This window comes from Oncorhynchus keta, chromosome 28, assembly GCF_023373465.1.
Source record: "Oncorhynchus keta strain PuntledgeMale-10-30-2019 chromosome 28, Oket_V2, whole genome shotgun sequence".
NCBI lineage: Eukaryota > Metazoa > Chordata > Actinopteri > Salmoniformes > Salmonidae > Oncorhynchus > Oncorhynchus keta.
Genome location: NC_068448.1, coordinates 19,754,736 through 19,898,914, shown reverse-complemented (window position 1 = coordinate 19,898,914; position 144,179 = coordinate 19,754,736). Strand labels below are relative to the sequence as shown.

General features: G+C 46.0%; 2 protein-coding genes across 2 annotated transcripts; one reads left to right on the top strand and one right to left on the bottom strand.

Annotated features, from left to right (window-relative positions):
• The first annotated feature begins 43,278 nt into the window (after nt 1-43,278).
• On the top strand, nt 43,279-123,729 carry LOC118360546 (plexin-A2-like). Its single transcript, XM_035739791.2, has 3 exons — nt 43,279-43,813; nt 108,928-110,290; nt 123,529-123,729. The coding sequence occupies exons 2-3, from the start codon at nt 109,064-109,066 to the stop codon at nt 123,727-123,729; spliced, it is 1,428 nt and encodes a 475-aa protein (XP_035595684.2). The 5' UTR covers nt 43,279-43,813; nt 108,928-109,063.
• Nucleotides 85,982-87,056, bottom strand: LOC127913019 (transcriptional regulatory protein AlgP-like). Its single transcript, XM_052484211.1, has 2 exons — nt 86,421-87,056; nt 85,982-86,362 (listed from the first exon to the last, which is right to left on the bottom strand). Exons 1-2 carry the CDS (start codon nt 87,054-87,056, stop codon nt 85,982-85,984), a joined length of 1,017 nt encoding a protein of 338 aa, XP_052340171.1.
• Nucleotides 123,730-144,179: the final 20,450 nt, after the last annotated feature.

Here is a 144,179-nt window from a genome sequence, read left to right as displayed (position 1 = left end):
TCTTATTCTTCACCACATATATATTATCGCAGATGAAAGAGGAAACCTAGTGTTACTTTAGTTATAAATATCTTTGTTAACATGTGTCCAGGGCCAAAGGACCACACTGACTCAGTTTTGCCCCAGCAGCCACCTATCCAGCCAGTCCATCCAGGCTCCAGTGAACCCCAGCTGTGAACACTTCTGTATGGAACAGCAACATAGCAGGGCTCATGGATGACAGTTGCTTGGCAACCCTAAACTCTTGCTGCTTAGGAGGTAGGTGAGGTGAGGTTAAGGTGGTGAGTTGGCAGGGAAGGACCTGAACTCTGAAGTCATAGCCTACAAAGATTCCCCTCTCATTCACTTTACAGCGTATGAATACAATCAGTCTCCTCCATGGGTCGGTTATCTCTATTGCCCGTCCTTTCTACTCCTCCTGCTATGTTAAGTTCAGGCCTACATGTTCAGCAAACATCCTTAGTTTGCTATTTTAGGTATGCAGTTCCATTGTCAATGTTAATCTTTGCTATGAGAGACTATCTATCTTTAATGCATGTAACTGCTTACATCCAGCTTCTTCAAAGGTTAGACTAGGAAATGAATCCTGCATATGGTTGTGTGTGTGTGAACCTCAGGGAGACCAGTGTGTGATACGGAGGTTCCATAAAACCTTTCTACAGCCAAGGGCATGTCATCATCATTCCTCTGAGTGATCCAATTATGATCAAATTATGATCCAATTCTATCTGCTCCACAGATGGGAGAAGGAGAGGGAGGAGGAGGACTGGGGAAGAGGATGGGCAGGAGGGAACAGGAGGGGGGAGCAGAGGAGTGGGGAGGACGGGGGCCAGAGAGGAAGGAGGAGGGGGAGAGATGGGGAGGAGAGGGGGAGGAGAACTGAGCAGGAGCATGGGCAGGAGGTGGGGGGCGGAGGAGTGGGGAGGAAGGGGGATGAGGGGAGGACGAGAGAAAAAGGAGGAGGGGGAGGAGTGGGGAGGAGAGGGGGAAGAGGAGGAAGGAAGAGGGAGAGGAGGACTGGGGAGGAGGAGGGTGAGGAGGAGGGACACTGAGGCTGACAGAGGGAGGATAATTGACTCCATGGTCAGCAGCGTAGCGGTGTGCCCTAGCTGCTGTTTCTTTTACCTCAGCCACAGGGATGCAACTGGCACAAAATGGAAACCATGGAACACTTAGGTAATTGGCTTGGCTTTCTTAGTGTTTTCCCTCAGAAATACATCAGTACATTATTACCTTGACTTTTTTAACCATGTACTTTGTCTTCACAAACTTTTTCACACTTAGTGATTTACTGACAACCGACATGAACTTGTTCTATTAAAGAAGAACAGCAAGAATTCTTGACTAAAGTAAAACCTACAGTGTGCTTCAAATCTCTATAGAAATAATCCCACATAATACATAGTATGTAGCTATTCTTGATGTTCACTGCAGCCCTTTTCATTGAAAGGGGAATGTGTGTGTCACCATTTTCATTTGTGGTGGCTCATTGGGTCTATCACTCCGTCTCTTTTCTTCTGCTACATTAGGAACATGGCCCCATGGATTCTCCATTAACATTGGATCTTAGGGTGTGTGCCATTGTCTATATTGCAGTTCCACTACAATCTCAACCCATGAAGTGAACATAAGCCTAAACAATTAAAGTGAACATATATAGGCCTACACATCTCCACACTTGTTGTGCTTTCATAACCAGGAGTTTCCTTGTTAATGATGATCTAATACAGGGGTGTGTTCGTGCTTGGGGATGATCCACAACATATTACCGAGCTACACTACATCCCTATGCTGGCTTCCAAAGATCATTGTCCTAAATGAGAATGTTTTCTCAATGCAGTTTGCTGGTACAATGAAAGGTATGCATCTTCAATGCATCGAACTGGTAACCAACTGTATATCTTCATGGGTAAATAATCCATCTGAGAGGTCTATCAGTGAATACAGACAGACAGGCCATCCCTGACAGACTGACAGACAGATATCCCATCCCTGACAGACTGACAGACAGATAGCCCATCCCTGACAGACTGACAGACAGGCCATCCCTGACAGACTGACAGACAGGCCATCCCTGACAGACTGACAGACAGATAGCCCATCCCTGACAGACTGACAGACAGATAGCCCATCCCTGACAGACTGACAGACAGATAGCCCATCCCTGACAGACTGACAGACAGATAGCCCATCCCTGACAGACTGACAGACAGATAGCCCATCCCTGACAGACTGACAGACAGGCCATCCCTGACAGACTGACAGACAGGCCATCCCTGACAGACTGACAGACAGATAGCCCATCCCTGACAGACTGACAGACAGATAGCCCATCCCTGACAGACAGATAGCCCATCCCTGACAGACTGACAGACAGGCCAACCCTGACAGACAGACAGGTCATCCCTGACAGACAGACAGCCCATCCCTGACTGTTAGCGAATCCACGTGTAGTCACATGATGATGGACCATGGAGAGATGGTCTGGCAGGAAGAGGCAGTCATGTGTGAACGGTAATCATGTGGTGTCAATCATATGCTTAAGGCTTCAGCCAAGTATCAATCAGCATTCGGAAGCTTACAGACAAATCAGCACAACTGCAGGTGCACTGTTTGACTGGCAGCTTATTCTGTCAGTAGTGAGCAGTAGTGATAATTATATGAATGCATCCCAAATGGCACCCTATTCCATTAACAGTGCACTACTTTTACAGTGCACTATATTGGGAATAGGGCGCCATTTGGGACGCTACCCTATTCAGCACTCCTTCTGGCATTGTAGATTCTTCTGTGCCACTAGATTGTAAGGCAGACACAAGGTTAGTAAAATGTATTTCAATGTGAAGAGTAAATATGATCATCAGTTCGGTATCAATGATTGATTTACTCCATATAAATTAGCTGGTTAGAGGACAGAGTGGTGATTAGTAATTACTCTTAGATGTTGTCTCAATCAGCATAGAAACTCCAACAGGCCTTGTGTTTTGTCCCGTAACACCAAAAACAAAAACAAAATACAAAACGAAACGTAAAGTTCTGCAGGGCTAGACAGCAACTATGCAAAAACAAGATCCCACAACTGAAGGTGGGAAAAAGGACTGCCTAAGTATGATCCCCAATCAGAGACAACGATAGACAGCTGCCTCTGATGGGAACCATACCTGGCCAACAAAGAAACTAGAATGCCCACCCAAATCACACCCTGACCTAACCAAATAGAGAAATAAAAAGGCTCTCTAAGGTCAGGGCGTGACAGTACCCCCCCCACCCGCTCCACACTCTGATCCCTCCACTTCCGTGGAACCTCGTCGGCTACTCCGGACCGTGAATCGTTGCCGGAGGCCCTGGATTGCCGACCGCCGCTGGCGGCTTTGGACTGCAGACCGTCACTGGAGGCTCTGGGCTGCAGACCGTCACTGGAGGCTCTGGGCTGCAGACCGTCACTGGAGGATCTGGGCTGCAGACCGTCACTGGAGGCTCTGGGCTGCAGACCGTCACTGGAGGCTCTGGGCTGCAGACCGTCACTGGAGGCTCTGGGCTGCAGACCGTCACTGGAGGCTCTGGGCTGCAGACCGTCACTGGAGGCTCTGGGCTGCAGACCGTCACTGGAGGCTCTGGGTTGCAGACCGTCACTGGAGACTCTGGACTGCAGACCGTCACTGGAGACTCTGGACTGCAGACCGTCACTGGAGACTCTGGACTGCAGACCGTCACTGGAGGCTCTGGGCTGCAGACCGTCACTGGAGGCTCTGGGCTGCAGACCGTCACTGGAGGCTCTGGGCTGCAGACCGTCACTGGAGGCTCTGGGCTGCAGACCGTCACTGGAGGCTCTGGGCTGCAGACCGTCACTGGAGACTCTGGACTGCAGACCGTCACTGGAGACTCTGGACTGCAGACCGTCACTGGAGACTCTGGACTGCAGACCGTCACTGGAGACTCTGGACTGCAGACCGTCACTGGAGACTCTGGGCTGCAGACCGTCACTGGAGACTCTGGACTGCAGACCGTCACTGGAGACTCTGGACTGCAGACCGTCACTGGAGACTCTGGACTGCAGACCGTCACTGGAGACTCTGGACTGCAGACCGTCACTGGAGACTCTGGGCTGCAGACCGTCACTGGAGACTCTGGACTGCAGACCGTCACTGGAGACTCTGGACTGCAGACCGTCACTGGAGACTCTGGACTGCAGACCGTCACTGGAGACTCTGGACTGCAGACCGTCACTGGAGGCTCTGGGCTGCAGACCGTCACTGGAGACTCTGGACTGCAGACCGTCACTGGAGACTCTGGACTGCAGACCGTCACTGGAGACTCTGGACTGCAGACCGTCACTGGAGACTCTGGACTGCAGACCGTCACTGGAGACTCTGGGCTGCAGACCGTCACTGGAGACTCTGGACTGCAGACCGTCACTGGAGACTCTGGACTGCAGACCGTCACTGGAGACTCTGGACTGCAGACCATCACTGGAGACTCTGGACTGCAGACCGTCACTGGAGACTCTGGGCTGCAGACCGTCACTGGAGACTCTGGACTGCAGACCGTCACTGGAGACTCTGGACTGCAGACCGTCACTGGAGACTCTGGACTGCAGACTGTCACTGGAGACTCCGGACAGCAGACCATCACTGGAGACTCTGGACTGCAGACTGTAAATAAGGCTATCCTCCTGACTTCCTCCCCTCCTCCTACACCACTTCCTCCTCCTCCTAAACCACTTCCTCCTCCTCTTACACCACTTCCTCTTCCTCCTCCTACACCACCTCCTCCTACATCACTTCCTCCCCCTCCTCCTACATCACTTCCTCCTCCACCTCCTCATCCTACACCACTTCATCCTCCCAATCCTACACCATTTCTTCCTCCTCTTCCTACACCACTTCCTCCTCCTACACCACTTCCTCCTCCTCCTACACCATTGTCTTCTCCTACACCACTTCCTCCTCCTCCTCCTCCTCCTACACCATTTTCTTCTCCTACACCACTTCCTCCTCCTCCACCACATCCTCCTCCTCCTACTACATCACTTCCTCCTCCTCCTAGGGTCCAAACACATTAAAGTATTTACATTATATATAAAACAAAAGATAAAACAGTACATCATATAACATTATTACACCACTACGTATCTACAAAACAAAATATATAATATCCCCATACAACAATCTACGTGTGTGTAGAGTGTGTGTGCTATCGCTTGTGTGTGAATGCCTGTGTCTGTACCTTTGTGTGTCTCTTCACAGTCCCCGCTGTTCCATAAGGTGTATTTTTACCTGTTTTTTAAATCTTTCTAGAGCTCCAACCTGAAGATCACAAACATCATGATTTGACCTTGTTTTTCCAAGTTCTCAGTTGTCTTGAAGCAACATAAATCCAGAGAATACCAAACTTTGATGACAAAATTTGATGACAGAATTTGCCCACGAAGGACCCGCCATGCCACTTTCCTGTTCAAGTGAGCACAGCACAACAAGGTGAGTCCAAAAATATACTGTATGCTGCTGCATCAATTATGTAATATTCCAGGGAGATATGTATGCTGTAGCTAAGAAAGTAATACTAAGTGTATGTTGTGTAGTAAGCTGTTAGTAGACCATGTGCCTCACCTTAATAATTTGGTCTTTTTTCCCCTCATAACTTAGCCTACTGTTCTGACTTGGTGGTACAAATGTAGCCTATAGCCTGTTTTAGGACCGGGGCATGGTCCTAGGGCTCAGGTCCTCCGAGAGAGAGAAAGAAAGAGAGAAGGAGATAATTAGAGAACGCACACTTAGATTCACACAGGACACCGAATAGGACAGGAGAAGTACTCCAGATATAACAAACTGACCCTAGCCCCCCGACACATAAACTACTGCAGCATAAATACTGGAGGCTGAGGCTTAATGTCTTAATCGAAATTACGGATTGCCTCTCATCCGCTCGTCGTCCCCTTATTCTATAGATTGTACATCTCAATTGTCAGTAGAAACCACATTTGTTTAAGCATGTCAGCCATATCATCTATGTTTTTTTTAAAGGCAGTAAATGACGCTATTTTGCTGCCCGACAAGGCTCCGCTGATAGCCAGGTGTAGCAGTGGTAAGGTGTTGCGACTGCTGTTGGCACTCTGCTGTTGGGACAGGTTTATGTAGGCTCTAACAGTGTGTGGGCACCGTTTGGCACCGTTATAGTCCAATTAACGTACTGTTTAGTGTTGTGTTGGGTAGTGACTTTGCTGGCATGCATCTAAAACATTATTTTTTTAGTTTGCCCCACCGAGATTTACATACTAAAACGGCACTGAACACAGCATACAGTGCACAATGTCGTCTCTTTGCCTATGCCGGATTAAGTGATATGACATGCTATTCTATCAAATCCTTTCTCTGTAATTCATATTACCTGATTGAGCTAATCATGTAAATGTAATTTACTAGAAAGTTGGGGCACCACAAAATAATATTTATAGAGCTTTTGTCTTCCGAATATACTCTTAAAGACCTAGTAATATTTAACATCAATAGCAGTCAATATTAATCATATTAATTAATTATTTCAGTCTCATCTGAAAGTTGCAAATTCTTGGTTATCTTCACGAACCCTGGCTAACAAGTTGAATCAGCAATACAAAATTGTGTTTAATTATTTATTTAGTAAATACCTAACTAATCACACAGAATTACATATACACAGAATGAATCATACCTTGATCACAAATTATATCATGAAGGAAAACGTCCCTAGAGGAGGGAACAGCTATGACAGTTGGTTACACAAAGAAAAGGGGCTTGGTTGGAGTGAAAGAGCGGGAAGACTGAGGAACAAAGGGAGAAGCGATGTCTCCTGGCTGACTGGCGGCTCTGGCAGATCCTGGCTGACTGGCGTCTCTGGCAGATCCTGGCTGACTGGCGTCTCTGGCAGATCCTGGCTGACTGGCGGCTCTGGCAGATCCTGGCTGACTGGTGGCTCTGGCAGATCCTGGCTGACTGGCGGCTCTGGCAGATCCTGACTGACTGGCGGCTCTTGCAGATCCTGGCTGACTGGCGGCTCTGGCAGATCCTGGCTCACTGGCGGCTCTGGCAGATCCTGGCTGAATGGCGGCTCTGGCAGATCCTGGCTGAATGGCGGCTCTGGCAGATCCTGGCTGACTGGCGGCTCTGGCAGATCCTGGCTGACTGGCGGCTCTGGCAGATCCTGGCTGACTGGCGGCTCTGGCAGATCCTGGCTGACTGGCGGCTCTGGAAGATCCTGGCTGACTAGCGGCTCTGGAGGATCCTGGCGGACTGGCGGCTCTGGCGGCTCCATGCTGACTGGCGGCTCTGGTGGCTCTGGACAGACGGGAGACTCTAGCAGCTCTGGACAGACGGGAGACTCTAGCAGCTCTGGACAGACGGGCAGCTCAGGTGGCGCTGGGCAGACGGGCAGCTCAGGCGGCGCTGGGCAGATGGCCAGCTCAGGCGGCGCTGGGCAGATTGGAGACTCCAGCAACGCTGGAGAGGAGGAAGGCTCTGGCAGCGCTGGGCAGCTGGAGACTCCAGCAACGCTGGAGAGGAGGAAGGCTCTGGCAGCGCTGGACAGAGGAGCTCTGGCGCCTCTGGACTGAGGGGCTCTGGTGCCTCTGGACTGAGGGGCGGAAGCTCTGGCAGCGCAGGACAGGCGGGAGACTCCGGCTTCGCTGGAGAGGAGGAAGGCTCTAGCAGCGCTGGACAGAGAAGCTCTGGCACCTCTGGACTGAGGGGCTCTGACACCTCTGGACTGAGGAGCTCTAGCACCTCTGGACTGAGGGTGGGAAACTCTGGTAGCGCCGGACAGGTGGGATCACATGTATTGATGGGACGGAGAGACAGCCTGGTGCGGGGTGCCGGCACTGGTGGTACCGGGCTTGGGACACGCACCTCAGGGCGAATGCCTTGCATACTACGCCAAATCAACTGCTCTCTCTCTTCACACTCCCCCAATTCTATTAACACCTCCTCGAGTGTCTCCTCATCTCCCAACCGTTCACTCTCCTCCATTCTGTCCAATAACTCCTCGACCCTCTCAGACTCAGCCCTCAGCTTCGCCGACCACTCCGATAACATCCATGGCTCCTTACGGTAAACAGGGGGAGTTGGCTCAGGTTTGGCTCTTGACTATGCCACACTCTAACTTGTGCCTCCCCCAAGACATTTTTGGGGCTGCCTCTCAGGCTTCCAGCTGCTCTGCCGTGCCAGCTCCTCATAATGCCGCCTCTCTGCTTTCGCTGCCTCCAGCTTGGCTTTGGGGGCGGCAATATTCCCCTGGCTCTGCCCAGGGTCCTTTCCCGTCTAGGATCTCCTCCCAAGTCCACTTCTCCAAATAGTGCTGCCTCTCCCACTGCTGCTGTTGCTCCTGCTGCTTCTGCTTCTCCTGCTGCACCTGTTGCTTCTCCTGCTGCTGCTTTTGCTGCTGCTTCTGTTTACCACACCGCTTGGTCCTTGGTTGGTGGGTGATTCTGTAACGACTTTCTTCCTGGGAAAGAAAGGACCAAAGCGCAGCGTGGTGAGTGTTCAACTTCTTTAATAATAAATCCCAACTGAACACTTCAAATTACAAAACAACAAATGTGAAAACCGAAAACAGTCCTATCTGGTGCATAGACACAAAGACAGGAAACAGACAAACTAGACACACAACATAGACTGCCCACCCAGCTCACGTCCTGACCAACACTAAAACAAGGAAAACACACAGAACGTGACACTTATGCATTCTAAATTACCGCCCATTTGGAAAAGGAAAATGCTATAAATATTTACTCTGAGCTGCGCTTCGGTTGGTTGGTGGTAGATGGAAGGCCTCGTTGCCCAACCGAGTCCTTTGTCCTTTGAAGAATGTCTTTGGTGGTAAATTGGATACGTTGTAGTAACGTTGTTGTGTGGTCGACGGGATACTCTATCTGTTCTTTCCTGGCCCACGTTTGCAGCTGCTTTTGCTAACTCAACGGCTAGGAGGTAACACTTCTGTAGTGAATAAGAGTTCAAAGTTCATACCATTCGCAACCACGCTCACGCTGAGGTTGGCTTAGTTCTGTAGTTGACTTGTTAGTCCTTTTAACGTATGGACCGTCGTCCTCACATCCTCGGAACAGGAGGTTACATTTTTGTCAAGGCTTTATATAGTGGAGCTAGAAGGGTTGAAAAGTGTTTGAAAAGTTGTATAACCCATGTCCCTTCACAGGGGTGGGCCACTGATTGAGCATCCTACCTAAAGTCCTACCTTATGAAAACCCAATCTAATTTGGAAGCTAAAATTACATTTAATCTTTTCACCAATCATTTTATACTCAAACATTTACATTGAACAACAATTCCATGTGAATCTGATAACTACAATGTGCAGACTTTCCACTGTAGAGTTTATGTCATCCTATCATTGATGAGAATGTCTCAGATGACAACTGAACTGACATCATATTCATTAAGTACCACCGCATATGTGCAATTGGTCGGATTACCAGAACAAAGTGAATTTCCCCCCGGACCTTCTAATGTTCCCAGAATCTCTATGTTAACCAAATGATTTTCAAATGTCACATCAGTAGGGTAGAGAGAGGAAAAAGGGGAGAGGTATTTATGACTGCCATAAACCTACCCCCAGGCCAACGTCATGACCAATAACTAAGGAAAAATATATAATGCTAATGAGTGATACATGTTATCCCCTCCCATGACTGTTAGTGTGTCAGTACAGCAGGGCTTCTGTATAGAGAGGCTAGAAAAGCATGAACTACAGTGAGCTTTCAAAAGTATTGGGACAGTAACACAGGTTATTATCATCCATATCAGCTGAACCGTGTAGAAATGACAGCACTTTTTGTACATAGTCCCCCCGTTTTAGGGGACCAAAATTATTAGGACAAATTCACTTCTATGTTTATTAAAGTGGTAGAAAGTTTAGTATTTAGTGTCATATTCCTAGCACGCAATGATAACATAAAGCTTGTGACTCTAGAATCTTGTTGGATGCATTTTCTATTTGTTTTGGTTGTTTCAGATTATTTTGTGCCCAATAGAAATGAACGGTAAGTAATGTAGTGCCATTTTGGAGTCACTTTATTGTAAATAAGAAGAGAATATGTTTCTAAACACCTCTACATTCATTTGGATGATCAAATGAATGAAACACCAACGTAATTTCTTAAAAGGGTGTTGGGCCACCACGAGCTGCCAGAACAGCTTCAATGCGCCTTGGCATAGATTCTACAAGTGGAACAGGAAAATGCACCCCACACACCATAACATATACTTTCTATCTCTCATTTACTTAAGTGTTTCCTTTATTTTTGCAGTTACTGGTTGCCTGTAGTCGGGAAGGCCGCAATTTGGGCAGCATGCATGCCAAACATACAGCTTGTTACGGCCAAAGACATACCATATAATCCATGGAAGAGTTTTGGAACTTCTCACCCTGACAATTTGAGTGTTAAACTCATAGGTACGCTTGCAATGATTGTCCTGGTTTGAATGGGAACTGCCATCTATGGATTCTATGGTTTGTTGATGCTGTCTGTTTGCCTTTTGCAAATTTCAAAATACAATTGTGGTAAAAACGAACAGTTTGGAAAGCAAATTCCTACCACTGAAAATAGAAGACAAGTCTGTTAGTAGAACCAATAGGAAAAATGTGTTCTCAACAACTACCATTTCTTTGTGAACAGCTGCACTGTTTTTGAAAGTAACTAATTTTAAGGAGCGCATCGGTCATCACCATGAGTTGTAGCCTATGGTTTAATCTTCATCATTAGTGAGTCAGTGTGCCACTGGAAAGTAACTCATTTCAAGGAGCGCATCGGTCATCACCATGAGTTGTAGCCTATGGTTTAATCTTCATCATTAGTGAGTCAGTGTGCCACTGGAAAGTAACTCATTTCAAGGAGCGCATCGGTCATCACCATGAGTTGTAGCCTATGGTTTAATCTTCATCATTAGTGAGTCAGTGTGCCACTGGAAATTGTATTTAGTATTCAGTCTACTGTAGCCTAGAATATACTGTATGTGTGTTTATGACTTCCTTGGCCTGGGCCATTGTTTATTTGAATTCAAGACCAGATTGATTTTAGTTTGTCAGAGTAGCCACTCATTTCAGTCATTTGTGTGGTATTATTAAAAACGATTCAGCTAATGTCTTGTTGTGTAAATGATGTGGAATAGCATGAAATGCTTTTTTAAAAGGCCAATTTTTTGGGGGGGTTGGAGACCTACTAATAAATGTTCCCTATGTGTGGAAATCCTAAAAACGCCTCTGCTCAACTGTATCCAATGCCATATCGCAAATCTTATAATGGCTTTATAATTACTTATAATTTATCATTTAATTTATAATAAAAATGTTTCTATGATCTCTTAATCCGGCACTGATCATACTGCCCAACAAATGCTAACCTCCACTGTTATTGTAGTGGTGAAAGGTTAGCACAAAACAAGTGTCATAATGGATATGGAGAATTTTCAGAAGTATTTTTTGTAATTATACTTGATCCAGAAAAAGTTATTTTCAGCTGCCAGCACGCATACTCAAACAGAATGAAGCGCTGTGTGCTCCAAACAACTATTGTTGGCTAGTTCTTCTGCCTGTAAATAAACTGGCGGAGTATTGGTTGAGCCTGCTGCAACTATTGGATGAGAACAAACCGCTCTCCATCTGTTCTCATTTCCCCAGACAGACACACATTGGGCTGTTTCACTCACTCACAGTCACATCTCCCCTTTTCCAAACATTGTGTATGAATCAGTATCCGTAGCTAGTCATTGTTGTTCAATCTAGTTATTTTCTGTAGACTTTGCTGAAGACATATGTTTCTTTTGTCTGTCTACTTGGTGTTGTTTAGTAGGCCTACTTGGTCTGTCCTTATTATAATTCAGTTTCTGAAGATGTCTGTCGTTATGTCACAATCCAAGTCTATGCTTCTTGCTATTATTATTTCTTCTCGCCCAGGGATGTTTACAGCGCAATATATAATATAATTAGAATGATGTCATTTATCAGCCTCTCTTATCCAGAGCGCCTTACAGTAGTGAGTGCATATATTTTAGTACTGGTCCCCCGTGGGAATTGACCCCACAAACCTGGCTTTACAAGTGCCATGCACTACCAACTTAGCCACACAGACTAGATAGTTATTCAGATGGTACAAATGTTGTGGCATAAGTGTCGGGAGAGAAAGTTTAGCTCCACCACATAGTGAAACAATATGTGGGGCAAGCGAATTAGCCAACCTTCCTCTACATATGTGTCTGGAATAAATGCAGACAGTAGTAGCCAGCCATGCACTCGGCCATGTATTAGCCTTTTTAGTTGATCATTGAATAGAACTAAGTAAGTAAAAGGCCATAATGTGCATTTTCATCTGTCAGGCTCATTTACACTCTACTCTAACAAGAAAAGGTTCCTTGAAGATCTTTTAGGGGTTCTTCTAACTGAAACTGTGGGGTAACCCCTATTCATTCTTTGAAGAGTGGCAAAGCAGAATTCCAAAATCTAAATATGAGGTAAACTCCGAGCAGAGCTCCAAGTTCAATGGGTATATCCTCTGGCGTGTTAATGTGAACTCTATGGAGTACCACGGTATGAGTCATAATACCCATAAAACCTGGAGGTCAAATACAGAAATGGTTTAAATAGTTTTTCCACCATTCATCTTTCCATCAGGTCATAAGGTCTGTGTTTGGTGTAGGCTTACCCTGGCTTGACGTTTTGATAACCATGTAAATCTCTCTTGGACCAGGTAACTTTTATGAAGATATTAGCTGCAATTACTCCCCAAAAATGAAATGCTAGGAAGCCACTATTGTGGCTATCGTACAGAACTACACATCCTGGCGCACGCTTTGACGTCATCACACAGAATTTCTCCACACAAACTCTCAGCAACAAGTAGCAAGGACCCTAGCAAGTAAAGTCAAATAGAAAAACTAGTAGATATTATAACCTTTTTGTAGTTTCTGTTTATATAATTGATATTGTGTATTTCTTTGTGTGTATTGTTTTTTAGCATCTTACCTACCTTAGCATTTTTTTATTACTATCAATATTTGAATTACCCTGGCCTTTGCTAACCTCTTCATCGATCAGAAGCAAGGATGGTACTGTGCTATGTACCTTGGTTGGCTAGTAAGTAAGCTACATTAGCTAAAGTTAGCTAGCTGGCTAGCTAGCTCACAAAGGACTTGTGGGCTCGATGTGTTCCCCAAGCAAAATACAGAAACGGTTTTGTTCCACAAGTGCATATGTTGTGTAAGACTAATCAAATTACCTGTGAAGTCAGTTAGCCATGTCAGCAGGGATGGAAATTAAGCTAGCCCGAGGCTATTACTTTTCAGACTTTGCTAGTACATAATGTGCCAAACTAGCCTGACACAGCAGTGAAATGGCTAGTAGACAATGTGCCAAACTAGCCTGACACAGCAGTGACATTTTGCCTTTACAAACATTGCATGCCACAGATGTAGGACCTGAATGTTACCCAGGCCAGTAGAAATGGTAGTCTGCTGGCAAGTGCCCAAAATCCTTATGTTCCATCGCTGCATGTCAGTCCCCCTACCACTGTTGTTCCTCCTCAGTGACCTCACGGCTGAGGGTTTCCATTTTCCTCTTGACAATTAGAATCAAAAGTACAGGCATATACAGTAGCTCATTGCAATACTTCACCTCTTCGGGCAAATAGTACCCTAGACTGTCCTGATCATCTAGTTAAGCAATTCCCCCATCCCAGCAGAAATGTCCCATCCACATCCAGTAGTAGGATTTTAGATGTGCAAATCAAATCACATCAAACTTTATTGGTCACATACACATGGTTAGCAGATGTTAATGTGAGTGTAGTGAAATGCTTTTGCTTCTAGTTACAACAGTGCAGTAATATCTAACAAGTAATCTAACAATTTCCAACAACTCCCTAATACACACAAATCTAACAAGTAATCTAACAATCCCCCAACAACTACCTAATACGCACAAATCTAAAGGGGTTAATAAGAATATGTACATACTGTATGAGTATATGGATGAGCGATGGCCGAGCGGCATAGGCAAGGTGCAGTAGATGTTATAAAATACAATATATACATGTGATATGAGTAATGTAAGACATGTAAACATTATTAAAGTGTCATTATTTAAAGTGTCATTGTTTAAAGTGACTAGTGATCAATTTATTAAAGTGTACAGTGATTGGGTCTAAATGTAGGCAGCAGCCTCTCTGAGTTAGCGATTGCTGTTTAGCAGTCTGATGGCCTTGAGATAGAAGCTGTTTCTCAATCTCTCGGTCCCAGCTTTGATGCACCTGCACTGACCTCGCCTTCTGGATGATAGTGGTGTGAACAGGCAGTGGCTCGGGTGGTTGTTGTCCTTGATGATCTTTTTGGCCTTCCTGTGACATCGGGTGCTGTAGGTGTCATGGAGGGCAGGTAGTTTGCCCCCGGTGATGTGTTGTGCAGACCGCACCACCCTCTGGAGAGCCTTGCAGTTGAGGGCCGTGCATTTGCTGTACCAGGCTGTGATACAGCCCGACAGGATGCTCTTGGTTATACATCTGTAAAAGGTCAGGGTTTTAAGTGACAAATTTCTTCAGCCTCCTGAGATTGAAGAGGCGTTGTTGCACCTTTTTCACCACACTGTCTGTGTGGTTGGACCATTTCAGTTTGTCTGTGATGTGTACGTCCAGGAACTTAACACTTTCCACCTTCTCCACTGCTGTCCCTTCAATGTGGATAGGGGGGTGCTTCCTCTGCTGTTTCCTGAAGTCCACGATCATCTCCTTTGTTTTGTTGATGTTGAGTGAGAGGTTGTTTCCCTGACACCACCCTCCGAGTGCCCTCACCTCCTCCCTGTAGGCTGTCTCGTCATTGTTGGTGATCAAGCCCACAACTGTTGTGTTGTCTGCAAACTTGATGATTGAGTTGGAGGCGTGCATGGCAACGTAGTCGTGGGTGAACAGGGAGTACAGGAGAGGGCTGAGCACACAGTGTTGAGGGTTAGCGAAGTGGAGATTTTGTTTCCTACCTTCATCACCTGGGGGCGGCCCGTCAGAAAGTCCAGGACCCAGTTGCACATGGAGGGGTTGAGACCCAGGGCCTCCAGCATAATGATGAGCTTGGAGGGTACTATGGTGTTGAATGCTGAGCTGTAGTCAATGAACAGCGTTCTTACATAGGTATTCTTTATGTCCAGATGGGATAGGGCATTGTGCAGTGTGATGGTGGTTGAGTCCTCTGTGGACCTGTTGGGGCGGTATGCAAACTGAATTGGGTCTAGTGTGACCAGTAAGGTGGCGGTGATATGATCCTTGACTAGCCTCTCAAGCACTTCCTGATGACAGGAAGTCATTTAGTTCAGTTATCTTTGCCTTCTTAGATACAAGAACAATGGTAGCCATCTTGAAGCATTGAAGCATATGGGGACAACAGACGGGGATAGGGAGCGATTAAATATGTCCGTAAACACACCAGCCAGCTGGTCTGCACATGCTCTGATGACGCGGCTGCCACCTGGGCCAGCAGCCTTGCGAGGGTTAACATGTTTAAATGTTTTACTCACGTCAGCCACTGAGAAGGAGAGAGGGGGCCGCAGTCTTTGTTAGCGAGCTGCTTTGAGGATAATACAGTGGCACCGTATTGTCCACAAAGCAGGCAAAGAAGGTGTTTAGTTTGTCTGGAAGCTGGACGTCGGTATCCGTGACGTGGCCGTTTTTGTTTTTGTAATCCATGATTTCCTGTAGACCCTGCCACATATGTTTTGTGTCTGAGTTGTTGAATTGCGACTCTACCTTGTCCCTGTACTGGCATTTCGCTTGTTTGATTGCCTTGCGGAGGGAATAACTATACTGTTTATATGCAGCCATATCACCAGACCTCTTTCCATGGTTAAATACGGTGAATCGCTCTTTCAGTTTTCCGCAAATGCCGCCACCCATCCACGGTTTCTGGTTAGGGTAGGTTTAAATAGTCACAGTGGGTACGACATCTCCAATGCACTTATTTATAAACGCACTCACCAAGTCAGCATACAGATCAATGTTGTTCTCTGAGGCTGACCGGAACACATTCCAGTCCATGTGATCAAAGAAATCATGGAGTGTGGCTTCCTATTGGTCAGACCAGAGTTGAATTGTTCTCGTCACTTGTACATCCTGTTTCAGTTTCTGCCTATAAGCCGGGACAATTAAGATGGCGTTTTGGTCGGATTTGTAGAAGGGAGGGCGGGGGAGGGCTTTGTATGCATCGCAGAAGTTAGAGTAGCAGTGGTCAAGAGTATTAACATTGATCTCAAATTTGCTTTGTTAAAATCCCCAGCTACAATAAATGCAGCCTCCTGGTATATAGTTTCCAGTTTACTTAGCGTCCAGTGAAGTTCCTTAAGAGCCGTCTTGAGCGGGGATGTACACAGCTGTGACTTTAGCTGACGAGAATTCTCTTGGTAGGTAGAATGGCCGGCATTTCATTGTAAGAAATTCTAGGTCGGGTGAGAAGAAGGACTTGAGTTCCTGTGTGTTGTTATGATCACACCATGAGTTGTTAATAATAAAGCATACAACCCCGCCCTTCCTCTTCCCAGAGAGGTGTTTATCTCTGTCTGCACAATGCATGGAGAAACTCGATGGATAGACCGATTCCAACAAAATATCCCGAGAGAGCCATGTTTCTGTGAAACAGAGAATGTTACAATCTCTGATGTCTCTCTGGAAGGCAACCCTTGCTCGATTTTTCGTCTATCTTGTTGTCAAGAGACTGGACATTTGATGAGTAGGATACTCGGGAGAAGTGAGCGATGTTCCCCTTTATGAAACCTGACCAGAAGACCGATTCATCTGCCTCTTCTGCGTCACGGTTGTTTTCGGTCAGCTGTGGGATTAGAAGAGCACCAGTAAGCCAGTGACTCAGCCCCTATAATAGAGTTAGAGGCAGAGAATCCCAGTGGAAAGAGGGGAACCGGCCAGGGTGGTTCGTTGCTCCAGAGCCTTTCCGTCCACCTTCACACTTCTGGGCCAGACTACACTTAATCATAGGACCTACTGAAGAGATGAGTCTTCAATAAAGACTCAAAGGTTGAGACCGAGTCTGCATCTCTCACATGGGTAGGCAGACCGTTCCATACAATTGGAGCTCTAAAGGAGAAAGCTCTGCCTCCAGCTGTTTGCTTAGAAATTCTAGGGACAGTTGGGAGGCCTGCATCTTGTGACCGTAGAGTACGTGTAGGTATGTACGGCAGGACCAAATCGGAAAGATAGGTAGGCACAAGCCCATTTAATGCTTTGTAGGTTAGCAGTAAAACCTTGAAAACATCCCTTACCTTAACAAGAAGCCAGTGTAGAGAGGCTTGCACAGGAGTAATATGATCAAATAGGTTGGTTCTAGTCAAGATTCTAGCAGCCGTGTTTAGCACTAACTGAAGTTTACTTAGTTCTTTACCCGGGTAGCTGGAAAGTAGAGCATTGCAGTAATCTAACCTAGAAGTAACAAAAGCATGGATTAATTCTTCTGCATAATCTTTGGACAGAAAGTTTCTGATTTTTGCAATGCGAAGTAGATGGATTTTCTTCCTCCATGAAATAGTCTTGATATGTTCGTCAAAAGAGAGATCAGGGTCCAGAGTAATGCCGAGGTCATTCACAGTTTTTTTGAGACAACTGTACAACCATCAAGATTAATTGTCAGATTCAACAGAATATATTTTTGTTTCTTGGGACCTAGAACAAGCATCTCTGATTTGTCAGAGTTTAAAAGTAGAACATTTGCAGCCATCCACTTCCTTATGTCTGAAACACAGGCTTCCAGCGAGGGCAGGTTTGGGGCTTCGCCATGTTTCATCGAAATGTACAGCTGTGTGTCATCCTCATAGCAGTGAAAGTTAACATTATGTTTCCGAATGACGTCACCAAGAGGTAAAATAAATAGTGTAGACAATAGTGGTCCTAAAACGGAGCCTTGAGGAACACCGACATTTACAGTTGATTTGTCCGATGACAACCCATCCACAGAGACAAACTGATATCTTTCCGACAGATAAGATCTAAACCAGGCCAGAACTTGTCCATGTAGACCAATTTGGGTTTCCAATATCTCCAAAATAATGTGGTGATCGATGGTATCAAAAGCAGCACTAAGGTCTAGGTGCACGAGGACAGATGCAGAGCCTTGGTCTGACGCCATTAATGGGTCATTGACCACCTTCCCGAGTGCAGTCTCAGTACTATGATGGGGTCTAAACCCAGACAGAAGCATTTCGTATACATTGTTTGAGAGGAATGGGAGATTCGATATTGACCGATAGTTTTTTATATTTTCTGGGTCAAAGTTTATCTTTTTCAAAAGAGCCTTTATTACTGCCACTTTTAGTGAGTTTGGTACACATCTGGTATATAGAGAGCCATTGATTATGTTCAACATAGGAGGGCCAAGCACAGGAAGCAGCTCTTTCAGTAGTATAGTTGGAATACGGTCCAGTATGCAGCTTGGAGGTTTAGAGGCCATGATTATTTGTGTCAAGAGACATAGTACTAAAAAACTTGAGTGTCCTGCCAGAGTTGTGCAGACTCAGGACAACTGAGCTTTGGAGGAATACGCAGATTTAAAGAGGACTCCGTAATTTGCTTTCTAACGATCATGATCTTTTCGTCAAAGAAGTTTGTGGAGACGGCACAGATGGCACCGGACTGATGACCCGCTCTTCAGCCCGCCTGCGCTGCAGCCTACTCCTTGCTAACCCCTCTCTCTAGTATCCTTCCTCAAATTGTTCCATCGACTCCCAGGCAGCACTCTCTCGGCTCGAAGGAAGGGTCTCGTGTCCTCCCATGATTTCCTCCCATGTCCAAAACACCTTCTTCTCCATGGCACGCTGCTTGGTCCTTGCGTGGTGGGATATTCTGTCACGATCGTCGTAATGAGCGGACCAAGGCACAGCGTGATTATAGTTCCACATATTTTTAATCTCTGTGAAACAAACAAAACAATGAAGAAACAACAAAACATGAAGTCATGATGTGCACACAAACAATATCACACAAAACACAGGTGGGGAAATGGCTACCTAAATATGGGCTCTCTACCAAGGGCTCTCTATGGTCAGGGCGTGACAGCCATTTCAGTTTTCTGGAAGCTTGATTCAGGGCTCGGGTATTTTCTGTATACCAGGGAGCTAGTTTCTTATGACAAATGTTTTTTGTTTTTAGGGGTGCGACTGCATCTAGGGTATTGCAAACGGTTAAATTCAGTTCCTCAGTTAGGTGGTTAACTGATTGTTGTACTCTGACGTCCGTGGGTAGGCTGAAGGAGTCTGGAAGGGCATCTAGGAATCTTTGGTTTGTCCAAGAATTTATAGCACGACTTTTGATGATCCTTGGTTGGGGTCTGAGCAGATTATTTATTGCGATTGCAAACATAATAAAATGGTGGTCTGATAGTCCAGGATTATGAGGAAAAACATTAAGATCCACAACATTTATTCCACTGGACAAAACTAGGTCCAGAGTATGACTGTGGAAGTGAATAGGTTTCCATAGACATGTTGGACAAAACCCTCTGATTCGATGATGGCTCTGAAAGCCTTTTGGAGTGGGTCTGTGGACTTTTCCATGCGAATATTAACCTGTCTAGGAACGGGGTTCCACTAGCGGAACCCCTCGCCAACAGCCAATGAAATTGCAGGGCGCCAAATTCAATCAACAGAAATTTCATAATTCACATTTCTCAAACATGCAAGTATTAGACACCATTTTAAAATAAAATTCTTGTTAATCCAACCACCGTGTCCGATTAAAAAAAAAAAACTTCAGAATTCACTCCCAGGAATCCCACTTCCACATTAAATGTTGATTTGGAAAAAAATAGAAAATACAAATCTCAGATTTCCCACTTTCTGGTAGGATTTTTCTCAGGTTTTCACCTGCCATATGAGTTCTGTTATACTCACAGACATCATTCAAACTGTTTTAGAAACTTCAGAATGTTTTCTATCCAAATCTACTAATAATTGGTATAATTATAATTTGTATAATAATAATTAATCTACTAATATTAGCAACTGGGACTGAGTAGCAGGCAGTTTACTCTGGGCATGCTTTTCATCCAAATGTGAAAATGCTGCCCCCTAGCCCAAACAGGTTGAATATTAAAGTCACAAAAAAATGGAATATTATCTGCCATGACTACAAAGTCCTGATGAACCACGTCCAGATAAAGTGTCCGGAGTGAAAAAGTAGAATGAAAAAAAGGCTAAACAAAAAATATAAACGGTCATTTAAAAGTGAAAACCGTAAAGTTGGCAGGTAGCAAAGTAATGTTAGCAACAAAATACACAGCAGCACGTAAACAAGTCTACAAGTTGTGACCGGAAATTACTTCACAAGTTGTGACCAGAAATGATGTGCAAAGTGCTGTCAAGGATTGGGCACAGGTCTCTGCTTGTGCTAGTAAACGGTAGCTGACGGTGTCAGCTAGAGATTACATGCAGGAGCTTCTTGCATGAATTTGTAGCCTCGCTGAGGTCTTCTACTTTGCTAATTAGAATTTCACATTTTGGGAGTAAATTGAAGCAGATATATTGATAAAACTCACCTTATCCAAGGGAGAACTACGTGGTTATCAAAACGTCACGCCAAGGTAGGCCTACACCAAACACATTTTTCATTTGAGGTGTTTGTAAAATTCACTATGTGAAAAATGAAAGGTGGAAAGACAATTGGAAACATTTTCATGTTTGACCGGCTAGTTTTTTGGGGTATTATGACGGGTCCACTGTGGGGGATTATAGGCTTTAAAGAGAACTTCCGGGTTTTTCGATCACGAGTAAATCCAATTAGGACTATCAAGTGTGATAAAACAAATATGATTACCAATACGAGTATGACAAGTTCAGCACACGCCCCTAAGTTTTAGCGGTGTGGTCTGTAACTTTCTCACTCATCATTGTTCATGATTCATTCAGGACTATCTGTAATCATGGTAGCATCCACATTAATGTACAAGTGTTTAGAAACACATTTTATTCTTATTTACCATTAATTTCTATTGAGCACAAAATGATCTGAAACAAAACCTAAACAAACAGAAAATGCATCCAACAACTTTGTAGAGTCACAAACTTGATGTAATCATTGCGTGGGACTAAAACTTTTGACTACTTTAATACACATATAAGTGAATTTGTCCCAATCCTTTTGGTCCTAAAATGGGGCCAATGTACAAACAATACTGTAATTTATAAATGGATAACCCGATATGAATCAAAATACCCTCAAATTAAAGTTGACAGTCTGCACTTTAACCTCATAGTCATTGTATCATTTCAAATCCAAAGTGCTGGTGTACAGAGCCAAAACAAAACCAATTTGTGACTGTCCCAATAATTATGGAGAGCACTGTATGTGGTGGTTGAACTTTAGCCAATAGAAAAATAACGTTTCATGGTATAAAAATGACACATGAACTCAGCTTGTTTGAAGTCTTATTTTCCCCCTCTGTAATTATACCAAAGAGAGCAGCAAATGAAGCTCACAACTACCGAACATAAATCTGTGTTCAGGCTGATCAATGTACTGTAAATTAGAGATTTAACTCTGAAAATGCTGTAGAAATAAATAGTGAAAATAAATATCCAAAAGCATAACAATAATATTCCCTAAAATAAATCTGTATTCAATGTCATATGGCTCAGACGTTTATATATTCTGCAACATTTGGAACTCATTTGACCAGAAAAAAAAAGGCTGCATTTGTTCTGTGGTTCACCACATCTTCCAAAAGCAAGGTTTAGACTTAGACAGCTAAGAAAGATCTGTTCTACCTGACAGTTCCCATGACCACAACATCCTGTGACAAGATGTCTACTGCCTCACAGACAGAAGGAGTGCTGACACACTGAGAAAAGTAAGAAGTAAAAAACCTTACAGGGAGCTATGGTCTCTAGCTTGTCTTTGGACATCATGTCGGTTGGAGCCTTTCCCACAACATCAGCAGTGTGTTTGGAGGTGCTCAGGGCTCAAGGCTGGCACTGGTGTGTGTCCATGCGTGTGTGCATGTGTTTGGTGGTGCTTGGTGCACAGGGCTGGTGCTGGGGCAGGGGCATATTTGTAGCTGGCACATTACAGGGGTTCAGCTGGTTGCAATGCTGTACACCCACCCACACACACATACAAACACACACACTGCTCCTGACGGACAGACCATACGCTACTAGGATTGGCGACAACACCTCCTCCACACTGACTCATAACACAGGGGCCCAGAGGTGTGTCCTCAGTCCTCTGCTCTACTCCTTATTCACCCACGACTGCATGGCTTTGCATGACACCAAATCCATCATCAAGTTTGCTAACAACACCATGGTTGTAAGCCTGATAACCAACAATGACGAGTCAGCCTACAGGGAGGAGGTACACTATATGACCAAAAGTATGTAGACACCTGCTCGTCAAACATCTCATTCCAAAATCCTTGGCATTACAATTGAGTTGGTCCCCCCTTTGCTGCTAAAGTATCCTCCACTGTTCTGGGAAGGTTTTCCACAAGATGTTGGAACTTTACTGAGGGGACTAGCTTCCATTCAGCCACAAGAACATTAGTGAAGTCGGGCACTGACGTTGGGGGATTAGGCCTGGCTCGCAGTCGGCATTCCAAATCATCCCAAAGGTGTTTGATGGGGTGGAGGTCAGGGCTCTGTGCAGGCCAGTCAAGTTCTTCCACACCGATCTCGACAAACCATTTCTGTATGGACCTCGCTTTGTGCACTGGGGCATTGTCATGCTAAAACAGGAAAGGGCCTTCCCCAAAATGTTGCTACAAAGCTGGAAACACAGAGACGTCTAGAATGTCATTGTATGCTTTAGCATTAATAATTCCATTCACTGCAACAAAGGGGCCTAGCCCAAACCATGAAAAACAGCCCCAGACCATTATTCCTTCTCCACCAAACTTTACAGTTGGCACTATGCATTGGGGCATTGGGGCATCCGCTAAACCCAGATGTGTCCGTCAAACTGCCAGATGGTGAAGCGTGATTCATCACTCCATAGAATGCGTTTCCACTGCTCCAGAAGGTTTAAACCACTCCAGCCGATGCTTGGCATTGCAAATTATGATCTTAGGCTTGTGTACGGCTACTAAGCCATGGAAACCCATTTCATGAAGCGCCCGACGAACAGTTCTTGTGCTGACACTGCTTCCAGAGGCAGTTTGGAACTCGGTAGGGAGTGTTGCTACAGAGAAGAGTCGATTTCAGCACTCGGCGGTCCCATTCTGTGAGCTTGTGTGGCCTACCACTTCGCGGCCAAGCATTTGTTGCTCCTAGACATTTCCAATTCACAATAACAGCACTTACAGTTGACCGGGACAGTTCTAGCAAGGCAGAAATTTGACGAACTGACTTGTTGGAAAGGTTGCATCCTATAAAGCTGGCACGTTGAATGTCACTGAGCTCTTCAGTAAGACCATTCTACTCTCAATGTTTGACTATGGAGATTGCATGGCTGTGTGCTCAATTTTATACACCAGTCAGCGACAGGTCTGGCTGAAATAGCCAAATCCACTCATTTGAAGGGGTGTCCACATACTTTTGTATATATAGTGTAAGTGAACTGGCATTGTGGTGTCATGACATCAACCTCTCTCTCATTGTCAGCAAAACAAAGGAGTTGATTGTTGTCAACAATAGGACTGCAGTAGAGAGAGTCAGCAGTTTAAATTCCTCGGTATCCACATCACCAAGGTCTTGTCATGGACCAACAACACCACCACTCTTGTCAAGAGGGTGCAACAGCGTCTCTACTACCTAAGGCGTCTGAAGAAATCCGGCATGCCGCTCTGGGTCCTCTCCAAATACTACAACTACACCATCGAGATCGTCCTGACAGGTTGAATCATGGCCTGGTACAGGAATTGCTCTGTCCATGACCGCAAGGCCTTTCAACAGGTGATGAAGATGGCCCAGTACAACACTGGGACCGTGCTCCCACATATCCAGTACAACACTGGGACCGTGCTCCCACATATCCAATACAACACTGGGACCGTGCTCCCACATATCCAGTACAACACTGGGACCGTGCTCCCACATATCCAGTACAACACTGGGACCGTGCTCCCACATATCCAGTACAACACTGGGACCGTGCTCCCACATATCCAGTACAACACTGGGACCGGGCTCCCACATATCCAGTACAACACTGGGACCGTGCTCCCACATATCCAGTACAACACTGGGACCGTGCTCCCACATATCCAGTACAACACTGGGACCGTGCTCCCACATATCCAGTACAACACTGGGACCGTGCTTCATATCACAACACTACCGGGCTCCCAGTATCCAGTACAACACTGGGACCGTGCTCCCACATATCCAGTACAACACTGGGACCGTGCTCCCACATATCCAGTACAACACTGGGACCGTGATCCCACATATCCAGTACAACACTGGGACCGTGCTCCCACATATCCAGTACAACACTGGGACCGTGCTCCCACATATCCAGTACAACACTGGGACCGTGCTCCCACATATCCAGTACAACACTGGGACCGTGATCCCACATATCCAGTACAACACTGGGACCGTGATCCCACATATCCAGTACAACACTGGGACCGTGATCCCACATATCCAGTACAACACTGGGACCGTGCTCCCACATATCCAGTACATCTACTAAAAACGGTGCCTGAGGAAGGTACTCAGCATCATCAAGGACCCCACACACCCCAGCCACGATACCGGCAGGCGGTATCGGAGCATGAGGTCTGTTACCAACAGTCTCAAAGAAAAGTTTCTATCTACCATCAGACTGCTGAACACTTGAACTGGACTGACCACCTGCTCTGACTCTCCACACCTTAGCACACATGCACTCACTCATGCACACACACACCCACACATACATACACACACATATACAGTCAGGCTTCACACACATCACACCTGCTACTACTAGACACTTATTATACTGCTCAGTTCATACACTGCTCCCCGTGTAAATATTGAACTATAAATTGTGCCGTCCTGTATTATACTTAGACAAAAATATATATTATATTCTACAGAGACATTTACTTTGTGTTCGTATTCTTATCTTTTATTATTTGTTGTTGTTTATACCATGCGTATCCTGTACATACATCTAATAAAACTTGAAATATGAAACTTGAAACACACACACACATCAGAGCAGACAGGTCGAGAGAGCTGATTGGCAGCTTTAGGAATGTGTGATTTAAAGGAGATTGTTTTCTTGTGTCCTGGAGAGACACAGGTCAGGGAGAGGCCGTCACAGGACATGAGCTGTTCATGCAGGGAGAGTGAGCCTACACAGCAACTGACACACCGGGTTATGTTTAGGGTCAGGCAGAATGCAGGCTTGTTTTTGTGACCTGTCAGGTTCTGAGGATTCTGATGGTACTTTCTGTATGGCTGAATGGCTGATGGAACATGTGTTAATGGCCGTTATTATGGATGATAATACATTTGTAAGATTGGTAAATATATACTGAACAAAAATATAAACACAACATGAAACAATTTCAACTATTTTACTGAGTTACAGTTCATATCAGGACATCAGTCAATTGAAATACATTCATTAGGCCCTAATCTATGGATTTCACATGACTGGGAAGGGACACAGTAGTGGTTGGGACTGGGAGGGCATTGGCCCACCAACGTGTGAGCAAGGCCTACACACTGGGAAGCCAGACCCAGCCAATCAGAATTAGAGCTTTATTACAGACAGAAATACTCCTCAGTTTCATCAGCTGTCCGGGAGACTGTCTGGGTGAAGAAGCCGGAAGTGGGCTGGTGTGGTTACAAGTGGTCTGCGATTGTGAGGCCGGTTGGACGTACTGCCAAAACCTCTAAAATGGCCGTTGGAGGCTGCTTATAGAAATGAACTTTAAATGATCTGGCAACAGCTCTAGTGGACATTCCTGCAGTCCGCATGCCAATTGCACGCTCCCTCAAAACTTGAGACATCTGTGATATTGCGTTGTGTGACAAAACTGCACATTTTAGAGTGGCCTTTTATTGTCCCCAGCACAAGGTGCACCTGTGTGATGATCATGCTGTTTAAGCAGCTTCTTGATATACCACACCTGTCAGGTGGGTGGATTATCTTGGCAAATGAGAAATGCTCACTAACAGGGATGTAAACAAATTTGTGCACAGCATTTGAGACAAATACGTTTTTTGTGCGTATGGAAGATTTCTGGGATCTTTTATTTCAACTCATGAAACATGGGACCAACACTTTATTACATGTTGCATTTATATTTTTGTTCAGTGTATATGTTTTTCTTGTAGATGATGAGACTGTTCCTCACATGCAGTCAGGAAATCATATCTACCTGTTCTTCAAGGCAAAACCATGCATTGTTTACTACATCATGCATATTTAACAATAACATTACTTTGGATGATGATCATCAATCCAATTCATACATGAGTACTCAAAGTGGGTATATTTGATGCATCACTTAGATTGACTAACATTTCATTTATATACAATTTTACCTCTGTTTTGCATGCATCAAATACAATTATATTGCCAATCCAGTATCTCGAAAAAATGTTTTTGGAAAAAAGGAATTTTGGAGGCAATCCAAAGGCTAGTCATACATTTTTTATATTATTTTTATAGATAATGATAGCAGCTCAGAAGTCCTGCAGGATACATTTGGTGGTGCTTCAGAGTGAATTAATCTAATTTAAACTTAAATCTGCAGCAACATGGAGTTATGAGAGAGAGAGAAAGAGAGAGAGAGAGAGAGAGAGGTACCGTGAGACTTTGTTTTTTGGCTTGGAATATGGTTATGGGCCCGGGTGTGCTTGTACGTGTGCATGTGTGCCTGCTGTGTGTGTATATCTGTATGTCTAATTCAATTACTCCATAGCTTGTAAGGTTCTCCTCAAGGTCTCTGTGGATTTCCTTTGGTCACGTATCCCCTGCGTCCTTCCCCCCTGCTCTCTGACACACTGACGAACAAAGGAGAGTTAATGACAATGTCACATTCTGATCCTGGCATTTCCCCATTGACACCCTCAATCCCCCATCTACATTTCCTATCTGCATGGGCCGTTGGCTGGGCCGGCTGGGGCGCGTGGTAAAGGCCAACCAGGATTAAAGTATCAGGGTATCACCATGGATGTGATGCGAGCCGAGCGGAGCTGCCTCCTCGACGGACAGGCAGGCAGGCAGCAGGCAGGCCTCTAAATCCCTGTCTAGAGCGAACCAGGACACACATGGCCACTAAGCTCTCATCAGTCTCACCCTCTGCCTTGAGACGCTGCTCTCTTCTCATACCCAGGAGATCAGACAGACATGTAATGTAGTGGTGGATGTAATTGCTTCCTTCTCTATTCGATCCCTGTCTTCTATGCCAGTGTGATATTATTAACCAAAATGGCATGAAGGAGAAGATAGGGTTTTCATGTCTGGGAACCTGGTGGTGATTTTGTCTCGGAGCATGGTGGGCAATGAACGTGATCAGTTATTAATGATCAATGAATTTGATCATAGAGACATCAATCTCAACAACCGAATGCCAGCATTCTGCATTTACAAGAATAATATTAATCACATTACTAATTAAATATCATGTGTTTATTGTTTGGTATTGGAGAAATATTAACAATATGAATGATATTTTATTTTCTCCTTGTTTTCTGGTTATGGTGACCTCTTGACTTTGGGTTCCAATGCTACCGGTAGTTGATCAAAGCTACTGGAATCTTCAGTAATGTTGGTTTAAAAAAATCTATATACTGTATGCTTGTCAATCATCCCTGGCTCAAATTTGTGAGAAGTATTGACATAATGAATGCATAAGCTGTCAGCTCAGAAACACATGCATACCCTACAAGAAATGTCACCAGAGGTCTCTTCACAGTCCCCAAGTACAGAACAGACTACTGGAGGCACACAGTACTACATAGAGCCACGACTACATGGGACTCTATTCCACATCATGTAACTGATGTAAGCAGTGGAATCAGATTTAAAAAACAGATAGAAATACACCTTATGGAACAGCGGGGACTGTGAAGAGACACACACACAGGGCCAGACACACACATACACACACATGATAACATATGCACTATACGCACACATACACATGGATTTTGTATTGTAGAAATTATATGTGGTTGTAGAGTAGTGGCCTGAGGGCACAAACTTAATGTTTTGTGAAATATATTGTCATGTTTTTAAGATGGTATATAACTGCCTTCATTTTGCTGGACCCCAGGAATAGTAGCTGCTGACTTGGCAGGAACTAATGGGGAGCCATAATAAACCCCAGGAATAGTAGCTGCTGCCTTGGCAGGAACTAATGGGGAGCCATAATAAACCCCAGGAATAGTAGCTGCTGCCTTGGCAGGAACTAATGGGGAGCCATAATAAACCCCAGGAATAGTAGCTGCTGCCTTGGCAGGAACCAATGGGGATCCATAATAAACCCCAGGAATAGTAGCTGCTGCCTTGGCAGGAACTAATGGGGAGCCATAATAAACCCCAGGAATAGTAGCTGCTGCCTTGGCAGGAACTAATGGGGAGCCATAATAAACCCCAGGAATAGTAGCTGCTGCCTTGGCAGGAACTAATGGGGTGCCATAATAAACCCCAGGAAGAGTAGCTGCTGCCTTGGCAGGAACTAATGGGGAGCCATAATAAACCCCAGGAATAGTAGCTGCTGCCTTGGCAGGAACTAATGGGGATCCATAATAAACCCCAGGAAGAGTAGCTGCTGCCTTGGCAGGAACTAATGGGGAGCCATAATAAACCCCACGAAGAGTAGCTGCTGCCTTGGCAGGAACTAATGGGGAGCCATGCTGCCTTTCCACTGGCATAAGGAACTAATGGGGAGCGTCTAAATACTTAAATGTAAATGTAAATGAACTAATGGGGTGCCATAATAAACCCCACGAAGAGTAGCTGCTGCCTTGGCAGGAACTAATGGGGATCCATAATAAACCCCACGAAGAGTAGCTGCTGCCTTGGCAGGAACTAATGGGGAGCCATAATAAACCCCACGAAGAGTAGCTGCTGCCTTGGCAGGAACTAATGGGGAATTATAATAAACCCCAGGAATAGTAGCTGCTGCCTTGGCAGGAACTAATGGGGATCTATAATAAACCCCAGGAATAGTAGCTGCTGCCTTGGCAGGAACTAATGGGGAGCCATAATAAACCCCACGAAGAGTAGCTGCTGCCTTGGCAGGAACTAATGGGGAATTATAATAAACCCCAGGAATAGTAGCTGCTGCCTTGGCAGGAACTAATGGGGATCTATAATAAACCCCAGGAATAGTAGCTGCTGCCTTGGCAGGAACTAATGGGGAGCCATAATAAACCCCACGAAGAGTAGCTGCTGCCTTGGCAGGAACTAATGGGGAGCCATAATAAACCCCACGAAGAGTAGCTGCTGCCTTGGCAGGAACTAATGGGGAGCCATAATAAACCCCACGAAGAGTAGCTGCTGCCTTGGCAGGAACTAATGGGGAGCCATAATAAATACAGACTATTTTGTGTAGGCTATACTGACTATTTTGTGTAGGCTATACTGACTATTTTGTGTAGACTATACTGACTATTTTGTGTAGGCTATACTGACTATTTTGTGTAGACTATACTGACTATTTTGTGTAGACTATACTGACTATTTTGTGTAGGCTATACTGTCTATTTTGTGTAGGCAGTACTGTCTATTTTGTGTAGGCTATACTGTCTATTTTGTGTAGGCTATACTGTCTATTTTGTTTAGGCTATACTAACTATTTTGTGTAGGCTATACTGTCTATTTTGTTTAGGCTATACTGACTATTTTGTGTAGACTATACTGACTATTTTGTGTAGGCTATACTGACTATTTTGTGTAGGCTATACTGTCTATTTTGTGTAGGCAATACTGTCTATTTTGTGTAGGCTATACTGACTATTTTGTGTAGGCTATACTGCCTATTTTGTGTAGGCTATACTGACTATTTTGTGTAGGCTATACTGTCAATTTTGTTTAGGCTCTACTGTCTATTTTGTTTAGGCTATACTGACTATTTTGTGTAGGCTATACTGTCTATTTTGTGTAGGCTATACTGACTATTTTGTGTAGGCTATACTGACTATTTTGTGTAGGCTATACTGTCTATTTTGTGTAGGCTATACTGTCTATTTTGTTTAGGCTATACTGACTATTTTGTGTAGGCTATACTGACTATTTTGTGTAGGCTATACTGACTATTTTGTGTAGGCTATACTGTCTATTTTGTGTAGGCTATACTGTCTATTTTGTGTAGGCTATACTGACTATTTTGTGTAGGCTATACTGTCTATTTTGTGCAGGCTATACTGTCTATTTTGTTTAGGCTATACTGTCTATTTTGTGCAGGCTATACTGTCTATTTTGTTTAGGCTATACTGTCTATTTTGTGCAGGCTATACTGTCTATTTTGTGTAGGCTATACTGTCTATTTTGTGTAGGCTATACTGACTATTTTGTGTAGGCTATACTGACTATTTTGTGTAGGCTATACTGTCTATTTTGTGTAGGCTATACTGTCTATTTTGTGTAGGCAATACTGTCTATTTTGTGTAGGCTATACTGTCTATTTTGTGTAGGCTATACTGACTATTGTGTGTAGGCTATACTGACTATTTTGTGTAGGCTATACTGTCTATTTTGTGTAGACTATACTGACTATTTTGTGTAGACTATACTGACTATTTTGTGTAGACTACACTGACTAATTTGTGTAGGCTATACTGTCTATTTTGTGTACATTTACATTTACATTTAAGTCATTTAGCAGACGCTCTTATCCAGAGCGACTTACAAATTGGTGCATTCACCTTATGACATCCAGTAGAACAGTCACTTTACAATAGTGGATCTAAATCTTAAAGGGGGGTGAGGGGGGGGAAAGGATTACTTATCCTATCCTAGGTATTCCTTAAAGAGGTGGGGTTTCAGGTGTCTCCGGAAGGTGGTGATTGACTCCGCTGTCCTGGCGTCGTGAGGGAGTTTGTTCCACCATTGGGGGCCAGAGCAGCGAACAGTTTTGACTGGGCTGAGCGGGAACTGTACTTCCTCAGTGGTAGGGAGGCGAGCAGGCCAGAGGTGGATGAACGCAGTGCCCTTGTTTGGGTGTAGGGCCTGATCAGAGCCTGGAGGTACTGAGGTGCCGTTCCCCTCACAGCTCCGTAGGCAAGCACCATGGTCTTGTAGCGGATGCGAGCTTCAACTGGAAGCCAGTGGAGAGAGCGGAGGAGCGGGGTGACGTGAGAGAACTTGGGAAGGTTGAACACCAGACGGGCTGCGGCGTTCTGGATGAGTTGTAGGGGTTTAATGGCACAGGCAGGGAGCCCAGCCAACAGCGAGTTGCAGTAATCCAGACGGGAGATGACAAGTGCCTGGATTAGGACCTGCGCCGCTTCCTGTGTGAGGCAGGGTCGAACTCTGCGGATGTTGTAGAGCATGAACCTACAGGAACGGGCCACCGCCTTGATGTTAGTTGAGAACGACAGGGTGTTGTCCAGGATCACGCCAAGGTTCTTAGCGCTCTGGGAGGAGGACACAATGGAGTTGTCAACCGTGATGGCGAGATCATGGAACGGGCAGTCCTTCCCCGGGAGGAAGAGCAGCTCCGTCTTGCCGAGGTTCAGCTTGAGGTGGTGATCCGTCATCCACACTGATATGTCTGCCAGACATGCAGAGATGCGATTCGCCACCTGGTCATCAGAAGGGGGAAAGGAGAAGATTAATTGTGTGTCGTCTGCATAGCAATGATAGGAGAGACCATGTGAGGTTATGACAGAGCCAAGTGACTTGGTGTATAGCGAGAATAGGAGAGGGCCTAGAACAGAGCCCTGGGGGACACCAGTGGTGAGAGCGCGTGGTGAGGAGACAGATTCTCGCCACGCCACCTGGTAGGAGCGACCTGTCAGGTAGGACGCAATCCAAGCGTGGGCCGCGCCGGAGATGCCCAACTCGGAGAGGGTGGAGAGGAGGATCTGATGGTTCACAGTATCGAAGGCAGCCGATAGGTCTAGAATGATGAGAGCAGAGGAGAGAGAGTTAGCTTTAGCGGTGCGGAGCGCCTCCGTGATACAGAGAAGAGCAGTCTCAGTTGAATGACTAGTCTTGAAACCTGACTGATTTGGATCGAGAAGGTCATTCAGAGAGAGATAGCGGGAGAGCTGGCCAAGGACGGCACGTTCAAGAGTTTTGGAGAGAAAAGAAAGAAGGGATACTGGTCTGTAGTTGTTGACATCGGAGGGATCGAGTGTAGGTTTTTTCAGAAGGGGTGCAACTCTCGCTCTCTTGAAGACGGAAGGGACGTAGCCAGCGGTCAGGGATGAGTTGATGAGTGAGGTGAGGTAAGGGAGAAGGTCTCCGGAAATGGTCTGGAGAAGAGAGGAGGGGATAGGGTCAAGCGGGCAGGTTGTTGGGCGGCCGGCCGTCACAAGACGCAAGATTTCATCTGGAGAGAGAGGGGAGAAAGAGGTCAGAGGACAGGGTAGGGCAGTGTGAGCAGAACCAGCGGTGCCGTTTGACTTAGCAAACGAGGATCGGATGTCGTCGACCTTCTTTTCAAAGTGGTTGACGAAGTCATCTGCAGAGAGGGAGGAGGGGGGGGAGGGGGAGGAGGATTCAGGAGGGAGGAGAAGGTGGCAAAGAGCTTCCTAGGGTTAGAGGCAGATGCTTGGAATTTAGAGTGGTAGAAAATGGCTTTAGCAGCAGAGACAGAGGAGGAAAATGTAGAGAGGAGGGAGTGAAAGGATGCCAGGTCCGCAGGGAGGCGAGTTTTCCTCCATTTCCGCTCGGCTGCCCGGAGCCCTGTTCTGTGAGCTCGCAATGAGTCGTCGAGCCACGGGGCGGGAGGGGAGGACCGAGCCGGCCTGGAGGATAGTGGACATAGAGAGTCAAAGGATGCAGAAAGGGAGGAGAGGAGGGTTGAGGAGGCAGAATCAGGAGATAGGTTGGAGAAGGTTTGAGCAGAGGGAAGAGATGATAGGATGGAAGAGGAGAGAGTAGCGGGGGAGAGAGAGCGAAGGTTGGGACGGCGCGATACCATCAGAGTAGGGGCAGTGTGGGAGGTGTTAGATGAGAGCGAGAGGGAAAAGGATACAAGGTAGTGGTCGGAGACTTGGAGGAGTTGCAATGAGGTTAGTGGAAGAACAGCATCTAGTAAAGATGAGGTCGAGCGTATTGCCTGCCTTGTGAGTAGGGGGAAGGTGAGAGGGTGAGGTCAAAAGAGGAGAGGAGTGGAAAGAAGGAGGCAGAGAGGAATGAGTCAAAGGTAGACGTGGGGAGGTTAAAGTCGCCCAGCACTGTGAGAGGTGAGCCGTCCTCAGGAAAGGAGCTTATCAAGGTATCAAGCTCATTGATGAACTCTCCGAGGGAACCTGGAGGGCGATAAATGATAAGGATGTTAAGCTTGAAAGGGCTGGTAACTGTGACAGCATGGAATTCAAAGGAGGCGATAGACAGATGGGTAAGGGGAGAAAGAGAGAATGACCACTTGGGAGAGATGAGGATCCCGGTGCCACCACCCCGCTGACCAGAAGCTCTCGGGGTGTGCGAGAACACGTGGGCGGACGAAGAGAGAGCAGTAGGAGTAGCAGTGTTGTCTGTGGTGATCCATGTTTCCGTCAGTGCCAAGAAGTCGAGGGACTGGAGGGAGGCATAGGCTGAGATGAACTCTGCCTTGTTGGCCGCAGATCGGCAGTTCCAGAGGCTACCGGAGACCTGGAACTCCACGTGGGTCGTGCGCGCTGGGACCACCAGATTAGGGTGGCCGCGGCCACGCGGTGTGGAGCGTTTGTATGGTCTGTGCAGAGAGGAGAGAACAGGGATAGACAGACACATAGTTGACAGGCTACAAAAGAGGCTACGCTAATGCAAAGGAGATTGGAATGACAAGTGGACTACACGTCTCGAATGTTCAGAAAGTTAAGCTTACGTAGCAAGAATCTTATTGACTAAAATGATGATTAAAATGATACAGTACTGCTGAAGTAGGCTAGCTGGCAGTGGCTGCGTTGTTGACACTACACTAATCAAGTCGTTCCGTTGAGTGTAATAGTTTCTGCAGTGCTGCTATTCGGGGGCTAGCTGGCTAGCTAGCAGTGTTGTTTACGTTACGTTGCGTTAAAAGAACGACAATAGCTGGCTAGCTAACCTAGAAAATCGCTCTAGACTACACAATTATCTTAGATACAAAGACGGCTATGTAGCTAGCTATGTAGCTAGCTACGATCAAACAAATCAAACCGTTGTACTGTAATGAAATGAAATGAAAATGTAAGGCTATACTGACTATTTTGTGTAGGCTATACTGACTATTTTGTGTAGGCTATACTGACTATTTAGTGTAGGCTATACTGACTATTTTGTGTAGGCTATACTGTCTATTTTGTGTAGGCTATACTGTCTATTTTGTGTAGGCTATACTGACTATTTTGTGTAGGCTATACTGTCTATTTTGTGTAGGCTATACTGACTATTTTGTTTAGGCTATACTGTCTATTTTGTGTAGGCTATACTGACTATTTTGCGTAGGCTATACTGTCTATTTTGTGTAGACTATACTGACTATTTTGTGTAGGCTATACTGTCTATTTTGTGTAGACTATACTGACTATTTTGTGTAGACTATACTGACTATTTTGAGTAGACTATACTGACTATTTTGTGTAGGCTATACTGACTATTTTGTTTAGGCTATACTGACTATTTTGTGTAGGCTATACTGTCTATTTTGTGTAGACTATACTGACTATTTTGTGTAGACTACACTGACTAATTTGTGTAGGCTATACTGTCTATTTTGTGTAGGCTATACTGACTATTTTGTGTAGACTACACTGACTAATTTGTGTAGGCTATACTGTCTATTTTGTGTAGGCTATACTGACTATTTTGTGTAGGCTATACTGACTATTTTGTGTAGGCTATACTGACTATTTTGTGTAGGCTATACTGACTATTTTGTGTAGGCTATACTGACTATTTTGTGTAGACTACACTGACTAATTTGTGTAGGCTATACTGTCTATTTTGTGTAGGCTATACTGTCTATTTTGTGTAGGCTATACTGACTATTTTGTGTAGACTATACTGACTATTTTGTGTAGGCTATACTGACTATTTTGTGTAGGCTATACTGTCTATTTTGTGTAGGCTATACTGACTATTTTGTGTAGGCTATACTGACTATTTTGTGTAGACTATACTGACTATTTTGTGTAGGCTATACTGACTATTTTGTGTAGACTACACTGACTAATTTGTGTAGGCTATACTGTCTATTTTGTGTAGGCTATACTGTCTAATTTGTGTAGGCTATACTGACTATTTTGTGTAGGCTATACTGTCTATTTTGTGTAGGCTATACTGACTATTTTGTGTAGGCTGTGTTTTATAGTGCCGCTAAGTTTCCAATTCAGGTTTAAACTGTTACTGTGCATTGGTGCTCAAAACCACAGCGTAAGTCAGAGTAACACAGTTATCCCGTTCAGAGTGTTGCCGGTTTTTCTGTTATCTTTCACAGATGCATTTAGATGAATTCACTGGCTTGTTTTCACACAAAGTCTCAGGAACCTAGAAGGAAATGTGTTTCTTCAACATTGCAAAGTGGAACCTATCCTCTTATAATTACAAAGGATAAGGATATCCAAGGTTTCCTTGTTAGTATGCAAAACAATGCATCCTATATCTCACCATGCCTCATTTCCGATGGTGGAGGGGGAAAATGTGAAATCGGCAGGAGATTACCCCATTAAGCAATTTGGTTCTGCTTAATAGTGGCTTGTTTGATTTGGTCTGGGCCATGAGATGAGCGACGAGCGTGTGAAATGATTGGGATGCATCGTGGTATCTTGTTCCTGCCAGTCTGCTGCATGTGTGTGTGTGTGTCGCCTGCGCCGCGTGCCGAGCAGGCGTCCTCCACCGTAATAAGAGGTCATCCCTTGTGGAGTGTGAAAATGTGTCTAATTAAAGAAAATGCATTATCAAGAGCCCAGGCAGAGTGAATGGCCTGCGTATAAATAAATATCCAGCAATTTCCTGAGATTCATATTCTGATAAACATCTTATTAAACCATCCACTCACTATCTAATGGAAACGAATTGTGCGAAGAAGACTTGAGCTAATTCTTTATGTGCATGTGTGTGTGTTGGGATGCAGTATGAATTAATGAGTGATACGAAACCTTTCCAACTTCTGTGAGGTATGGCCTATTTTGGATTTTTGCTCTCCTTGCAGTTAAGTGGGAGTGTAAATTACTTACTGCTGTGGGCGCATATACTTAATTGTTTTTTTATCATCATTATTCATCTGCCCCTGACAGCTTGATTGATGTGTTGAATGCTGGGCCATCTGCACATCTCCTGCCTGCCTGCACCTCCTCTCCCTCTCTCTCTCTGTTTCTCTCTCTCTCTCTCTCTCTGTTTCTTTCTCTCTCTGTTTCTCTCTCTCTCTGTTTCTCTCTCTCTCTCTCTCTCTCTCTCTCTCTATGTATATATCTCTCTCTCTGTTTCTCTCTCTCTGTCTCTCTCTCTTTTCCATCTCTCTCTCTCTCTCTCTCTCTCTCTCTCTCTCTCTCTGTTTCTCTCTCTTCTGTTTCCATCTCTCTTTTCCATCTCCCTCTCTCTCTCTCTCTCTCTCTCTCTCTCTCTCTCTCTCTCTCTCTCTCTCTCTCTCTCTCTCTCTCTCTCTCTCTCTCTCTCTCTCTCTCTCTTTCCCTCTCTCTCTCTCTCTCTCTCTCTCTCTCCTCGCTTCTATTTCTGATCCTCTGCTGCCGCGTTTTGCTGTGATGACAACTTGGTCCAACTGTCTCCAACATCTTGTTATGACATTATTCGGATGTGTGAGATTGTGACACAAACACACACATTTGTTCTGTTCCCAAACTGTGCCATGCCTGTGAAATGCCTTGGAGCAAGGACAAAATACTAATAAACACTTCAACATCACATTGGAAGGAGCAGCTCAGATGCAATTACCCTGTCCTCTCTGATTGGCTCTCAGAGGAAATTAATCATATTTTTCTCTTTAAGTTGATGAACCCCCACACGTACACAGATCCTTCCATCACAATATCTCCCTCAAAATCTCTCCATTGAGACGTGTGTTTTAGGCACTCAGATCAGACCTTCAGATTATATTTAACCCAATACAGCGGGCGGTTCGTTCACCCTGAAGAGAGGAGGAGGGGAGTCAACTGGTGGTATGGAGCAGAGCTGTGAAATCAGAATACCAGTAAAATGGTGGTTGGCTTTTATTTCTTGAAACAATCACTACAGGCTTGGTTCCAATCATGGCTGTTTTATAACAAGTCTTGTTGTCTCTGTGAACAACCTGTGAAACCTTCCAACTCACTCTTTCTTTCTCAGTCTTTCAATCCCTCAACTCCCCCTCTGTCTTGACAGTGTTGGGTGAGCGGTAGGGTTGGCGTCAGTGGTGGCCTGCTGCTGGGTCTCTCTGTGGCACAGGAGGTTGGTGGCACCTTAATTGGGAAGGATGGGCCCATGGTAGTGGCTGGAGCGGAATAGGTGGAATGGTATCAAATACATCAAACATATGGTTTCCATGTGTTTGATGCCATTCAAATTTGCTCCATTCCAGCCATTATTATGAGCCTCAGCAGCCTCCACTCCTCTATGGGTGGGCCATTAGTGATAATGGGCCACCTGTATGACTGCCTAACTGCACGGCAGCGTGGGTGGTGTGTGTGTGTGTGTGTGTGTGTGTGTGTGTGTGTGTGTGTGTGTGTGTGTGTGTGTGTGTGTGTGTGTGTGTGTGTGTGTGTGTGTGTGTGTGTGTGTGTGTGTGTGTGTGTGTGTGTGTGTGTGTGTGTGTGTGTGTGTGTGTGTGTGTATAACTGTGGTGTAGGTGGGTGGTCTCGGAGAGCCAGCCTGGCAGTGCTCCCCTGCACCTCTTGAGTCCCTGTCTGTGTGTCTGTCCGGTAGGTACCCACAATTGAGAGCATCCTGGGCTCTCCAGAGGGTGGTGCGGTCTGCCCAACGCATCACCCCCGAGCTCAAACTAACTGCCAACCACAGGGCTCTCCAGAGGGTAGTGCGGTCTGCCCAACGCATCACCCCCGGGCTCAAACTAACTGCCCTCAAACTAACTGCCCTCCAGAACACCTACAGCACCAGATGTCACAGGAAGGCCAAAAATGTCATCAAGGACAACAACCACCCGAGCCACGGTCTGTTCACCCCACTATCATCCAGAAGGTCAGGTCAGTACAGGTGCATCAAAGCTGGGACCGAGAGACTGAAAAACAGCTTCTGTTAAATAGAGGTACCTTAGAGGCTGCTGCTCTATATACATAGACTTGAAATCACTGGCCACTTTAATAATGGAACACTTGTCACTTTAATGTTTGCATATTTTGCATTACTCATATTATATGTATATACGGTATTCTATTCTATTATACTGTATTTTAGTCTATGTCGCTCCGACATTGCTCGTCCAAATATTTATATATTCTTGATTCCATTCCTTTACTTTAGATTTGTGTGTATTGTGTGTATTGTTGTAAAATTGTTAGATATTCCTGCACTGTTGGATCTAGAAACACAAGCTTTTAGCTACACCTGCAATAACATTTTCTAAACGTGCATGTGACCATCAAATGTAATTTGATTTGATTTGAACTGCTTTGTACAAATAATTATCAGACTCAAGTTACAAATGCTGGTATATGTTTTCACAAAAGTAGTGCACTGGGTCTTTACTAGTCCTGTATTAGCAGACCAACATAGACATCTTTAGTGAAGCATTCATTTTTTTCTGGCCCAACTACTTCCAGTGGCTATGCTCATGCTCAAGCTCATGTTCCAAGCATCTCAGCTGTAGAGTAAAGTTATTTACAATTTCCATTTGCCCATGTAAAATATGTTTACAATCTAGAGAATCCCACTAGTGACGCAACTGTGAACTCGGGACTGGGAACTCGGAAATCTCAGACTTACTGTAAGTGCGGGGAAAAAACAACCTCAGACTGGGAAATATTGCTTTAAACAGTCATCCAACTCGGAATTCCGACTTGGGAACTCTGGCCTCTTTCTAGAGCTCCGACTTTTGAACCTGAAGATCACTGACATCACGGTTTGACCTCAAATTTTTCCGAGTACCCAGTTGTTTTGAAGGCAACATAAAACCAGGGGTAGACTATGGCTTATACGTCATGATGTGATGAAATGACATTCATAAGGAAACAGTATTGCTCTGCATTCCTCCAGCAGTTGGCTTTTTGCTCTCACTCTTTTTCACGTGTGTATTTTGTGTGATTTCACTTATGTTTTGGTTCGGAGTGTCACTGTTTGTTTTCATAGGAGCATCAATCACAGGGGTGCACCAACAGGAGGAGAACAGAGCAACTTGCGACCCGATTGTCACTCCCCTCTCATGAGAATGCAGGTACAATCATTCAAGATGTATTTCCATTGGTTCACTGCATATTGATGCGTGTATTTGAAGCCTTGCAGAGGCAGCATCGGGGCAGAACAGCTCAGAGCACCGACGAGTAAGGACCTCAGACAGAAATGGGGCGGAGCTCTGGCGGATCATACTGAAGACACGTACTGAAGTATCAAGGAAGTGCACCGTTTTTTAACTATTTTCCATTGTCTTGGACTCACCTGATTTCAAAGAAGACATTGTGGTTTTCAAGGAATGGATTGCTTAAATTTAAATATTTATTCAAAGGCAATTGAGGCTTTGTACTGCACAACATTTCTTTGTGCCTCAGGCCTTACCCAGAGGAGGCAGCTCTGGAGTAGGCAGAGGGTAACAATGTGCTGGGTTCATTGTCTGGCGCAAAGAACACAAAAGTCTTTACTCAAAATATGAACACAAAAACCCAGAATATCTCCAACAAGGAAACAACCCGTAAAGAGAAAACCCTCCAACACAGTAACCCAAAACAATGACGGACAAAACAGAAAGGTAGACGAGAGGTTAAATAAGGAACATAATAAGGGAATAGAAATCAGGTGTGCCTAATCAAGACAAAACAAAAGGAAAGAAGGAAACGGATCGGTGATGACGAGAAAGCCGGTGACGTCGAAGTCGTGACACAGAGCAAGACGACAACCTGGAACGGACTTCCCCAAACCCAACAACTGGACAAAGACCTTTTTTCCTTTTTTCAGAACAATTTCCACCTTAGCCCATAAGAGGGTGGCCAAGATATTGAGAATACTTTTACCATCTTCTCGTTTAAAAATAAAATGTTCATACTGTTTGTTAAATCGCTGCCTCCTCATATTTTTGGCCAATGTCGTGGTTCCCAACTGGTCACTCTTATTGAACTTGAATATTTAGAGTTCTGGTGCTCTAACTCTCAACCAGCTCATAGTCTGTACCTTTTTTCTTAATTTAAAAATCTACAGTTTTGAATGAAAACCAACACTTTGATTTTATTACACAGACGTCTAGCCAAACCACACGAGAACTGTACATACTACACAGACAGACAGTGTACCCAGCACCTGCTCCACCAGACCCGATATGAATTGAGTTTTGTTCCAATCAAACAAATCACTGCTTGTTCCAAACAAGCCTATGAGTAATGGATTCAAGAGCAGTGCTGTATTTGATTACCCCTGCTCTGCTCTGCCGTGGCTTGACTAAGATCCATTTGAGTCTTGAGTGGTAGGAGCTAGGTAGTGCTGCTGTGGGACTTCAATATGGATGCCCTCCAACTATTGACCTAGGCCATCTGTAAGTGGGCTGTGCTTTTAGTTCAGTCACATACTAGATGGGTCTGCGTCCTGTACCTCCTGGCAGTTTACAGATACTTGTGATGGCAGACAGAAACCTGTCTTGTTTACCTTTTCCTCACTGAAGAGAATGGGGCTAGCCTACTCGTTCCTTAATGTCTTCAAGTATGAAGCTTTGGTGGGGCATGGACCATTTTTATATCATGGCAATAACAGAATGACCATTTTAAAGTGCTGGATCATCACAAGTATTTAGACACATTTAGGAGTATGTAGCCTAATAACGTAGTTAATCAGTGGTATCTTTTCCTTTGGCAACATAGAGCGGAGTTGGGTGGATCAAGAGATCCCTCTTTGCTGAATATTAGAGGCAAATGCATTAGTGAACTACCAGTATTGCAACTGAATATAGAGGTACTTGGAACAGTTGTTCAGATTGTACTTTAATAACTAAAATGTGAAAGACCAGGATGTGTTGGACACCTTCCTAGTGGCTAAGAGGCGACTTGGGGATGGAGAGAGGGAATTGATTAGCGTTAATGCAGCGCAACAAAATGGCTACTTAATGGGGTCTGGATTCCAGAACACTTACAGAGAGGGAGAATAAACTTAAAGGGATTTGTTGGAAAAAAGCAGATAAGGAGCAGCAGAGTGGAGGGAATTAGTGCTGAGGCTGGTTTTAGCGCTCTTCTCATTACTTAAACAACAATGTTCTGTCGCCCCCTGGGAGCACAGGGACTCGGAGGGCTGTGAAAGTTATACCTGATCATTATCTCAGAAGCAGAAAGAGCATGCATCTCAGAGCCAATCAACGACACTGTTGGGTGCTCTAATGGCTGGCACTCAACAAAGGGTCACTGTGAATATATATGACTGCACACGGTAGTGTCTACTCACCTGGAAAGCACATTACAAGGACCAATAATGGTCTAAAAATTGCTTGTCTTCTGTCTGTCTTTCACTGCCTCTCTCTTTATCTAATGAGAGAGAGGATAAGCAGAAAGAGATACTTTGCGAAAATACTTAATGATATTTTTAATTGGGCTTCAATTCACCATTTCAAAACTGGCCTATTATTTTTAATGCAAATGGTTGATTCATTCCCTAAACTGAGTAGCTTAAACAATGTTTTTCTTCTTTTGAAGACCTGTGAGACTGTAGTAGGGCTATTGTATTGGGTCATTTATTACTAGGTAGTAGCTCCGTGTTATGCCTATAGGTGGCAGTACTCTAACAGAATTGGCACCAGCATCTCCCCTCAAAGTATCCTTCATTGTTGAGACTTCTTAAATCCCCATGCGCACCAGAACTGCCCTAACGGTATTGTAGAATGGCTGTAAGACTAAGAGGCTTATTATATGTTTGGATTACATTCGATTATATTAATAATATTCATGCTTTTTTTAAACTATATTAATACTTTTTAATACAATGATCTCTATTTCAATACATCAACTATAGCTTAAAAACGTCTTCAATGCAGGTAGGCTAGACCAATGTAACTGAAACATCTTAAACTGAAACATCAGGTAGGCTAGACCAATGTAACTGAAACATCTTAAACTGAAACATCAGGTAGGCTAGACCAATGTAACTGAAACATCAGGTAGGCTAGACCAATGTAACTGAAACATCAGGTAGGCTAGGCCAATGTAACTGAAACATCAGGTAGGCTAGACCAATGTAACTGAAACATCAGGTAGGCTAGACCAATGTTACTGAAACATCAGGTAGGCTAGACCAATGTAACTGAAACATCAGGTAGGCTAGACCAATGTAACTGAAACATCAGGTAGGCTAGACCAATGTAACTGAAACATCAGGTAGGCTAGACCAATGTAACTGAAACATCAGGTAGGCTAGACCAATGTTACTGAAACATCAGGTAGGCTAGACCAATGTAACTGAAACATCAGGTAGGCTAGACCAATGTAACTGAAACATCAGGTAGGCTAGACCAATGTAACTGAAACATCAGGTAGGCTAGACCAATGTAACTGAAACATCAGGTAGGCTAGACCAATGTTACTGAAACATCAGGTAGGCTAGACCAATGTAACTGAAACATCAGGTAGGCTAGACCAATGTAACTGAAACATCAGGTAGGCTAGACCAATGTAACTGAAACATCAGGTAGGCTATACCAATGTAACTGAAACATCAGGTAGGCTAGACCAATGTTACTGAAACATTTTAAATACTTTCTTATATAAAAGCATTTAAAGATTGTACCCACTTTATGGTGACCTTTCAATAATACAATAATATTTTCCCATAGGCTATAAATGAGATGAAATCAGAGGAAAAGGAAATTATTTATCCCAAAAGATAATTACTTTATTGTGTTCTCTACACTATCTTCCTACTTTTACTGGAGGCTGTTTTGATTGGCCACAAATGACACTGAGCAGAGCATATGGCCAAGCAACTTTTCGGAGGCACCGCACTGAAACAGTTAACACATGCACCATGCAAATGAGTCCGTGCTGCCGAAGTGTACAGGGTTTAAACGCTGTGGTTTGCTAGCTGTACTGTACGCTGGCGGGGTGCGCCGCAGCTTTCCATGCCAGTCTAACGCAGCCCTGTGAGAAAGCGTGTGTGCATTTGTGCGGCAAGGTTGCTACGCAAACCGAAGATAGCCTACCCGCGGATGGCAAGTGAGGCTACAGCCGAATTCATAGTACAGGACATTACCCTGTAAACTGAAGGAATTCGCTGTATCATAGGCATGCTCATGTGAATTACCATTTAAATAAATTGACGGTCAACCGAAGTTGAGCGCGCTGAATTTTCAGCATAGATTCGTTATTGTGGTTTTACCTAATATTAGCCGTGTGAAACCTAGAATCGTCTTTTAGGTATTTTAGGATATAAATGAGGGGGCATTGGGTATCCGACATTTTATAGGAATTGGGAGTAAATAGGAGTACTCTAAATTGTTTAATGAACGCGGCGTCAGACTTTCTCGTGGTACTCGTAGATTTTTCCGTGGATGTAAGTAGAATACTCCATCACCTCAACGAAGACCATCACAGCTTGTGTGATCAGAATTAAAATATCAGCAGCAGCTCCCATTGAAACCGAAAGGTGAGTGATAACGTTTAACCTATGTTATTTTTTTAAATTATCAGTTTGGTTTTACATTTCGATGTCGATGCTGATGATGGCTACCAGCACAATTTTTTGTATTTTGCCTTGACACTTCTGCTAAATTATTAACTGTAGCCTAGTCTGCCACAAGAAGGATGTAGATAATAATACGACTGGTTATTACAAGGTTGTGAGATATTAAGCTGAATGAAAAAATGCCCCAAAAATAGATTGGATGAATTTCAGTGTTGTTATTTTTCCAATGGTACCTGTTACTGTTCAATGAACGTGTAGACAAATGTAGGCATACGGGTTGTACAGCTTATAGACTCGTGCGTAAAACCACAATTACGCATAGCTCCTTTCAGCCAGGTTTTGGGCTTTTCCGGAGTCATATGTATGGCTCTGGGCTTTACCATCCACTCTATGACCTCACGGTCAACCTTTAATCACAATGCAGCTGTCATCATCTCATTAAACTAATTTTATTGAGTTTGATATCCAGACAATCCTAATATATTCATATTGCATTGTTCTGGGTTGATGTTATAAGACCTCTATTAAGCTGCAGTATTAAATCAGTTATCCGTTATTTTTAACTGACTATCATCCCAACGTATTTTCAATTACTTCCAATAATCAACAGACCAGTATCTATAGCTAATGATTCCCCCAGCATCAGCTCGCAATGCTGACCTTGACTGAACCTGCTATAAGCGTAAGTTAGAGCAGTGCTCCACAGAGTGAATATACAAATGTCCATTATAGTGGACAGACATAGTAGGCATTGTGTCTCATATATGCGATCCAACACGTGAGAACCAATGTGATTATTTTGCACCATGTAACTTGTTTGTGTTCTTTACTGCATTACCCGGGTCAGGGGGTTGGAATAACGGTTTTAAATGTACTCTCCGACACCGACACTCTTTCATCCATCCTTCTAACTTGTTAATATTCTATAACGCTGTTGATATATGATAACGGTTCCGATTACAATGTGGTTGGCTGCAAGACTGAATAACAGTCGCCGTTTTCCCCAAGTCTTGAAATGAGCTAGAATCTAGACGACTCATCTGTCGAAGCTCTGGACCAGCAGATGCACTCACAAATCTTCATTTTCCGTCACACACACACAGCGCTCATGGCAGTGACTCTAAAGGAAAATAAATGTTGTCTTAGGGAGAAAAATTGCCTTACATTTGCATGACAATAACTTGCATCTGCCTATGACTGACGGAGAGAATATTAATCGTTGTGACCATGCAATCAAACATAGTTTCTTCTTCGTGAAATCAGTTTTTGTATATCTAAAGCGTGACCTACTCACATAATTATTTTAATATCAGTTTCAAAGCGAAACAGCAGTTTGACCCCAGGAACAGCCACAAGGGTGGACATTGCATCCCTGGAAGAACAAACCACTACACTCAGCCTTGGTCGATTATCCCATGCTCATTATATTCACCTAATTAACTCCAATCTGAAGAGAAGCAGATTGTGGGGCACGACATTACCAGTGTGTTTGTGTAGTGGGGCACTACCAGGAATAACATTACCAGTGTGTTTGTGTAGTGGGACACTACCAGTTATAACATTACCAGTGTGTTTGTGTAGTGGGACACTACCAGTTATAACATTACCAGTGTGTTTGTGTAGTGGGGTACTACCACTTATAACATTACCAGTGTGTTTGTGTAGTGGGACACTACCACTTATAACATTACCAGTGTGTTTGTGTAGTGGGACACTACCAGTTATAACATTACCAGTGTGTTTGTGTAGTGGGGCACTACCAGGAATAACATTACCAGTGTGTTTGTGTAGTGGGACACTACCAGTTATAACATTACCAGTGTGTTTGTGTAGTGGGACACTAACAGTTATAACATTACCAGTGTGTTTAGGCAATGGGACACTACCAGTTATACCATTACCAGTGTGTTTGTGAAGTGGGGTACTACCAGTTATAACATTACCAGTGTGTTTGTGTAGTGGGACACTACCAGTTATAACATTACCAGTGTGTTTGGGCAGTGGGACACTACCAGTTATAACATTACCAGTGTGTTTGTGTAGTGGGGTACTACCAGTTATAACATTACCAGTGTGTTTGTGTAGTGGGACACTACCAGTTATAACATTACCAGTGTGTTTCTGTAGTGGGACACTACCAGTTATAACATTACCAGTGTGTTTGTGTAGTGGGACACTACCATTTATAACATTACCAGTGTGTTTGGGAAGTGGGACACTACCAGTTATAACATTACCAGTGTGTTTGTGTAGTGGGACACTACCAGTTATAACATTACCAGTGTGTTTGGGCAGTGGGGCACTACCGGTTATAACATTACCAGTGTGTTTGTGTAGTGGAACACTACCAGTTATAACATTACCAGTGTGTTTGTGTAGTGGGACACTACCAGTTATAACATTTCCAGTGTGGGCAGTGAGACAACTACCAGTTATAACATTACCAGTGTGTTTAGACAGTGGGACACTACCAGTTATAACATTACCAGTGTGGGCAGTGAGACAACTACCAGTTATAACATTACCAGTGTGTTTAGACAGTGGGACACTACCAGTTATAACATTACCAGTGTGTTTGTGTAGTGGGACACTACCAGTTATAACATTACCAGTGTGTTTGTGTAGTGGGACACTACCAGTTATAACATTTCCAGTGTGGGCAGTGGGACAACTACCAGTTATAACATTACCAGTGTGTTTAGACAGTGGGACACTACCAGTTATAACATTACCAGTGTGTTTAGACAGTGGGACACTACCAGTTATAACATTACCAGTGTGTTTGTGTAGTGGGACACTACCAGTTATAACATTACCAGTGTGTTTAGACAGTGGGACACTACCAGTTATAACATTACCAGTGTGTTTGTGTAGTGGGACACTACCAGTTATAACATTACCAGTGTGTTTAGACAGTGGGACACTACCAGTTATAACATTACCAGTGTGTTTGTGTAGTGGGACACTACCAGTTATAACATTACCAGTATGTTTAGACAGTGGGACAATACCAGTTATAACATTACCAGTGTGTTTGTGTAGTGGGACACTACCAGTTATAACATTACCAGTGTGTTTAGACAGTGGGACACTACCAGTTATAACATTACCAGTGTGTTTGTGTAGTGGGACACTACCAGTTATAACATTACCAGTGTGTTTAGACAGTGGGACACTACCAGTTATAACATTACCAGTGTGTTTGCGTAGTGGGACACTACCAGTTATAACATTTCCAGTGTGGGCAGTGGGGCACTACCAGTTATAACATTTCCAGTGTGGGCAGTGGGACACTACCAGTTATAACATTTCCAGTGTGGGCAGTGGGACACTACCAGTTATAACATTTCCAGTGTGGGTAGTGGGACACTACCAGTTATAACATTTCCAGTGTGGGCAGTGGGGCACTCACCCTATGACTGTATTATTTTAAGACACCGATTTAGTCAGACATGATTCCCGTTTTCTCGAATCAAGTGGACATGAAATATATGATATCTAGATAATCTCTTTATGCGAGCTACAAGAACACAGTAAATTGCATTGCCATTCTGCTTAATGTAGCACATCAAGAGATCTCTTTAAGAGGAGCAGTGCAAGCGGAGATGTTGAGAACCTCAACATCACACATTCTTTAATCAATAAGGTTAACAACATGAAGCTCAGAGAAATGACCTCCATTGGAGAAATTCACATCAAACTGCTTGGCTGGCTGGTTGATCGTGCACTGCCATTGCCTCTCCATCTCTCCATTCCCCTTTCTCTCAACATGTGTTCTAGCATTTTGATTGGATTTTATTCAGCTGTCAGGACAGGAAGAATCTCAGTGCTATTGATTTGCTTTTGCCAGTTTAGTACATGTCTTTTTCCTGCAGGGTAATCGGGAGGTCTTATGTGATTAAGGATGGTTTGTTCACCACTTTCAACAGCTTTATTTTAGAAAGGGTAAATGATGCATCTCAATGGACTCCCTGAAAGCATTCTGGTAGTACACACATGGAGTACGAACGCTGTGTTGATTAAGTACTGTGCTCTTTTTAGATGACCGGTATCTCAGTTATGTTGAGTTTTTCCATTCTGCCTGATAGCATGGTAGCCGTTTTCTCCTTTCTATTCAAAAGTTGCAGACCACTGAACAGCGTCACGTATGTAGTGTATAATGTATACCCTGGCCCCTGTTCCCCAAGTCTCCTTTCTTGTGATGATGAGACTCTTCCTCAGGATGGCACGACGGCTCAAGAGCGTCCCCTGTCGACCCCAACCACTGCTCTTTAGACTTCAGCAGCTATCAAGCAGACCAGAGCAAGATCTGAACAGAGCCTGCTCTGCATCTCCTCAATACCATCAGCAGTCAGGCCTTTAGAGCCTAATAATACATATTGGTGTTTGTACTTAGTACCAAGTGAGTAGGATAGTGGTGGTGGTGACAGAGGTGCATGCACAGATAGCCTGCTCTGTGCTCTTGTATGTGCTGTGTGAGTGTCACCAGCATGCAGTGCACACGGGCTTCTCTTCTCCTCTATTGGCTGGGATTCCTCTACCAGGTAGCCAGGCCCATCATCCCATGTTTAGATTGAGAAATTTTGACAAGTCACTATGCATGCAGGCGGAATCCTTGACATATTTCTTAACGAGTGAACAGTCTAAACATGTTCAGTGGTTGGATATTCTGGAATAGGCTCCCCCTTAAAGACCCCCCCTCCCTCACACACACACACAGACACACACACACACACACACACACACACACACACACACACACACACACACACACACACACACACACACACACACACACACACACACACACACACACACACACACACACACACACACACACACACACACACACACACACACACACACACATGCTTGCCTACACAGGCACTCCAATGCCTTGCAGGCTGGCTGCTGTGTGTTCACTTGCTCCTTGCAGATCTAGGTCTCCACATGATCTGCTTGAGTGTAGGCTACTCACCATATTTGTTTGTTTAGTTCAATTGGTCTCCCCCTCACCGCAATGTTTAATCGGAGCCTGTCAACTGTCCAGCTGTCACAACAGAGATCTCGAACTCTGACCTACACACACTCCACTCATGCCTGGGTGTACATGCGTGCATGTGTGTGGGTGTGTGTGATAGAGAGGGAAGGTGTATCCATGTGAAGATTGACATAAGAGAGACTTATAACATCTGTGACATTGATCAAGTGGAGTGTAGCCAGGGAGAGTGTTTTGTTGGAAAGTGGTTGTTGTATGTAAGCAGATCTATCTCTCTCCTCATGCTGTTTAAAGGGTGGCTCCTCACCCAAGACAGGTTCCTCAACCATATCACTGAGTTCTCTTCTTTTTCAGTCTCTCTCAACCCTGCAAACAACAGGCTTTTATTATCTGCCTGCTAGGCAGCTTCTTTAAGCATCATGTCCAGCCCACCTTATTTAGAGATAGCTATGCTTCTGTTAGTCATAATTATCCCCGAGGACTTAGAGGAGTAGACAGTAGCCAGCAGCAGTGCCCAGATATGTTGCATCAATGTGGGGGAGTTCCGATACTTTTCATAGCCTTGATTTAGGAAGAGGGGGAGGCTAAGGGTTCTACTCATCCATCAGCCGAGTCACAGATATGTGCGGAATGAACTGAACCTTGCACGTCTCATTATGTAATGCATTTGAAAAGTGCTTCTTTATGTCACTATAGCCAGGGCTACCCTGAAAGTGTTAGTCATGCTGTGGTAGTTTCCATCATGTTGAGTGGTTGTGTGCGTAGCCTTTAGTGACTTACTGAATCGTTGAGACCAGTTTAGGTTGATGGCTACAGGCCTCTACATTGGTAAATAGAAGCTGGAGTTGGTATGAGCAACACATAGCACATGGAGTGAAAATCAATGTGACTCTCTGCTCTGCATGACATTTTACAATACATTCACAGAAACTATAATGCACCAGAAGACTCCAAAGACCGCAAGTACTGCTTCTGAAATCATAGAGCATGTGAGTCCGAGGTGGGTGCTTTTCCTTTTTAACTGCTATGTGTGTGATATTGTGTTGAGAGTAGGGCTGGGCGGTATTCTGTGTTTTACTATATACTGGTATTGATGCACGGAGCGGTTTGGGTTTTTACTTTACATCCTATAATGGTATAACGGTGATACACCGTGTGTAACGTTCATTTTGATAGTTCACTCCACTACTTGAGTCATCCCTCTCCACTGGCTCGCTCTCTGCACGCCGCTTTCCACACAGACCTGGTCCCACCCCGTCACTCAAGGAGCGCATTTGTTGTTGCTTGACCAAGAGACACTTTCATACAGTCTGCATGGTCAATGTCTTGCTTGTCCTATGTTGCTATTGTCTATATTGTAATTGTTTTTAATAACCTGCCCAGGGACTGCGGTTGAAAATTACCTGGCTGGCTAAAACCGGCACTTTTACTGAAACGTTGATTAATGTGCACTGTCCCTGTAAAAATAAAATAAACTCAAACAATGCAGCACATGCTATAATCTTGTTTCCACTTTGATCTTAATATAAATAAATGTATAATTACAATATTAGTTAGTGTTTCTTATATCAGCAAACAGCTAGTTTGTATTTTCTTAGCAAGTTAAGCTAAATTGTGTTAGCCACTAATGCTAATCACTAGTTAGCTGGCTAGCTAATAAAAGTACTGAGTCAGAGCAAACGTAGTTAGCTAATAATCAGCATGTTGTTTGTGCAACAGTATCGTCTAAATCACAGAGGAATAGGCAAAGCATGAATATGTTGACTATATGAATAAAAATGTAATGTAGCCAAAGATTATAGGGTCCCCTAGGAAACACGGAACATCACTTTGGTTCCTACCCTGTCAGAATAACTCATCCATGGCATTTTCATTCGTTGTCATGTCAAACAACACTATATTTAAAGTGCCCATTTACAACTGCGACCTGACCAATATAAAGCGAAGCAGTGCGACACAAACAACAGCACAGAGTTACACATGGAATAACAAACATACAGTCAATAACACAATAGAAAAAATAAATATACAGTGTGTGCAAAAATGAGTGCAGAAATTTATGGAAATTCAGGAAATTATTTTAGGTTGATGTTGAATTGAACAGTATAAACCAATCAGAATGGAGAAAGACCCATTGAAATAATTTAGAATATAAGTGTTGCCACTCTAGGGTCACCCACTACTCATAAAGAAAATGTAGAACTTTTATTAATCAAAAACATAAAATACCCTCATAAAGTCCAAATTTGAAAAATGCCATGATATGATATTTTGACCATATCGCCCAGCCCTAGATGAGAGAGGTTGTTTCCCTATGTCTGTCCCAGTGCTGCTGGCAGAGGCCCTGCAGTGGGAGGTTGGAGGGCTGGAGAGTTGGACCCCTCAGACAGAGCAGTTGAGCAGCAGACTCCAACCAGTCTGTCTCTCTCGCTCATCAGAGGGCCAAGCTGAGTGGGGAAACATTAATGTCCTACCTCTTTCTGGCAGGATAAAGTGTCCAGGGCCCTTATTCATAAAGACTATCAAAGTAAGACTCCTGATGAGTGCTGATTTAGGATAGGTTTAGCCTTTTAGATCATAATGAATAAGACAACATTGACAGGGGAGACCTGGTCCAAGATCAGCATTCTTTTTAAAAATGGGTCCAAACCCCAGACCTCACCATGCATCCCGGCAATGAAGCAATGAAGCTAATGTTGAACTCCAGTGTGCCCTCTCCTCTACCAGTCCCAAAGGCCTGCCAGCTAGCTGAAACAAAGCCTTTTGTCCAACTACTGAATCCAACAGATGGAGAAATGGACAGTAAATGAAATTAGGGGCAGCAGGGTAGCCTAGTGGTTAGAGCGCTGGACTAGCAACCGGAAGGTTGCAAGTTCAAACCCCCGTTCTACCCCTGAACAGGCAGTTAACCCACTGTTCCTAGGCCGTCATTGAAAATAAGAATTTCTTCTTAACGGACTTGCCTGGTAAAATTAATAAAAATGGGAGGAAAAGAAAGCTAACTTAGTGGAGCATGTGAGAGCAGAGTGTTTGGAAAGTGTAACACCCTCAGAAAGCACCATTGGTGTAACCTTGAAGGAATTTGTGTGAGGTGCTGGGGCCCAGGCTTTGAGAACCTTTTATTGAGATACTCATGGAATTGCCTTCATGACACATTTCCATGGGACAGGATCTCTCGCCTCAGCCGTTCTTTAGTGCCTCAATCTGTCCGCCGCACTCGATACATCAGTCAGCCTCTCGCTCTCTTTCTCAGTCACAGAACAGGCCCTTTAGGCATTCACCACCATGTCCACATGTCTCTGCCCAGACCCAGTCTCACTGTTTATCTGATCCCTCCTGTCACAAGCCATGCTATATTTTACCTGCTGTAACAAAGTTACCCTGTTGCCGGAGATAAGAACAGCAATCATGGAACCAGGACCTGCGGAATAACAAGTCTGCCTGTTTGTTTGTCAGTGAACCTCACACTGGCTGTAAGTCACAGGCAGCTTGTCAGACCCAGTAGCAAGCCAAGCATTACCTCATAGCTATAAGGGTTGTTTTGATTATTCAAGAAGGGGCTGAAATTGACATTTGGGTTGTTTGTGTTGCCAGAACAAAACCCTCAGGCTGTTTCTCCACCTCAAGACCCCACTATTTGTTGTGCCGAGACGAGGCTGTTCCCGAGGCAGCACAACAGCCTAATCAAAGAATTGAAAAGGGGGGAAAAAGACCTTGAGGCTCAAGCTTTACATTCAAATGCTTTGACTTTTTCAGTTTTCATGAAAGCACTGAATGCATTGTCTCTGTCTCTGAATTTTCCCTTTCAGTCTTGGTTGAATATAAGTCAGTTTAGGCCTGGAAGCATCAATAATCAATTAGCTTGTGTCATGGAAGGATGTTTTGTTTAGTATGGAAGTTGACAATAAGTGAGCAACAAAAGGGAGAGAGCGGATGAGAGCCATGCAGGCAGGCAGGCAGGGAGGGAGGGGGCTGAGCACAGCACAGACACCAAGGGCAGCTGTCAGTAGCAGGCAGACGACAGTGTGAGAGTGTATGCGTCCCAAATGGCTCCATATTCCCTATGTAGTGGACTACTTTTGACAGGGTACATAGGGTTCTGGTCAAAAGTAGTGCACTAAATAGGGAATAGTGTGCTATTTGGGAGAGAACCCATGTGCACTTGTGTATGTGGGGGTGCTTCAGGGGAACAGGGCGCTGGGCACAGTGGCAGATAAGGTAAAGAATGCCAATGTGCCACATGCTGACAGAGTCCACAACACACCCTGGTGATGCGGATGGACGCCCTGCCTGGCCCTGCCACCGTCACCATGGTTACCACTCATGGTGGGGTCATGGCAAGCAGCATTGCATTGGCTAGTCTAGTCTGCTCATGTGCTGTGAGAAAGAGTTCTGAGCCAACAGCAGCTTTGTCTCTACTCCACTGCTCGGACTGCGGTCCAATTACAACCTGAAGCAGCAGTGTATTACTGCTCTCCATTAGCTCTTCTTCATCCAGTTGAAAAACTATGTGTAATTTGCTGCTTCACACTATATTGACTTAAGCTTTATTCTTCCTCACTTGGAAATGTAGCATGCAATTCTTACAATGTATCCATTTCCATCAGTGCCAAATGAGCCGTCCTCCCTTCACCAGCCTCCACTGATTTGCATTATCTAAAAAATTGTTACTCAATTCTTAGTCAGAAGAGCGAGGAAGGAACAGTGTTATGGGATGAGTATTCTGTAGTGTGTTGCCCTTGCCTGGTCCTGTAGTGCTGGAAGGCTGGTTCTCTGTCTGCCTTGTGACAATTCTCAAGTCAGCCAGGGCCTTATCTGTATGAATAGCTCCTCTTCCCCATCGGAGACACCTTAACTCATCCTTTGCCTTCAGCTGGGAAAACCAGAGGAGATAAAGCTCCCAAACCCATTCCTGGGAAAAGATAGTGAACAGAATACCTCAAAGCAGAAACCCTTTCCAAATAAAACTCCCTCTTTCCTCTGCCGACCAAAACAAATCCAACCAAAGCGATGATAAAAGACCTCTAAACTCCAACTTCAGACTGAAAACCCATCCATCCTATCTTGGCTATCCTTCTCCCTGTATGGTTGGGTTTGTGTGTAAGTCCGCTTTGGGCAGGCAAGCTACTGACATGCCAGGAGGATTGGACACACTCCTTTAAAAACATGGAGGGTCCATTCTTAGGCCTTCAACACTGGGTCATGCCACAACAGTCTGAAGGAACGGGAAAGGTATTTGGGAGTCTGGAGTCGGGAAATGTGTTTTTTTTAGAGCATGGATAAGGCTTGTTCCCTCCCATTAGTGTTCCTCAGCCAGACTCTTTATTTTGGCCCAGAAGGGCACAGAGTGTTCAGGCCAAGGGAAATGAATTCAGTCTCCCAAGGGTTGGCTAGTTACAGTATGTTGATGCATACAGTGCCTTAAGAAAGTATTCACACCCCTTGACTTTTTGCACATTTTGTTGTGTTACAGCCTGAATTTAAAATGGATTTTGTGTCACTGGCTTACACACAATATCACATAATGTCAATGTGGAATTATGTCTTTAGATTAAAAAAAATACAAATGTATTAAAAATGAAAAGCTGAAATGTTTCGAGACAATAAGAATTCAAGCTTAATTAATAAATGTGCTTAACAAGTCACATAATAAGTTGCATGGACTGTGTGAAATGATCTGTAAGGTCCCTCAGTCAAGCAGTGAATTTCAAACAGATTCAACCACAAAGACCAGGGAGGTTTTTCAATGTCTCACAAAGAAGGGCACCTATTGGTAGATGGGTAAAAAAACAAATCAGACATTGAATATCCCTTTGAGCATGGTGAAGTTATTAATTACACTTTGATGATGTATCAATACACCCAGTCACTACAAAGATACAGGTGTCCTTTTCTAACTCTGTTACCGGAGAGGAAGGAAACTGCTCAGGGATTTCCTCATGGGGCCAGTGGTGACTTTAAAACCCTTACTGAGAGGCCTCCCGTGTAGTGGTCTAAGACACTGCATCGTAGTACTAGCTGTGCCACTAGAGATTCTGGGTTCGAGTCCAGGCTCTGTCGCAGCCGGCTGTGATCGGGAGACCCATGGGGTGACGTACAATTGGCCCAGCATCGTCCGGGTTAGGGGAGGGTTTGGCCGGCATCAATGTCCTTGTCCCATCGCGCGCGAGCAACTCCTGTGCCGTGCCGGATGCATTGCATGCTGACATGGTCGCCAGGTGTACGGTGTTTCATCCGACACAGTGGTGTGGCTGACTTCTGGGTTAAGTGGGCATTGTGTCAAGAAACAGTGCGGCTTGGTTGTTTATGTTTCGGAGGACGCACCTTGGCCTCTCCCGAGTCCGTATAGGAGTTGCAGCGATGAGACAAGACTGTAACTACCAATTGGATACCACAACATTGGGGAGAAAAAGGGGTAAAATAAAAATGTATTAATTTAAAAAATAAAAATATAAACAGTTACTGAGTTTAATGGCTGTGATAGGAGAAAACAGAGGATGGATCAAACATTGTAGTTACTCCACAATACCTACCTAGATGACAGAGTGAAAAGAAGGATGCCTGTACATGATAAAAAATATTCCAAAACATGCCTCCTGTTTGTTATAAGGCACTAAAGTGAAACTACAAAGAAATTAACTTTATGTCCTGAATACAGAACGTTATGTTTATGACAAATCCAACACAAGAAGAGTACCACTCAAAATATTTGTAAGCATGGAGGTGGCTGCATCATGTTATGGGTATGCTTGTCATTGGCAAGGATTAGTGAGCCAAGAACTAAGCACAGGCAAAATCCTAGAGTAAAACCTGGTTCAGTCTGCTTTCCAACAGACACTGGGAGATTAATTCACCTTTCAGCAGGACAGCTTATGTAAATGAGATATTTCTGTTTTCAGGAAACATTTCCAAAATCTTGTTTTCACTCAGTCATTATGGGGTATTGTGTGTGGTTGGGTGCTATTTAAAAAAAATGAAAATACATTTTGAATTCAGGCTGTAACACCAAAAAATGTGGAATAAGTCAAGGGGTATGAATACTTCCTGAAGGCACTGTACATCTTAACCACATATGACCAGTATATGACCTACATATGACCTGTATATGACTGGTATTTGACCTACATATGACCTGTACAGTATATTACCTGTATATAACCGGTATATGACCTGTATATGACCTTTATGTGACCTCTATATGACCTACATATGAACCGTATATATTATGACCTACATATGACCTGTATATGTAGTGAGCAGTGAGAACCAGAGACTGGGTGGAAAGGGCATTTTTTGAGAAGGTATTTTGTCACATTGTGTTATGAGTAGGTTGAGGCATGTGGGAAGAGTATACTTGATTTATGGGAGCCGAATGTATAGCTGTCTCTGTAAAGGTTTGATTTAATGTGTTTCTAGAAGCTGTTGTTATTGATTTTGACCTGCCCCTGACCTTTCAGGACAAGGCTTTGGAATTCACCCCCAGCTGTGTGGCATTGGAACAAGCAACAATGAATGTTGTTTTCTCTTGTCAGTCATCCCATCAAATAATATCAAGCAAATAGCTATTGTGATTTAGGTAATAAACTAAACAAACATCGCTATTGTCTTTTTAAAATTATGCAATTTGTTCCTGTCTTGTCAAGCATGATAATTTATCCAGTAGCTGGAAGTTGGGTTATGTTTTCCCACTCCTCTTTCTTCTCTGCTCTGAGAAACTGCCCGCTCTGAGAAACTGTCCGCTCTGTGCACGACTGTAACAACCCCTAGTCTGCCTGTCTATCATAAGCAATGATATGGGAGACATGACAGACGGATCTTTATTACAAACATAAGCGCCTCCTAGGTCTTAAACTACAACCGACGTTCAAAAAAAAGAATCAAATGGTGACATCATGTATAATTCACTGATCAACAGCAATGTGGGTCAAGGAACAGTGTTTCTTTTCTGTAGCGTTTAAGGAGAATGACGGGGAGAATTAGGGGATCTAAGACAATTATGCTGCACTGTAGTGTGACAGCGTAGTGTGACAGCGCTGAGTCTGGCGGCTGAGGAGATCCTCTGTGTTGTCCATGAAGATGTTGATTAAATATGACTGCTCTGGAGCACCGAGCTGCCTGCCTGGAAGGAGAGGAGGGAGGGAGGGAGGGAGGGAGAGGAGGGCTGCCTGCCTGGAGGGAGAGGAGGGAGGGAGAGGAGGGCTGCCTGCCTGGAGGGAGAGGAGGGAGGGAGAGGAGGGCTGCCTGCCTGGAGGGAGAGGAGGGAGGGAGAGGAGGGCTGCCTGCCTGGAGGGAGGAGGAGGGAGGGAGGGAGAGGAGGGCTGCCTGCCTGGAGGGAGAGGAGGGAGGGAGAGGAGGGCTGCCTGCCTGGAGGGAGAGGATGGAGGGAGGGAGAGGAGGGCTGCTTGCCTGGAGGGAGAGGAGGGAGGGAGAGGAGGGCTGCCTGCCTGGAGGGAGGGAGGGAGGGAGGGAGGGAGGGAGGGAGGGAGGGAGGGAGGGAGGGAGGGAGGGAGGGAGGGAGGGAGGGAGGGAGGGAGGGAGGGAGGGAGGAGGAGGGAGGGCTGCCTGCCTGGAGGGAGGGAGGGAGGGAGGGAGGGAGGGAGGGAGGGAGGGAGGGAGGGAGGGAGGGAGGGAGGGAGGGAGGGAGGGAGGGAGGAGAGGGAGGGAGGGAGGGAGGGGATGGCTGCCTGCCTGGAGGGACAACAGGGAGGGAGGGAGGGAGGGAGAGACGGAGGAGGAGGGGGACGGGTAGGTTTGTACTTGAAACCAGTGAATGAATATCTATCTGCTCATGTCTTAATCTGCAACAGTTTGAGACTTGGGGTTTGTTGCCATTTTAAGCGTGATACTTACAGAAGGGGAGAGGAGTGGATGGGATCTCTGCCATTCATCTCTTCTGTGTTAGCCAAAGGCCTGTATTCAGCAAGCGTCACGGAGTAGGAGTGCTGATTTATGATCAGTTTTGCCTTTTAGATTAGACTGAATAGACGGGGGGGGGGGGCTGATTCACAGCACTCCTACTTTAAGACGCTTGTTGAATACAGGGCCTGGCATTGGCATTGCCCTTTTCCAGAGGATGGCATTTGTGCCATGTACTTAGTATTCCCTCTCTGGTTTTAATACCCAATAGGGGAGAGACCAAGTACTGCTGCTGTTGATTTAGGTGTTTTTCTTCTCATTACTGAAAGCTTTGGGAAGCTTGTAAGAACATAGTTGTAATGCTTGTCTGACTGCTGCCTCTACAGTCACACTGCTACAGATCTGCTCTACAGACTGCTTTTTATTTCCCATTAACTTAAGGAATATAACATTGTGTTTAACTTGACAGAGGTGAATAGGTGAGATTCATTTGCATCCAATTACAAAACATTGTCTACTTTAGATAGATATTATCATAATTCAAATTTACAACGACACAACAACAAGGATGTTTGCTTTCTTCTGAATATTTTATTGCCAATGTTCCATGTATCACTGAAGAGGGTTTTGTTATCTATTAGGCAAAATATGCTTGACAATGTCATTGTTGATTGAGATAATTAAGCATTCATTCCCTGTGTTCTTTTGTGTACACAATTCTGCACTGTCCTTTCAAAGCTGACAATTAACAGCTTACAGCTTTCGTCCCCCTCCTCCTCTTCCTCCTCCCTCTCCTCCTCTTCCTCCTCCCTTTCCTCCTCCCTCTCCTCCCCTCCTCCTCTTCCTCCTCCCTCTCCTCCTCCCTCTCCTCCTCCCTCTCCTCCCCTCCTCCTCTTCCTCCTCCCTCTCCTCCTCCCTCTCCTCCCCTCCTCCTCTTCCTCCTCCCTCTCCTCCTCCCTCTCCTCCCCTCCTCCTCTTCCTCCTCCCTCTCCTCCCCTCCTTCTCTTCATCCTCCCTCTCCTCCCCTCTTTCTCTTCCTCCTCCCTCTCCTCCCTCTCCTTCTTCTCTTCCTCCTCCCTCTCCTCCCTCTGCTCCTTCACTTCCTCCTCCCTCTCCTCCCCTCCTTCTCTTCCTCCTCTCCTCCTTCTCTTCCTCCTCCCTCTCCTTCCCTCCTTCTCTTCCTCCTCCCTCTCCTCCCCTCCTTCTCTTCCTCCTCCCTCTCCTTCCCTCCTTCTCTTCCTCCTTCCTCTCCTCCCCTCCTTCTCTTCCTCCTTCCTCTCCTCCCCTCCTTCTCTTCCTCCTCCCTCTCCTCCTCCCTCTCCTCCCCTCCTCCTCTTCCTCCTCCCTCTCCTCCCCTCCTCCTCTTCCTCCTCCCTCTCCTCCCCTCCTTCTCTTCCTCCTCCTTCTCCTCCCTCTCCTCCTTCTCTTACTCCTCCTTCTCCTCCCTCTGCTCCTTCACTTCCTCCTCCCTCTCCTCCCCTCCTTCTCTTCCTCCTCCCATCCTTCTCTTCCTCCTCCCTCTCCTTCCCTCCTTCTCTTCCTCCTCCCTCTCCTCCCCTCCTTCTCTTCCTCCTCCCTCTCCTTCCCTCCTTCTCTTCCTCCTTCCTCTCCTCCCATCCTTCTCTTCCTCCTTCCTCTCCTCCCCTCCTTCTCTTCCTCCTCCCTCTCCTTCCCTCCTTCTCTTCCTCCTTCCTCTCCTCCCATCCTTCTCTTCCTCCTCCCTCTCCTCCTTCTGCTCTCTTCCTCTGTTCTCTCTGTTGTTTGTTTGGGAGGGCAGAGGAGTGAGAACGAGTGAGTGAGAGTGGGCTGGGTGGAGAGATGCCATTTGAAACAGGTGTGACTGTGGCTGAACAATGTCTATTGACATCTCACAGCGTGTTCACCTGTCATTTTGCTGCCAAACGGCCATGCAACCTAGTAAACACCTCTCTCAGTTTTCTGACTGTTCTGCTCTGTCACATAGAGACTTAGATACCGCAACAGTTAAAGGGGAGTGGCCGTCGGTTGGCCAGTGTGTCAATCACTGTGTGAATAGGTTCATAGTACACAAACACACACATACACACACACACATAAACATCTGCCTCCTCACCTTGCAGGGACTGATAAAGGGCACCGTGGCTTTGTTAACTTTCCCACCTCGGTGGGTTACTGTGTCTGCTGCTGTTCTGTCTGAGGACTCCAGTTGTGAAATCCTCTTAATGCAGTCTGCCCAAAGTTAACATGTAGCACTGCATCAAGGTAAATAGACCCAACCCCTCTCTCTTTACTAAGCTCTGACGCTGCTAGCCACAGGTCGGTCTGAAACTCGGGACAGGAAGGAGGGACAGGATTGGCTTATTAGCATAAAGTGTGTGTCGCCGCAATCACGTTCACCGTACTTCATAATAAACTGGGTGGTTCGAGCCCTGAATGCTGATTGGCTGACAGCCATGGTATATCAGACCATATACCACGGGTATGAAAAAATATGTATTTTTACTGCTCTAATTAGGTTGGTAAGCATTCACTAGCAGTCTAGGCAAACACGGAACTGAAGCACCCTACTACTAATTAGCCTCGTGATGCATATTAGTCTGGTTCTGTTGACGGCTGAGTGTTCTACAAGGCTGACTGCTCCACTGGGCTGACTGCTCCACTAGGCTGACTGCTCCACTGGGCTGACTGCTCCACTGGGCTGACTGCTCCACTAGGCTGGCTGCTCCACTGGGCTGACTGCTCCACTAGGCTGACTGCTCCACTAGGCTGGCTGCTCCACTAGGCTGACTGCTCCACTAGGCTGACTGCTCCATTAGGCTGGCTGCTCCACTAGGCTGACTGCTCCACTGGGCTGACTGCTCCACTAGGCTGACTGCTCCACTGGGCTGGCTGCTCCACTAGGCTGACTGCTCCACTAGGCTGACTGCTCCACTAGGCTGGCTGCTCCACTGGGCTGGCTGCTCCACGAGGCTGACTGCTCCACTGGGCTGGCTGCTCCACTAGGCTGACTGCTCCACTAGGCTGACTGCTCCACTGGGCTGACTGCTCCACTGGTCTGACTGCTCCACTAGGCTGACTGCTCCACTGGGATGATTGCTCATATTTGTGTAATTGACGAAATGCTGAATGGGGGGTTTCTCCACTGTAAGAAACAGACCATTTTTGTGCCCCGCTTCTCTTTCCTGTTATTTCAGTTTTCTGCTGTTGTTGTATGATTCTGGGATGTGCCTGTGTAGAGTAACAGGGCAGGCATTCAGCACTGTTCTGTTTGGCCAATAGCAGCACAGAAGGAAGTGCTAGAGCCTGTTCTGTAGATACTAGTATTGCATGGCTGCTGTGTGTGCTTTTGTGATGACTTTTATGTAGGCAGTCATACCATCCTCTAGTCTACCACAGTTTCTTAGGCTACTGTCTTAGGTTTCAGTTAAATATCTCAGTTGGCTAAGGAGGGGATGGTTTGCCTTGCGAGGAGGCTTCATTTGGCTGCTTCAGTAAGCCCTCTGGCTTTGTGTGATCGTTCCAGAGAGGAAAATACTAGAGGATGCTGTATGTGACGAGTCGTCACTCCTCTGTACCAGCATCTATATGTGGTCAGAGCCAGTAGAGAGAGTTTACATGAGGTAAAGTAGCAGTTATTCACCGTGTGACTTGGCCAAATTGCCCAGTCATTAATTCCTCCTCCTCCACTATCTCTCTCTCTCTCTCTCTCTCTCTCTCTCTCTCTCTCTCTCTCTCTCTCTCTCTCCCCCTCTCTCTCTGTCCCTCCCCCTCCCCCCCCCCCCTCTCTCTTTCTCTCTCTCCCCCTCTCTCTCTCTCCCTCTCTCTCTACCCCTCCCCTCTCTCTCTCCCCCTCTCTCTCTCTCTTTCTCTCTCTCCCCTCTCTCTCTCTTCCTCTCTCTCCCTCCCCCTCTCTCTCTCTCTTTCTCTCTCTCTCTCTCTCCTCTCTCTCTCTCTCTCTCTCTCTCCCCCTCCCCTCTCTCTCTCTCTCTCTCTCTCTCTCTCTCTCTCTCTCTCTCTCTCTCTCTCTCTCTCTCTCTCTCCCCTCTCTCCCCCCTCTCTCTCTCTCTCTCTCTCTTTCTCTCTCTCCCCCATCTCTCTCTCCCCCTCTCTCCCCCACTCTCTCTCTCTCTCCCTCTCTCTCTCTCTCTCTCTCTCTCTCTCTCTCTCTCTCTCTCTCTCTCTCTCTCTCTCTCTCTCTCTCTCCTTCCCTTCCAGCTAAGACAGATGCTAATTTAGGCTTGTTACTTAATGGGGTCTGCCTACTGAGGCGGTATACAGGGTAGACCCCACTGGAGTCGAAGGGAAGGCCGATACTGTGACTATAGTTAGAGCACACAGCCATGCAATCTCCATAGACAAACATTGGCAGTAGAATGGCCTTACTGAAGAGCTCAGTGACTTTCAACGTGGCACCGTTATAGGATGCCACCTTTTGAACATGTCAGTTCGTTACTTATTCGCTGCTAGAGCTGCCCCACACTGCCTCTGGAAGCAACTGGAAGCAACGTCAACTGGAAGCAACGTCAGCACAAGAACTGTTCGTTGGGAGCTTCATGAAATGGGTTTCCATGGCTGAGCAGCCGCACACAAGCCTGAGATCAACATGCGCAATTCCAAGTATCTGCTGCAGTGGCGTAAAGCTTGCCGCCATTGGACTTTGGAGCAGTGGAAACGCGTTCTTTGGAGTGATGAATCACACTTCACCATCTGCCATTCCGACGAATCTGGGTTTGGCAGATACCAGGGGAACACTATCTGCCCGAATGCGGAGTGCCAACTGTAAAGTTTGGTGAAGGAGTAATAATGGTCTGGGGCTGTTTTGCATGGTTCGGGCTAGGCCCCTTAGTTCCAGTAACGGACTGGACTGGGTAGGAAAAAGCAAACCATGCAGTAATCTGAGTACAGCGCTCAGACAACAAATCAAGCCAAACAGATATCCGCCATCTTGGAGTCAACAGAAGTCAGAAATAGCATTATAAATATTCACTTACCTTTGATGATCTTCATCAGAATGCACTCCCGGGAATCCCAGTTCCACAATACATTTTTGATTTGTTCGATAAAGTTCATCTTTATGTCCAAATACCTCCTTTTTGTTCGCACGTTTAGCCCAGTATTCCAAATTCATGACGCGCGATCACTAGGAGCAGACGAAAAGTGAAAAAGTTCCGATACAGTCCGTAGAAACGTGTCAAATGAAGTATAGAATCAATCTTTAGGATGTTTTTAACATAAATCTTCAATAATGTTCCAACCGGAGAATTCCTTTGTTTGTCTTCAGAAATGCAATGGAACTCAAGCTAACTCTCACGTGAACGCGCGTGGTCAGCTCGTGTCTCTCTGACAGACCTCTGACTCATTGAGCTCCCATTCCCCCCTCCTTCACAGTAGAAGCATCAAACAAGGTTCTAAATACTGTTGACATCTAGTAGAAGCCTTAGGAAGTGTAATATGAACCCAAAGACACTGTGTATTTGATAGGCCAAGAGTTGAAAAACTACAAACCTCAGATTTCCCACTTCCTGGTTGGATTTTTCTCAGGTTTTCGCCTGTCATATGAGTTATGTTATACTCACATACATAATTCAAACAGTTTTAGAAACTTCAGAGTGTTTCCTATCCGAATCTATTCATAACATGCATATATTAGCAACTGGGACTAAGTAGCAGGCAGTTTACTCTGGGCACGCTTTTCATCCAAACGTGAAAATGCTGCCCCCTATCCTCTGTCCCCCCATGTCTTTGTGTGGTATTGTTTATTGTAAGTGCTTGTGCACATGTTGACTGGTGCGCGACAGGTTTTGTACCCATGTCATGTTATCCTTGATGCCGTTGGTTTTGCTATTAAACTGCTCCGGCTATTACCTAGTTCTGCTCTCCTGCGTCTGACGTCCCTGCCACCAGTTACGCACCTCTTACAATGGGGCCGGTACAAACAGACACTCATCCGCCCTGTCAGCCGGGTCCTTCTGGAAGCCCTTCTCTAACCCTCACCATCCCACCTTGTTCAGGGTCCTTTGAGTGGCTCAGCCTCACCAAGAGTGAAAGGGAGAGGGTCATGGCCCTGAAACAGAGTTGCAGCAGGTGTAATGACTGATGAGGAGGAGAGAAGGAGAGAGAGAGTCACAGCAGGGTCTTGTAATACCCTGCAGTGTTCAAAGCACCTCAACAATGTCTGAAATGGGATTCCAATAGGTCAATACAGTGGCACAATTCTCTCCCTGTGTCCCTGCAGGACTAGAGGAGCACCCAATTAGGGTCCTGTTCTATTTCCCAGTATTTCCTCCCAGGTGGTGTCATAATTCCCAGACACCTTTGCTCCTCCACAGTACTACGTTCAGCTCAGCCTCTAGGGCAAAGTGAATAACACGGCCAGGACTTCGCTACTGTTCTGTTGAGGTGGTGACACACTATGTTTCAAAACTGGGCTCTTGTAGGTCACAGTGACATTCCTTCACTTTATTCCTCACCACCATCTACCCCCTTTCCAGGTGGAACTGCGGTATCCAACACCCCCACCCCTTTCCTACTCTGCAGGTGGAACTGTCATATCCAACACCACCTCTCCGCACATGCAAGTGGGAACTGTAATATCACATGTGTCATGAATGTGTTCTGAGAATTGCTGTGCATGTGGGAATTTCATTGGTCCATGTTTGAGGCCACCAACTGGCAGACTAGTTCTACATTATGAAGACATGTTCTCCACACAGTATGACTGTAATTCACTCTCTTTTTTAAATGTATAATAACTGATGTGATTTATTGTTATGATAAACATGACAGTAGCAGAGGGACAGAGAGAGCTACACCCTGTCCCAGCCCCAGCCAGCCACCCATTCAACCATTCAGTCAACCAGCTGGCCAGCCAGACATCCTGTCCCAGTCCCAGCCAGCCATTCAACCAGTCAGTCAACCAGACATCCTGACCCAGTCCCAGCCTGTCACCCATTCAACCAGTCAGTCAACCAGCTGGCCAGCCAGACATCCTGTTCCAGTCCCAGTCTGTCACCCATTCAACCATTCAGTCAACCAGCTGGCCAGCCAGACATCCTGTCCCAGCCCCAGCCAGCCACCCATTCAACCATTCAGTCAACCAGCTGGCCAGCCAGACATCCTGTCCCAGTCCCAGCCAGCCATTCAACCAGTCAGTCAACCAGACATCCTGACCCAGTCCCAGCCTGTCACCCATTCAACCAGTCAGTCAACCAGCTGGCCAGCCAGACATCCTGTTCCAGTCCCAGTCTGTCACCCATTCAACCAGTCAGTCAACCAGACATCCTGACCCAGTCCCAGCCTGTCACCCATTCAACCAGTCAGTCAACCAGCTGGCCAGCCAGACATCCTGTTCCAGTCCCAGCCTGTCACCCATTCAACCAGTCAGTCAACCAGACATCCTGACCCAGTCCCAGCCTGTCACCCATTCAACCAGTCAGTCAACCAGACATCCTGACCCAGTCCCAGCCTGTCACCCATTCAACCAGTCAGTCAACCAGCTGGCCAGCCAGACATCTTGTGGGTTTTTAAATGTATTTATTGTAACCTTTATTTATCCAGGCGAGTCAATTAAGAATAATTTCCTATTTACAATGACAGCCTGTTCACATTGAACAGGCCGGAAGGCGAGTGCACCAGTCTTACCCAGTCCTGCCCAATAAATAATAATAATAATATTGGTCAGAGTGTGACAAATGGCTCTATGAATACGCCTTAATGTGTCCTCAGTGTTCCTGCAGGAGAAAGTACTAAAGTAGTGCATAAAGACAGAGCACCTGGGTGGGGAGAAGAGAGGGACAGACAGAGGAACTGGATGGCGAGAAGAGAGGGACAGACAGAGGAACTGGATGGGGAGAAGAGAGGGACAGACAGAGGAACTGGACGGGGAGAAGAGAGGGACAGAAAGAGGAACTGGATGGGGAGAAGAGAGGGACAGACAGAGGAAATGGATGGGGAGAAGAGAGGGACAGACAGAGGAACTGGACGGGGAGAAGAGAGGGACAGACAGAGGAAATGGATGGGGAGAAGAGAGGGACAGAAAGAGGAACTGGATGGGGAGAAGAGAGGGACAGACAGAGGAAATGGATGGGGAGAAGAGAGGGACAGACAGAGGAACTGGATGGGGAAAAGAGAGTGACAGACAGAGGAACTGGGTGGGGAGAAGAGAGGGACAGACAGAGGAACTGGGTGGGGAGAAGAGAGGGACAGACAGAGGACCTGGATGGCGAGAAGAGAGGGACAGACAGAGGAACTGGATGGGGAGAAGAGAGGGACAGACAGAGGAACTGGATGGGGAGAAGAGAGGGACAGACAGAGGACCTGGATGGGGAGAAGAGAGGGACAGACAGAGAAACTGGACGGGGAGAAGAGAGGGACAGACAGAGGAACTGGATGGGGAGAAGAGAGGGACAGACAGAGGAACTGGACGGGGAGAAGAGAGGGACAGAAAGAGGAACTGGATGGGGAGAAGAGAGGGACAGAAAGAGGAACTGGATGGGGAGAAGAGAGGGACAGACAGAGGAACTGGGTGGGGAGAAGAGAGGGACAGACAGAGGAACTGGATGGGGAGAAGAGAGGGACAGAAAGAAGAACTGGATGGGGAGAAGAGAGGGACAGAAAGAGGAACTGGATGGGGAGAAGAGAGGGACAGACAGAGGAACTGGGTGGGGAGAAGAGAGGGACAGACAGAGGAACTGGGTGGGGAGAAGAGAGGGACAGACAGAGGACCTGGATGGCGAGAAGAGAGGGACAGACAGAGGAACTGGATGGGGAGAAGAGAGGGACAGACAGAGGAACTGGATGGGGTGAAGAGAGGGACAGACAGAGGACCTGGATGGGGAGAAGAGAGGGACAGACAGAAGAACTGGATGGGGAGAAGAGAGGGACAGACAGAGGAACTGGACGGGGAGAAGAGACGGACAGACAGAGGAACTGGGTGGGGAGAAGAGAGGGACAGACAGAGGAACTGGGCGAGGAGAAGAGAGGGACAGACAGAGGAACTGGGTGGGGAGAAGAGAGGGACAGACAGAGGAACTGGATGGGGAGAAGAGAGGGACAGACAGAGGAACTGGATGGGGAGAAGAGAGGGACAGACAGAGGAACTGGGTGGGGAGAAGAGAGGGACAGACAGAGGAACTGGATGGCGAGAAGAGAGGGACAGACAGAGGAACTGGATGGGGAGAAGAGAGGGACAGACAGAGGAACTGGATGGGGAGAAGAGAGGGACAGACAGAGGACCTGGATGGTGAGAAGAGAGGGACAGACAGAGGAAATGGATGGGGAGAATAGAGGGACAGACAGAGGAACTGGATGGGAGGAAGAGAGGGACAGACAGAGGAACTGGATGGGAGGAAGAGAGGGACAGACAGAGGACCTGGATGGCGAGAAGAGAGGGACAGACAGAGGAAATTGATGGGGAGAAGAGAGGGACAGACAGAGGAACTGGATGGGAGGAAGAGAGGGACAGACAGAGCACCTGGACGGGGAGAAGAGAGGGACAGACAGAGGAACTGGATGGGGAGAAGAGAGGGACAGACAGAGGAACTGGATGGGGAGAAGAGAGGGACAGACAGAGGAAATGGATGGGGAGAAGAGAGGGACAGACAGAGGAACTGGATGGGGAGAAGAGAGGGACAGACAGAGACACTGGATGGGGAGAAGAGAGGGACAGACAGAGGAACTGGACGGGGAGAAGAGAGGGACAGACAGAAGAACTGGATGGGGAGAAGAGAGGGACAGACAGAGGAACTGGACGGGGAGAAGAGAGGGACAGACAGAGGAACTGGACGGGAGAAGAGAGGGACAGACAGAGGAAATGGATGGGGAGAATAGAGGGACAGACAGAGGAACTGGATGGGGAGAAGAGAGGGACAGACAGAGCACCTGGACGGGGAGAAGAGAGGGACAGACAGAGGAACTGGATGGGGAGAAGAGAGGGACAGACAGAGGAACTGGACCGGGAGAAGAGAGGGACAGACAGAGGAAATGGATGGGGAGAAGAGAGTGACAGACAGAGGAACTGGATGGGGAGAAGAGAGGGACAGACAGAGACACTGGATGGGGAGAAGAGAGGGACAGACAGAGGAACTGGACGGGGAGAAGAGAGGGACAGACAGAAGAACTGGATGGGGAGAAGAGAGGGACAGACAGAGGAACTGGACGGGGAGAAGAGAGGGACAGACAGAGGACCTGGACGGGGAGAAGAGAGGGACAGACAGAGGACCTGGATGGGGAGACGAGAGGGACAGACAGAGAGCATTTCATACTGACCCATAGTACCCTGCAACCTGTTTAATGTAATACACTATTTCATACGAACTATTCAATCACTCTATTAACTAATATTAAGACACCGGGGTGCACATTTCTAAATCTAAATGGAGCTCGATTCATTCATCTTCAGAGTGTAGCCTACGCTATGTTATGTGTTTTTACAGTTCTCCTTACTTAGATAACATATCATGATGTCCTGGCCCGGTATCCACAAAGCGTCTCAGAGTAGGAGTGCTGATCTATGATGAGTTTTTCCTTTTGGATCATAATGAATAAGATTAAATGGACAGATCCTAGATTAGCAATCCTCCTCTGAGACGCTTTGTGGATACAGGCCCTGATCTTGTTATAGTTAATAATGGTTTTAGTTATCTTGTCCCAGTCCCAGTAGTCCTATTGTCCACCATGCAATATACATCAAAGACAGGAAAACTAGTACATCAGCTGGAAGGAGAGGAATGTGAAGAAGACCTTGACACACTGTTCTTTGATTGTTTACCAAAGCTCCAGTATCATGGTTATTGTTTGTCTATGGGAAATGCCATGATACACTATTGAACATGTTCAACATACTGTGTTATATTCAATATTCTATGTTGAACTTAAAATATACTGGAATATACTTTTGTATGGTGAACAATTCCACACAGCAGCCTAGCCTTGTGACAGTATGATGGTTACGGGCAGGGTTATCAGTAATATTGTTCGGCTGAAGCTGCACATATTGCTGTTATTTCCCCCAGACACCAACTGTGTGGGCCTGTGGAGTGGTGCTGGCTGTCTGTCTGTCTGTCTGTCTGTCTGTCTGTCTGTCTGTCTGTCTGTCTGTCTGTCTGTCTGTCTGTCTGTCTGTTTGACTGTCTGTCTGCCCGCGTGTGTGTGTGTGTGTGCGCGGTGGCCTATGTATAATAAATAAATAAAAAATGGAGAGGTGTAGTAACCAGAGACGTATCATTAACACACAGCAGGTTGAACAGGAGGAGGGGAGAGAGGAGAGGAGGGTCACTGGGGTTAGTTGGTGTAGCACCATGCATGCGTCCCAGGCTTCCAGTGAGACAGTCCCAGTAACCTCCTGTCTGCAGTCCCAGTCCCAGTAACCTCCTGTCTCCAGTCCCAGTCCCAGTCAACCCCTGTCTGCAGTCCCAGTCCCAGTAACCTCCTGTCTCCAGTGCCAGTCTCAGTAACCTCCTGTCTCCAGTCCCAGTAACCTCCTGTCTCCAGTCCCAGACCCAGTAACCTCCTGTCTCCAGTCCCAGTAACCTCCTGTCTCCAGTCCCAGTGTCAGTAACCTGCTGTCTCCAGTCCCAGTCCCAGTAACCTCCTGTCTCCAGTCCCAGTCCCAGTAACCTCCTGTCTGCAGTCCCAGTCCCAGTAACCTCCTGTCTGCAGTCCCAGTCCCAGTCTCAGTAACCTCCTGTCTCCAGTCCCAGTAACCCCCTGTCTCCAGTCCCAGTAACCTCCTGTCTGCAGTCCCAGTCCCAGTCTCAGTAACCTCCTGTCTCCAGTCCCAGTACCCTCCTGTCTCCAGTCTCAGTAACCCCATGTCTCCAGTCCCAGTACCCTCCTGTCTCCAGTCCCAGTCCCAGTCTCAGTAATCTCCTGTCCCCAGTCTCAGTAAATCCCTGTCTCCAGTCCCAGTACCCTCCTGTCTCCAGTCCCAGTACCCTCCTGTCTCCAGTCCCAGTCCCAGTCTCAGTAATCTCCTGTCTCCAGTCCCAGTACCCTCCTGTCTCCAGTCCCAGTCCCAGTCTCAGTAATCTCCTGTCTCCAGTCCCAGTACCCTCCTGTCTCCAGTCCCAGTCCCAGTCTCAGTAATCTCCTGTCTCCAGTCCCAGTCTCAGTAATCTCCTGTCTCCAGTCCCAGTCTCAGTAACTCCTGTCTCCAGTCCCAGTCCCAGTCTCAGTAACCTCTTGTCTCCAGTTCCAATCTCAGTAACCTCCTGTCTCCAGTCCCAGTCCCAGTCTCAGTAACCCCCTGTCTCCAGTCCCAGTCTCAGTAACTCCTGTCTCCAGTCCCAGTCCCAGTCTCAGTAACCTCCTGTCTCCAGTCCCAGTCTCAGTAACTCCTGTCTCCAGTCCCAGTCCCAGTCTCAGTAACCTCCTGTCTCCAGTCCCAATCTCAGTAACCTCCTGTCTCCAGTCCCAGTCCCAGTCTCAGTAACTCCTGTCTCCAGTCCCAATCTCACTAACCCCCTGTCTCCAGTGCCAGTCTCAGTAACTCCTGTCTCCAGGCACCCAGTCCCAGTAACCTCCTGTCTCCAGTCCCAGTCCCAGTCCCAGTAACCTCCTGTCTCCAGTCCCAGTCCCAGTAACCTCCTGTCTCCAGTCCCAGTCTCAGTAACCTTCTGTCTCCAGTCCCAGTCCCAGTAACCTCCTGTCTCCAGTCCCAGTAACCTCCTGTCTCCAGTCCCAGACCCAGTAACCTCCTGTCTCCAGTCCCAGTAACCTCATGTCTCCAGTCCCAGTCTCAGTAACCTCCTGTCTCCAGTCTCAGTAACCTCCTGTCTCCAGTCCCAGTCCCAGTAACCTCCTGTCTCCAGTCCCAGTCTCAGTAACCCCCTGTCTCCAGTCCCAGTCTCAGTGATCTACTGTCTCCAGTTCCAGTCTCAGTCTCAGTAAACTCCCGTCTGCAGTCCCAGTCTCAGTAACCTCCTGTCTCCAGTCCCAGTCTCAGTAACCTCCTGTCTCCAGTCCCAGTCTCAGTAACCTCCTGTCTCCAGTCCCAGTAACCTCCTGTCTCCAGTCCCAGACCCAGTAACCTCCTGTCTCTAGTTCCAGTAACCTCCTGTCTCCAGTCCGAGTCTCAGTAACCTCCTGTCTCCAGTCCCAATCTCACTAACCCCCTGTCTCCAGTGCCAGTCTCAGTAACTCCTGTCTCCAGGCACCCAGTCCCAGTAACCTCCTGTCTCCAGTCCCAGTCCCAGTCCCAGTCTCAAAAACCTCCTATCTCCAGTCCCTGTCCCAGTAACCTCCTGTCTCCAGTCCCAGTCCCAGTAACCTCCTGTCTGCAGTCCCAGTCCCAGTCTCAGTAACCTCCTGTCTCCAGTCCCAGTCCCAGTACCCTCCTGTCTCCAGTCCAGTAATCTCCTGTCCCCAGTAGTCCCAGTCTCAGTAATCTCCTGTCCCCAGTCTCAGTAACCCCTGTCTCCAGTCCCAGTACCCTCCTGTCTCCAGTCCCAGTCTCAGTAATCTCCTGTCCCCAGTCTCAGTAACCCCCTGTCTCCAGTCCCAGTACCCTCCTGTCTCCAGTCCCAGTCCCAGTCTCAGTAATCTCCTGTCCCCAGTCTCAGTAACCCCCTGTCTCCAGTCCCAGTACCCTCCTGTCTCCAGTCCCAGTCCCAGTCTCAGTAATTTCCTGTCTCCAGTACCAGTAACCTCCTGTCTCCTGTCCCAGTCCCAGTCTCAGTAATCTCCTGCCTCCAGTCCCAGTACCCTCCTGTCTCCAGTCCCAGTCCCAGTCTCAGTAATCTCCTGTCTCCAGTCCCAGTCTCAGTAACCCCCTGTCTCCAGTCCCAGTCTCAGTAACTCCTGTCTCCAGTCCCAGTCCCAGTCCCAGTCTCAGTAACCTCCTGTCTCCAGTCCCAATCTCAGTAACCTCCTGTCTCCAGTCCCAGTCCCAGTCGCAGTAACCCCCTGTCTCCAGTCCCAGTCTCAGTAACTCCTGTCTCCAGTCCCAGTCCCAGTCTCAGTAACCTCCTGTCTCCAGTCCCAGTCTCAGTAACTCCTGTCTCCAGTCCCAGTCCCAGTCTCAGTAACCTCCTGTCTCCAGTCCCAATCTCAGTAACCTCCTGTCTCCAGTCCCAGTCTCAGTAACTCCTGTCTCCAGTCCCAATCTCACTAACCCCCTGTCTCCAGTGCCAGTCTCAGTAACTCCTGTCTCCAGGCACCCAGTCCCAGTAACCTCCTGTCTCCAGTCCCAGTCCCAGTCCCAGTAACCTCCTGTCTCCAGTCCCAGTCCCAGTCACAGTAACCTCCTGTCTCCAGTCCCAGTCTCAGTAACCTCCTGTCTCCAGTCCCAGTCTCAGTAACCTGCTGTCTCCAGTCCCAGTCCCAGTAACCTCCTGTCTCCAGTCCCAGTCTCAGTAACCCCCTGTCTCCAGTCCCAGTACCCTCCTGTCTCCAGTCCCATTCCCAGTAACCTCCTGTCTCCAGTCCCAGTCCCAGTCCCAGTCTCAAAAACCTCCTATCTCCAGTCCCTGTCCCAGTAACCTCCTGTCTCCAGTCCCAGTCCCAGTAACCTCCTGTCTGCAGTCCCAGTCCCAGTCTCAGTAACCTCCTGTCTCCAGTCCCAGTCCCAGTACCCTCCTGTCTCCAGTCCTAGTCCCAGTCTCAGTAATCTCCTGTCCCCAGTCTCAGTAACCCCCTGTCTCCAGTCCCAGTACCCTCCTGTCTCCAGTCCCAGTCTCAGTAATCTCCTGTCCCCAGTCTCAGTAACCCCCTGTCTCCAGTCCCAGTACCCTCCTGTCTCCAGTCCCAGTCCCAGTCTCAGTAATCTCCTGTCCCCAGTCTCAGTAACCCCCTGTCTCCAGTCCCAGTACCCTCCTGTCTCCAGTCCCAGTCCCAGTCTCAGTAATTTCCTGTCTCCAGTACCAGTAACCTCCTGTCTCCTGTCCCAGTCCCAGTCTCAGTAATCTCCTGCCTCCAGTCCCAGTACCCTCCTGTCTCCAGTCCCAGTCCCAGTCTCAGTAATCTCCTGTCTCCAGTCCCAGTCTCAGTAACCCCCTGTCTCCAGTCCCAGTCTCAGTAACTCCTGTCTCCAGTCCCAGTCCCAGTCTCAGTAACCTCCTGTCTCCAGTCCCAATCTCAGTAACCTCCTGTCTCCAGTCCCAGTCCCAGTCGCAGTAACCCCTGTCTCCAGTCCCAGTCTCAGTAACTCCTGTCTCCAGTCCCAGTCCCAGTCTCAGTAACCTCCTGTCTCCAGTCCCAGTCTCAGTAACTCCTGTCTCCAGTCCCAGTCCCAGTCTCAGTAACCTCCTGTCTCCAGTCCCAATCTCAGTAACCTCCTGTCTCCAGTCCCAGTCTCAGTAACTCCTGTCTCCAGTCCCAATCTCACTAACCCCCTGTCTCCAGTGCCAGTCTCAGTAACTCCTGTCTCCAGGCACCCAGTCCCAGTAACCTCCTGTCTCCAGTCCCAGTCCCAGTCCCAGTAACCTCCTGTCTCCAGTCCCAGTCCCAGTCACAGTAACCTCCTGTCTCCAGTCCCAGTCTCAGTAACCTCCTGTCTCCAGTCCCAGTCTCAGTAACCTGCTGTCTCCAGTCCCAGTCCCAGTAACCTCCTGTCTCCAGTCCCAGTCTCAGTAACCCCCTGTCTCCAGTCCCAGTCTCAGTGATCTACTGTCTCCAGTTCCAGTCTCAGTCTCAGTAACCTCCTGTCTGCAGTCCCAGTCTCAGTAACCTCCTGTCTCCAGTCCCAGTCTCAGTAACCTCCTGTCTCCAGTCCCAATCTCAGTAATCTCCTGTCTCCAGTCCCAGTCCCAGTCTCAGTAACTCCTTTCTCCAGTCCCAATCTCACTAACCCCCTGTCTCCAGTGCCAGTCTCAGTAACTCCTGTCTCCAGGCACCCAGTCCCAGTAACCTCCTGTCTCCAGTCCCAGTCCCAGTCCCAGTAACCTCCTGTCTCCAGTCCCAGTCCCAGTAACCTCCTGTCTCCAGTCCCAGTCCCAGTCACAGTAACCTCCTGTCTCCAGTCCCAGTAACCTCCTGTCTCCAGTCCCAGTCTCAGTAACGTCCTGTCTCCAGTCCCAGTCTCAGTAACCTCCTGTCTCCAGTCCCAGTCCCAGTAACCTCCTGTCTCCAGTCCCAGTCTCAGTAACCCCCTGTCTCCAGTCCCAGTCTCAGTGATCTCCTGTCTCCAGTTCCAGTCTCAGTCTCAGTAACCTCCTGTCTGCAGTCCCAGTCTCAGTAACCTCCTGTCTCCAGTCCCAGTCTCAGTAACCTCCTGTCTCCAGTCCCAGTAACCTCCTGTCTCCAGTCCCAGACCCAGTAACCTCCTGTCTCTAGTCCCAGTAACCTCCTGTCTCCAGTCCCAGTCTCAGTAACCTCCTGTCTCCAGTCCCATTCCCAATAACCTCCTGTCTCCAGTCCCAGTCCCAGTCCCAGTCTCAAAAACCTCCTATCTCCAGTCCCAGTACCAGTAACCTCCTGTCTCCAGTCCCAGTCCCAGTAACCTCCTGTCTGCAGTCCCAGTCCCAGTCTCAGTAACCTCCTGTCTCCAGTCCCAGTCTCAGTAACCTCCTGTCTCCAGTCCCAGTCCCAGTCTCAGTAACCTCCTGTCTCCAGTCCCGGTCTCAGCAACCACCTGTCTCCAGTCCCAGTCTCAGTAACCTCCTGTCTCCAGTCCCAGTTCCAGTAACCTCATGTCTCCAGTCCCAGTCTCAGTGATCTCCTGTCTACAGCCCCAGTAACCACCTGTCTCCAGTCCCAGTAACCTCCTGTCTCCAGTCCCAGTCCCAGTCTCTTTAACCTCCTGTCTCCAGTCCCAGTCTCAGTAACCTCCTGTTTCCAGTCCCAGTCTCAGTGATCTCCTGTCTACAGCCCCAGTCTCAGTTTCAGTGCAGTAACCTCCTGTCTACAGCCCAAGGCCCCAGCTCCTCTGTTTGTTGCTGAAAACACTTGCCTGACACTACTGGACAAGGTAGAGAGGGATCAACATGCCGTAGGGCTGTAGAATATCCTATATGTCTATAGAGGACCGTGGCTCACTGTAAACACACCATTAACCTTACTGGGAGGGAGGCTCTCACAGAGAACACATGTTATTGTACTGCTGCTGGGCTGTGTCAGCTATTCTGTCCAGGCCATGACTGTATGAATGTGTCTGACACTCAGAACTACGACAAAGGAAAACATTGTCACGATAGCTGTAATTAAAACCTGTGTATTTGTCCTGCAAAATAATCATCCTATAGAGTTCACATGAATGACAAGTTTGAGATAGACACCATATCACCACATTGCTGTCCCATCGTCTCCCACAGTGTGTATCTTTGCTGTGATGGCGATAGCTTGGCTGATCTGGCAACAGTCCTGCCGGCTGTGTCTACCAGGCCAGCTATGGCAGCCCAGGCAGGCAGAGGCAGCAGTGATCACTATCAGCCAGTCTCACTCCAATGTTAATTGGATTGTCAGCTAATTGATTAGTAGACTGGGGAGATGGAGGGAGATAGAGGGGAGAGCTGTGACTGGCCCAGCGGGCATGGCTGGTTGGGGAGAGGCGTGTGAGTAGACTACGCTGCCCATGGCTGCTTCTCCAAACAGAGGAGGGAGAGAGCTCAGCTTGTGTGTGGGTACAACAGGAAACACTGGACTCCCAGGTTGTTTCCGTAGGGAGGACAGGCAGAGCATGGTGAAGTACTGTATGTGTTCCTTCTCTGTACTGCAAGTGTAACAGAGTTCAGCATGTACCGAAAGCTTTTACTCCACAGCTAGCATGCAATGTCACTGATGGAGCCATCACTTGGTACCTTTTTTGGGTGTCTCAAGCCGTCGAAACGTTGTCAAGGAGGGCAGACACGTGTGTTAGCAAATCAGAGGTCCTGAGTTCATGCCTGCATGAGCCGAGGGGGGAAGTGGTATTCGCTAGGCAAAGCAACATGACGTCCGTAAGACAAGGATGAGGGTGTTTAGTAGGGAGTCTGGGCAGAGGATAGGCGTCCTGCTGTGTGTGATTCCAGTGGCTGGGTCTTAGTGCTGAGTGTATCCCTATGCTCAGAACCAGTGTGATTACAGAGTTAGCCCTACTATCACATAGCTCATATTTGAAACAGTGGCAGTAAGAATGGAAGGGATTACTTTGACTGGCTCTCTCACACTCTTATGTAAACGTATTAGATTTTAGGTTGGGTTCAGCGCCGGCTGACTGGGGTAGCACTCAGGGCTGGCTGTTGGTTTCACTGTGTAATGAATGGAATGTGAGTGTATGTATTTAGACAAAATGATAGATGCACTAGCTACCAACTCACTGTTTCTATTTTCTCTCTTTCTCTTCCTGTTTTCCCTCTCTCCCCGCTCCCATCCCTTGTGGTTAGCAGCCTGTGTAAAGCTGCTCCAGATTATGGTCTATGTGCTGGTGCCAGCTTCTTGTTGCCCAGCTGGACCAATGAATGGTGTGGATCCCTCCCTCTTTCGCTCTCTGTCAATGACCTTCCTTTCTGTTCCTCTATCTTCCCTCACTCTTTCTTTCCCTCTCTACTTCTCTCTCCCTCCCTCACACACTCTCCTCTAAATGTACCCCTCTTCGTCTTACCCTCCCTCTCTCTCTGTCTGCCCCTCTCCCGTCTGTCTGCCCCTCTCCCCTCTGTCTGCCCTCTCCTCTCTCCCCTCTGTCTCCCTCTCTCCCCTTATACTTTCTCTCCCCTCTGTCTGCCCTCTCCCCTCTCCCCTCTGTCTCCCTCTCTCCCCTTATACTTCCTCTCCCTTCTGTCTGCCCCTCTCCCCTCGGTCTGCCCTCTCCCCTCTCCCCTCTCCCCTCTGTCTCCCTCTCTCCCCTTATACTTTCTCTCCCGTCTGTCTGCCCTCTCCCCTCTCCCCTCTGTCTCCCTCTCTCCCCTTATACTTCCTCTCCCTTCTGTCTGCCCCTCTCCCCTCTGTCTCCCTCTCTCCCCTTATACTTCCTCTCCCTTCTGTCTGCCCCTCTCCCCTCTGTCTGCCCGTCTCCCGTCTGTCTGCCCCTCTCCCCTCTGTCTGCCCTCTCCCCTTATACTTCCTCTCCCCTCTGTCTACCCTTCTCCACTCTCCCCTTTGTCGCCCTCTCTCCCCTTATACTTCCTCTCCCCTCTGTCTGCCCTCTCCCCTCTGTCTCCCTCTCTCCCCTTATACTTCCTCTCCCTTCTGTCTACCCCTCTCCACTCTCCCCTCTGTCGCCCTCTCTCCTCTTATACTTCCTCTCCCCTCTGTCTGCCCTCTCCCCTCTGTCTCCCTCTCTCCCCTTATACTTCCTCCCCTTCTTATACCCTCTCCTCTCCCCTCTGTCTGCCCTCTTATACCCCTCCCCTCTGTCTGCCCTCACCCCTCTGTCTCCCTCTCTCCCCTTATACTTCCTCTCCCCTCTGTCTGCCCTCTCCCCTTATACTTCCTCTCCCTTCTGTCTTCCCCTCTCCACTCTCCCCTCTGTCTGCCCCTCTCCCCTCTGTCTCCCTCTCTCCCCTTATACTTCCTCTCCCCTCTGTCGGCCCCTCTGTCTGCCCCTCTCCCCTCTGTCTGCCCCTCTCCCTTCTGTCTGCCCCTCTCCCCTCTGTCTGCCCCTCTCCCCTCTGTCTGCCCCTCTCCCTTCTGTCTGCCCCTCTCCCCTCTGTCTGCCCCTCTCCCCTCTGTCTCCCTCTCTCCCCTTATACTTCCTCTCCCCTCTGTCTACCCCTCTGTCTGCCCCTCTCCCCTCTGTCTGCCCCTCTCCCTTCTGTCTGCCCCTCTCCACTCTCCCCTCTGTCTCCCTCTCTCCCCTTATACTTCCTCTCCCCTCTGTCTGCCTCTCTGTCTGCCCCTCTCCCCTCTGTCTGCCCCTCTCTCCTTATAACCCCTCTGGGGCGACAGGTAGCCTGGTGGTTAGAGCATTGGGTCAGTAGCCGGAAGGATGTTGGATCGAATCCCCAAGCTGACAAGATAAAAGTCTGTTGTTCTGCCCCTGAGCAAGGCAGTTAACCTCACTGTTCCCCGGGTGCCGAAGATGTGGACGCTTTTCATCCGGACGTGAAAATACTGACCCCTAGCCCAAAGAGGTTAACTGGGATAGGGGTCAGTATTGTCATGTCCGGATGAAAAGCGTGCCCAAAGTAAACTGCCTGCTACTCAGGCCCAGAACCTAGAATATGCATATAATTGGTAGATTTGGATAGAAAACACTCTAAAGTTTCTAAAACTGTTAAAATAATGTCTATGAGTATAACAGGAGTTATTTGGCAGGCGAAACCTCGAGGACAAACCATCGAGGAAAAAAAGAATTGAGTTCGCTGTGTTTTCAATTGTGTTTCTATGGTGGTGCACTAAATAAGGAAGAGGGTGCCATTCAGGATGCAGCCTCTGCTGCTGACCTGGCTGCCGTCTGATGGAATGAGGCAGTAATCAGTCATCTCAGCCCAGAAGCAGCTCGATGTGGTCGCTTTTAACCGTGATTTGGGCGTGATTATTTGACAGAATGTTGGGTTGAGCGTGCTGCAGTGTGATTGGCCAGCTGCCGAGTAGAGTGGAGCTGAGAGTAGATGAGAGTAGAGAGAGGTGTCAGAGTCTGTGTGCTCTAGAGATGCACTCAGATGACCCTGACCCCTTGGCCTGCTGGGAAAGTTTGTTGACACACACACACACGCCACACACACACACACACACACACACACACACACACACACACACACACACACACACACACACACACACACACACACACACACACACACACACACACACACACACACACACACACACACACACACACACACACACACACACACACACACACACACACACACACACACACACACTGTGTTTTGCACAAGCACATGGAGTAGCCAGCCAAATAGAAAAGTAGTCAGCCAGTCTCCCCCAGGCTGGGGATAAAACTTTTTGGACAAACAAGCTCTATTTTTGTGGCCTTTGAAATGCTAGATTGTATTTTTAACCAGCAACTATCAGGAAGAACACTGATCAAACACTGAACATTTACATTTTGACTGCACTGGGCTGGCCTGTAAGAGCATGTTGACTTCCACAGGCTTCAAGCTTCCTTTTAAGAGTACTTTTCTCAGCTATCTGCAATTCCTGATTGGAACAGACTGAGACTTTCTCTCCACTAGCCTACCTATTGTTTCTGCAGTGAGGAGGATTCACCATCATTTTTGCTCATTTATAAAAAATTAAATAAACTTTTACGTAAATATTCACACCCTTTACTGAGTACTTTTTTGAAGCACCTTTGGCAGCGATTACAGCCTTGAGTCTTCTTCGGTATGACGCTACAAATGGGGCGGCAGGTAGCCTAGTGGTTAAAGCGTTTGAGCCAATCAGTTGTTTTGTGACAAGGTAGGGGTGGTATACAGAAGACATTATGGCAAAAACAGCTTAAATAAGCAAAGGTAAATGACAGCCCATCATTACTTTAAGACATGAAGGTCAGTCAGTCTGGAAAATGTCAAGAACTTTGAACGTTTCTTCAAATGCAGTCGCAAAAACCATCAAGCTGTATGATGAAACTGGTTCTCATGAGGACCACAGGAAAGGAAGACCCAGAGTTACCTCTGCTGCAGAGGATATGTTAGAGTCAATTACACAGCAGAAATTGTAGCCCAAATAAATTCTTCACAGAGTTCAAGTAACAGACACATCTCAACATCAACTGTTCAGAGGAGAATGTGTGAATCAGGCCTTCATGGTCGAATTGCGGAAAAGAAACCACTACTTAAGGACATCAATAAGAAGAAACTTGCTGTTAACTTGCTGTTAAATCTGTTAATTGGTATGAGTCCAAATCTGAGATTTTTGGTTCCAACCGCTGTGTCTTTGTGAGATGCAGACGAGGTGAACGGATGATCTCTGCATGTGTGGTTCCCAACGTGAAGCATAGAGGAGGTGGTGTGATGGTGTGGGGGTGCTTTGCTGGTGACACTGTCTGTGATTTATTTAGAATTCAAGGCACACTTAACCAGCATGGCTACCACAGCATTCTGCAGCGATATGACATCCCATCTGGTTTGGGCTTAGTGGGACTATCATTTGCTTTTCAACAGGACAATGACCCAACACACCTCCAGGCTGTGTAAAGGCTATTTGACCAAGAAAGAAAGTGATTGTGCTGCATCAGATGACCTGGCCTCCACAATCACCCGACCTCAACCCAAATGAAATGGTTTGGGTTGAGTTGAGTTGGACCGAAGAGTGAAAGAAAATCAGCCAACGATTACTAAGCATATGTGACTACTTTAAAGAATGTAATAAAATGCATTTTGATTTGTTGAACACTTTTTTTTTGTTACTACATCCATATTTGTTGTTTCATAAATGTTGATGTCTTCACTATTATTCGACAATGTAGAAAATAGTAACAAGAAAAACCCTTGAATGAGTAGGTGTCCAAACTTTAACTGGTACTGTATATGAGATCAACTTTATTCAGTCAGTTTGACACCTTTTATAAACGAGTCAAGCAGTGAACAACCTATGCTCCACAACTCCGTGGCTGCATATGAAGGCTACTGGTCCAAACACTATTTCTACTGGCCCGGACATGGTGTATTTCTTAGGGTTTTGCTTTCTCTCTATAATTCAGCTATTGATAGGCTACATTCTATTATATGTATTAAACATCTGTGTAATATAATTTATCAATGCAAGTCATTACTCTATTCTTTAGAATTGCAGTATTAATTGCATAAATTTCCTAAAATATGTAATTTTGACATTTAAAGGGACGCTGTCCCTTTAAGACAAACTTCAAATGTGATATCGGCCACAGTAGGCTAGGCTTTTTGTACAGTAGCTTTCTTTTAGCAGACTATCACCAGTAGCTAGCATATTGCTAATATGTTCACTATTGAATGTTTACTTTTGTTAATCCATTTCCCGAAAATAAATAAGCTCAGCGAGTAGATTGATGGGCACTTATTGCATGTGCTGTGTGAAGGAATCAACTCATGCACAGAAGGTAGTCACTTAACCCTAATTGCTCCTGTAAGTTGTTCTGGATACGAGCGTCTGCTAAATTACTCAAATGTAAAAGTTGTGACTGGCGGGAGATTGAATGAACAGCCAATAATATTGTTCAAATACAAGTAGCATGACATTTATACGTGTACTCTTCAAATGGTTTTCAATGGTAGACTGCAACAGAGCTGGTGAATGTTGAACTGGAGTACAAAAAAGTGCTGAAAAGTTAGTGGCCCTACTGGGACAGTGACTGACGAGTGTTACGCGGGGTGGAGCACGTGAACCCACTGAGTCTGTGGCAAGGAGAGGAGAGGCAGGGTAAGCAGGTCCGGAGCGGAATCCAAGGAAGCAGTAGGGCGGGGGTCCAGGGCAGGGAAGCAGGACTGACGAGACGAGGGACAGGGACCAGAGTCAGAGCGGGCGGAACTATAGCGGAGAGAAAAGCAGCGTCAGGCTAGGGAAAACCATCACCACAGGATAACAAGATCTATGCAGGAACAAACAGCTTGAAATGCAGACTGACTGAACAGAGGCTATGATCTGGCAGCGTGGAAGTGGCAGAGCTGAGTATTTGTAGAGGTCTCAATTATGGAACAGGTTGCAGCTGGTGGGGGACCTGCTCTGACTCCAGCACACCTGTCTCCACTCACACAATCAGATACACCCACACGGAGAGAGCACTGGGGGAGTGGTGGCAGGTTAGGGAGACATAGGATGAGAAGTAGAGGGCGTGGGATGGGCCGATGTAACAGAAGAGATCCACTGGGCGACACTTGTTTCTAATGTTGGACCCTGCACAGGAAAGAAAACAATACTCTTAAGTGGATTTCGACTCGTTGCCACATTATATGGGACGTGCAAATTCATGCTCTCTCCCTCCGTGTAAAGAAATGGGACTGCAGCCACAGCACACATGACACACACACACCCAGGTACCGAGAGGCGGGACTGACAGCAGACCTTCAAACCAGCAATGTTTTCCCATCATCGCTCACTTTGTGAGGTGCCTGTCATCCTATCAATAGATCGCTAGAAGATGTACGGTATATCGTTCATTCTAGCAGGAGGGGGCTTGGTAGACTGTCTTCTGACTAGCGAATTGAAAAGTAAATAGTTAATTGAAATTGAAAAATTAGCCGGCTGAAAATGTGTCTAATTGACTGTATAGCTGAAAGTGTTAGTGGAAAACACTGCACACACACACAAACTCTCCTGGGAACCCCTGGTCTTTTCACGGATCCTGTGTCTGACTCTCTGGCTAGCCTGATGTGCTCTCCCTCTATTGGCAAGCTCGTCTATAGCTGCTTTTCTCTGGTGTTACTCACCACTCAACTGGGTTAGTATTTATTTGATGTTAGCTAGACCCAATCCACTGAGCCGATATGTCCAGTCTAGTCCACACAGGACAGGCAGGAGAAACAGTGCCTTGCTAAGCCAAGTAAAGTCAGTGCCCCTCTGCCTGCCCCTGGCACCTGTTGCCTTCTGCTGAAGTATACACCACGTTCCTTTAGGGTTCTAGTCCTGCATGTCTCACATGGACCAAGTTATTGAGTACAAACTTATGTGTTAGCTCCTCCATTTCATTTAATTGGATTTCCTGCAGCAATAAAAAAAACACTGATTTGATGACAGTTTTTCAGGAAGTAATTTATTACATGCAACTACAAATGTGTAATCTTTGAATTATAACGCCGTTGCTCAGGTGTTCAATTAAAAATCAGTTCTGCAATTAAATTGCTTCGAATACATAATTTATGTTTACAGATCAAAATCAATAGTGTATTTAACGCTTTAAACAGTGCTTGATGATTTATATGGTAATTAACCTGACTTTAAACAGTACCTTCATGATTTATATTGTAATTAACCTGTTTTTAACAGTACTTTCATGATTTATATTGTAGTTAACCTGGTTTTAAACAGTACTTTCATGATTTATATTGTAATTAACCAGACTTTAAACAGTTCTTTCATGATTTATATTGTAGTTAACCGGACTTTAAACAGTACTTTCATGATTTATATTGTAATTAACCAGACTTTAAACAGTACTTTCATGATTTATATTGTAATTAACCGGACTTTAAACAGTACTTTCATGATTTATATTGTAATTAACCGGACTTTAAACAGTACTTTCATGATTTATATTGTAATTAACCGGACTTTAAACAGTACTTTCATGATTTATATTGTAGTTAACCTGGTTTTAAACAGTACTTTCATGATTTATATTGTAATTAACCAGACTTTAAACAGTTCTTTCATGATTTATATTGTAGTTAACCGGACTTTAAACAGTACTTTCATGATTTATATTGTAATTAACCGGACTTTAAACAGTACTTTCATGATTTATATTGTAATTAACCGGACTTTAAACAGTACTTTCATGATTTATATTGTAATTAACCGGACTTTAAACAGTACTTTCATGATTTATATTGTAGTTAACCTGGTTTTTAACAGTACTTTCATGATTTATATTGTAATTAACCTGGTTTTAAACAGTACTTTCATGATTTATATTGTAATTAAACTGGTTTTAAACAGTACTTTCATGATTTATATTGTAATTAACCTGGTTTTAAACAGTACTTTCATGATTTGTATTGTAATTAACCGGACTTTAAACAGTACTTTCATGATTTATATTGTAATTAACCGGACTTTAAACAGTACTTTCATGATTTATATTGTAATTAACCTGGTTTTAAACAGTACTTTCATGATTTATATTGTAATTAACCTGGCTTTAAATGGTACTTTCATGATTTATATTGTAATTAACCTGGTTTTAACAGTACTTTCATGATTTATATGGTAATTAACCTGACTTTAAACAGTACTTTCATGATTTATATTGTAATTAACCTGGTTTTAAACAGTACTTTCATGATTTATATTGTAATTAACCTGGTTTTAAACAGTACTTTCATGATTTATATTGTAATTAACCTGGTTTTAAACAGTACTTTCATGGTTTATATTGTAATTAACCTGACTTTAAACGGTACTTTCATGATTTAAATTGTAATTAACCTGGTTTTAAACAGTACTTTCATGATTTATATTGTAATTAACCTGGTTTTAAACAGTACTTTCATAAATTTGATTGTAATTAGGCTGGTTTTGAACATTACCTTCATGATTTATATTGTAATTAAGCTGGTTTTTAACAGTACTTTCATGATTTATACTGTAATTAAGCTGGTTTTTAACAGTACCTTCATGATTTATATTGTAATTAAGCTGTTTTTTAACAGTACCTTCATAATTTATATTGTAATTAACCTTGTTTTAACAGTACTTTCATGATTTATATTGTAATTAACCTGGTTTTAAACAGTACTTTCATGATTTAAAGTGTAATTAACCTGGTTTTCTAAACTACAGAGGAAGAGAAATGGAAGATATACCATCAAATATGTATAATATGTCATCATGGAATGGACAGTGTGGAATTCCCTGTACTACTTCAGCCAATAGAGTTGGCCAGCTTGAGTTTGCTCTGTTTCTTTCAGCCATTCATTCCTATGGGGGAAATTAAGGGGTTTTGAGGTAAACGTTGAAAATAAGGTCTGAGGTTAACACAGGCTTAGGAGATCTTATACATTTCGTTCTGTGAGATAATATCCGTCAGTTGAAATGACCTTTATGAATTATGAAGGACGTGCTTTATTTGCCTGTTTTGATTACCTAAATGCTTCAAAATTCACAAGATGTGACGTAAACTGATGAAGATTATTATCTCATAGAATACAACGTATAAGATCTCCTAAGCCTGTGTTACCACAGACCTTATTTTCAACGTTTATCCCAAAACCCTCCTAAAACTCCATTCATTTCCCCATAGGCTTTGTACAACAAACCATGGCGGAGTTACATGCTGACCAGACCGGACACGTCGTGTGCACGAGCGTCGCAAAATAAATGTAGAAATCCAATGTTATTCAATTATTGCATCCACTCTGCTCGCGCGCGCCAACGAGCGTCTGCGATGCCAAGGGCTAAAATAGAAGTCATTCCAATTTCTGACGCATATCGCGGTGCAAGTCTTGCCTTTCCCATCTCCTCATTGGTTTATAGAAGCAGGTACCCACATGCCATCTCCTCATTGGTTATACCCACGTAGGTGATTGAAAGACTAAATGTTTTGCCGGTTGTTGTAGTAAAAGTTTAGATGCGATCACCATATAAGTTCAAAGATGAAAAAGCCTGGAAGGAGGAGAGATGACTAGAAACGATTCAGTCGGCAGTTTTATGTTTGGATTCATTATCGGAGTAGAAGACCTTGTGCATTTCAGGTAAAATAACATCTCAATGTTTATATCCCAGGACAAATTAGCTAGCAACAGCAAGCTAGCTAAATAGGACAAATTAGCTAGCAAGTGCAAGCTATCTAGCTAAATTGCCATACATGTTTAATGCTTTTCGACCTGTCCCCAAATTAATGTCATTGGTTCAGAGTTTGTTTTGATATTTTAACCTGCGTGTCGTGATCACGTATGGTGTAGGGGGAACAAAATACATTTATGCGCGATGGCGCACGCGCGCAGCCGGTTTGGCTTCCGTGTTAGTGCCTACAAAATGACATCATTACTATTGCTCAATTTACAATAACACTTACACTACCTTTAATGATATCCAGTAAGTTGAAACACATAGAATAACATATCCCCGCCGGGCATTTTACTGTTGACTGCATACTGCTGACACTACGTCATCTTTCCCTTTGCTTTCATTAGACCTGATTTTCAAAGCACAGGGATTATACAGCATAGGAGACATGCTGCAGGAATGGTTAAGAGTTTCCCGTTGAGAAAAATTGTATGCTGTCAGTCAAACAGCTTTATGTAATTCCTATCTCCCCAGTTGAGGAGCTCAATCTGATCCAGTTGCCCCCGGTGACACGCAGCCTGTTGGTTTTCCTCTTCTGTTAAGGATTCCTCCTCTCCTGTCCCCTCCTCTCTTGTCCCCTCCTCCTCATTCTCCTCTCCCTTCCTCCTCCTCTCCTCCTTTTTCTACATCTCCTCTTCTCTTTACAATTCAGATGTATGGAAATCAGCCTAGCTAATAGAAACCTGCTCAGCGCCTGAGAGTTGCTTACAGCTCTGATTAGAAGACACCAGTGATATGTCTGTCAGTCTGAGGAAATCCCATCTCGCTATTGATGCTCCAAATGAAAATGACTGGTACAAGGGGGTTGTTGATTGTGTTATTGCGGGGAGAGTGACTGTTTGTATTGTGTGTGTGTGTTTTGAGGAGGTAGTGCAGTGGGTGGGGGAACAAAATACATTAGAATAACAATGATATTGTAAGCTCTCTCCAAGGATGTCGTAGTAGGTTTGAGGCATAATGCCACTGAGCACTTATCCAAACAAAGCTCAAATGCAGCGTCAAACAGGCTGGGTGGCAGGCTGGGTGGCAGAAAGGGTGGCAGGCAGGGTGGCAGGCAGGGTGGCAAGCTGGGTGGCAGGCAGGGTTGAAGGCAGGGTGGCAGGCTGGGTGGCAGGCAGGGTGGCAGGCAGGGTGGAAGGCTGGGTGGAAGGCAGGGTGGCAGAAAGGGTGGCAGGCAGGGTGGCAGGCAGGGTGGCAAGCTGGGCGGCAAGCTGGGTGGCAGGCTGGGTGGCAGGCTGGGTGGCAGGCAGGGTGGCAGGCTGGGTGGCAGGCAGGGTGGAAGGCTGGGTGGCAGGCAGGGTGGCAGGCTGGATGGCAGGCAGGGTGGCAGGCAGGGTGGCAAGCTGGGTGGCAGGCTGGGTGGCAGGCTGGGTGGCAGGCTGCGTGGCAGGCAGGGTGGCAGGCTGGGTGGCAGGCAGGGTGGCAGGCAGGGCTGGCAGGCTGGGTGGCAGGCTGGGTGGCAGGCTGGGTGGCAGGCAGGGTGGCAGGCAGGGTGGCAGGCTGGGTGGCAGGCAGGGTGGAAGGCTGGGTGGAAGGCTGGGTGGCAGGCTGGGTGGCAGGCAGGGTGGCAGGCTGGGTGGAAGGCTGGGTGGCAGGCTGGGTGGCAGGCAGGGTGGCAGGCAGGGTGGAAGGCTGGGTGGAAGGCTGGGTGGCAGGCTGGGTGGCTGGCAGGGTGGCAGGCTGGGTGGCAGGCAGGGTGGCAGGCTGGGTGGCAGGCAGGGTGGCAGGCAGGGTTGCAGGCAGGGTGGAAGGCTGGATGGCAGGCAGGGTGGCAGACTGGGTGGTAGGCAGGGTGGCAGGCTGGGTGGGTGGCAGGCAGGGTGGAAGGCAGAGTGGCAGGCTGGGTGGCAGGCAGGGTGGCAGGCTGGGTGGAAGGCTGGGTGGCAGGGTGGCAGGCTGGGTGGAAGGATGGGTGGCAGGCTGGGTGGCAGGCAGGGTGGCAGGCAGGGTGGAAGGCTGGGTGGCAGGCATGGTGGTAGGCAGGGTGGCAGGCAGGGTGGTAGGCAGGGTGGCAGGCAGGGTGGAAGGCTGGGTGGCAGGCAGGGTGGCAGGCAGGGTGGCAGGGTGCCTCATTGAGTCTCAACAGGGTAGGGAAGATTAGATGCACACGGCCTTGTTTGCATTCAAGGAAAAGCTTGTATGTATGCTCACTCCTGCCAATTCTTCTATCGCGTTTTTTCCTTTGCCAAACTGATAAAAAGGGAGCAGACCTGCTGTATGTAAAATATTGCTTGCTAGATCTTGGAAAATACATAAATGTGACTTTGGATGACAACATAATGATTGATGTTTGTTTTCACCATTAGGGCTGTTTTCATAAAGAAGTGAAGTGCGCTTCATGTTTTGTTTCCTTGCCACGATATTAACAAGTATCGCAATACTGGTATCATCTGGCCCTAGTTGACAAGGACATGGCTTTTCTGTGCAAGACGTCAAAGTGTGACTTTGATATGCTTCAGTTTGATTAGTAATATCTATGTAATAACACCACCGAAGCTGCTGTTAGCTCAGTGACTGGCTTCAGGAGACCCAGACAGTGGAGGTAGAGACTTCCTCAGCCCTAGGGCACTACAGTAGGCTTAAGGCCACTAGGCCATGGGCTAGGCACTAGAGCAGTGATGTGGGTCACTATGAAAGAAACACTGGATGTAGTGTCCTCTTTGACTAAGTACCCTTAGAGTGGCCCAGAGTGTATGTGTCATCATGGACGAGTGTAGTCATTTACTATGCTAAGCTCCTAGTCCTGTTTAGTCATAGCTTAGAGTAGGGGTGTCAAACATATGGCTCGCGGGTGGGATTCGGTCCTTGAGGGTGTCCAATCCGGCCCACGGGGTTTTAGGCGGAGGGTTTGACACATACTTAATATGCTTTACAATGACTACAACCAAATGGAAACGGTGTAGAAAGGATAATGGATCTACATTCATGCAGTTTCTTGACTGTCCAGCTCGCAAATAATCACTGAAATGAAAGCTTGACAGTCAGGGAGCATTGAAAATAAAGAAAATTATGAATAGAAGACTATTTTTAGCAAATTTTGACGGCAAGGAAATATAACACATTTTCAGTGCGGCCCTCGTTGAAGAACTAATGTGGCCCCCTGGGTAAAAAAAAGGGTTTTGACACACCTGGCTTAGAGCATAGTAGTGGCCATGTATAATGATAAAAAACGACAGCAGCACTCAGTGAAATTGCTGTGTCTGTCTGGAGATTACAGTGGCCTCGTCTATGTTGTGCTTGTTGTAACAGTTTAATAGCTGCTTACTTACACTACATAGTTCTTGCATGACCAACATATCGCCTTTGCATATTTCAGTTGACAGCTACAGAGGTTAATTGAATAGGTAAATTGACTGAATTATCACGATAAATTGAACAATAAGTTTAAAACATTAACGTGCACATCAGTTACTTTTTTATATTACCGTTAAAACTGCTACTACTTTGAATATTGTGCCTACCATTGTCCTCTTAGCAGGGGCCCACATTAGCACTAATATCATTTAATTCCTCTAGTAAAGTTATCGATCTCAGTAAAATGTCCTCAATAAATGGTTGGTTCGGTCCGTATCGATAATTTTCAGTTTGTTGTCCCAGCTCTAGGAATAGGCCTAGCTGTTAAGTAAAGGAAATATCCACCCTAATTTCTCCATAACAACAGTAGCACAGGGAAGGAAACATAGGCCCTGTAGTCAGTGAGTGTTATCCCTCCTTTCTTCCTCTCTTCCACTCCTTACTTACTGTGACATCTCCCTGTGGTGGGCTGGATCGTACAGCTGGATGGATGTGATGTAATGGCTTTAGTGTTATTGGAAACAGACAGAGGATTGGCACAGAGACAGTCCCCACCACTGCACACTGGGTGCGTCCAAAACGGCACCCTATTGCCCACTGTATGTAGTGCACTGCTTTTGACCAGGACCGATAGGGCTCTGATCAAAATGGCTGCACTATATAGGGAATGGGGTACCATTTCAGTCAGTGCTCCTATAATGAGATAAAGGAACTTCTAAATGTAACTAGTCCAACTCCTCGAGACGAGACGTAGCAGCAGAAACCCTCTCATTATCTCCAGCAGGATGTCAGCTGAAATAAAGACTAATGGACTAACCTTTCCCGCTAAACACTTTTTTATAGTCTTCTCCTCTTATACAGAAAGACCTCCCTTCAGAGGAGATTAAAACGTTCTATTTTTAATAGCAACATGCAAATGGCCGCTATCACTGCTGCTGACGGTTCACTTTCTTCAACCCAATCAGAAATGTTTTGCTCCAGGCACTTTTCTTTTTATTCTTAATTATGTTTTCAACTTATTTGTTGTTTGTTTATTTTTACCCCAAGTTGGTCTCCTGTAGATTGTAGTGTCTCACTTTTATTTAACTGTTTAAATGTCATGGTTTACATGAATCATTCAGGGAATAACTGAATTCATCCGAGCCGTGGAATTGCGATATGTCATTTCTTTCCCTATCCCACAACAATTATCGGATTTAACAGCGTAACCGGATTTTGGTTTATGTTCTTTATCTGCTGGAATACAATGTCTGTAAATATGAATTTAGGAGATCAAACACAATTTGGCTGCATTGTTAAGGAGCTTAGTGTGGGGGGGAGTCAAGAGACACAAAGGGGAGGGAGGGAGAGAGAAACGACTGCTCTCTTCCAGCAGGTTGACCGGATTCTGAGCTATAGACCAGCTTACTGAAAGCATTTCACCACTTTCTCTAGAGCATGTGGCCAGGCTACAGCACTGTCCATTGTCCACACATCAGTCAAGTACCATTTTGTTGGTCTGTTTTGTCATTGTCCTTTAGCTTGTCCTCTCCTCCCCTCATTTTCCACTTATAAAACCCCTTCACTTCTACAGATTAGCCTAGCTGCCACAATGCAGCTCTCTGTCTCCCTCAAATCAAATCAAATGTTATTGGTTGCATTCACATATTTAGCAGATGTTATTGCAGGTGTAGAGAAATGCTTATGTTCCTAGCTCCAACAGTGCAGTAATATCTAACAATACACCCAATCTAAAAAGTAAAAGAATGGAATTAAGAAATATATAAATATTAGGATGAGCAATGTTGGAGTCCGGAGTAAAATGGTACCGACAGAGAGGGCTGCTTCGCTTCTAGATCTTAGGAAACTTTGCAGTATTTTATTTTTTTATGTATTATTTTTTACATTGTTAGCCCAGAATTTTTTGTGTGGTTTTACATACAGCCGGGAAGAACTATTGGATATCAGAGCAGTGGTAACTCACCAGCACTACCAGCATTACGACCAGGAATATGACTTTCCTGAAGCGGATCCTTTGTTTGCACCCCCAGGGCAATTGAACTGGTTCCAGAGGCCAACCCAGAACAACGCCAGTGGAGGAGAGGTACTCGGAGTGGGCTTCTTCCCCAACTTAGGAGGCGCACACACCACCCACCGCTTCCGAGTATATTACTCGCTAATGTTCAGTCTCTGGATAATAAAGTTGACGAGCTCAGGGCGGGGGTATCTTTCCAGAGGGCATTAGGGAATGTAACATACTCTGTTTCATGGAAACATGGCTTTCTCGGGATATACAGTCTGAGTCAGTCCAGCCAGTTGGATTCTCAGTTCATTGTGCAGATAGGAATAAATATCTCTCAGGAAAGAAGGGCGGGGGTGTATGTTTCATGATTAACGATTCATGGTGTAATTGTGATAACGTACAGGAACTTAAGTATTTTTGTTCACCCGACCAAGAATACCTCACAATCAAATGCTGACCGTATTATCTCGCAAGATAATTTTCTTTGGTTATAATCACGGCCGTGCATATCCCCCCTCAAGCCGATACCACACGGAAAAAGCTGTCAAAGTTCTATCAACACATTGACTGTAGTATTTGCGCTGCTAAAACACTCGACCACCGTTACTCCAACTTCCGGCCAGTTAAGTTCTTCCACACCAATCTTGACAAACCATTTCTGTATGGACCTCGGGAGACATTTGATTGTGAGGTATTCTAGGTCTGGTTAACAAAATGACTTGAGTTCCTGTGCCACAATCACACCATGAGTAGTGCATTTATTCATCTTGAAACATACAACTCCTTTCTTTTTCCCGGAGAGTTCTTTATTCCTGTCTGCGCGATGTACTGAGAACCCAGGTGGCTGTATGGACGTGGACAGTATATCCAGGGAGAGCCAAGATTCAGTGAAACAGAGTATGTTACAGTCCCTGATGTCTCTCTGGAAGGAGATCCTCGCCCTCATCTCGACTTGATTATTGGAACAGTCTCTGGGATAAGTGGAATTGATTCGGGTTTACGAACAAAGGGTTAAATTCAGGAAATTCATATTTACCACCACTCTAATATCTAAAAGTTATTTCCGGCTGTATGTAATAGTGGAAAGGACTTTCTGTGCTAATAATGTTAGAAATAAAAAAAATACTGCAAAGTTGCTTAGGAGCCATGAACAGTCTATAGGTACCATCTTGCTATTCCGTGTGCCCGCTGCTGGCCTGGCACTGCCCCTGAAGCTCAGCCAGTGGTCATTGACCGGGGAAATCTCCAGCGCTCAGGCACATGGACCAGGCAGGGGCACACAGGCAGGGGACCCTATTCCCTATACAGACCACTACTTTAGGCCAGAGACATCTCTGGCCAAAAAGTAATGCGCTATAGAAAGAGCTGATTGCAGTAAGACAGCAGGTCCCATTGGGTTAGCAAGGCAATCACAGGCAGCAGCGTGGGTGAGTTCAGCATGCCAACGTGTGGTTCAGTCTGTGTCACAGCCCCACTGTTTCATTATAAATGGGAAACTTTAGATGAACACAGGGTTTATTTCCAAACCATGATCACATCTTCTAATGCACAATGGAATGCTTGTCTTCCTGTTTTCCTGCTGAACTTCTTACTCAGTTGTTAATATTGCTTCACTCACATGCCTGGCCTGGGCTTTGTCTGCCTAGAGACTAGTTTACTCAAAGTCTACTGATCTCTGTACTGTACCTCTTTGACTTGTACTTACTTATAGGCCAGCTGTGTGTCAAAGCACCCCTCCAGTCAATGGAAGAGCTGTGCCTACATACAGACTAGTAATGAGAGCTGGTTGATTACATTTACATTTTAGTCATTTAGGAGACACTCTTATCCAGAGCAACTTACAGGAGCAATTAGGGTTAAGTGCCTTGCTCAAGTGCACATCGACATATTTTCCACCTATTCGGCTCAGGAATCCAAACCAGCAACTTTTTGGTAATTGGCCCAACGCTCTTAACCGCTAGGATGGCTTCCGCCCTAAATGATTCAAATGCATGATTAATAAACACAGGACAGACTGATTCAAGCAGTTAGAGGTTAATACATTGTGTGCTGAGCAGTTAAATGCTTTTTGTAAGCATGTCTTTGGTATGAGCTAATTTCCACAGTAGCTGACATTTGCCTGTTCGCCAGTACATCTTTCTGCATCGTTACAACTTACACAGTTGTAATGTGTCAACAAATCAAAGCGGACACACAAACAAGGCTTGTTTAGAAGACAGATGGCTGAGTGTGGAGATAGTGGAGATAGTGGAGATAGTGGAGATAGTGGAGATAGTGGAGATAGTGGCGTGGAGGTGTTGTTTAGCTAGTAGTCTCCGGTGGCAGACAAATTGAGTCACTGGCCAGCGTGCAGCCGGCACGCAACATTCGGGTCTGGAGATACAGATATACATCTTCATTTTCTACAGCAGGAAAAGAATCCTAAAGCAACAGGAAATGTGAATTATTATGTGGGTTATAGTTAATGGATATGTGTGTTGGTGTTGATACATTTTTTGTAAGGTATAATCAAGTTGGAAATTTCTAAGTGGAAATTACACTACACATTTAAAATGTCCTGCATTGCAGGAACGTTATCCTGCAACAAGGTGATCAAATTAAGATCCTACATCTGTAAGGCCTATGTTGCTGGGGCAGTGAACTAAGGGCTGGTATTGTATTGTATGTAAAAAAAAAAAAGGCATTTATACAATGCTGGTATGGTCCTCCCTTCATTGTAGCTCATTTTCATAAACAAATCAAGCCTGGGCAAGAATGGCTGTATTGCAGCCTTCCACCTCACACAAATGCTACCACAGACTCAGTCAGGCGTATCACCCAAGATGCAAAGTGTCTTCTTTAGGTCTAAGTAAGTTATAAGGTGACTGGGTTGTGATTCGTCGCCGATAAATCTGACTCCTAGTGAGCAGGAGAAAACAGAATGTGGCTTCAAACAAGAAAGCGACGAACAAGCGATTGCAATCCTACTATTTAAATCCCCTGCTTGCCGGCATAATCAGTCCCTCCCTGTGAAGAGCAGCAGAAGGAAACAACATCAACCAAGTTTCTCATCCTACAGCTTTATTAACAACTAACCTTTGAGAAGTCATTTATGTACATCATTCATTTAGTCACTTCTTCTTCTTCAGTCCACCTACCACCAGCTCACCCGCCACAACATGAAAGAGAAGAATTAAACACATACAGTATCTTCCCATGGCCTTGGGGGAAGAGGAAAGATAGAGGGAGAGGAGGAAGGAATGGAGAGATGGATGGGTCATAATATATATGTATACAGTACCAGTCAAATGTTTGGACACACCTATTCATTCCAGGGTTTTTATTTATTTTTGGATATTTTCTACATTGCAGAATAATAGTGAAGACATAAAATATAAGAAATAAAACATATGGAATAATTGATTATATATATATTTTTTTATATTTGAGATTATTCCAAGTAGCCACCCTTTGCCTTGATGAGAGCTTTGCACACTTGGCATTCTCTCAACCAGCTTGAGAGCACCTGGATTTTTATTTTTATTTTTTTTATTTCACCTTTATTTAACCAGGTAGGCTAGTTGAGAACAAGTTCTCATTTGCAACTGCGACCTGGCCAAGATAAAGCATAGCAGTGTGAACAGACAACACAGAGTTACACGTGGAGTAAACAATTAACAAGTCAATAACACAGTAGAAAAAAAGGGGAGTCTATATACAATGTGTGCAAAAGGCATGAGGAGGTAGGTGAATAATTACAATATTGCAGATTAACACTGGAGTGATAAATGATCAGATGATCATGTACAGGTGGAGATATTGGTGTGCAAAAGAGCAGAAAAGTAAATAAATAAAAACTGTGGGGATGAGGTAGGTGAAAATGGGTGGGCTATTTACCAATAGACTATTTACAGCTGCAGCGATCAGTAAGCTGCTCAGATAGCTGATGTTTGAAGTTGGTGAGGGAGATAAAAGTCTCCAACTTCAGCGATTTTTGCAATTCGTTCCAGTCACAGGCAGCATGTACTGGAACGAAAGGCGGCCGAATGAGGTGTTGGCTTTAGGGATGATCAGTGAGATACACCTGCTGGAGCGCGTGCTATGGATGGGTGTTGCCATCGTGACCAGTGAACTGAGATAAGGCGGAGCTTTACCTAGCATGGCCTTGTAGATGACCTGGAGCCAGTGGGTCTGGCGACGAGTATGTAGCGAGGGCCAGCCGACTAGAGCATACAAGTCGCAGTGGTGGGTAGTATAAGGTGCTTTAGTGACAAAACGGATGGCACTGTGATAAACTGCATCCAGTTTGCTGAGTAGAGTGTTGGAAGCAATTTTGTAGATGACATCGCCGAAGTCGAGGATCGGTAGGATAGTCAGTTTTACTAGGGTAAGCTTGGCAGCGTGAGTGAAGGAGGCTTTGTTGCGGAATAGAAAGCCGACTCTTTATTTGATTTTCTAGCCAGACACCTAGGTACTTATAGGTGTCCACATATTCAAGGTCGGAACCATCCAGGGTGGTGATGCTAGTCGGGCATGCGGGTGCAGGCAGCGATCGGTTGAAAAGCATGCATTTGGTTTTACTAGCGTTTAAGAGGCCACGGAAGGAGTGTTGTATGGCATTGAAGCTCGTTTGGAGGTTAGATAGCACAGTGTCCAATGACGGGCCGAAAGTATATAGAATGGTGTCGTCTGCGTAGAGGTGGATCAGGGAATCACCCGCAGCAAGAGCAACATCATTGATATATACAGAGAAAAGAGTCGGCCCGAGAATTGAACCCTGTGGCACCCCCATAGAGACTGCCAGAGGACAGGACAGCATGCCCTCCGATTTGACTCACTGAACTCTGTCTGCAAAGTAATTGGTGAACCAGGCAAGGCAGTCATCCGAAAAACCGAGGCTACTGAGTCTGCCGATAAGAATATGGTGATTGACAGAGTCGAAAGCCTTGGCAAGATCGATGAAGATGGCTGCACAGTACTGTCTTTTATCGATGGCGGTTATGATATCGTTTAGTACCTTGAGTGTGGCTGAGGTGCACCCGTGACCGGCTCGGAAACCAGATTGCACAGCGGAGAAGGTACGGTGGGATTCGAGATGGTCAGTGACCTGTTTGTTGACTTGGCTTTCGAAGACCTTAGATAGGCAGGGCAGAATGGATATAGGTCTGTAACAGTTTGGGTCCAGGGTGTCTCCCACTTTGAAGAGGGGGATGACTGCGGCAGCTTTCCAATCCTTGGGGATCTCAGGGGTTGCGACAATGGCGGCGGATAGTTTCAGAAATAGAGGGTCCAGATTGTCAAGCCCAGCTGATTTATACAGGTCCAGGTTTTGCAGCTCTTTCAGAACATCTGCTATCTGGATTTGGGTAAAGGAGAACCTGGAGAGGCTTGGGCGAGGAGCTGCGGGGGGGGTGGAGCTGTTGGCCGAGGTAGGAGTAGCCATGCGGAAGGCATGGCTGGCCGTTGAGAAATGCTTGTTGAAGTTTCCGATAATCATGGATTTATCGGTGGTGACCGTGTTACCTAGCCTCAGTGCAGTGGGCAGCTGGGAGGAGGTGCTCTTGTTCTCCATGGACTTCACAGTGTCCCAGAACTTTTTGGAGTTGGAGCTACAGGATGCAAACTTCTGCTTGAAGAAGCTGGCCTTAGCTTTCCTGACTGACTGCGTGTATTGGTTCCTGACTTCCCTGAACAGTTGCATATCGCGGGGACTATTCGATGCTATTGCAGTCCGCCACAGGATGTTTTTGTGCTGGTCGAGGGCAGTCAGGTCTGGAGTGAACCCATGGCTGTATCTGTTCTTAGTTCTGCATTTTTTGAACGTAGCATGCTTATCTAAAATGGTGAGGAAGTTACTCTTAAAGAATGACCAGGCATCCTCTACTGACGGGATGAGGTCAATGTCCTTCCAGGATACCCGGGCCAGGTCGATTAGAAAGGCCTGCTCACAGAAGTGTTTTAGGGAGCGTTTGACAGTGATGAGGGGTGGTCGTTTGACTGCGGCACCGTAGCGGATACAGGCAATGAGGCAGTGGTCTCTGAGATCCTGGTTGAAGACAGCGGAGGTGTATTTGGAGGGCCAGTTGGTCAGGATGACGTCTATGAGGGTGCCCTTGCTTACAGAGTTAGGGTTGTACCTGGTGGGTTCCTTGATGATTTGTGTGAGATTGAGGGCATCTAGCTTAGATTGTAGGACTGCCGGGGTGTTAAGCATATCCCAGTTTAGGTCACCTAACAGAACAAACTCTGAAGCTTGATGGGGGGCAATCAATTCACAAATGGTGTCCAGGGCACAGCTGGGAGCTGAGGGGGGTCGGTAGCAGGCGGCAACAGTGAGAGACTTATTTCTGGAGAGAGTAATTTTCAAAATTAGTAGTTCGAACTTTTTGGGTATGGACCTGGAAAGTATGACATTACTTTGCAGGCTATCTCTGCAGTAGACTGCAACTCCTCCCCCTTTGGCAGTTCTATCTTGACGGAAGATGTTATAGCTGGGTATGAAAATCTCAGAATTTTTGGTGGCCTTCTCAGGATTCAGACACGGCAAGGACATCAGGGTTAGCAGAGTGTGCTAAAGCAGTGAGTAAAACAAAACAAGGGAGGAGGCTTCTGATGTTGACATGCATGAAACCAAGGCTTTTTCGATCACAGAAGTCAACAAATGAGGGTGCCTGGGGACATGCAGGGCCTGGGTTTACCTCCACATCACCCGCGGAACAGAGAAGGAGTAGTATGAGGGTGCGGCTAAAGGCTATCAAAACTGGTCACCTAGAGCGTTGGGGACAGAGAATAAGAGGAGCAGGTTTCTGGGCATGGTAGAATATATTCAGGGCATAATGCGCAGACAGGGGTATGGTGGGGTGCGGGTAAGGAGGAGGTAAGCCCAGGCACTGGGTGATGATGAGAGAGGTTGTATCTCTGGACATGCTGGTTGTAATGGGTGAGGTCACCGCATATGTGGGAGGTGGGACAAAGGAGGTATCAGGGGTATGAAGAGTGGGACTAGGGGCTCCATTGTGAACTAAAACAATGATAACTAACCTGAGCAACAGTATACAAGGCATATTGACATTTGAGAGAGACATACAGCGAGGCATACAGTAATCACAGGTGTTGAATTGGGAAAGCTAGCTAAAACAGTAGGTGAGTCAACAGCTAATCAGCTTGCACAACAACAGCAGGTAAAATGGCGTTGACTAGGCAACGGGGCCGACAGATAAAACAAACAAGCAGAATGGAGTACCGTGATTAATGGACAGTCCAGCGTGCATCAGCTATGTAGCCAAGTGATCAGTGTCCAGGGGGCAGCGGTGGTTTGGGCAGGGGAGCTGGACAGGCGAGTGTTATCCAGGTTAAACAACTAACAATGACTAAATAGCTTGTAGCTAGTTAGCTGGTTAGCTTCTGGAGGTTCTTGAGTGAGTTCTGGGCTAAACAAGCTAGCAGTTAGCAGGCCGAATTAGCAAGCAAGGAGATAGCAAGGGCTAGAGAGTTAGCCTTTGGGGGACGTCGCGATGGGGTGAGTCTGTTTATTCCTCTTCATGCGGTGACATCGATAGACCGGTCGTGGGTCCGGGTATTGTAGCCCAGGAGTATGCTACGGTGGTAGCACAGGGGCTCTGGCCGGGCTAGCTTCAAGCTAAGTGGGTGGAAACGCTAGCCAGGAGTAATCAACCAGGGTTGCGGTTTAGCTCGATAGCTAGTTGTGAAGATCCAGCTGAAAAATGTTCCGTTCTTTAGTAGTGGTTTCTTTTCAGCAATTCGACCATGAAAGCCTGATTCACATAGTCTTCTCTGAGCAGTTGATGTTGATGTGTCTATTACTTGAACTCTGTGAAGCATTTATTTGGGCTGCAATTTCTGAGGCTTGTAACTCTAATGAACTTATCCTCTGCAGCAGAGGTAACTCTGGGTCTTCCATTCCTGTGGCGGTCCTCATGAGAGCCAGTTTCATCCTAGCGCTTGATGGTTTTTTAAATCTGCACTTGAAGAAACGTTCAAAGTTCTTGAAATTATCTGGATTGTACTGCAGCGCCAGCTGTGCCACCAGAGACTCTGGGTTCGCGCCCAGGCTCTGTCGTAACCGGCCGTGGCCTAGCGTCGTCCGGGTTAGGGAGGGTTTGGCCGGTAGAGATATCCTTGTCTCATCGCGCACCAGCGACTCCTGTGGAGGTTGCCAGGTGCACAGTGTTTCCTCCGACACATTGGTGCTGCTGGCTTCCGGGTTGGATGCGCGCTGTGTTAAGAAGAAGTGCGGCTTGGTTGGGTTGTGTATCGGAGGACGCATGACTTTCAACCTTCGTCTCTCCGGAGCCCGTACGGGAGTTGTAGCGATGAGACAAGATAGTAGTTACTAAACAATTGGATACCACGAAATTGGGGAGAAAAAGGGTTAACATTTTTACTTACAAAATTTTAAAAGAAATTATCTGGATTGACTGACCTTCATGTCTTGAAGTAATGATTTTGTTTCTCTTTGCTTACTTGAGCTGTTCTTGCCATGATATGGACTTGTCTTTTAGAAAATAGGACCTTCTTATTTATACCACCCCTACCTTGTCACAACACAACTGATTGGCTCAAACGCATTAGGAATGACAGAAACTCCACAAATGAACTTTTAACGAGGCATACCTGTTAATTGAAATGCATTCCAGGTGACTACCTCATTAAGCTGGTTGAGATAGTGCCAAGAGTGTGCAAAGCTGTCATCAAGGATGAAGAATTATTTGTTTCACACTTTTTGCTTACTCCATGATTCCATATGTGTTATTTCAGTGTTGATGTCTTCACTATTATTCTACAATGTAGAAAATAGTAAAAAATAAAGAAAAACTCTTGAATGAGTAGGTGTGTCCAAACGTTTGACGGGCACTGTATAGGTAAGCAATAAGGCCCGAGGAGGTGTGGTATATGGCCAATATACCATGGATAAGGGCTGTTCTTAACCACAACGCAACGTGGCGTGCCTGGACACAGCCCTTAGCTGTGGTATATTGACCATATATTACAAACCCCTAAGGAGCCATATTGCTATTATAAACTGGTTACCAACATAATTAGTTTTGTCATACCCGTGGTATACGGTCTAATAAACCATGGCTTTCAGCCAATCAGAATTCATGGCTCAAACTACCCAGTTTATAAATATATACAATACCGTTCAAGAGTTTGGGGTCACTTAAAAATGTTCTTGTTTTCGAAAGAATATAAAATTATTTTGTCCATTCAAATAACATTCAATTGATCAGAAATACAGTGTAGACATTGTTAATGTTGTAAATGACTATTGTAGCTGGAAACTGGCAGCTCCTCAACTGGCAGCTTCATTATAATAGTTCCCACAAAACAATCAGCTGTTTCCAGCAACAATAGTCATTTACAACATTAACATTGTCTACTGTTTTTCTGATCAATTTGATGTTATTTTAATGAACAATAAAAATGTCTTTCTTTCAAAAACAAGGACATTTCTAAGTGACACCAAACATTTGAACAGTAGTGTATATACCACAGGGGAGGTGGAGGGGGTTAGGGAGATGGAGGGGTGTTAAAGGAGGTGGGCGTGCGGGTGCTGCCTGCCTGTGTTCTAAAGCCCTAAAGGCCAACAGGCTTTGGGGCTTGAGGAGGAAAGAGCTGCTGCAGGAACCTGATTACACCTCCAGAGGGATTTACTCTGGGCTGCATCACAAAAGGCACTTTATTCCCTCTATAGCGTACTGCATTTGACAGTCAAAAGTAGTGCACTGTAAGGAACACTTTTACATTTGGCATTCACATCTGCTCTACCCTACTCTGTTCTACTCTGATCTATTCTACTCTGGTCTACTCTGCTCTGTTCTACTCTAATTTGCTTTGTTCTACTATGCTCTGCTCTACTTTGTTCTGCTCTGTTCTATCCTGGTCTACTCTGCTCTAGTCTGCTCTACTCTACTCTGCTCTATTCTACTCTGATCTGCTCTGCTCATCTCTGTTCTATGCTCTGTTCATCTCTGTTCTATACTCTGCTCTGTTCTACTCTGCTCTGCTCTACTCTGCTATGTTCTAATCTGCTCTACTCAACTCTGTTATACTCTGCTCTGTTCTACTATGCTCTGTCCTACTCTGATCTACTCTACTCTGTTTTCCTCGGCTCTGCTCTGTTCTACTCTACTCTATTCTACTCTGCTCTACTCTGTTCTACTCTGCTTTGTTCTACTATGCTCTGTTCTACTCTATTCTGCTTACTCTACTCTGTTCTAATCTGCTCTGTTCTACTCTCCTCTACTCTACTCTACTCTACTCTGCTTTGCTCTACCCTCTAGTCTGATCTGCTCTGTTCTACTCTGGTCTACTTTGCTCTGTTCTACTCTACTATGTTCTAATCTGCTCTACTCTGCTCTGTTTTGCTCTGCTCTACTCTACTCTGCTTTGCTCTACTCTCTACTTTGATCTGCTTGGTTCTATTCTGCTCTGCTCTACTCTGTTTTCCTCGGCTCTGCTCTGTTCTACTCTACTCTGTTCTACTCTGCTTTGTTCTACTCTGCTTTGTTCTACTATGCTCTGTTCTACTCTGTTCTGCTTTGCTCTACTCTGATCTGCTCGGTTCTATTCTGCTTTACTCTACTCTGTTCTACTCTGCTCTGCTCTACTCTGCTCTACTATGTTCTACTCTACTATGCTTTGTTCTACTATGCTCTGTTCTACTCTCTAGTCTGATCTGCTCTGTTCTACTCTGGTCTACTCTGCTCTGTTCTGCTCTGTTCTACTTTGCTCTGTTCTACTCTACCTTGCTCTATTCTGCTATGTTCTAATCTTGTTCTACTCTGCTCTACTCAGCTCTGCTTTGCTCTACTCTACTCTGATCTGCTCGTTTCTACTCTGCTCTACTCTACTCTGTTTTGCTCGGCTCTACTCTGCTCTGCGTTACTCTGCTCTCTACTCTGCTCTGTTCAACTATGTTCTGCTCTACTCTGCTCTGTTCTACTCTGCTCTCTCTGCTCTACTCTTCTCTGTTCTACTCTACTCTGCTCTCTCTGCTCCACTCTACCCTGCTCTACTCTACTCTGCTCTCTCTGCTCTACTCTACCCTGCTCTACTCTCTACTCTGAACTCTGAACTTTCTCTCTGCTCTGCTCGGCACCTCCACAGGACGATGCACACACTCAAACAAAGGAAGCAGCATGGCTGGTGCAGGCATGGTGCAGGAAGGAAGGTAGGAGAAATGGTATGAGGGGGTCCTGTCCCTGGTTTATAGCCTAGGCCCACTATTTTATGGCCATGCTCATATAGTATAGTGCTCCTGGGACACCTCAGAGCAGCCCATGCACCTCCCTCAGCCCAGCCCACACCAGCACACGCCAGTCCCTCTAATAGCTAACAGGCTTCCAGGCCCCAGTGGCCCCTAGGAACTCACTGTTTATGGGCTGAGGGATCAATACTCTCCCCAGGAGTGTATATTAAAGTCTGGACTGGCTGAGTAGCTTATCAGTTGATCACAGATGGAGGCGGGGGACGACGACGACGACACAGGATGACAATGAACAGGTTCTGACAGCCATGGGCTTGGGGGAGGGGTGTGTGTAAAATGACCAGACGTAGTGGAGAGGGACTGTAAATCTCCACTGTACTGTATATCAGACACACCCAGAACACCAATTCAGACATATGCAAATGACAAATTCAAAGAAGCAGCTGATTATTCCAGCCACATCTCTCCCTCACCCATGGCTTGATTCTCTCTGATGTCCTCTCCTCTCTTCCTGCTGAGAAATGCAAATGTGTAGCGTAACGAACGATGTAGGCTTGTGTTTGACATGTTTCACCCCCCTGGCGTCCCCACCGACCCACACACACACGGTCCACAGCTACTCCATCCAGCTTCACACTAATTACTCTTGTAGTAGCGCAACGTCTGAACATCCTTGATTTTGCGAGCCTACTTCTATAGCTGCTACTTCTACTGCTGCTACTGCTACTTCTACAGCTGCTGGTGTAACGGATGTGAAATGGCTAGCTTAGTTAGCGGTGTGGGCTAAATAGCGTTTCAACCGGTGACGTCACTTACTCTAAGACCTTGAAGTAGTGGTTCCCCTTGCTCTGCAAGGGCTGCGGCTTTTGTGGAGCGATGGGTAACGATGCTTCGTGGGTGACTGTTGTTGATGTGTGCAGAGGGTCCCTGGTTCATGCCCGGGTATGGGCGAGTGGACGGTCTAAAGTTATACTGTAACACTACTTCTACTGCTGCTACTGCTACTTCTACACCTTCTACTGCTGCTACTGCTACTTCTACTACTGCTACTGCTGCTACTTCTACAGCTGCTACTGCTGCTACTTTTGCTACTCTTACTGCTGCTACTGCTACTTCTACAGCTGCTACTGCTACTGCTGCTACTGGTACCTCTACAGCTGCTACTGCTGCTACTTCTGCTACTGCTACTGCTGCTACTGCTACAGCTGCTGCTGCTACTACTGCTGCTACTGCTACTTCTACAGCAGCTGCTGCTACTACTGCTTCTGCTACTGCTGCTGCTGCTACTGCTACTACTACAGCTGCTGCTGCTACTACTGCTACTGCTGCTACTGCTACTTCTACAGCTGCTGCTGCTACTACTGCTACTATGACTACTGCTACTGCTGCTACTGCTACTGCTGCTACTTTTGCTACATTATTCTTCTGCTATTACTGATACTTCTGCTGCTTCTGCTACTACTTCTCCTACTGCTGCTACTGCTGCTTCTTCTGCTACTGCTACTACTTCTACTTCTGCTACATTATACTTCTGCTACTACTGTTACTTCTGCTGTTTCTGCTTCTACTACTGCTACTGCTGCTACTGCTGCTACTTCTGCTACTACTGCAACCTCTACTGCTACTGCTGCTACTTCTGCTGCTACTGCTGCTGCTGCTACTGCTACTACTACAGCTGCTGCTATTACTGCTACTACTGCTATTGCTGCTACTTCTGCTGCTGCTACTGCTGCTACCACTGCTGTTGCTGCTGCTACTTCTGCTGCTACTGCTGCGACTTCTGCTACTACTGCTGCTACTGCTACTGATGCTGCTACTTCTGCTTCTACTGCTGCTACTGCTACTGCTGCTGCTACTACTGCTACTGCTGCTACTGCTGCTGCTACTGCTACTGCTGCTGCTACTGCTGCTACTTCTGCTACTGCTGCTACTTCTGCTACTGCTGCTGCTACTGCTGCTGCTACTTTTCCTACTGCTGCTACTGCTGCTACTTCTGCTACCTCTGCTACTGCTGATAATGTTGCTACTGCTGCTACTTCAGCTACTGCTGCTACTGCTGCTACTTACATTTAAGTAATTTAGCAGACGCTCTTATCCAGAGCGACTTACAAATTGGTGCATTCACCTTATGACATCCAGTAGAATAGTCACTTTACAATAGTGCATCTAAATCTTAAGGTATCCTAGGTATTCCTTAAAGAGGTGGGGTTTCAGGTGTCTCCGGAAGGTGGTGATTGACTCCGCTGTCCTGGCGTCGTGAGGGAGTTTGTTCCACCATTGGGGGGCCAGAGCAGCGAACAGTTTTGACTGGGCTGAGCGGGAACTGTACTTCCTCAGTGGTAGGGAGGCGAGCAGGCCAGAGGTGGATGAACGCAGTGCCCTTGTTTGGGTGTAGGGCCTGATCAGAGCCTGGAGGTACTGAGGTGCTGTTCCCCTCACAGCTCCGTAGGCAAGCACCATGGTCTTGTAGCAGATGCGAGCTTCAACTGGAAGCCAGTGGAGAGAGCGGAGGAGCGGGGTGACGTGAGAGAACTTGGGAAGGTTGAACACCAGACGGGCTGCGGCGTTCTGGATGAGTTGTAGGGGTTTAATGGCACAGGCAGGGAGCCCAGCCAACAGCGAGTTGCAGTAGTCCAGACGGGAGATGACAAGTGCCTGGATTAGGACCTGCGCCGCTTCCTGTGTGAGGCAGGGTCGTACTCTGCGGATGTTGTAGAGCATGAACCTACAGGAACGGGCCACCGCCTTGATGTTAGTTGAGAACGACAGGGTGTTGTCCAGGATCACGCCAAGGTTCTTAGCGCTCTGGGAGGAGGACACAATGGAGTTGTCAACCGTGATGGCGAGATCATGGAACGGGCAGTCCTTCCCCGGGAGGAAGAGCAGCTCCGTCTTGCCGAGGTTCAGCTTGAGGTGGTGATCCGTCATCCTTCAGCTACTGCTACTGCTGCTGTTACTGCTGCTACTTATGCTGCTACTGCTACTTCTTCTACTTCAGCTACTGCTGCTGCTACTGCTTCTACTTATGCTGCTACTGCTACTTCTTCTACTTCAGCTACTGCTGCTGCTATTGCTTCTACCTGTGCTGCTACTGCTACTTCTTCTACTTCAGCTACTGCTGCTACTTATGCTGCTACTGCTACTTCTTCTACTTCAGCTACTGCTGCTGCTACTGCTGCTACTGCTTCTACTTATGCTGCTACTGCTACTTCTTCTACTTCAGCTACTGCTGCTGCTACTGCTGCTACTGCTTCTACTTATGCTGCTACTGCTACTTCTTCTACTTCAGCTACTGCTGCTGCTACTGCTGCTACTGGTTCTACCTCTGCTGCTACTGCTACTGCTACTGCTGCTGCTACTGCTGCTACTGCTGCTGCTACTGCTGCTACTGCTGCTACTTATGCTGCTACTGCTACTTCTTCTACTTCAGCTACTGCTACTGCTACTGCTGCTACTGGTTCTACCTCTGCTGCTACTGCTACTTCTTCTACTTCAGCTACTGCTGCTACTGCTGCTACTGCTACTTCTTCTACTTCAGCTACTGCTGCTACTGCTGCTACTGGTTCTAGCTCTGCTGCTACTTATTCTGCTTCTGCTACTTATGCTGCTACTGCTACTTCTTCTACTTCAGCTACTGCTGCTACTGCTGCTACTGGTTCTACCTCTGCTGCTACTGCTACTTCTTCTACTTCAGCTACTGCTGCTACTGCTGCTACTGGTTCTAGCTCTGCTGCTACTTATTCTGCTTCTGCTACTTATGCTGCTACTGCTACTTCTTCTACTTCAGCTACTGCTGCTGCTACTGCTGCTACTGGTTCTACCTCTGCTGCTACTGCTACTTATTATGCTTCTGCTACTTATGCTGCTACTGCTACTTCTTCTACTTCAGCTACTGCTGCTGCTACTGCTGCTACTGGTTCTACCTCTGCTGCTACTGCTACTTATTATGCTTCTGCTACTTATGCTGCTACTGCTACTTCTTCTACTTCAGCTACTGCTGCTACTGCTGCTACTGGTTCTACCTCTGCTGCTACTGCTACTTATTATGCTTCTGCTACTTATGCTGCTACTGCTACTTCTTCTACTTCAGTTACTGCTGCTGCTACTGCTGCTACTGGTTCTACCTCTGCTGCTACTGCTACTTATTATGCTTCTGCTACTTATGCTGCTACTGCTACTTCTTCTACTTCAGCTACTGCTGCTACTGCTGCTACTGGTTCTACCTCTGCTGCTACTGCTACTTATTATGCTTCTGCTACTTATGCTGCTACTGCTACTTCTTCTACTTCAGCTACTGCTGCTGCTACTGCTTCTACTTATGCTACTACTACTGGTATTTTTGCTTCTGCTACTGCTTCTGCTACTGCTGCTGCTACTGCTGCCATTGTTTCCACTTGTTAGTCCCTCACTGCATGGTGTTGTTCGGTCCTGATGGAATAATACTGATAAAAGAGGTGAAAGCACACAGCAGTGTGCTGGTTGTGGTATTAAAGAGAGGGAGAGGAGTGTGAGCTGTGCATGTCTAATGGTGTCCTGATTCATTTAGGAATGAATGTTCTGGGGCCAATAATGAATCCCTGCAGGATGTGATGGTGTCAGCGGGAGAATAAAGGATTAAAACAGAAATAACATTGTGGAAGAATAATAATTAATAGATTCTGATCCTGGTAAAACAGTCAGAGGCCTTAAAGGAGAATTTAGTTTTTTTACAACCATGTAAATGGCATGTTGTGGAAGGGTCCAGATACTTTTCTTTGTGATTTTTCTTTTTTTGAGAAACTTGACCCAACCAGCGATTCACTTCGGCATCCTTGTTGTACAGTACTGGGGCTCTGAAAAACATGAACAACGGCTCCATAAAAACCCAAATACTGTATGTCCTTTTTAAAACTAAAAAGCTCTCAAAGTTATATTAAATGTTGTTGCGACTCGAGTGATACCTTCCTGTCCATTCTAGCAGCAGGCTACACAGAGAATGGAACCGTTACATACGCGAAGCAGCTTGATTTGTAGATGAACTTTGAAATTACACTATTTCAATTTCCAATATAAGGACATGGACATCGGAGAAAAAACGTGTCTGGACCCTTCTAAAACATGACATTTACATAAATAATATATATATTTGATTGTAAAAAGCTAAATTATTATTTTAAAGAGCAGAGAGGAGGTAGGGACTGAGCAAGGTAGGGAGAGAGAGAGAGAGAGGGGGACAGGGAAGGGGTAGAGAAAGGCAGAGAGGGGGATAGAGAGAGAGACCCTCCTTGGTCTGTCACCAACCAAGGAGGGCCTACAGCAGCACCTAGATATTCTGCACAGATTCTGCCAAACCTATAATGGTGTTCCAAAAAAGGTCCAGTTGCCAGGACCACAAACACAAATTCCATCTAGACACCGTTGCCCTAGAGCACACAAAAAACTATACATACCTTGGCCTAAACATCAGTGCCACAGGTAACTTCCCAAGTTGTGAACGATCTGAGAGACATGGCAAGAAGGGCATTCTATGCCATCAAAAGGAACATAAAATTTGACATACCAATTAGGATCTGGCTAAAAATACTTGAATCAGTTATAGAACCCATTGCCCTTTATGGTTGTGAGGTCTGGGGTCCACTCAGCAACCAATAATTCACAAAATGGGACAAACACCAAATTGAGACTCTGCATGCATAATTCTCCAAAAATATCCTCTGTGTACAACGTAGAAGACGAAATAATGCATGCAGAGCAGAATTAGGCCGATACCCGCTAATTATCAAAATCCAGAAAAGAGACGTTAAATTCTACAACCACCTAAAAGGAAGCGATTCTCAACCCTTCCATAACAAAGCCATCACCTACAGAGAGATGAACCTGGAGAAGAGTCCCCTAAGCAAGCTGGTCCTGGGGCTCTGTTCGCAAACACAAACACACCCCACAGAGCCCCAGGACAGCAGCACAATTAGACCCAACCAAATCATGAGAAAACAAAAAGATAATTACTTGACACATTGGAAAGAATTCATTAAAACAACAGAGCCAAGTGGCTAAACAGAGAGTACACAGTGGCAGAATACCTGACCACTGTGACTGACCCAAACCTAAGGAAAGCTTTGACTATGCACAGACTCAGTGAGCATAGCCTTGCTATTGAGAAAGGCTGCTGTAGTCAGACCTGGCTCTCAAGAGAAGACAGGCTATGTGCTCACTGCCCACAAAATGAGACCGAACCCTTGAAGAGCAGAGAGGGATGAAGGTAGGGAAGGAGGGGTGCAAGCAGTGATTCTGGCTCCCAATTTGTTCTCACTTTGCTCCAGTAATAAGATCCAGAACTCCCCTCTACCATGAACCAGATAATTAATTCCTAGGGAAAAACTGTGAAGAGGGACTTTCTCTCTCTCCCCTCTGTGAGTCTCTCTAAATAAACATTTTCAATTTAAATTTAGAGGGCTTTATTGGCATGGGAAATGTGTTTACATGGCCAAAGCAAGTCGAATAGACAATAAACAAAGGGGAAGGGAAATAAACAATTAGAAATTAACTCTAAACATCGCACTCATAAAAGTTTTCAAAGAATATAGACATTCTCTCTCTCTTGATGTATAACATGAAGGAGGGGCCAGAAAGCATCGTTACATAAATAGCAGACTTTCCTTTATGGATGTTTTTACATTTAGACTGTAAAAGTAAGGAGCATGGATAGGGAAGGGTGCCAGCCGACCAGAGGGGGGTAGAGGGGTGTAACTGAAATGACATGGCAATGCTAATGCCCCCTAAGGAAAAATAATATGAGCTCCAGTATATTTATTAATCATTACTTTGGTTTTTAGCTGTGCTTTACCCTTGTAAGTCTTTCTCTTGCTGGTATATTTTGGACCGTAAGATCTCTGTTGAAATGTCTGTTTGAATAGCCTCTTACTTTTAAATATTTGTTTTACCCATGGCATCTAGAATTAGTCGTTATAGAATTAAATAAGTGGCTCTATTGATTATAGACCACTAGCCTGAAGGGTGCTTCTCATAGCAGCGCATGGGGAGGGGAGATCTGTGAAATGTGGCACCCAGGGCAGTCCATTGGTTTGTGTTGTTCTTAGAAACCCAATGTCTCTAAGGCCCCTCTGAGGCAGGCAGCATAACTATGACTCAGGTCATTCTAATTTCCGTTACCCGTAACCTGCTCACTTTCCTTCATTGTCCTATCAGACCTATCCCGTCCAGCAACTCCTCTGGAATGTGGCGATAAAGGCTTTTCCTGCCATTGTCTTCTGTCAGCTTCCATTCCACTGTTCCCTAACTCATCGTCGCCTTGGTGAGGGTGAACTCCTCCCCTTCTCAAGCAGCAGTTACTGAATAAACATACTTTTCCATTAGCTTTTATCTGCTTCCCATTTGAGTGTGAGTCACAATGTGCTAACTCTCGTTTATTCACCCCCTCTCTCTTTCTGTCTTTCTTTCAGAAACATGTGAAGACCCTGGTAAAGATACAAGCACGAACCTTTGAGAAGACAAAGTGGAAGGTAGCCTAGCTTCCTTCCCTCACATTCCTCCTCCTGTTTACTCTGCTGTTGCCTTGCTGCAAGCGTCCCTAGAGGTATGGAGGGCCGATGGTCGCGGCGGGTAACACGACGCAGCAGCAGGACTTCCCCAGCGGGCCCTAGAGGGGGCGCTGTGCTGGCCATGCTGGGCCTGTGGCTGTTAGCTGTCGCTGCCACCGTGTGCCAAGGCCAGATCACCTTCACCAGCTTCCACCCGGAGCGCCGGGAGTGGGCCTTCAACCACCTTACGGTCCACCAGACAACGGGGGCGCTCTACATCGGAGCGGTCAACCGCGTCTACAAGCTCTCTGGTAACCTGACCCTCATGGTGTCCCACGACACAGGCCCTGAGGACGACAACAAGGCATGCTACCCGCCCCTCATCGTCCAGCCCTGTTCTGAACCCCTGACCTCCACTAACAACGTCAACAAACTGCTCCTCATAGACTACAGTCAGAATCGTCTGCTGGCCTGCGGTAGTCTCTACCAGGGAGTCTGCAAGCTCCTGCGTCTGGATGATCTCTTCATCCTAGTGGAGCCGTCCCATAAGAAAGAGCACTACCTCTCCAGCGTCAACCAGACAGGAACTATGTACGGGGTCATCGTGCCCTCCTCCAAGGGCCAGGATGGGACTCTCTTCATCGGGACGGCCGTAGATGGTAAACAGGACTACTTCCCCACCATCTCCAGTCGTCAGCTCCCCCGCGACCCAGAGTCCTCGGCCATGCTAGACTACGAGCTTCACACGGACTTTGTCTCATCTCTGATAAAGATCCCGTCAGACACGCTGGCGCTGGTGTCCCACTTCGACATCTACTACGTGTATGGCTTCGCCAGCGGCTCCTTCGTCTACTTCCTGACCGTCCAGCCTGAGACGCCGGAGAACAGCATGTCATCGGGTGGATCCTCCAACGACCTCTTCTACACCTCGCGCATCGTCCGCCTCTGCAAGGACGACCACAAGTTCCACTCGTACGTCTCCTTACCCGTGGGCTGCGTGAGGAACGGTGTGGAGTATCGTCTCCTGCAGGCCGCCTACCTGGCCAAGCCGGGCCGTGTGCTGGCCGCCTCGCTCAACATCAGCACCACGGACGACGTGCTCTTCACCGTATTCTCCAAGGGCCAGAAGCAGTACCACCGGCCACCAGATGACTCGGCGCTCTGCGTGTTCACCATCAAGGACATCAACGCCCGTATCAAGGAGCGCCTGCAGTCCTGCTACCAGGGAGAGGGCAACCTGGAGCTCAACTGGCTGCTGGGAAAAGACGTGCAGTGCACTAAAGCGGTGAGTTTACAGAGGACACACACACACACACACACATACACACACTGGCCTTGACAGAATAAAAGGCCCAGACAAAGGTTCCAGAACTACAGAGGAACATACTGTGCATACTTCACAGTTCTCTCTCTGTAATCATACCCCAATGTCCATTATGGCTCACTAGTGTCATGGTCTATAGTTACCATTTCTACAGAGAACAATGACAGTGCAACCTTTTACATTCTCAACAAATGTTCAAAAGCTAGACTCGTCTTACACAAACCTGTCATCATTATTCCGTTTTGTTGTCCATCCACACCCCTGTTTTCACTAACAAAAAGGTTATGTGAAGCAGGCAGCTCTCTTCCACAGAGAGTTCACATCAGCCTCAGTTGGTTGTATAAAGCCAGAGGAATGCTCTCAGCTCAGCTCTAATAACCTGGGTAACAGTCTGTTTGTGCTGACATTCCACTCCTTCCCACTCCATGTTTGGCATATGACACGGAGTACAAGGAGTGGAATGTCAGCTCTAATGTTTCCTCTAGACATTAATCAACAGGGCAGCAACCACAGCTCATCAATGACCCTAGAAACCACAGGGTTGTGTCTGAGACTGAGAGGAACTATGGTGAATGCACACACTCATAATAGTAACACACAGCAATCAAGATAACTACCTTTGACTGCTCTACAGATGTAGGATCTTAGTTTGCACGATACTTTTGCTGCAATGCACGGCATTTACAACTTGTAGTGTATTTGAGGTTTAAAAAGGCTTCTGAAGTTTGTAATTTCCACAAGTTTTTGACGTTTCAGACTTACTTTTCCCTTTAGAAAAATCTATCAACCCTTACAAAAATTATAATCCAAATTATAATTCACATTTCCTGTTTCTGCAAGATTATTTTCCTGCTCTAGCAAACTGTCTGAAATTAAGATTCTACATCTGTACTTTGCAGGGGTACAACACTTTCTGTTATCAAATCATTCTCACACTACATGTAATTAGGCCTAATTGTTTTGCAGCTCCAATAGGGGGGAGCAGAACAGGAACATTTAAGACTCTGAATGACAGAGAAAATGTTCACAAATGAATGTGGGGATTTATTTTCCTTGGCAACCATCAAAGTGATAATATTCTCCTCTAGCGCAATCCAAATAAACACTCTGCCCTCGTAGATGGGGGAGGGAGGGGGGGGGAACAAATGAGAGCGAGAGAAAGAAAGAGGGCAGGTGAGCTCAGCTCATGGTAGTGTTACCAGCAGCTAGATCCCACACCCCCCTCTCTGAAACCATAAGCGTTCTGTAACACCAGGCCATATATCTGCTGTAGCATCTTCTTACGTTTCTTTATTTGAATTCAGTCCCATGAGGCATCTGTCCTGGCTGCTCCTTTATGGCTTTGTTCTTTTTGCTAATATGAATTAAGTGCATAGTCTCTACGACATGTAATGCATATGAGTGTGCAATGGGCTATAGGGTGGCATTGCCTTCAAGTCTTTTTTAAAAGTGTGTGTGTGTCTGTGTGTGTGTCGTCTTTCTGTCTATGTACGTCTGTGTGTTGGTGCCTGTATATAGTGTATGTGCGGGCCAGGGGGGGGGTTCAGGGTATGAATAGGATTATATATTTTTTACGTATTGATGATATACCCGTTGAGATCAGAAGTGTGTGGTTGCCTTTGTGCTCGTCCCCCGGGCCACTCTATTGACTGCTTATATTAACATCACTAAATTCCCCATTAGTGCAATGTCAGAGGTGATTGTCAGGCGGAGGGAGACGTTATCGGGGGCCTGCGCTGTTTGGTTTCATTAGCAACAGAGAGAGACAGAGAGAGAGAGAAAACCCTTTATGGTTGTGAGCTGGGGTCTGCTCACCAACCAAGAATTTACCAAATGGGACAAACACTCTGTGTACAACGTAAAACACCAAATAATGCATGCAGAGCAGAATTAGGCCGATACCTGCTAATAATCAAAATCCAGAAAAGAGCCATTCAATTCTACAACCACCTAAAAGGAAGCGATTCCCAAACCTTCCATAACAAAGCCACATTTCTCCATATTTCTCTCAGATTACACAAAGAATTCAAAAAACAATTTTTTATAAAATTTTGATCAACTCCCATATCTACTGGGTGAAATATGACAGTGTGCCATCAAGGCAGCAAGATGTGTGACCTGTTGCCACAAGAAAAGGGCAACCAGTGAAGAACAAACACCATTGTCAATACAACCCATATTGATGTTTATTTATTTTCCCTTGTGTACTTTAACTATTTGCACATCGTTACAACGCTGTATATAGATATAATATGACATTTGAAATGTCTTTATACTTTAGGAACTTGTGTGAGTGTAATGTTTACTGTTCATTTTTGTTTATTTCACTTTTTTAATTCATTTAATTTGCTTTGGCAATGTTAACATATGTTTCGAATGCCAATAAAGCCCCGTGAATTTAATTTAATTTAATTGAGAGGGAGAGAGAGAGAGAGAGTGGGAAAGATGGAAAGAGAGAGAGGGAGAAAGAGAGGTGGTATGGAGGCATTCTCTTTAACCATGGAAGTAAGTTCAGATGTATGGCCTCTCTTTTAGTCCCCAGGAGAATCCCCCATCAGCCCCCAGTGGGACCATCATCACTACCCAGACCCCCTACACCATTCTCTCCATTCTTTTTCAGCCCTCATTAGAATGTTCCTCAAGTACTCCCAGCCACATTCCATAGTACCCTCCCTTCTCTATTCTCTACTAGCCAAGGAAACACATGTCTAGCGGCTAGCCCAGCAGATCAGGAAATGTAGGAACGTAGAGACTCTTTCCTGCTGTCTGTTGAGGACTGGTCAATAAATCCAAAGTGTTTAATGGATGATGCACATAGATGTCCACAGATGAAGAACTCTGAAAGCCCGTCCACATTACACCCCAACAGCGGGACATGTCCTCTGGAATGCTAACCTTGACTGTGTTTTCTTTCAATCTCCCTCAAGGAGAGTAAATGCTTTTGTACTCGAGGCAGAGGTTGTGACCAGCTGCTTTTCTAAAGAAGAAAAAGCAATCTTCTAAATGAACTAGTTCTATACCACAAAATATACCCATGTAAACATAGCTAAAGTGTATTGAAAATCCATTACATGGAGGTTAGACTTGGTCTGTACTGTCAGGAGGCACACAGTCACTCCAAACCCTGATGACTGCCTTCCTGTGTATGTAGAGGAACCACACTCTGATGGGCCTTTCTGCTAATTACTAGTAACTCAACCCTCCCCCAGAGCAGGAGGTCCCCCCCAGGTTTGGGAAAACCTGCTCCAGAGCATTTGTGTTTAAAGAGGAGCTACTATTGATTGAGCCCTCTGTAGGTCTCCTGAGAGGGAACTGAACCCGTGTCCACATCCTTGTTACCTAGCGATGGCTACCCATAGTGTTGTCATGGGAATGAGAGGTCAGGGGGTCGAGGGGGACCGTGTGAATGGCTAATCAGACACTTCGCCTCAGTATCCACATTTCGATTATTCTTTAGGAAGTTTATCTATGTCAATTATAGGGAGTGTATGTAGCCTTCACTTTTCCATCAAAATGGTTTGAATTTGAGACATCATCTTGTATTTTTTAATATCACCATAAAAGTTGACAAGCCTGAACAGTTCTGAATTTCACAAGTGGATATACCCCCCTGTCCATTTTACCTGCTGTGATTGGTTCAATATGGATTAAAATGCCACCAGTCATTGGTGTATTGTATTTATGGACTCTGACAATGATAATCCATGTTGTTAGCATTACATACATCCCACAGTGAAATCTACTGACTCCAGATCTCCATCTCCAACATTTATTGGTAGTAGAAACCATAAACAAGAAACCCTCAAAACCCATAGGAAAGTGCTTTTGGAAAACACGACCACATAAGATGCAAAGGGATTTAGGTTTCCAGCCAAGCCTACTAAGCATACATCATCTAAACAATTTAGAATCAGAACCAAATGCTCTGAATCCCGTACTCAGAGTCTAGACTACAGGAACTGATGCACATGACATTGGTTTGAGTCTGAGGGAGTAATTTTATTGATAAGTTAAAGTGTCTGAGGTCTGTTTCTCAGGCTCTTTTATAGCTCCAACTATAGATCTCTCATCTGATTCAGACTGCTTCTCTCTGTCTGTGACAGACACAGATCCCCAGATAGGGTCTCTGCACGCTGAAACATAAACCAGCTCAAATCATTTCAGACATGTTGTACCTTCACCGAGTAACAGACATAAATATTGCTAAACACCGGCATATAGCTGCCTGTCTCCTGCTTAGCTTTCATATGACCGTGGAGTGGGCCCACTTTCTCCATCCATGCTCTTTTGAGAGCTGTGAAGAAAGGGAGATGATGTTTGTTCCACAAGGATAGGGTGGCTGAGGGTGCGAGTCTACAAGGCTGAAGCTTTTATGCCCGACAGCATTATCTCTTTTCACTCCGCTTATGGCTTTACGCTTTACGAGGCTTTACGAGTGTAGCGTGGTGTGCTGTTGTGTAGCATCGCGAGGGAGATAGTGTTACACCAAACCCTTAAACTTAACCCTAACCTTAACCCAAGCCTTAGACTTAACCCTAAACTTAACCCAAGCCTTAGACTTAACCCTAACCTTAACCCTAACCTTAACCCTAACCTTAAACTTATCCCTAACCTTAACCCAAGCCTTAGACTTAACCCTAAACTTAACCCAAGCCTTAGACTTAACCCTAACCTTAACCCTAACCTTAAACTTAACCCTAACCTTAACCCAAGCCTTAGACTTAACCCTAACCTTAACCCAAGCCTTAGACTTAACCCTAACCTTAACCCGAGCCTTAACCCTAACTCTTAACCCTAACCTTAGACTTAACCCTGCCTTAACCCAACCCTTAACCCTGACCTTAACCCAAGCCTTAGCCCTAACCTTAACCCAAGCCTTAGCCCTAACCTTAACCCTAACCTTACACTTAACCCTAGCCTTAACCCAACTCTTAACCCTAACCTTAACCCAAGCCTTAGTCCTAACCTTAACCCTAACCTTAAACTTAACCCTAACCTTAACCCAAGCGTTAGCCCTAACCTTAACCCTAACCTTACACTTAACCCTAGCCTTAACCCAACTCTTAACCCTAACCTTAACCCAAGCCTTAGTCCTAACCTTAACCCTAACCTTAGACTTAACCCTAGCCTTAACCCAACCCTTAACCCTAACTTTAACCCTAACCTTAACCCAAACCTTAACCCTATCCTTAACCCTAGCCTTAGCCCTAGCCTTAACCCTAGCCTTGTCCCTAACCTTAACCCTAGCCTTATCCCTAACCTTAACCCTAGCCTTATCCCTAACCTTAACCCAAGCCTTAGCCCTAACCTTAACCCAAGCCTTAGCCCTAACCTTAACCCTAACCTTACACTTAACCCTAGCCTTAACCTAACTCTTAACCCTAACCTTAACCCAAGCCTTAGCCCTAACCTTAACCCTAACCTTAAACTTAACCCTAACCTTAACCCAAGCCTTAGCCCTAACCTTAACCCTAACCTTAGACTTAACCCTAGCCTTAACCCAACCCTTAACCCTAACTTTAACCCTAACCTTAACCCAAACCTTAACCCTATCCTTAACCCTTAGCCTTAACCCTAGCCTTAGCCCTAGCCTTAACCCTAGCCTTGTCCCTAACCTTAACCCTAGCCTTATCCCTAACCTTAACCCTAGCCTTATCCCTAACCTTAACCCTAGCCTTATCCCTAACCTTAACCCAAGCTTTAACCCAAGCCTTAACCCTAACCCAAACCTTAACCCTAGCCTTAACCCAAACCGTAACCCTATCCTTATCCCTAGCCTTAGCCTTAACCCTTAGCCCTAGCCTTAACCCTAGCCTTATCCCTAACCTTAACCCTAGCCTTAACCCTAGCCTTAACCTTAACCCTAACCTTAACCATACATAACCTTAACCCTAACCTTGACCCTAACCCTAGCCTTAGCCCTAGGCTTAACTTAAAAAGCACATTTTGTTTTCATACATTTTTAGGATATACAGTTGAAGTCGGAAGTTTACATACATTTAGGTTGGAGTCATAAAAACTTGTTTTTCAACCACTCCACACATTTCTTGTTAACAAACTTTCGTTTTGGCAAGTCGGTTAGGACATCTACTTTGTGCATGACACAAGGCATTTTTTCAACAATTGTTTACAGACGGATTATTTCACTTATAATTCACTGTGTCACAATTCCAGTGGGTCATACATTTTCAAACACTAAGTTGACTATGCCTTTAAACAGCTTGGAAAATTACAGAAAATTATGTCATGGCTTTAGAAGCTTCTGATAGGCTAATTGACATATTTTGAGTCAATTGGAGGTGTACCTGTGGATGTATTTCAAGGCCTACCTTCAAACTCGGTGCCTCTTTGCTTGACATCATGGGAAAATCAAAAGAAATCAGCCAAGACCTCAGAAAAAAACTGGAGACCTCCACAAGTCTGGTTCCTCCTTGGGAGCAATTTCCAAACGTCTGAAGGTACCACGCTCATCTGTAGAAACAATAGTACGCAAGTATAAACACCATGGGGCCACGCAGCCATCATACCGCTCAGGAAGGAGACACATTCTGTCTCCTAGAGATGAATGTACTTTGGTGCGAAAACTGCAAATCAATCCCAGAACAACAGCAAAGGACCTTGTGAAGATGCCAGAGGAAACGAGTACAAAAGTATCTATATCCACAGTAAAATGAGTCCTATATCGACGCAACCCGAATGGCTGCTCAGCAAGGAAGAAGCCACTGCTCCTAAACCGCCATAAAAAAGCCAGACTACAATTTACAAATGCACATGGGGATAAAGATCGTACTTTTAGGAGAAATGTCCTCTCGTCTGATGAAACAAAACTAGAAATGTTTGGCCATAATGACCATCGTTATGTTCGGAGGAAAAGGGGGAGGCTTGCAAGCCGAAGAACACCATCCCAACCATGAAGCACGGGGGTGGCAGCATCATGTTGTTGGGGTGCTTTGCTGCAGGAGGGACTGGTGCACTTCACAAAATAGATGGCATCATGAGGCAGGGAAACATCTCAAGACATCAGTCAGTAAGTTAAAGCTTGGTCGCAAATGGGTCTTCCAAATGGACAATGACCCTAAGCATACTTCCAAAGTTGGACAAGGACAACAAAGTAATATAATAATAATAATATCAACAAAGTCAAGGTATAGGAGTGGCCATCACAAAGCCCTGACCTCAATCCTATAGAACATTTCTGGGCAGAACTGAAAAGGCGTGTGTGAGCAAGGAAGCCTACAAACCTGACTCAGTTACACCAGCTCTGTTGGGAGGAATGGGCCAAAATTCACCCAATTTATTGTGAGAAGCTTGTGGAAGCCTACCCAAAATGTTTTACCCAAGTTAAACATTTTAAAGGCAATTCTACCAAATACTAATTGAGTTTATGTAAACTTCTGACCCACTGGAAACGAAAAGCTGAAATAAATCATTCTCTCTATTATTATTCTGACATTTCACATTCTGAAAATGAAGTGGTGTTCCTAACTGACCTAAAACAGGGATTTTTTTTACTCTGATTAAATGTCAGGAATTGTGAAAAACTGAGTTTAAATGTATTTGGTTAAGGTGTATGTAAACTTCCGACTTCCAACTGTAGCTGTGGTAACTAGTGGAAACCCTGCCACGCACACTGTGGCCTTGGTCACCACCATAGACACATCCCAGCCCCTCCCTCCTCTGATGTGATTTGATGTGGATCTCCATTCCCAACCAAATGAAGGACAGTTTAAATGAGTCTGACGACACCGTCGTGATTCTGCATAGTTTAGATTTCTGTTGAGGAGGAGATTTTATCAGACATTTTGGCAGGTAATTTTTCTCTTCGAGTGAGCAGTCCTCCAGCCTGATTCTCTAGTTATTTCACTGTCCATTACATCAATAACTGTGTATGTTTTCCTGCAGTGTAGAGAAGCTCTGTATGGTAGAAGCCATACTTAGTAAGCAGACTCTCCTCCTCCTGCCCTGATGTGATCATATCCCTGTGTAATGAGGCAGGGTGAGTGCAAGGTGGGGCTCGTTCAAGCACAGCAAAGACATGTCTACCAAGTGGAACAGAAAGACAGCAAAATGTACATCTGGCAGCCAGGGAGAAGGATGCACTAGGATCCACTGTGTCTCGTTCTGTCTCTCTCCCTCTTTCTTCCCCCATCTCCTGCTCTCTCTCTTTCTCCCTCTATAACCTTTCTCTCTCCATCTATAACCTCTCTCCCCATCTATACCCTCTCTTTCTCCGTCAATACCCTCTCTCTTTCTCCATATATAATCACTCCTTTTCTCCATCTATAACCTCTTCATCTATAATCTCTCTCTCTCCATCTGTAACCTCTCTCTCTCCATCTATAATCTCTCTTTCTCCATCTATAACCTCTCTTCTTTCTCCATCTATAACCTCTCTTCATCTATAACCTCTCTTTCTCCATCTATAACCTCTCTTTCTCCATATATAACCTCTATTTATCTATAACTTCTCTTTCTCCATCTATAACTTCACTCTTTCTCCATCTATAGCTTCTCTTTCTCCATATATAACCTCTCTTTCTCCATCTATAACCTCTCTTTCTCCATATATAACCTCTATTTATCTATAACTCTTTCTCCATCTATAACTTCACTCTTTCTCCCTCTATAACCTTTCTCTCTCCATCTATAACCTCTCTCCCCATCTATACCCTCTCTTTCTCCGTCAATACCCTCTCTCTTTCTCCATATATAATCACTCCTTTTCTCCATCTATAACCTCTTCATCTATAATCTCTCTCTCTCCATCTGTAACCTCTCTCTCTCCATCTATAACCTCTCTCTCTCCATCTATAATCTCTCTTTCTCCATCTATAACCTCTCGTTCTTTCTCCATCTATAACCTCTCTTCATCTATAACCTCTCTTTCTCCATCTATAACCTCTCTTTCTCCATATATAACCTCTATTTATCTATAACTTCTCTTTCTCCATCTATAACTTCACTCTTTCTCCATCTATAGCTTCTCTTTCTCCATATATAACCTCTCTCGCTCTTTCTCCATCTATAACCTCTCTTCATCTATAACTTCACTCTTTCTCCATCTATAACTTCACTCTTTCTCCATCTATAACTTCTCTTTCTCCATATATAACCTCTCTCGCTCTTTCTCCATCTATAACCTCTCTTCATCTATAACCTCTCTTTCTCCATCTATAACTTCTCTTTCTCCATCTATAACCTCTCTTCATCTATAAACTCTCTTTCTCCATCTATAAACTCTCTTTCTCCATCTATAACTTCACTCTTTCTCCATCTATAACTTTTCTTTCTCCATCTATAACTTCTCTTTCTCCATCTATAACTTCTCTCTTTCTCCATCTATAACTTCTCTTTCTCCATCTATAACCTCTCTTTCTCCATCTATAACTTCACTCTTTCTCCATCTATAACTTCACTCTTTCTCCATCTATAACTTTTCTTTCTCCATCTATAACTTCTCTTTCTCCATCTATAACTTCTCTCTTTCTCCATCTATAACTTCTCTTTCTCCATCTATAACCTCTCTTTCTCCATCTATAACTTCACTCTTTCTCCCTCTATAACCTTTCTCTCTCCATCTATAACCTCTCTCCCCATCTATACCCTCTCTTTCTCCGTCAATACCCTCTCTCTTTCTCCATCTATAATCACTCCTTTTCTCCATCTATAACCTCTTCATCTATAATCTCTCTCTCTCCATCTGTAACCTCTCTCTCTCCATCTATAATCTCTCTTTCTCCATCTATAACCTCTCTCGCTCTTTCTCCATCTATAACCTCTCTTCATCTATAACCTCTCTTTCTCCATCTATAACCTCTCTTTCTCCATCTATAACCTCTATTTATCTATAACTTCTCTTTCTCCATCTATAACTTCACTCTTTCTCCATCTATAGCTTCTCTTTCTCCATATATAACCTCTCTCGCTCTTTCTCCATCTATAACCTCTCTTCATCTATAACCTCTCTTTCTCCATCTATAACTTCTCTTTCTCCATCTATAACTTCTCTTTCTCCATCTATAACTTCACTCTTTCTCCATCTATAACTTCACTCTTTCTCCATCTATAACTTCTCTTTCTCCATCTATAACTTCTCTCTTTCTCCATCTATAACTTCTCTTTCTCCATCTATAACCTCTCTTTCTCCATCTATAACTTCACTCTTTCTCCCTCTATAACCTTTCTCTCTCCATCTATAACCTCTCTCCCCATCTATACCCTCTCTTTCTCCGTCAATACCCTCTCTCTTTCTCCATCTATAATCACTCCTTTTCTCCATCTATAACCTCTTCATCTATAATCTCTCCTCTCCATCTGTAACCTCTCTCTCTCCATCTATAATCTCTCTTTCTCCATCTATAACCTCTCTCTTTTTCTCCATCTATAACCTCTCTTCATCTATAACCTCTCTTTCTCCATCTATAACCTCTCTTTCTCCATCTATAACCTCTATTTATCTATAACTTCTCTTTCTCCATCTATAACTTCACTCTTTCTCCATCTATAGCTTCTCTTTCTCCATATATAACCTCTCTCGCTCTTTCTCCATCTATAACCTCTCTTCATCTATAACCTCTCTTTCTCCATCTATAACCTCTCTTTCTCCATCTATAACTTCACTCTTTCTCCATCTTGAACTTTTCTTTCTCCATCTATAATGTCTCTTTCTCCATCTATAACTTCACTCTTTCTCCATCTATAACTTCTCTCTTTCTCCATCTATAACTTCTCTTTCTCCATCTATAACTTCACTCTTTCTCCATCTATAACTTCTCTTTCTCCATCTATAACTTCTCTTTCTCCATCTATAACCTCTCTTTCTCCATCTATAACTTCACTCTTTCTCCATCTATAACCTCTCTTTCTCCATCTATAACCTCTCTTCACTCTTTCTCCATCTATAACTTCACTCTTTCTCCATCTATAACTTCACTCTTTCTCCATCTATAACCTCTCTTTCTCCATCTATAACTTCACTCTTTCTCCATCTATAACTTCTCTTTCTCCATCTATAACTTCTCTTTCTCCATCTATAATCTTTTTCTCCATCTATAACTTCTCTTTCTCCATCTATAACCTCTCTTTCTCCATCTATAACTTCACTCTTTCTCCATCTATAACTTCTCTTTCTCCATCTATAATCTCTCTTTCTCCATCTATAACTTCACTCTTTCTCCATCTATAACCTCTCTTTCTCCATCTATAACCTCTATTTATCTATAACTTATCTTTCTCCATCTATAACTTCACTCTTTCTCCATCTATAGCTTCTCTTTCTCCATATATAACCTCTCTCGCTCTTTCGACATCTATAACCTCTCTTCATCTATAACTTCTCTTTCTCCATCTATAACTTCACTCTTTCTCCATCTATAACTTCTCTTTCTCCATATATAACCTCTCTCGCTCTTTCTCCATCTATAACCTCTCTTCATCTATAACCTCTCTTTCTCCATCTATAACTTATCTTTCTCCATCTATAACCTCTCTTCATCTATAACCTCTCTTTCTCCATCTATAACTTCACTCTTTCTCCATCTATAACCTCTCTTTCTCCATCTATAACTTATCTTTCTCCATCTATAACTTCTCTTCATCTATAACCTCTCTTTCTCCATCTATAACTTCACTCTTTCTCCATCTATAACCTCTCTTTCCCCATCTATAACTTCACTCTTTCTCCATCTATAACTTCTCTTTCTCCATATATAACTTTTCTTTCTCCATCTATAACTTCTCTTTCTCCATCTATAACCTCTCTTTCTCCATCTATAACTTCTCTTTCTCCATCTATAACTTCTCTTTCTCCATCTATAACTTCTCTCTTTCTCCATCTATAACTTCTCTTTCTCCATATATAACTTCTCTTTCTCCATCTATAACCTCTTTCTCCATCTATAACTTTTCTTTCTCCATCTATAACTCTTTCTCCATCTATAACCTCTCTTTCTCCATCTATAACTTTCTTTCTCCATCTATAACTTCTCTTTCTCCATCTATAACTTTTCTTTCTCCATCTATAACTTCTCTTTCTCCATCTGTAACTTCTCTCTTTCTCCATCTATAACTTCTCTTTCTCCATATATAACTTCTCTTTCTCCATCGATAACCTCTTTCTCCATCTATAACTTTTCTTTCTCCATCTATAACTTTTCTTTCTCCATCTATAACCTCTTTCTCCATCTATAACTACTCTCTTTCCATCTATAACCTCTTTCTTCATCTATAACCTCTCTTTCTCCATCCATAACTGTTCTCTCTCCATCTAACTTCTCTTTCTCCATCTATAACTTCTCTCTCCATCTAATACTTCTCTCTCAATCTATAACCTCTTTCTCCATCTATAACTTTTCTTTCTCCATCTATAACCTCTCTTTCTCCATCTATAACTTCACTGTTTCTCCATCTATAACTTCTCTTTCTCCATCTATAACTTCTCTTTCTCCATCTATAACTTCTCTTTCTCCATCTATAACTTCTCTTTCTCCATCTATAACTTCTCTTTCTCCATCTATAACTTCTCTTTCTCCATCTATAACTTCTCTTTCTCCATCTATAACTTATCTTTCTCAATCTATAACCCCTTTCTCCATCTATAACCTCTTTCTCCATCTATAACCTAATTCTCCATCTATAACTTCTCTCTTTCTCCATCTATAACCTCTTTCTCCATCTATAACTTCTCTCTTTCTCCATCTATAACCTCTTTCTCCATCTATAACTTCTCTTTCTCCATCTATAACCTCTTTCTCCATCTATAACTTCTCTTTCTCCATCTATAACTTCTCTTTCTCCATCTATAACTTCTCTCTCTCCATCTATAACTTCTCTCTCTCCATCTATAACCTCTCTTTCTCCATCTATAACCTTTCTCCATCTATAACTTCTCTTTCTCCATCTATAACTTCTCTCTTTCTCCATCTATAACCTCTCCATATTTAACTTATCTCTTCATCTATAACCTCTCTCCATTTATAATCTCTCTCTCTCCATCTATAACCTCTCTCTCTCCATCTATAACTTCTCTTTCTCCATCTATGACCTCTCTCCATTTATAACCTCTCTCCATCTATAACTTCTCTTTCTCCATCTATAACTTCTATCTCTCCATCTATATCTTCTCTTTCTCCATCTATAACCTCTATTTATCTCTAAGCTTGCTTTCTTTTCCATCTCTAACCTTTCTCTCTCTCTTCCAGCCGGTGCCCATCGATGACTCGTTCTGTGGTCTGGACATCAACCAGCCCCTTGGCGGCTCTCAGCTGGTGACGGGACACACCCTCTACACAGAGACACGGGACCGCATGACCTCTGTCACCTCCTACGTCTACAACGGATACTGCGTGGCTTTTGTCGGCACCAAGAGCGGACGCCTCAAAAAGGTCAGTTACCGTTACTAGCAGTTGTGGTCAGTTACCAGCAGTTATCGTCAGCCACTGCTTTTGTTTCTAAAATGCTGACTTACAGTACTTAAGCCCATCACACCTTAGGGAGCATAGGCCAACGAAGACTCCTCTCCATCGCACTCTGTTCTGGGCAGTCTTCTCCAGCTCGCTTGGCTATTCTGGTGTCCCAGTTCAAGGTCCATATAAAGAGAACCCAGCCACTTCATCATTGTCGAAGCCATGGCCTCTGGAGACTGAGGAGTCTGTCCACTGACTGGTCTTCAGACCCTCAGACACTGTCAAGTGATGCTATTCTATTCCAGGGACTCAGTCTGGATGGAGGACAGTGTGGAAACTTTTCTCCTCCGTATTTAATGCTTTTAGTCCTGTGACAGAGGGGCAGGGGTGTAGAGTGGCAGGGGTGTAGAGTGGCAGGGCGTAGGGGGGCAGGGGTGTAGAGTGGCAGGGGTGTAGAGTGGCAGGGGTGTAGAGGCAGGGGTGTGGCAGGGCGTAGGGGGGCAGGGGTGTAGATTGGCAGGGCGTAGGGGGGCAGGGTTGTAGATTGGCAGGGCGTAGGGGGGCAGGGGTGTAGATTTGCAGGGGGCAGGGGTGTAGAGTGGCAGGGCGTAGGGGGGCAGGGGTGTAGATTGGCAGGGCGTAGGGGGGCAGGGGTGTAGATTTGCAGGGGGCAGGGGTGTAGAGTGGTAGGGCGTAGGGGGCAGGGGTGTAGATTGGCAGGGCGTAGGGGGGTAGGGGTATAGATTGGCAGGGGGCAGGGGTGTAGAGTGGCAGGGCGTAGTGGGGCAGGGGTGTAGAGTGGCAGGGCATAGGGGGGAGGGGTGTAGAGTGGCAGGGCGTAGGGGTGCAGGGGTGTAGATTGGCAGGGCATAGGGGGCAGGGCTGTAGATTGGCAGGGCGTAGGGGGCAGGGCGTAGGGGGAAAGGGGTCTAGATTGTCAGGGCGTAGGGGGCAGGGCGTAGGGGGCAGGGCGTAGGGGGCAGGGGTCTAGATTGGCAGGGCGTAGGGGGCAGGGTGTAGATTGGCAGGGCGTAGGGGGCAGGGGTGTAGATTGGCAGGGCGTAGGGGGCAGGGCGTAGGGGGCAGGGGTCTAGATTGGCAGGGCAGTGGGGGGCAGGGCGTAGGGGGCACGGGGTGTAGATTGGCAGGGCGTAGGGGGCAGGGGTGTAGATTGGCAGGGCGTAGGGGGCAGGGTGTGATTGTCAGGGCGTAGGGGGCAGGGCGTAGGGGGCAGGGCGTAGGGGGCAGGGGTCTAGATTGGCAGGGCGTAGGGGGCAAGGGTGTAGATTGGCAGGGCGTAGGGGGCAGGGGTGTAGATTGGCAGGGCGTAGGGGGCAGGGCGTAGGGGGGCAGGGGTCTAGATTGGCAGGGCATAGTTGGGCAGTGGGTGTAGATTAGCATGGCGTAGGTGGGCAAGGGTGTAGATTGGCAGGGCGTAGGGGGGCAGGGGTGTAGATTGGCAGGGCGTAGGGGGCAGGGGTGTAGATTGGCAGGGCGTAGGGGGCAGGGGTGTAGATTGGCAGGGCGTAGGGGGGCAGGGGTGTAGATTGGCAGGGCGTAGGGGAGCAGGGGTGTCGTTCCTCTGTAGTGCTCATTATGTTACCCCTTGTGGAAGGAGCTCTGTTCATTGCGGCCGTGCTGAATAACCTCCACTGGCCTATTAATTTTAATAGGGACCTTTATTCCTGCAACCCAGAGAGAGGGGGAGGCTAGAGAGAGCAGGCCCACACAAAACCCAGCCTCTGTCTCTGCTGGAGCGGCCAGACAATGCTGTCGGTTAAAGCTCCCGTCTGGCATTTGAAAAACAGCAGAATTGTTTTGAATGAAAATGACATTTGAATAGATTGTTAGATCCAGACTGTAGCTTTAAGGGCCGACAGTCCTCTTATCATGGCATATTTCACCCCACCGCCACCAAAACAAGCAGCTTATACAGCACCTAGTGGATCAGGTGCCTCTTATTCATGGGAATATTATAATGATGTTGCAGAAATTGGAGCGTGTTGCGTGGTGGAGAGCAGGCTACTTCATCATATGGTTAACCTGGCATTACACAGTCAGCACTGTTTTGGTATTGAAATAGACCTATTTAACAGTTGAGTGATGTATGTGTGGTCTAGAAGGGCTCCCTGTGTTGGGCTGCTGTCGAAGCTGCCTTGCTGTATGTCAATGATGTTGATGGTGGTTTGTGAGGTGAGTTTTTCCTGTACATTGTTATGTAAAGCTCTTTGAAAATCTGGAAAAGTGCCTTACTGTATCAATCCAATCAATTGCCATTGGTCATGGTGGTACTATGCGTCATGGATCCTCCTAGTGTATGGAAGCAGATTGTGGGATTTGTCAGCTGCGCCTTGGCTCCTCCCCCCTGGGAACTGTCACAGCTTGAGTGACAGTGTGGGCCTCTGTCACAAGGGGCCGGAGCAGGACAGATCCAGTCCTCCTAAAAACACCAGCTGTCACTCCTAGAGAGAGGATTAGAGGGAAGGTGAGCGAGAGATGGAGAAAGAGGGAGGAAGAAAGAGGTAGGGGTGGAGAGTGGGGGAAGGAGAGAGAGAGATGGAGAGAGAGGGCAGAAGAAAGAGGTAGGGGTGGAGAGTGGGGGACGGAGAGAGAGAGATGGAGAGAGAGGGCAGAAGAAAGAGGTAGGGGTGGAGAGTGGGGGAAGGAGAGAGAGAGATGGAGAGAGAGGGATGAAGAAAGAGGTAGGGGTGGAGAGTGGGGGAAGCAGAGAGAGAGATGGAGAGAGAGGGAGGAAGAAAGAGGTAGGGGTGGAGATTGGGGGAAGGTGAGTGAGAGATGGAGAGAGAGGAAGGAAGAAAGAGGCAGGGGTGGAGAGTGGGGGAAGGAGAGAGAGAGATGGAGGAAGAAAGAGGTAGGGGTGGAGAGTGGGGGAAGGAGAGAGAGAGATGGAGAGAGAGGGAGGAAGAAAGAGGCAGGGGTGGAGATTGGGGGAAGGAGAGAGAGAGATGGAGAGAGAGGGAGGAAGAAAGAGGTAGGGGTGAAGAGTGGGGGAAGGAGAGAGAGAGATGGAGAGAGAGGGAGGAAGAAAGAGGTAGGGGTGGAGAGTGGGGGAAGGAGAGAGAGAGATGGAGAGAGAGGGAGGAAGAAAGAGGTAGGGGTGGAGATTGGGGGAAGGTGAGTGCGAGAACGATAGCGGGATAGAGAGAGAAAATAACAGTTGTGCTCGCCCTCTGTTTCTGCTCGCCCTCTGTTTCCCTCGCCCTTTGTTTCCCTCACCCTCTGTTTCCCTCACCCTCTGATTCCCTCGCCCTCTGTTCCCCTCGCCCTCTGTTTCCCTCACCCTCTGTTTCCCTCACTCTCTGTTTCCCTCGCCCTCTGTTTCCCTAGCCCTCTGTTTCCCTCACCCTCTGTTTCCCTCGCCCTCTGTTTCCCTCGCCCTCTGTTTCCCTCGCCCTCTGTTTCCCTCGCCCTCTGTTTCCCTCGCCCTCTGTTTCCCTCGCCCTCTGTTTCCCTCGCCCTCTGTTTCCCTCGCTCTCTGTTTCCCTCGCCCTCTGTTTCCCTCGCCCTCTGTTTCTGCTCACCCTCTGTTTCCCTCGCCCTCTGTTTCCCTCGCCCTCTGTTTCCCTCGCCCTCTGTTTCCCTCACCCTCTGTTTCCCTCGCTCTCTGTTTCCCTCACCCTCTGTTTCTGCTCGCCCTCTGTTTCTGCTCGCCCTCTGTTTCCCTCACCCTCTGTTTCCCTCGCCCTCTGTTTCTCCTCGCCCTCTGTTTCCCTCGCCCTCTGTTTCCCTCACCCTCTGTTTCCCTCGCCCTCTGTTTCTGCTCGCCCTCTGTTTCTGCTCGCCCTCTGTTTCCCTCGCCCTCTGTTTCCCTCACCCTCTGTTTCCCTCACCCTCTGTTTCCCTCACCCTCTGTTTCCCTCGCCCTCTGTTTCTGCTCGCCCTCTGTTTCTGCTCGCCCTCTGTTTCCCTCGCCCTCTGTTTCTGCTCGCCCTCTGTTTCTGCTCGCCCTCTGTTTCCCTCGCCCTCTGTTTCCCTCACCCTCTGTTTCCCTCGCCCTCTGTTTCTGCTCGCCCTCTGTTTCCCTCACCCTCTGTTTCCCTCGCCCTCTGTTTCCCTTGCTCTCTGTTTCCCTCGCCCCTAGAGACAACACCAATGGACCGGCTGGGTTATTTTGGTTTCTTCATCTATTTATTCATAATTGAATCTGTGCCCCAATAAGGATGTGAAATTGAAGAAGACTCATTCGGCGTAATCCCCCTTGTTTGAGATACTTAATCATTTAGACCTTTTGTTCCACATGGTTAAATTGAGTTAGATAGTAGAACACGGTTCTTTCCACTCTGGTGTGTACAGTAATGTGCACAGTTTCCTTTCCATATCCCTGCTGCATTCCTCACATAGAGAATGTGTCTTCTCTTCACATAATATCTCTGCCTTCATTCATGACAATGTCTTGCTAAGTAAACCATCATGGCTGCCTGGTGCTGGTGCCACCATATCCTCTCTCACAGCCACAGCATGGGGGACAAATTAACCAGGATATTGGGAGGCACACTGAGAGACTCCGCTCCTCGGTCCACTGCCCCGCTGGCTGGCTGACTGGCTGACTGACTGGCTAGGAGAGAAAAGCCCAGAAGCCTGTGTGTTGAGCCGTGGAGCCGTGGAGCCTGACCCATACATGACAAAGAGATAGGGGAAGGAGGGGAGAGGATGAGGCTGCTTGGTAGCGTGTTTGTTTAGGGGGTTACTGTAACTCTATCCCTGTGTGTCATGCATGCTAGTCCCTGCCCCAGTCCCTGTTTTCTCCCACTACAGCCCCAGTCCCTGTTTTCTCCCACTACAGCCCCAGTCCCTGTTTTCTCCCACTGCAGCCCCAGTCCCTGTTTTCTCCCACTGCAGCCCCAGTCCCTGTTTTCTCCCACTGCAGCCCCAGTCCCTGTTTTCTCCCACTGCAGCCCCAGTCCCTGTTTTCTCCCACTGCAGCCCCAGTCCCTGTTTTCTCCCACTGCAGCCCCAGTCCCTGTTTTCTCCCACTGTAGCCCCAGTCCCTGTTTTCTCCCACTGCAGCCCCAGTCCCTGTTTTCTCCCACTGCAGCCCCAGTCCCTGTTTTCTCCCACTGCAGCCCCAGTCCCTGTTTTCTCCCACTGCAGCCCCAGTCCCTGTTTTCTCCCACTGCAGCTCCAGTCCCTGTTTTCTCCCACTGCAGCCCCAGTCCCTGTTTTCTCCCACTGCAGCCCCAGTCCCTGTTTTCTCCCACTGCAGCTCCAGTCCCTGTTTTCTCCCACTGCAGCCCCAGTCCCTGTTTTCTCCCACTGCAGCCCCAGTCCCTGTTTTCTCCCACTGTAGCCCCAGTCCCTGTTTTCTCCCACTGTAGCCCCAGTCCCTGTTTTCTCCCACTGCAGCCCCAGTCCCTGTTTTCTCCCACTGCAGCCCCAGTCCCTGTTTTCTCCCACTGCAGCCCCAGTCCCTGTTTTCTCCCACTGCAGCCCCAGTCCCTGTTTTCTCCCACTGCAGCTCCAGTCCCTGTTTTCTCCCACTGCAGCCCCAGTCCCTGTTTTCTCCCACTGCAGCCTCAGTCCCTGTTTTCTCCCACTCAGCTCCAGTCCCTGTTTTCTCCCACTGCAGCCCCAGTCCCTGTTTTCTCCCACTGCAGCCCCAGTCCCTGTTTTCTCCCACTGCAGCCCCAGTCCCTGTTTTCTCCCACTGCAGCCCCAGTCACTGTTTTCTCCCACTGCAGCCCCAGTCACTGTTTTCTCCCACTGCAGCCCCAGTCCCTGTTTTCTCCCACTGCAGCCCCAGTCCCTGTTTTCTCCCACTGCAGCCCCAGTCCCTGTTTTCTCCCACTGCAGCCCCAGTCCCTGTTTTCTCCCACTGCAGCCCCAGTCCCTGTTTTCTCCCACTGCAGCCCCAGTCCCTGTTTTCTCCCAATGCAGCCCCAGTCCCTGTTTTCTCCCAATGCAGCCCCAGTCCCTGTTTTCTCCCACTGCAGCCCCAGTCCCTGTTTTCTCCCACTGCAGCCCCAGTCCCTGTTTTCTCCCAATGCAGCCCCAGTCCCTGTTTTCTCCCACTGCAGCCCCAGTCCCTGTTTTCTCCCACTGCAGCCCAAACCCTGTTTTCTCCCACTGCAGCAGGCTGATAAGCTGGTGCTAGGCAGGTCATGGGGACCAGTGGAGAGGACCAGGCTAGGGCAGGGCATCACAGCAGGACAGGGCTACAGGCTTGCAGGATGTTATGCAGTGGCAGTGACACGGCATAGCAGCACTGGAGCCTCATCCTCATGTAAGGAAGCTGCACTCTGCCTGCCTCCCCCTCCTCCATTCCCCCAGAGCAGAGAGAGACAGAGAGGGAGGGAGAGAGAAGGGAGAGGGGAGGAGGAGGAAAATACTGTTGAAATGTGAATTTAGTGCAGCTGAAGGAAGGGACCAGGAACCAGGACTAGTCTGTACCGCTGCCTGTAATTGGATTGGCTCCTTTCCCAAAGAACCCCCCTTACTCACTCACTCACTCACTCACTCACTCACTCACTCACTCACTCACTCACTCACTCACTCACTCACTCACTCACTCACTCACTCACTCACTCACACACACACACACACACACACACACACACACACACACACACACACACACACACACACACACACACACACACTTCTTCTCCCGCTTCCCCATTCAATCCAAGCTCCTCTCGCTCTCTCTCTGTTTCTCTCTTTCTCTCCCTACAGCCTAGTTCCTGCTGCTTCTCTAGCTATTTCCTGGGCAGGGGTGGAGCAAGGTGAAGGGAAACCAGCCAATGGTGGATTATGGGTTGTGCTGCTGTTGTGGTAACAGGCATGTTTTAGTAGGGGGGTTGATGGAGGGACAGGGGTTAAAGGGTAGGGGAACAGAGAGGTGAGGATAATATGTAGAGCTGGAGAGGAACATACAGTATGGGCACATTAGACTGCTGTCTTTCATACAGCTGGCTGTGTGTTTTAGGTGTGTGTGAGTGCGTGTGTGTCTGGGGGGGGGCAATCGATACCGAGTACCTCCATCTAATTCTTAAAACAGCTCTGAATTACAGAGTAACAGGCTTTAAAATCCCCCCTGAATTAACTTCTATTGGTGTCCTGTTAAAATATTGTCCAATGGTCTATTGGAAATTGCCAAACATAGTTGATTTTTTTAAACCTTTATTTAACTTGGCAAGTCAGTTAAAACAAATTCTTATTTTCAATGACTGCCTAGGAACAGTGGGTTAACTGCCTTGTTCAGGGGCAGAATGACAGATGTGTACCTTGTCAGCTCGGGGATTCAAACTTGCAACCTTTTGCTTACAAACCCAACGCTCTAACCACTAGGCAACCTGCTGCCCTACAGTGGATAGCAGCTAACTTTCCCCCAGAGACCTACATCAAGCTTCAGGGCTCTCTGGGTCAGAATCTGCGAAAGATTGCCATTTTTCAAATACATCTAGATGATTCTGGGTCTATATTACCTAAGAGTAGCATCATCTAAATGTGATGCTATGTGAGTGAGAAGGTTCATTTACTGCTTTAGAGTCCATATTCTCCACAAGGGGAATAGTCTTGGTGGGAAGAGAGAGGTGACTGCATTAAGTGTGAGGTGAGTGTAGCCTGGGGGGGGGGGGCTGCTAACTCCCTTTGATATAGCCAGGCAGGGATGGAAGCAGAGGAACATGTAGAAAGAAGGGATGATAAAAGAGAGAAGAAATAGAACCGTTATAGGATGAACGGAGTGCTTAAAGAGCCCCCAGCAGAACTCTCTCTCTGATCAAATCCAGAACTGAGGAGAGAGAGATGAAGGGAGGAGCTGGGAATACTGTCAATGAACGTTGGTTCCACATCCCTGCTCCTTACTACTGAGTCAGGGGTTAAGGAGTATTGAGCCTGAGACCAAAGGGATGTATTCCCACGTGGGATTATCATAGGCCTGTAGCTCCTTCACTCATCATGTTGAAGCTGGCAGGACACACAGCGTGGGCTTTGTGTAATAATCCACAACCCACCTTTCAGAAACACATCTCCTATGTGATAGATGTGAGTGATGCTCCAGGCCAGTATGTGCAGAAGGCCCTGCCTCTAGAGCTGGAGAACAGAGCAGTCCAACCCTGGTTACAGTACAGTATGTCCTGCTGCATTTGGCCTCATTGATTCTTTTCATCTCTTTGGTGGATAATAAACATTTGGTTTGGATGGGTTTGTGGAACCGGGGACAGGGACATGAAAGGCTGGTTCAGGTGTGTCCCTCCCGACCCCCTCTGGGTCTTTAATTGGACAAATGTATCCTTTGTTCCGTTAAACTGGTGAACAAACTAGGCCTGCCTGCCCTGAGGACACCCAGCCCACAGACCTGGTCACTGACACATTATCTCAGTGACAGGGGGTTGTGGTGAGTCGAGGGGGTTGAGGGGACAGGGGTGAGTGGATGGGGTCGAGGGGACGGGGTGAGGTGATGGGGTCGAGGGGATGGGGTGAGGTGATGGGGTCAAGGGGCTGGGGTCGAGGGGATGGGGTCGAGGGGACGGGGTGAGGTGATGGGGTCGAGGGGATGGGGGTGAGGTGATGGGGTCAAGGGGCTGGGGTCGAGGGGATGGGGTGCGGTGATGGGGTCAAGGGGATAGGGTGAGGTGATGGGGTCAAGGGGCTGGGGTCGAGGGGATGGGGTGAGGTGATGGGGTCAAGGGGACCCGGCGAGGGGACAGGGGTGAAGGGATGGTGTCGAGGGGATGGGGATCGAGGTGAGGGTACAGGGGTGAGGGGATGGGGTCATGGAGCTGTATAGTCAAGCTGAATCACCTCAATTGTGACCTGTGTGTATATGTGCAAGTGTGCTTCCATGAGTGTGTGTGCTTGGCCACCAAGCAAGCCTGGTCTGTGCTATTATTAGGCCTAGAGGCCTGAAGGTGTGGAGGCTGTAGAGAGGGGAAAACATTGAGCTCCATGGGAGTAAGCTGAACTCTCAGGCCCAGAGAGACGGCAGGCAGGTGGGTAGGGAGTGTAGGCCAAGAGGTCTGGAGGTCTGGAGGCTGTAGAGAGGGGAAAACATTGAGCTCCATGGGAGTAAGCTGAACTCTCAGGCCCAGAGAGACGGCAGGCAGGTGGGTAGGGAGTGTAAGCCAAGAGGTCTGGAGGTCTGTAGGCTGTAGAGAGGGGAAAACATTGAGCTCCATGGGAGTAAGCTGAACTCTCAGGCCCAGAGAGACGGCAGGCAGGTGGGTAGGGAGTGTAGGCCAAGAGGTCTGGAGGTCCAGGCCATAAGCTGAACTCTCAGACCCAGAAAGAGGGCAGGAGGGCAGGGAGTGTAAGCCAAGAGGTCTGGAGGTCTGGAGGTCCTGGGAGTAAGGAGACTGTTCAGATTACTCCCACCCATAGAGCTCCATGTTTTTCCCTCTGCACAGCCTAAGTCCAGACCTCTAGGCCTACACTCCCTGCCTGCCTGCATAGATTAGGTGTCCTAACAGGGAGCAACAAGGAGCGTGATCTTCATGATCCTGGCTCTCGTGTAAATATTGCACTTTAAATTGTGCCATCCTGTATTATACTGATGCTAAAATGTTTATTATATTCTACAGTGTCATTTACTATGTGTTCGTATTGTTATCTTTTGTTTATTATTGTTGTTGCGTTATCGAGAAGGAACCTTTGAGTAAGCATTTCGTTGGACGTTGTATATCATGTGTATCCCGTACATACAACTAATAAAACCTGAAACTTATATGTGTGTTCCATGTCAGCCTCAGCCCAGGGCAGGATTTGATACTGCGACCAAAACAGTTGCATTTGTGACCATTTGACTTGGCAGTGCAACACACGTTTAATTGGTCGCCAGTGGAAAATGCTTAGCTGGTTTTGTTTTTGGTTCACAATTAGCTTTTTTTATCATCATGATTAATTCAAACAGTAATGTGCAATTGACCAAAAAAGAACCATAAGACAGTCCTACACCTGTGTCCGACTCTTTATGTACATCACTTTCTCTATATAAATCACTTTGGCTTCAGTCTCTCCCTCACCCCTCCCCGATTGGAGTAACCCTGAAAAATATCACTTTTTCTCAAAAGTGCCAAAATGAAGCAGACTATTGAGACTTTTTTTAGGAAGCGAACTGTGTCCCCCGGCCCATCACCTGCTGTGCCCCCAGAAGAGGAAATAGATGAGAAACCGTGTCAGTCGGGGCCCGCAAGAAGTAAGGAGTTGGAGGAGGAGGATTCACAGGCACAGCCATTGAAAAATAAATAGGCATGAAAGAGTTCCAGTAGTTGAGATACAAAAACAAGGCAATGTAGTGCATTTACTGTGTGTGGACCCTCCAATTCCAAATTCGCAACTGCATCAACACAATTCAAACTCAAAACGTTGAAGTTTCACATCGACAGTAGGAAGCACAAGCACAAAGTTCAAGCACAAAGTTTAATACAGTTTATAATATAGGCAGAGAGGAAATGCCATTGACCAAATTAATTATTCAGAAGAAGAACAGATTGGCTGTAAATCCAACATACGCCAACGACAAGCATTGTGCACAATTTGTTGGCGTAATCTCAGACATTCTCAAGCAAAATACTGGTGCCAAATTCACTTCAGCCCCATACCTGTCGTTCATGATAGACAGTGATACCAACATCTCCACGAAAGAATGAAATAGTGTATTGTGGCATCGTTGAAAAAGGGAGCCCGAGGCCTCCCGGGTGGCGCAGGGGTCCAGAGCACTGCATCACAGTGCAAGCTGTGCCACCAGAGACCCTGGGTTCACGCCCAGGCTCTGTCGTAGCCGACCGGGAGGTCCGTAGGGCGATGCACAATTGGCCTAGCATCATCCGGAATAGGGATGGCTTGGCCGGTAGGGATATCCTTGTCTCATCACGCACTAGCGACTCCTGTGGCAGGCTGGTCACAGTGCACAGTGTTTCCTCTGACACATTGGTGCGGCTGGCTTCTGGGTTGGATGCGTGCTGTGTTAAGAAGCAGTGCGGCTTGGTTATGTTGTGTATCGGAGGATGCATGGCTTTCAACCTTTGTCTCTCCCAAAGCCGTATGGGAGTTGTAGCGATGAGACAAGACAGTAACTACTAACAATTGGATAAAAAAATGGGGTAAAATAGCCTATTTGGCCATGTCGAGGTTCAGCGTGCCTTCGGAAAGTATTCTTGACAGCCTTATTCTACAATGTATTCAACAACAACAAAATCATCAACAAGTGAAAACGGGTTTTAAGATTTTTATGCAAATATAATACATTTAAAAAACAGAAATATCTTTGCTATGAGACCTGAAATTGAGCTCAGGTGCAATTGGATCCTTGAGATGCTTCCACACCTTGATTGGAGTCCACCTGTGGTAAATTCAATTGATTGGACACGATTTGGAAAGGCACACACCTGTCTATCTATATAAGTTCCCATAGTTGACAGTGCATGTCAGAGCAAAAACCAAGCCATGAGGTCAAAGGAATTGTCTGTAGATCTTCGAGACAGGATTGTGTCGAGGCACATATCTGGGGAAGGGTACCAAAACATTTCTGCAGCATTGAAGGTCCCCAAAAACACAGTGGCCTCCATAATTCTTAAATGGAAGAAGTTTTGAACCACCAAGACTATTCCTGGAGCTGGCTGCCTGGCCAAACTGAGCAATCGAGGGAGAAGGGCCTTGGTCAGGGAGGTGACCAAGAAACCGATGGTCACTCTGACAGAGCTCTAGAGTTCCGTCTGTGGAGATGGGAGAACCTTCCAGAAGGACAACCATCTCTGTAGTCCTCCATCAATCATGCCTTTATGGTAGAGTGGCCAGGCGGAAGCCACTCCTCCGTAAAAGGCACATGACAGCCCTCTAGGAGTTTGCCAAAAGGAACCTAAAGACTCACAGACCATGAGAAACAAGATTCTCTGGTCTGATGAAACCAAGATTGAACTCTCTGGCCTGAATGCCAAGCGTCACGTCTGGTGACACTTGGCTTCCAACCTGACATAGCTTGAGAGGATCTGCGAGAAGAATGGGAAAAACTCCCTAAATACAGGTGTGTCAAGCTTGTAGCATCATACTCAAGAAGACTCAATATTGTAATCACTGCCAAAGGTGCTTCAACAAAGTACTGAGTAAAGGGTCTGACTACTTATGTAATTGTGATATTTCAGTTACGGAATTTTGTGTGTAAATTAATGAGGACGAAAAACAATTTAATACATTTTGGAATAAAGCTGTAACGTAACAAATTGTGGAAAAAGTCTGAATACTTTCCAAAGGCACTGTGTATATTTAAAGGTGCAAATGCAGAAATCTCTCCGCCATTTCCTGGTTGCTAAAATTCTAATAGTTCGCCTAATTTCAGTTTATGTAACAAAACAAGCAGTCATTGTGTAGATAATCATTGTACCATCTAAACCGCTGTGAAATATATTTTTCAGAACCAAAAATATAGTATTTTCAGCTAAATCAAACGTAAAAGACGCAAAAACTAAACTTAAGAACGGGAAGCATAGAAATAGCGCAAATAAAACAGATCTACCCCTTCTATAACTCACATTTCTACGTGAAATTTGTTGGGTCGGCTAAAAGTAACATATTGCAGATTTAGTTATATAGGCTAAAATTAAGTATTGTTGTACAGTGCAATGATAGACTGTTAAAGCAGGCAAGCTAAACATGACAAAAATTGGTGCGACCAAATGATGTGCTGGTGCCATCAACTGAAACAGTTGGTAGCATCAGTGCCACCAGTGGAAAAAAAGGTTAGTGTACTGCAGGGTGTCAGCCAGCCCAATCTGCACCCTGAGCCCAGGGCCCGGGGCCCAGAGCCCGGTGAATAGAGGTGACCTGCTGCTGGCCTGATGTTCGTCCACCATTAGCTAAACAGATCTGTTGTTTCTCTCCTCTTTCTCCTCTCCTACTCTCTGACCTTGCTCTCTGTTCATCTGTTCCTCTGTTCTCTCTATTTGCTGTGACTTCCCTCCGCTGTCACCTTAGTAAGTATACACTGAGGAGAAGAGAGGACAGGGAGGGAAGATGGAGGGAGGGAGGGAGTGCGAGAGGGAGAGAAAGAGAGTGAGAGAACAAGAGAGGGAGAGAGAGAGAGAGAGAGAGAGAGAGAGAGAGAGAGAGAGAGAGAGAGAGAGAGAGAGAGAGAGAGAGAGAGAGAAATCCGTTCCTGTGCCAGGAGCTGCTGCAGCCAAACCAGCATGGTGGATGGTGTCCTTAGCAACAGCTGAGGCCCATGGCAACGGTCTGAATAGAGCCCATCCTTTCCCCCCCGGGGGAACGATGCCTGGTTCTGAGCCCAGCAGGAGAGGTCCTACGGCAACCTGTCAATACACATACAACTCACACACACACACTTATTCCAGTTCATACTGTACTGTTTTTTACCAACTAGTTCTGGATTTTACGTTGAGCGTTTATAACTGATTTCAACTGACTTGAAGTAGACATTTTCAGCTGAAAACCATGGCAGTGCCATAATTGCTAACATGTATATTTTCAATGATCATAATAATTCCTATCTTCCACTCTGAATGTCCTTCATAATGACAGGTGCATCTCTTTGTTTCATATTGAATGGTGTGGTTCCATTCATCCCTGCCAAACCAATAATAACCTTCTTTTGTTAAATCATTGGCATTGATTGGTAGTATGTTTTTGAACTTTTTGACACATGTTATAAATATGAATAACAGCTGTTACAGCGTGAGTTCTTTTTGCACATGGCAATTTAGAATTTGATTTTTGCCGCTTTTCTCTGCACCCCTCACTGCATCAAGACCTAATTTTCTGCTCTATATTTGGCTTTATAAAACTGTATTTAATAACCACTCAACCTCTTATTCTTTCAGCCTATAGTAGTAGCAGGGAGTATCTATGGTATTATTGATCATTATATAATAATAATGATCATCTACACTACATGTATTATTATCTGAAAGAGGCTTTGGTGTGAGCCTGTCTGAGTGTGAGACAGGGCTGGAAACCTGAGCTGCTAAGTCCAGTGTGTTTGATACAGTAGTGGCGAACAAACACAGTGAAAGTGTGGTATGTCTATATATTAATAATGCCAACCATGGCTACGGGAAACGCTGGTATCCTGAATATTTTGTGTTCATTTATCCTCCAATGGAAAAACTGGACTACAGAGGTTTTATCATCATGTCAATGTATTATCACCACTAGACATGTAGCCTACAGATGCCTGCCTCGTCCCCAAGTAAGGAAGATGTTTCTGGCTTGGATAGGTTTGAACCTGGTTGGGTGGAGGAGAGTGACAACAGGGTGGCTAAAGTAATATAAGCAACAAAGTCAGATAGTTTGTGTGGATGATCATATTGAATGGTGTGAGCGTGTAACCAGCTATATATTGTGTGCAGAGACCGTGGCATGAGTGAGGCGAGGATGTAGATGTAATGGGTTATCGTAAACTATGGAGCTATACAGTATTATCTAGGTTTATGCTTTGGCTTCATCTACGGGATGAATGTTGGTGGACCTGTTATCGATCTCCTTCCAAAACGTGGTTACATTTGAATAAGATGGCACTAAAGAACATGGTTTGACGTTTTACATTCTCCCAACCAATTGTGCTATATCATATTGTTTTTTGCATTTTGTATAACTTTTTTATTTATTTTTGACTTATTGTGTACATGATGTTGCTGCTACCGTCTCTTGTGACCGAAAATAACTTCTGGACTGGAAGAAACTTTTTCCTTTAACAAGTCAGACGAGAAGGATATCCTGCTTTCACTGGAAAAGGCCCAGATCCCTGCCTTTTGGGTGAAGAAAAGACGCAGGAAAAGGGGCCGCAGATCGGGCAGCCTTCTGAGAATCCGTAGGCGAGCGAGTAAACTCCCACTGCCATCCGTTCTTCTTGCTAACATGCAATCATTGGAAAATAAAATGGATGACCTACGATTAAGATTATCCAACCAACAGGACATTAAAAACGAACATTATATGTTTCACCGAGACGTGGCTGAACGAAGAACCGGCAATATAGAGCTAGCGGGATTTTCCATGCACCGGCAGAACAGAGACGCTACCTCTGGTAAGATGAGGGGTGGGGGTGTGTGTCTATTTGTCAATAACAGCTGGTGCGCGATGTCTAATATTAAAGAAGTCTCGAGGTATTGCTTGTCTGAGGTAGAGTACCTTAGCTGTAGACCACACTATCTACCAAGAGAGTTCTCATCTGTATTATTCTTAGCCGTCTATTTACCACCACAGAACGAAGCTGGCACTAAGACCGCTCTCAACCAACTCTATAAGGCCATGAGCAAAGAAGAAAATGCTCACCCAGAAGCGTCCCTCCTAGTGGCCCGGGACTTTAATGCAGGCAAACTTATAGAGTTTTCACACATTTTTACCAGCATGTCACATGTGCAACCAGGGGAAAAAATCCTAGACCACAAAGCTCTCCCCCGCCCTCCATTTGGCAAATCTGACCATAATTCTATCCTCCTGATTCCTGCTTACAAGCAAAAACTAAAGCAGAAAGTACCAGTGACTTTCTCAATACGGAAGTGGTCAGATGATGCGGATGCTACACTACAGTACTGTTTTGCTAGCACATACTGGAATATGTTCCAAGATTCATCCAATGGCATTGAAGAGTACACCACCAATAAGTGTATCGATGACGTTGTCCCCACAGTGATTGCATGTACATATCCCAGCCAGAAGCCATTGATCACAGGCAACTTCTAGCTAAAGGCTAGAGCTGCCGCTTTCAAGGAGCGGGAGACTAATCCGGACGCGTATAAGATGTCCCGCTATGCCCTCGGACGAATCATCAAACAAGCAAAGTGTCAATACAGGATTAAGATTGAATCCTACTACACCAGTTCTGACGCTGGCAGGGCTTGAAAACTATTACGGATTACAAAGGGAAACCAAGACGCAAGGAACCCAGTGACGCGAGCCTACTCGTCGAGCTAAATGCCTTTTATGCTCGTTTCAAGGCAAGCAACACTGAAGCATGCACAAGAACATCAACTGTTCTGGATGATAATGCTCTCTGTGTGAACAAAACCTTTAAACAAGTCAACATTCACAAAGGGCCAGACGGATTACCAGGACATGTACTCAAAGCATGCGCGGACCAACTGTCAAGTGTCTTCACTGACATTTTCAACCTCTCCCTGACCGAGTCTGTAATACCTACATGTTTCAAGCAGACCACCATAGAACCTGTACCCAAGGAAGTGAAGGTAACCTGCCTAAATGATTACCGCCCCGTGGCACTCACATCAACAGCATCTTCCCGGACACCCTAGACCCATTCCAGTTTGCATACCGCACCAACAGATCCACAAATAACGCAATCTCAATCACCCTCCTCTGCAAGTGATTCCTGGACTTCCTGACGGGCCGTCCCCAGGTGGAAAGTGTAGGCAACAACACATCTGCCACGCTGATTCTTAACACTGTGGCCACTCAGGGGTGTGTACTTAGTCCCCTCCTAAATTCCCTGTTCACCCACGACTGCATGGTCAAACACGACTCCAACACCATTATTAAGTTTGCTGATGACACATCAGTGGTAGGCCTGATCACAGACAACAATGATACGGTCTATATAGAGGAGGTCAGAGAACTGGCAGTGTGGTGCCGTGCCAGGACAACAACCTGAGCACGACAAAGGAGCTGATTGTGGACTACAGGAAAAGGCGGGCCGAACAGGCCCCCGTTAACATTGGCGGGGCTGTAGTGGAGCGTGTAGAGAGTTTCAAGTTTCTTGGTGTCCACATCACCAATGATCTATCATGGTCCAAACACACCAAAACAGTCATGAAGAGGGCACGACAAAACCTTTTCCCCCTCAGGAGACTGAAAACATTTAGCATGGGTCCCCAGATCCTCAAAAGGTTCTACAGCTCCACCATCGAGAACATCCTGACTGGTTGCATCACCGCCTGGTATGGAAACTGCTCTGTATCTGACCGTAAGGCGCTACAGAGGGTAGTGCGAACGGCCCAGTACTTCACAGGGGCCAAACTTCCTGCCATCCAGGACCTATATAATAGGCTGTCAGAGGAAAGCCCATAAAATTGTCAGAGACTCCATTCACCCAAGTTATAGACTTCACTCTGCCACTGCACGGCAAGCGGTACCGGAGCGCCATGTCTAGGACCAAAAGGCTCCTCAACAGCTTCTACCCCCAAGCCATAAGACTGCTGAACAATGCTGCTACCCACTGTTTGTTTGTTGTCTATGCATAGTCACTTCACCCCCCTACATGTACAGATTACCGCAACTAGCCTGTACCCCCACACACTGACCTGGTACCGGTGCCCCCTGTATATAGCCTTGTTATTCTTATTGTGTTACTTTTTATTACTACTTTTTATTTTAGTCTACTTGGTCAATGTTTTTCTTAACTCTTCTTGAACTGCACTGTTGTTTAAGGGCTTGTAAGTATGTTTTTCACGGTAAAGTTTACAATTGTTGTATTTGGCGCATGTGACAAATTAAGTTTGATTTGATATTTGATAAACTTAAAGTATTACTGACTACAAATCCTTCTAAAACAATTTCACCCATATCTGGCAACCCTTTTTCATTTTCGCGCTACAGCTAGGCTAGGCAGTAGGCTTGTATTTGAGGTGATAGCACTTTATTTGCTTTGTGATTTGTATTTTTTTTATTTCACCTTTATTTAACCAGGTAGGCTAGTTGGGAACAAGTTCTCCTTTCCAACTGCGACCTGGCCAAGATAAAGCAAATCTGTTCGACACAAACAACAACCCAGTTACACATGGAATAAAACAATCAAATCAAATGGAATATGGAATAAACATGGAATAAAATGACTTGTCAAGTCATGAGCCCCGGTTCATCTATACACTGTAAAAAGCACATTGAAGATTTGTAATATGCTGACATCTGACCAAACCAAGTTATTCGGCGATGCGCGCAGCCATTTTTCACTTTGACTTTGTTTATTTGTGATTTATAGGGAATGGCATTCTGGGATTAGGGACTTTTCACTCATCAAACATAAACAAACATGGCTTTTCGAAAAAGTATTGCATTTCTCCCTTGTGGTCACCATAGATGTGGTATATTGTAAACAAGTCTAGCTGTTAGGTCGCTAACTTTTGTTTCGTTTTTTTGTCAGCACTACCTGTTATTTAGACTGGTTTATGGAATGAGTTTGGCTGTGGATGTGTTCTGTGTGATGCTTGAATGATGAAGTTCACATTTATCTTTTACCATAAAAGGTGAAATTGAAGAATAATGTTGAAGACCTTTATGTTCCATCAGTACAAAACATTGTGTATGAAACAGGCAGGGAGCAGGTGTAGACTAACAGTGAAATTCTTACTGATGGGTCCTTTTCCAACAATGCAGTTAACATAAACCTAGAAAATGTATAAAAATAGAGAAAGTAACATGAGGTATAAATACACAGTGAATAAGAAATAACAATAATGATTAAATGTAACATGGCTGTATGCAAGGATTGTGTGACAAGAGACTTCTACTGTTAATCAATAGCCATCTTAAATGTGTGTATCCTCAGTCAGTACGAGGTCTGTGTGACCTTTAGGATCTTCACCTCTATTTGATTCCACTGCTCTGCTCTTAACCCCATTAAATCCCATTTAAACCCCCTTTTCAACTCCTATAGACTCCTTTAAAACCAATTTAAACCCCCTTTAAAAATCCTATAAACCCCCCTTTAGAACCCATTAAACCCCCTTTTAAACCCCCTTTAATTGATTACCAAACAGCAGCCCCAGTATCTCCAGAACCAGTGGCCCTGGTACCTTGAAACCCCAGGCTGAGGCTCAGAGAAGAATCCTTCAATCAGCCTTCCTGGCCTGGGTCTCTCTTAGAGCACGCTGCAGCCTCCCTCCACTGTTAAAGGGCCAAGTTGAACAGAAAGATGGTGAGCCCCTGCTGTTCCATTCAGACTCTCTCTCAGTCCCTCCTCCCCTCCCCTCACTCCTTTCCCAATAAATCTTCACCACTTACCCCCCTTGGCTGCAGCTTCTGTCCTCTCACTCTCCCGATTTCTCTCACTCTGTTTCTCTCACTCTGTTTCTCTCACTCTATTTCCATCTCAGACGCTTTAGTCCTCCTGGTCGTGACTTGTCATGATTCCATTTCAGCCTTGCTGTAGGTGTGTGTGTAGCGGAGGCCTGCTTAGCTAGCTGTTCTCTCTCTATCTCTCTCTCTCACACACACACTCTCTTTCCCCTCTCACTCCCTCCCTCTATCTCTCTCTCTCGTTCCCCTCTCCCTCCCTCTCTTTCTCTCTCTCTTTCCCTTCTCCCTCCTCTCTCCTCAGCTCAGCCATTACAATTACACTGACTACCCCGCAGTGATCTCATTACTCACATTCAAATAACTCTCTATCTCTCTTTCTCCTTCCTTCAATTTGTTTCTCTCTCTCCATTTATTCATCTATTTTTCGAATTCCTTTCTCTTTTATTCACAAATGACTTGAAGATAAAGAGTTTGATTGTCAATCAAAAAGAGAGAAATACTCCTACATACACACACTATTATTATGATTACAGATGGATTGTGTTCAGTCTTAATTTAGCCAGTAGAGATGTAGGCTGGCTCTGCTATTAGGCATCCGTGCCAGTATGGTTTAGTATGGTAAACTAAAGACTGAATCACATATGTCATAAACATGTTGTGCATCGCTGAGTTATATATTTACATACCTAACTACATTTGTCTCAGAATAGAAAAGCTTATGTTCATATTTAATATTGGCAGGGTTGTATTTTTTATGTTGTGAAACACATTTCCGTTGACTGCATACTCTAATTGGACTTAACTTCTGGAGGTAAATTAATTAATCCTATGATGATTAGTGCCACCTTTCACCTGAGACTCAGAGAAAAGAACATAACGTACCAAATGTACAGCATATTTTCCTGTTGATTGAGACAGAAATTCAGTTGATGCCAGCATTATTTATCTTGCTCACAGTACATATAAAATACTTCAGAAATAAATCAACTTAGAGGTAGCAGAGAGAGAAGGATGGAGAGAGATAATTAGAATTTGAAAATAACCTTTATTGGCACAATTCACATAGCTAGAGAGTAAAGAAGGAGAGATAGAGATTGTGTGAGAGAGAGAGTCTTGAGGGTAGAATGCAGGCCAAGACTCTGGCTAAGCTCCCACAGTACTGGTCTTGTGGAGGTCGGGGAGTAATTGTGCCTGAAGCAGTTGATGGTGTGGTTTCCTCTCTGCTGATGTTGAGCTGATGCAGTATCATTAGGATTGGAGAGACCACATCAAACACACACACTGGCTACATAGATCCATGCCTTCGTGCTTTAAAGCTTTACAAAGATTAAACATGAGTAAATCACACACTCCATTTCATTCCCTTACATGGTTCATTGTACGAAGCGGCACTAAGCAGTTCAGTTCAGTTCCCCCTTTTTCCTTTTCTAGATGTTATTAGACATATAAGAGTAAAACAACAGCCATGGTTGATTTCATGTTTAATAAAGAACAAGGGAAATAAG

What these genes read in the sequence shown, in the direction of transcription:
- LOC127913019 (XM_052484211.1), bottom strand. Translation starts at nt 87,056, where the DNA reads ATGAGGCACCCTGCCACCCTGCCTGCCACCCTGCCTGCCACCCAGCCT. An exon ending in CCCAGCCTGCCACCCAGCCT is followed by an intron (nt 86,363 to 86,420) that starts GCCAGCCCTGCC and finishes CCTGCCACGCAG; the next exon opens with CCTGCCACCCAGCCTGCCAC.
- LOC118360546 (XM_035739791.2), top strand. Translation starts at nt 109,064, where the DNA reads ATGGAGGGCCGATGGTCGCGGCGGGTAACACGACGCAGCAGCAGGACT. An exon ending in ACGTGCAGTGCACTAAAGCG is followed by an intron (nt 110,291 to 123,528) that starts GTGAGTTTACAG and finishes TCTCTCTTCCAG; the next exon opens with CCGGTGCCCATCGATGACTC.